This window comes from Chionomys nivalis, chromosome 3 (assembly GCF_950005125.1).
Source record: "Chionomys nivalis chromosome 3, mChiNiv1.1, whole genome shotgun sequence".
Lineage (NCBI taxonomy): Eukaryota > Metazoa > Chordata > Mammalia > Rodentia > Cricetidae > Chionomys > Chionomys nivalis.
The window spans coordinates 75,647,961-75,789,641 of NC_080088.1; the positions used below are offsets into that span (position 1 = coordinate 75,647,961).

A 141,681-nucleotide genomic window follows, 5' to 3' on the forward strand; every position below is an offset into this window, starting at 1 on the left:
CTGAGCAGAGCGATCTAGGACAGCCTCACTCTACCAGCCCTGGGGTGGGAGTGAGCGATCTGCATCACCTAAGTACAGCAGCTCCAAGGAGGGGGCTTGGCCACTCTACTTCCCTCACAGTTGTCTGTCCCTGTAGCCTCTGAGCCCCCTGTGTTTCTGTCCTTCCACTGGCCTAGGAGGGCCTGTGCCTATGGGTAGGCAAAAGGGTTAATGAAGGACCCCTTAAGTCCCTAGGTGGAGATGGGGGTGGGGTGGGGATGATGACTCTGGGTGGTGTCTGCATTGACTCTTCCGAGCCGGCCAAGTTGCCAGGCTGCCTCAGTGCTAAGTGGCAGGCACATTAGGTATGGCCTACCTCTGCTGTGTAGCGCTGGAGTACAGGGTTTTGTCCCCGAGACTAGCCAGGACAGAGTGAACCAGCTGCAGTGGTGACAGCTGAGGAGTCAGTTGCTGACCTGAGGTCCAGGAGCAGGCTGGGGGTAACTTTCTCCTCTCGTCCAATCCCCAAGTGCAGCTGCCCTGACTCACCTAGGCAGGTGGGGTGACACTGTCCACGGACCGCATGTAGGCCTCTGAACAGGCCAGACCCAGTGCTGGGGTCAAGAGGGACCCAAGGAGCAACTCTCAGGCTTTCTGGAGGGTGGCGGTAGGGAGCACAGGACACCTTTCTAGGCTGGAGTCCCTACTCCAAGGACTTACGGCCAACTGTCCCTCTGTAGGTCTGAAGGGCATCTTGTAAGGAATGTTATTCTTAAAACGTTCCCCGAGGCGTACTGGGAAGTACTGGCTGGGGATGAGATTGAGATGGTACGAAGGCCATGGTCACCCCGAGAGTGGAACAGGGAAGGGCTGGTGAGTGCAATAGGTGACAGATGGACAGATGGGTGGGCCACAATTTACACACGCTAGTTAGAGGGCAAGCGAGTGCAGCTGTAAGCAGGCTGACCGGTGACAGAGCGAGATGGATCCCTGGTGGAGAGGATGGGACAGGAGCTGGGGAGAGCTGGCCAGAGAGCCTCAATATGAGGCCACGCCAGGGAGGACACCTAAGCGGGTCCCTGTGCATCTGCTGCCCAAACCTTACACCCTCTGCCACACAGCAACCCACTGCTACCCAGAAGCCCACAACTTGGCCAGACCCACAAGGTCTGCCCTCCTAGCCCTCCCCTCTTCCCTCCCTCCCTTTCTCCTCCATCATTTTTCAAGAATAATTATGAGGCAACTGTATCAGACAGTGGCTGGGCCCTGCCCCGGAACCTGGGCCCCCGATCACGGGCTCAATTTGGTGTCCCCAGCTCCTCCCAGGGTGGCCTGGCTGGCAGCTGGGTGTACAGAGTTTGCCCTGCGAGGTCTTCATCCTTCTCTAATTGTCCACGTTTACGGCTCTCCTTTGTCAGCAGTGCTGCAAAGCCTTGGCGGCATCATTAATGCAACTCTGGCGCTCTGGTGTGAAGAGGGGGCTGCCTGTCTGCCGCTCCTCTTCCCGCCCTGAGATGGATGTTCCTTTATTGCCCATAAATCTCTGCACAGTTCTCTGTGAAGACAAATCGGAGGCCTCCTAGTCCCTCGTGTTTGTTGGGCCAGTCGGTGGTGGGTTTAATTAGGCCTCAGTGCTCACAGGAGCAGCTCTGGAGACTTGAGGGGCAGACCACGCCATGCTGTGTCTGCAAAGGAGCAGTCCTCTGCCCTTTTGTTTTGTCTAGAGGAATCAAGGCCGGACCACATGAGAAAATAATATGCTACTCCTCCTTCACACACCTGTCTGTGTGGGTACTACATGCTGGACCCTGTAATGTGGCCTGCTCTTGTCCAGGTAGCCGCCCCCCCCCCCGCCCCGCCGCAGCCCAGGTCCATGCTTGCCTGGGCCACCTCAAGCACTGCCTGTCAGCGCTCAAAAGGCCTTTGTTTCTGTGCTTCTGTTGAAACATAGTAGGTACCTAACAGATGCATGAACCAGCTAGATGCCTGAATGAACGGGGCCCGGTCTTCCCTGCCTGTGCCGAAGCATGAAGGGTATTACTCCAGGTCCAGCCTCAGTACTGGCTAAGAGGACAGGGTCCAAACGGGAGTTGGGTGTCTCCTGATGCTGTGCGGTCTGCCAACCCTCATGCACAATGTCCTATGTGATCCAGGGAGGTAGGTGGGTAGGTGTAGGTGTGTGTGTGTGTGTGTGATTCAGGATGTCAGGTGGATTGCCCTGCTGGTGTGCCCACAGAAGCCAGCTGGGCCCAGTTCAATTCCCTTCTCTCATTCGCTACATGACCTTGGGGGCCCCTTGCCCCACCCAGACGTAGAGTGTAAGGGCCAAGAAGACAGGCCATGGGTGACTGTGTGGAGAGGGTGCAGGCAGCAGGGAGATGCTGATTTTAAGGCTAAAGCCACAATGGCTTGAGATGACTTTGGGGCCATATGACCAGACAAGTAATTGCAGGGGTCACATAGTCACCATGGCCTAGAGCATTGTCTTCCCTCCAAAATGACATCCCAGGCTGTCCAGCACAAAGAGAGAGGCTGATACCTAGAATTTTGTGACATTTCTGTATTCCAAAGTGTCCTGGGGCAAGCTTTAATTCATAGCCAGCTATGCAGATAAGTGTGATCTCAGGTACATCCCTTTGCAGGCACGTCTCTCCATTCCTCTGGTCTTCACACCAGGGGGAGCGCCAGCATTCCTGTGGGGCCTTGAGAGGAAGGTTCCCACCCCACACTGAGGAGGCAGAGACCTGGGGCATGGCCTCTGGCTAAGGCACACATCCCACCCCCCCCACTGTGAGGAGGGGCTCCCCACCTTGCTGCAGCTCTCCTCTGTGCTCAGACGACCTGACACATTCTCTCTTCTCTGCACTCGTTTCTGGCATGTTCTCAGCCTCACTGGACACTGAGTGGACATCGACTGCTGCATATTCTGCTGCTTCTATTATTTCAGAACTAATTTCAGGCTTACAAAATAATTCTGCCAATTACTGTGCAAAGTTCCACCAGTGAGATAAACGGGGCAGATGCTTCTCTAAGTCCGGCTGTGCAGCCCCTGGAGCAGCTTCTGGGACACCTCAGTCTCCTGAGGACCTGTGAGCATGCCTCACCCCCTCCGAGGGTCCTGAGCAACCTTAGGAGATCCCAGCTCTGAGCCCAGTGCCTCAAGGGCGACACGCTCTAGATCCATTTCCCAGGGTAGCTGTAGCCCCTGTGAGCCAGGCTCCAGACATCAATCTTCAGAAATGATGCTCAGTGGTGTGGCCTTGGCCGGGTTTGTGAACAGGGAAGGATTCTGTCACAGGGAGCCCTGTGGTTGGCCTAGAAACCTTGGAAGGGGGCCAGGTGTGTTCATGGTAAAGCAGTGGGCACCCAAGGGGGGGGCTGACACTCTCCATAGTGCTTCGCATGACTTTAATTAGCTTCCTGCACCAACCTCAGGGACCCAGAGACCCAGGCTGGACACTAGCCAGTGGCCCAATTGCTGCCCAGAACCTTACCTGAGCCAAGACTGGGTCGGTAGGGATAAAGAGGAGTTAGGGTGGGCCAGAGTGGAGTCCTGGGGTTTTGGCCCAACCTCCTCCCTTTGTAGGTCCCTCCCCATCACCGGCCGGTGATCTCATCCATTCCTGGGCTGTAAATATCACCCAAATGCTCACGACTCCCAAATGTGTCCTCCAGCCGGGCCCCTCTCCTGAGCTCAGCCTGCACAGCCCACGCGACACCCCCGCCCAGATGTCTCCTGGGCCTCAGCAAGCCGCTCCTCCTGGAACCCCCTCCCCGGGGACAGGCGCCCCTTGCCGGCTGCTTAGGGCAGACGCCTGGGAGCCCTGCCCACCGCCTCCAACCATCTTGTCAAGTCCAACTTAAAACACATCCCCTGCCTTCTGGATCACCCTCCCCTCAGGTCTGGCCCCTTCCTGTGTGCAGGCACCACAGTGTATACCACGGCCAGAAGAGCTGTCTTGGAAAATTAGACCCTACCCACTCCCCCTTGAGACAGTCGAGGATGCATGCTCTCACAGATGCACACCTCTGACCGTCCCCTGCCTCACCCTCAGCTTCCATACCACCGTCACTGACAGCCTGGCTAGACCATTGTCCCCACTCCACAATGTGTCCCAGATTCCTTCCTCTGGGGGAGGGGAGTGTACAGAACCTCCAGGGACAGCAGGGTCTGTAGAGGACCTAAGTGATGCATCTTAGGCTGTTGGCCTGGTTACAATATAGCATGTGGCCCCGTACCCTTCTTTGCCATCACCGGGGACTGGTTTCCAATGCCCACCTGTGGGCCAGCTGTTGGTAACAGAAACAAAAATAAATGGCTTCAGGCCAGATAGTGCCTGCCAGTACGGAGTGAGCTCAGCATAGGTAGTGAACTGAGCTGGGACCCTCTGTCCTGTAAGCCACTGACAGTGCCAATATCTGCTGCAGGTGGCCAGCTCAGGGTTCTTTGCCAAATGAGAGCTTTTTGGTCCTGGCTTACATTTCAGAAAGCATAGCTTTACCTCCCAGCTCTGCCCCTCTCCTGGACTCAGCAGGCTGGGTTGGTCTTCTCAAATAGGCAGGAGCTCCTTTGGGGTGAAAGGAGTCAATGAAGACCCCTGCCCACCAGCTGCAGGCCAGCAGCCTCCCAGGGTGCTGGGGAGTGCTGATGGTAGCTGACTTCTTCATAGGCTGTACATGGCGCCGCTTCTGCCAGGGCTGTGACAGCAACGAGGTGTTGGAGGATGTTGGCTAAGGGGGAGGGGCCAGAAGACCCTAGGCAAACAGTGATCTCACCTGCGAACCTACTCCGGTTGCAGCATCCCCAGCCTTGGGGTAAGGAGTGAATGCTTGGGCCTGGAGGTCAGGCCAGAATGCACTGTGCAGAAGGACAAACTGCAGGTGTAAATGCGGGCAGCCTTGTGGGTATGTGTGGTGGCACCAGCAGGCCCAGGCTCCCTGCTGAGGAAGGGCAAAGCCAGACTGGGTCTCAGTACCCCACCTTTGCCCCAAGTCCCTCCTCAGATGGTGACTGCTGAGCACATTTCCCCTACCTCAGCCTCCTCCCCGAGTTTCTGGATGCTTGGCCGCCCCCATGGCCATCTGGTTCCCCCAGTTCCCTCCCCCAGTCCCTGCATTTTTCTCCTCCCTTTCTCCCAGTTCTTGCCCTGTGGGGGAGGCAGACCCCCTTCCTGTTCCCCCCACCACTACTTTGACCCACAGTTTTCTGGCCATTGCCTCCCTCCCTTTTGTCTCTGAGGCCTTTCCGGTCCAGGTCTCAGGGAATCACACATGCATCTCCTTGTCTGCGCTGTTTCTAAGCACATGCAGACACACGTGTGTCTGCGTGGCTCTGCTCTGCCATGTGTGTCTCTTATGTGCTCACGTGTATCCACAGGCACGTGGATCCTCACGGGCTGTGGGGTGATGTGAGGCCCCCAGGCGTGAGGGCTGGGACCTGGGGCAGCGACATGAAAGTGCACAGAGCCCTCACGTGATCTTGAGCTCCCCTTTGGGGCTGCTCCATTCCTGGTCATTCTCCAGGAACGGGAGCATGGTCTTTCCATGCCACTCCCAGCCTCCTCCTGGGCTGGACAGTCCCAGAGTAGATGCCCCCACAAAGATAGCTTGTGCAGAACCAGGGAGTGGCGAGCAGTAGACAGCCCAGCCATGTCAGCTATGGGACAAACTCACTGGGGCAGCTGGAGGATAGCAAGAATTTCACTTCACTCCTGTAAGTGAGCCTCCCTGCCCCACTTCAGCCCAAACTGCCCCAGCAGTGAGGGTGGGCAGTTCTATCTCCTCTCAGGCCTTCTGTGCCAGTGTCTGAAGGAGATGCTATGCTGGGACCCACCCTCGTTTCTCACCGCCCACAGTACCGCAGCCCAAGAGGCCACAGCTTAAGAAAAAGCTCTTTATTCCACGTCATCCAATATTTTACACAAGTAAAATAAAATTCATATCTCTATATACCGCGATCCGGGTGGGAGGCGGCGTTCTGGAACAAACGCCACCCCCGGAACCCTGTAAACATGATGGGGTGGAGATGGGGGTGGGCTGGTGGGGAGGCATCTGTCAGGGAGGGCCTGGCCTGCCCCACAGAACCTGTCCCTGGCTCTGGCTGGCGGCATGGAGGGAGACCCCATATGTACACACACCTGATGGCCGGTGGCTGGTCAGCAGGGTCCGAGCACTGTCCAAAGTACCAATGCAAGGCCCAGAGGAGCAAGGCTGCAGGCCAGAGCAGGCAGGGCACCTGAACCCTCTGCTTCCCCAGCTCCGCTGCTTCCACTTCCGGCCTGGCCCAGACGGCAGTGGCTGCGGGTGCGATTCTTTCTGGAACAACCTGGCCTCCTGCGAGGACCGGTGGTGGGCAGTCCCGGTGGCTCAGAACCCCCAGGCCGTAGAGCCGTCAGTGGAGGCTCTGCGGAGCTGGGCAAAGTCCCAAATGGAGAGTCATTGATGTGCCGTGGGCCAGAACCATTGCCTGGTGGCGTGTCACCAGGAGGTACCCGTCCCTTGAGGGCATTACCAGCAGAAGCTGGCCGCCCGGGTTCCAGCACTGAGGCTTTGTCTGCACCATCTGGCTGGCAGCACTTGGGGAGGCCCAGCAGCTCCTCGTCAGTGAGTTGGGTGGTCTGGAAGGGATGGAAGGGCCCTGAAGCCACAACACAGCCCTCTAGGTCATTGGCAGCCAGGCGCTTAAGATCACGACCAGCCAGGCGTGCGGGCAAGCTACAGGGCACCTCTGATGAGGACCCTCGGAACTTCTGCAGCCAGGCCCAGAGCGGACGGGCTCGGCAGTCACACACCCAAGGGTTGTCATTGAGTCGCAGGTACTGCAGAGACCTCAGGGGCACTAGGACCTCTGCGGGTAACATGGAGAGGTTATTGGCAAACAGGTAGAGGGTCATGAGGCGGCCAAGGTCCTGGAAGGCGTGTGGATGCACACGAGTCACATGATTCTGGTGTAAGAGGAGGCGGTCAAGACTGTGCAGGCCACGGAAAGCGTGCTCAGGCACGCTGGGGATACGGTTGCCGTGCAGAAAGAGGTGTGTGAGGTTGCCCAGGTCACGGAAGGCATTGTCGGGCAGCGCTTGCAGACTGTTGTCTTGTAGGTAGAGATACTGCAGAGCCGTCAGTCCACGGAACAGGCCGGAACCCAACTCCTGCAGGCCGCATCGGTCTAGGTGCAGCGTGTGCAGGTGGCCCAGGCCGTGGAAGGTGGTGGGGTCCACGGCACGGAGCTGTGCATTGTCACTGAGGTCTAGTTGCTCCAGGAGGGTGAGGCCAGCGAAGGCAGTGGCATCAATGCGAGCCAGTGCGTTAGAGTGCAACCACAGGATAGTGAGATTTCGGCATGAGTGGAAGCTGGCAGCCGGCACGTGAGAGATGCGGTTGCCGTGCAGGAAGATTCTCTGGCTGGAGGCTGGGATGCCTGTGGGCACAGCCTGCAGGCCCTGTTGGGGGCAACTTGTTGTCACCTTGGGCTCATTGTAGCACACACAAGCACCAGGACACGGTGCTGCTACCTGCCAGGCCTGTAGCCATAACACCCATGCCAGCAGCCGGCTTCCTGTAGACAGAGGAAAAGGTGATCAGAGAGGGGCTCTAAGAAGTGGAGGTTGACGCTGAAACCAGTTCTTCTTGGGTAGACCTCAGGGAACTGGGCAGGGCCCAAAGGCTGCCAACCCTGGGGATGGGGCTATAGAACCTCTCAGCCTTCCATGGCATACAGACAATATTAGGCTGTAAGTTGTCCTTGGAGGTACATATTCCACACTGGTGGCCATGTCTGCACCCCTAACTCACACACCTGCAGGCATGACTGGTGCACTGTAGCTCACTCCCATAGTGTTAGCCCAGCTGGTCATTAAGTCACATGTCTGAAGGCCTTCTGGGGTGGCTGCACATACCATCTCTGCACTCCAGAGCATACAGCCCCTGGGACCCGGCTGTTGTTTGTCTTTATCGGTCTTAGCTTTATCCTTGGTCTGCTCAAATCAGTCCCACCAGGCTACAGGCTAAAGAAGAAGGGGAATCTGAGAAACCCCGTAGGAGCAGTCTGAGACTCATCCCTAGGCCTGCCAGGTCCCTTGGCCCAGGAGCAGAGGAGGGGCTGAGGCTCACAATCCAGGCCTGCCCAGGCCCCTACAGCTTTAGATAACTCTGGCAGTTGGAATTATAGGGAACCTCCTCATGCCAAAATGGGAGCTATGCTTGAGCCCCTGAAGGGCTTTGTCTGTAGGGGTCTCCTGAGGCCTGGGGTAGGTCTCCTCACTAGCACCCCTGCTGTCTGAGGAAGAGGAGCCTGGGTGTGGGGCAGGTGGGGAGAGAGGACCTCTCTCAGGCCCCCAGGACAGGCTGCTCCCTCCTCCACACCGCCTCCCTTTTAAGCACTTCCTGACTTGGCTCTGAACACCTTCTGCAGCCTCCTCCACCGGCCTCATTCTCTGCTCCATCCCTTCCGAGCCTGCTTGCCCATCCCTGTTGGTTGCCACCCTACTTTCCTCAGTGGCCCCAAGGCATCAGGCCCCATCCTAGGTCCCTGGGCCAGATATACCTGGGTGTGACCAAGGACCTATGTACTCAGCAGCGGCACTAGGGCTGGGGTGCCACATTCCTAGGAAAAGGCTCCTTGGATTGTCACTGGAGCCCCATCCCTCTTGAATGCCGAAGGCTCTTTCAGGAGTGAGTCTATTAAAATGTGAATCCCCCTGGGAGGGTTATGGCTTATCAGCTAACACCGTCATTGACAGCTAGCACCTGTGTTGACAGCTAACACCTTACTTGGCAGCTAGCTAAGAGCAGGATTTTGCAGCCAGGAGGCCGAGGCTGGCAAACTGCTCGGAGTTGGGAAAAGACCAGGATCCAGCCTTCCCTACCCAACCTTGACCTCTGGGGACATCTACTTCACACTGGGCCCTACCACTGGGTCCTCTTCTGCATAGTGCAGTCTGTTGCTCAACTCTAGACCCCTCAGGCCAGGCATGCCTAACAGCTGGGCAAGCTTTCCGGCTCTGGGGCCCTCTTCTCAGCGACTTCATTCAGTGAGCCGGTTTGCTGAACCTGACAGCTACGATGGCAAGCCAGGCCCAGGAGCCCCCAATCCATGGACGCCTGTCCCTGCCCCGCCCCAGGCTGGACATATGTGGGCTGTACTTGGGCCTGAGGCTCTGTCTAAGCAGCTTCTCACATTCTCTTCTTACATGCCCTCCCTGGGATAGTGGGGTGCAGCTGCAATCAGCAGCCCTGATGCCTTAACTGCTGTCACAAAAGCTGGGTAAGTGGGGGGCCTTCATGCACCTAGGGCCAGACTGGAGATTTTACTGTCATGGATGACTGGGGGGCACGTTATCAGCCCTGCCATACCACAGACCACCTATTACCCACAGTGCCATGCTGCCAACTGGACCTCACATACACTGAAGGCACCACCAATCTCTGTTCCATCCACCACACCAGCGGTAGACTGTAGCTCCCAGTACTGAGGTGGCCCATTGACAGTTCAGCTGGGGTCACTGGGGGTCCAGGGCTGAGGTCGGGAATGGGAGGCGCGGCTATGTGCTCAGTCTCGTCAGGCAGAAGGTAAAAGACACAGCTGTGCTCCTGTTGGAAATCAACTTCTGAGAGGCGGCCCTTCTCACCCACTCTGTCAGCACAGGGGCTGGGGTAGGTTCTTCTGCCGTAGCCACAGTAATTGGCTCCTGCCTGGCCCCCCTTGGGGCCTGCCCGCTGGTCTCCATGACAACCCCTGCGCTGAGCAAGCATGAGGGGGCATTTTTTTTTTTTTTTTATGAGATAATCAAACCCAACTTTGCAGCATGGCTTGTGTTCACAGTAGGGGTTTGGGGAAACACCGGACACCTGACCAGGCGGCGAGGATGTTCCCTGACCCCACTCCAGGGCTGCCATATTCAGTGTCTCTCCGTCTGCCACCTTACACGGCCTGCGTTGGCTCATTCTTGTGGCTTCCGCAGTGCTTTGAGCCACAAGATCTCTGAACTTCAGGTCTGGACCCCTCCGTGCTCACTTTGTTCTCATTCCAAACGTGCCCGCAGATTTTCATCTGAGACGGCCTTCCTTCTGGGGAGCAGCCTGGCCCTCTCGCCTCCCTGAAGCCTCCACCTGCCACCCAGCCAGGCTCTTCCATGTTCCCATCCTCAGAAGGCGCCCAGCATGCACACATGGGCAGAAAGCGGTCCTGGGGAGGGGGCCCATCCATCTCACAGAATCCACATCAAGACCCCTTAGGACTCTGCAGCCACCTGAGTCAGCCTTACAAGCTATGCATGAAGTGGTATGTCTCCAGCTACACTGAAGTCAATTTTCATTGGACTTGTGTGTGGATCTCCTCCAGGGCTTTTCCAAGGGGAACACACTGGCTGTTGGAACTGGGTCACAGCTAGTGGCTTCTGGCTTAGCTCAGGTCATCTGGGCGGGGGCACAGGGATATGAGAAAAAGGGCACATGGCTCGGAGATTCCTCAGGGAGGGCAATAACTGAGTACAGACCCTGGGGTCCTCCTCCACTTGGGGCAGCCTGATCAGGCAGGATACAACCACTGGGCTACACCGGGCACTTGGCGTCTGTGCCAGGAGCTCTTTGGAGTCAAGAGCGCAGAATCACATTCACTGAGGAGGGATGTAGGGGAGAGAGATGGGAGAGATGGAAGGAAAGAGGAGCGGGGAGAAAGAGGAGGCAGAAAGAGGCAGGGGCAGAGGGAAAGAAGCCAGGGAACCAGAGGGTGTGAAGAGGGAAAAAAGGAAAGGGAGGGGCCAGGTGGGTGGAGGCTTCTGGGGCCTTGCCCAGCAGCCACTTGAGCCAGCAGGCAGGCAGGCACTGCTGAGGTCAGCAGCTCACCTCAGCAGCCCAGTGAGCTGCTGAGCTGAGATTGCCTTCTTTAGCATCTTCCCAGCCCGCTGCGTTCTTGCATTCTCTCCACCACCACCCTAGCCTAGCCTGACATCCCGTGGGCACGTCCTCTTGTCCTCACCTGATGAGGCCGAGCACAGTGCAGGCTGACAGCCTCGCACACCCAGGGCACAGACTTTCGTCCTTCTACCAGCCGGGTGCCCTTGGGTCCCAGTGTCTCTCTCAAAGACTACCCCCCACAGACTTTGGAGAAAGCCTCCCCGCCGGTACCAGTCAGTGCCACGGAGAATCACATTCTCTTTCCATCACCAGCATCTATTTACAGACAAGGAAACTGAGGCACTGAGTAGCAAAGCCCCGCTCCTACACTGCAGCAATTTAAAAGTAAGGGGAGGTAAGCATGGGGGTACGGGCTACCTGGAGGGTTGTCAAGGAAAGTACAGCCAGCTCGCGAGGGACAACTGCTATGTGGCCAGGGCAGCCAGTGGGGGCTGGATAGTTCCTGGGGCACAGGAATCTCCCATGCTATCTGCGCCTGGGAAGACATCTCCATGGGAATACTGAGCTGGGGTCAGAAGGCTGTAGAGGGGCTGGCCTGCTGAGGCAGCCCAGAAGAGACCACAGTTACAAGGCAGAACAGCTCAGCATACAAGACCAGAAATATCTCTGGGAGAGGGTGGCGGGACCCCTGTCATCCCCACACTGCAGAAAAGTCAAGGCACTTTTCCCTGGGCCCACTCCCGACTCCTGCCAACCTATCACTACTGACCCCTACCCCATCCGTACCCTCATATTCACTCACTTCTCACACACACACTGCCCACCTTCCGCCCATCCTTGGGCCCACAGACACGTGCAGTGACAGCTTACATTCGCACTGTCCCTCCTGGGTCCTCCAGGAAGGGGTAAGGGCAGGAAGACGGCAGTGACTTCCACAGAGGACAGACCACCCTGAGTCCCTGAGGTGTGGCCACCAGCATCTGTGGCCCTGTCCTGGTACCTTGAGGCCTCGTTCCTTATTGATTTTGACTATAGCGCAAACAGGCAGGCCAGGTCGATAATGGGTAAGGTCACTTACCACGGTCGGCAGAGATAAGACCGAAACTGATATGACTCAGGCCCAGCCATAAGCCATGGGGAAACTGAGGCCTCTAGAGCAGAGCTGTTAGAAACAGCTTTCGACTGAGTCAGGTCATCCTCTCGTCCTCGGCGACATCCGCCTGCCTCTGCCTTCCGAGTGCTGAAGTTAAAGGCGCGCACCACCATGCCCAGTTCTTTCATTTTTACTGAGACACAAGGACAGGAAGGCCCATGCCATCTTTTAACTTGTGATACTTTCATCTCAGTCTCCCAAGCAGCTGGGATTACAGGTGTGTGCTGTCAGTCTCTCCTAGGAATTTAGTTTTGGTCACAGTCCCATTACCTAAAGGGCTTCAGAGTCTCCCCAGGTCCAGCAATATATTCTACTCGTATATTTACCTCCCGACCCTACCCTGTGAACCCTGCTCTGTAGGCCTATGGTGCCCAGCACCTCAAGAATTGTCTGGCTGAAGCCTATCCCACTGGGACTCAATGTCCCTTCCCTGGCAAGAGGCTAGTGGCTCCCATCAGGTGGGAGCCTAATTACCTGCCTCCCACCCCCAGGCCTTTGCGGTCCTGCTGTTAATTTAATCCATCTTTCGGTCTAGGCTTCAGTCCCCAGGGACCCTAATGAGGAACCAACCAATGACTACATATCCCTACCATAGGTATCCTATGAAGGAGACCTCCTTAGGCCATAGTCTAAGCCCCAGAACTGTCACACAAATGCCACCACCCCCTCCTGCCCATGCTGGTGCTGCCCTGGATGGAGTGCTCAGCCTGGTGAGTCTATAGTTCTGCCTTCTGCCTTCTGTGCCTCATGTCTATTTTTGGGACAAGCATCCCAAACTGAGCCCTGGGTCTCCCACCCTATCTCTGAATCCGCTGCTGACCTGTGAGGCCCAGAATGTCAGCACGTGGTAAACATGAGACTAGGGTTGCACGCAGTGGTTATTTATACTTGGCCTCAACTGGGAGATAAGAACATATGCTAGGGGACAAGCGCTAGGGGTGGGCAGGGCAGACACAGAAATGTGTTGTGAGCACACGTGGCATGCAAAGCAGGATGGATGGCTTATAGAAGCCAGGATCCTTTGGGTGTGGGGCAAAACCGGGTTGGTACGAAGGGACTGTGTAGACCTCAGCACCTAGACAGGGGTCTGCTACCCTGCCATGGAGGAGGTAGGTGACACCTCCCACATGTTCTTGCACTTGTAAAACATAATTAACCAAACAGGGAGGTGGCCCCTGCTCAGGCTGAACATATATATATATATATCATGTGCAGGTCTTGAGATCACCATCAGCCTGCACCCTCTGGGACCCACCTATTGTGCCTCTCGGCCACTCATCAGGAGGGAAGCAGGCAGACAGGATCCACTGGAGAAGGTCAGTGAATGAAGCACACCCTCCTAAGCTGGGCTGCCCCAGAGACCTCTGTCACAGAGTCAGTGGCAGCAGCAAAGGAGGCAGGGAGTGCCAGTGGGAACAAGGGATCCAAGAGGGAGCATATAACCCTCTTCAGCTAGATGTTCCCATTGGAATTACCCTCCACAGCCAGAGCACTGAGTCCATGGAGTTAGAAGAAAGGCTGAGGGGCCCCAGGCAACCCTGCCCAAGAGCTGGCTGCTACATTAGCTGGTTGTTGGCATGCAGCCACATCTATGTGTTCATCCACGCTCCGTGGCTGCTTTCTGTCCAGTGACGCCGCACAGTGCATGGGTGGTCCACAATGCTGGGCCCTCTTACAGGATGTGCTTTGTGACCGAATGCCTGCTGTGTGCAGAGCTGCTATCATCACACTCATGGGGGCCCAGCCAAGGTCACTCAACCTCCTGACTAAAAGGAACCTGAGGGTCAGAGGACCATTCACTGGTCCTGACAAGCGCACGTGGCTGGGTGTGCTGAGCACAGTGTTTGCTCACCTTAGTGCAGGATAGCATAGAGGAACACTGGGCAAGATCAGCGTTTGAGGGGACCGGAGGCAGAGTGTGAAAGGGAAGCAGTGAATACTGAAATCCTGCTCAGGACATGGAAATCAAGTATCTTGCTGAGGACACTGTCAGCAGGCGAGAAATCAAGCATGTATAATAGAATACAACTTGGAAATCAAATAGGAAAGCAGAGGCAGGGGGCGGGATCAGGAGTTCAAGGTCAATCTGGCTACAAAGCAAGACCCTGTCTCAAAAATCCCCAAACAAGAGGGATGTAGTAGGGAACAACTTAATCTTGCAACTGGGAGTTGGAATCAGGAAAATCAGGAGTTCAAGGCCAGTTTCAGCTACATAGTGAGTTCAAGGCTATCCTGTCTTTTCTCTTTTCTTCTTCTTCTTCTTCTTCTTCTTCTTCTTCTTCTTCTTCTTCTTCTTCTTCTTCTTCTTCTTCTTCTTCTTCTTCTTCTTCTTCTTCTTCTTCTTCTTCTTCTTCTTCTTCTTCTTCTTCTTCTTCTTCTTCTTCTTCTTCTTCTTCTTCTTCTTCTTCTTCTTCTTCTTCTTCTTCTTCTTCTTCTTCTTCTTCTTCTTCTTCTTCTTCTTCTTCTTCTCAGGAGTTCAAGGCCAGTTTCAGCTACATAGTGAGTTCAAGGCTATCCTGTCTTTTCTTTCTTCTTCTTCTTCTTCTTCTTCTTCTTCTTCTTCTTCTTCTTCTTCTTCTTCTTCTTCTTCTTCTTCTTCTTCTTCTTCTTCTTCTTCTTCTTCCTGTCTTTTCCTTCTTCTTCTTCTTCTTCTTCTTCTTCTTCTTCTTCTTCTTCTTCTTCTTCTTCTTCTTCTTCTTCTTCTTCTTCTTCTTCTTCTTCTTCTTCCTGTCTTTTCTTTCTTCTTCTTCTTCTTCTTCTTCTTCTTCTTCTTCTTCTTCTTCTTCTTCTTCTTCTTCTTCTTCTTCTTCTTCTTCTTCTTCTTCTTCTTCTTCTTTTTTCAGAGACAGGGTTTTCCTGTGTAGCTTGGAGCCTTTCCTAGAACTTACTCTGTAGACCAGGCTGGCCTCGAACTCACAGAGACCTGCCTGCCTCTGCTGGGATTAAAGGCGTGCCCATTACCACCACTGGAAGGCCACCCTGCCTTAAAAGAAACAAACAAACAGGGGCTGGAGAGGTGGCTCAGCAGTTCCCAGCACTTGCTGCTCTTTAGAGGAGCCACTTTGGTTCCCAGCACTCACAGAGCAGCCCACAATCATTTTTAAGTTTAGTTCCCAGGGACCTCATGCCCTCTTCTGACCTCTGAGGGCATGAGGCATGCATATGGTTCACACACACACATGCAGGCAAAAAATTCATACAATTCAACTTTTGAAAACTTTTAAAAAGAACAAGACAAAGGGCCAAAACTGTTCATAAGAAAGATGGGCAGCTGTCTCAGGTATCAGGAGAAAGTAGCAACGGTCAGTTCCCATTTGCAAGGGAAGGAAATGGGGAACAAATCTAGGAGAAGTGAGTTTGGGATTGGCAGTGGCTTAGTTTAGGTGGGGGTCTGCTTGGGGGTTGGTCCTGCTATGCCAATATAACCACCTCCAGGACTTTACAGGGCTCTGATGACCTCTTTGCTACAACCTACCTCAAAAGTTCTGGCCATGTCCAACTGAGGCTTTCCTAATCCACTAACATCTATCCTTGGACTTGACAGGACCTGGGAGCTTGCACTTCCAAGACGTGAGCGCGTTAGCACTGATAAGATATTAAGAGTCTAGCCTTGGCTAACAGACATTCCAGTTAAGAACAAAGGTTTTATTATGGGTGAGAATACTTAGCCCAGGAAAGGTGAAAGCAGCACTTTTTGATAAGCAGGAAGGTGTGGACCACTTCTGAAGACCTAAGAACCAGCTACTTATGCAGACCCATGGGTCACAAACTGAAAGTGGGCAGGTATCTTCTGTCATCACCAATGTTAGCTTCTCCATCATCATCACGGTCACCACCACTATCACCTCTATGATCGTCACCACCACCACCAGTATTGTCACGAGCATCACTGCCATCGTAATCGCCATCATCACCGTGCCATGATCATCGCTGTCAATACCACACATCATTATCATCATCGTGGTGTTAGTCAGCTCTCTGTCATTGCCACAAAGTCTGAGTCAACTTTTTAGGGAGCTAAGGCCTATTTTGGTTCAGAGATTTAGAAGCTGGGCCCATGGCAAGGAAGAACATGGCAGAAGTGCATCGCAGAAGAAGTTGATCATTTCATAGCATCCAGGAAACAGAAAGAACAAGAAGGAGATGGGGTCTTATATGCCTTAGAAGGCACACATTCAATAACTTAACTTCTTCCTCTAGGGCCAACCTTCTAACTATTTTACCACTTCCTACCATGGATTAGGGCTAGATGGTCAGTACAAGAACCTCTGTGGGACATTTAGGATCTAGACTGGAAATTACCGCCATCACCACCATCACCACCATCAGCACCACCATTACTACCATCAGCACCACCATCACCACCATCAGCAGCACTATCGTCATCACTGCCATCACCACCATCATTACCACCATCACTACCACCACTACTATCAGCACCACTATCAGCATCACCATCACCACCATCAGCACCACCATCACCATCAGTACCACCATTGCCGCCATCACTACCATCAGCACCACTATCAGCACTACCATCACCACCTTCAGCACCACCATCAGAACCACTATCATCAGCACCATCATCAGCACCATCAACACCACCATCACTACTACCACAACCACTATCAGCACCACCATCACTACCATCAGCACCACCATCAGAACCACTATCATCAGCACCATCAGCTCCACCATCAACACCATCAGCACCACTATCAGCATCACCATTATCACTATAAGCACTATACCAGCTACAAACAAAGAACTTGTGTAGAAAACAGCCTGAGACAAGCTTGGAGTACACATGGAGAGCAGCCAGCTTCACACAAAGGCAGAGAATTACAGGCCAGTAAACAGTGGCTTTGTCCCAAGGAGGTTCCATTCCAGCATCAGAGGTTTGAAATCATTCAGGAGTGTCTTTGTTGAACAACTGTTTCCTAGAAAGGCACTGTCTCTGCCACCATAACTCCAACCTGACTGGAGGCTCAGGACAGAAGAAGAATGCAGGGAAGAAGGGAACATTCTTGAACAGCTCTCTCCTGAGGGTGTCCTGACCTCTCTATGGTACAACCCCCATGTGGTGGTTTGAAGAAGAATGGTTCTCATAGGCTCATATATTTGAATGCTTGGTAACCAGGGAGAGGCACTATTTGAAAAGATTAGAAGGATTAGGAAGTGTGACCTTGTTGGAGGAAGTGTGTCACTAGAGGTTGACTTTGAGGTTTCAAAAGCCCAACCCAGACTCAGTCTCTCTCTCTCTCTCTCTCTCCCTCCCTCCCTCCCCCTCCCTCCCTCCCTCCCTAGGAATCAGAATGTAGGTCTCAGATACTTCTCAAGCACCTTCCTGCCTGATGCCATATTCCCTGCCATGATGATAATGTAGTGAAACTGTAATCAAGCCCCCAATTAATTTTTTATACAAGTTGTTTTGTTCATAGTGTCTCTTCATAGTGAGAGAACAGTGACCAAGACACCCACTGTACAGTGAGTAGGTGGACATTACTTCTACTCCATACATAAAGGCCCTGAGGCATAACAAAACCCAATAGGGTACCAGTGAAGCCAGGGGACAAGGCACATAATTTAGGTCTCAGGATCCTCAGGATCCCTGCAACCTTACCCAAACCCCCAGGGATCACAGGGTAGAAATGGATAGCGACTGTGGCTTCCTTGATCCCCTGCAGCACATCACTCTTGGCCCAAGCCTTTTTCCTTGGGCTGGATGAGGGTTGAGGCTCAGATGTAGGCTCCACCCACCTTCAGAGTAGCTGGAAAGGAGACCAGGTCCCCTGAGCCTGTCACCACACCAGCAATGTGAAGATCATGCTGGGCCAGCACCACCTCTCCAGAACCCAGTGCCGCCTCTAGCCTGGAATCCCTACTGAGGTGTCCCTAGCCAGGCCTAGACTGAGGCTAGTGTCCTGCCTCCCCAGAGGCTAGCCTAGGGTCTGACACCCAAGGGCGTAGCCAGCCTGTATGTCCAGCCTGGGTCACTGTGAGTCAGGTGAGGAACTGGAAAAGGTGAGGCATGGTTCATCACAGAGTCTTGGAGCCACAGAACCTCTTTGGCTTGGCTGAACTGTTGTCTCTGCTGTGTGCAGAGAATGCTGGGTCTGTACTGAAGGACAGCCCAGCAGCAAAGCTATATCTAACACACACCCGGAGTTGCGTTCTGCCCTCTCTACAACCATCTTAGCAGGCATGTGTCCTCTATAGCCTGCCCACACCTTCCAAGAGACCTGCGCTCAGGTAGCATCAGCTGCTGTTGCTTCATCTCCAGGGACCACCGTCCTCCCTTCTCTGCCCACATAGCAGACTCAGTGAGCCATACACAGACACGTGTTCACTCCCCTCCAGAATGTTAGTGAGTGAGGAGCACATCCTATGGAGAGCAGGGCGTAGAGAAACATCCAGAGAAAGGGCTCTACGCTTGCCATATGGGGGAGGCCCAGGGCAGCTCCTGCTTGATGATTCAGAACCTGCCAGTTGGCATGTGCCATCTCAGCAGAACCCTGGACCTGCTTCTCTCAAAAAGGTGACCAGCAGCCACCACACAGGTGAAGATGGCGCCAGTGCAGACAACAAAGAAGGTTAATTCAAGAAGCAGCAGATGAAGGGTCATGGATAGCCAAAAAAATATGGGGATATTCTGATCAGTGCACCCAGGGATAGAAGAGATTTCAAACAAGAGCAGGGTGCTGTGACCAAGGAGTCACCAATGAACAAGAAAGAGTGTCTAGAAATTAAAAATAGAATTGCTAAAATTAAAAGAATCAATAGAAGGGTTGGAAAACAAGGTCAAGGAAATCTTCCAGAAAGAAAAACAAAAAGAAAAACTGAATGGGAGTCAATGGGCAAATATAGGTCGAATGTGTTTTATGGCAATTCTGTGAAGAGAAAACAGAAAATGGAGGATAAAAAATTTACCCAAGGACCTGGACCTTCGCTGGGTATTCATAGCAAACCTCAGACTCCCAGGGGCCAAAGACAGCTCCATTCCAGGAGGAAAAAGCTGGTCATAAGCAATGCAAGGTAGCACTAGAGCTCCCCAGAGCACGCTGGTCCCAGGTAACTGCAATGCTGCGAGACTCAGAAGAAACACTTTGAAAACAGGGAACTCTGGTCCCAGCCAGTCCAGCTTGAACACATCTGCACATATGGGAGGGCTCGGGTGGCCTTCACAATACCTTCCTTACAGGGGCATCAGCCAAAACAAAAACTCATCTCACAGAAGCTAACGTGCACCTCATGAAAGAAGAAAGTCATGGGGCGGCAGGACAAGGGCCTAGGATGGGACTCCGGAGGAAAATCAAAGACCTTCAACCTTGACCTAATGAAGACCTTGCTCTCCTAGGAGATGGAGCAAGAGGAGAAACAAACAACGAAATCAACTGCAACCCGAGGAACAAAGGAAGACACGTGAGAGAGGAGAGACAGTGCCTCTTCCTGAGTAGAGTCAAACATGGGTTAGAAAGTAGAGCTGGAGGGGCACAGAGCGCTGGCATCCTGAGGGGCCACGCTGTTCACTGGTGCAGGCTCCTGCTTAGCCGAGGGTGGCCGAGAATGTGCCTGGGTCTCTGACCCACTCTACACTCTTTATTACGGGGGCTTGAAGGGGTCCTCACAGGTCCAGCTCTGTAGCCACTCTTCCCTCCGACGACCCAGATGTCCCCGACAGCCACTGTACTCCGGTTTCACCCGGACACTTCACACGTGCCAGTTTCTTCTCACTGTCACGGTGCTACCTCCCTGTGCATGCTGCGGTCCCCATCTCAGGCTGTCGTGGGGAGTGTGGAGGCAGCCGAAAATCTGCAAGGGCCACATTGTGTTAGAAGTAGGACTGTAGCCGCTAGGCCTCATCCCAAACCTGAGCTTCTCTAGTTTTCAGATCCTAAACCTGCAACGAAGCCCACAGCATACAGACAGGGGCAATGTGAATAAGTAATTGCTCTTTTATTAACGAGTGATAAATTATTCCTATATGATTGTGTGTGATAACGCTTGCTTATTTGAAATCAATTTGGGATGGAAATTGTTGGCGGCTTCTCACCTGCGCGGGTGGAAGCCAGGCACTCTTGCCTCCCACAGAAAAGGAGGTCACTGTATTTTGGCTACATCCTGATACCGCTGAATTTAGGGTGCTGTGCCAAGCATCGGGGGTGGGGGGGAGGGTAGTGGCCCTGGGGCTGTGACGTCAGGGAGACCAGGTACCTCTAACCTCACTTCTGGGCAGCACCTCTGTCCGGGGTGCAACATAGGTCAGCTCAGACTCTCGCCTGGGGTAGTTATCCTGTGGCCTCTATCTGCACCTCGGGGTGGTTTTCCTGCAGCCTCTATCTGCAGCTTGGGGTGGCTATCCTGCAGCCTCTATCTGCAGCTCTAAAAAGCACAAAGCTCTGTTTGTAAAGTGATTGCTGGACAAATGTGAGGACCCAAGTTAGGATGCCCAACACCCATAGAATAGCCAGACATGTAGTGCAAACCTGTAAGTCCAGTGCTGGGAAGACAGGGACTGGAGGTCCCTGGAGCTCACTGGCCAGCCTGTCTAGACAAATTAGCAAGTTGTAGGTTTGTTGAGAGACCCTGTCTAAAAAGTAAGGTGAAAAGACCCCCTACCCAGTCTCCCTTTGGGCTGAGAAAGGATCAGCCTGGAAGAGTTCCCTCCCCAACAGGCCCTAGGCCCTACTGGGGACCCCTCTAGTGACCATAGCATGACCAGCAGTGTCAGTGGTCATCCTCAGACTAGCTGCATCCATCTCTCCCATGTAATCCTTGGGATCTGGGAACCCTGACTGTCACCTCCCACAGGTCACACCCAGAGCCCATTGCCCAGCTATAGCATTGCTCAGACCACTCATGGCTGTCACTATCAAGCCTCAAAAACCACTTAACTTACCCTTTTCCTGGTCGTTTCCTAATGATTCCACAAAACATGCCTTTATTCCGTTCCCTCCCTGAAGCCCAAGGCAAGAGCATCCGAGATCCTCTGCCTCCGGTGCTCCTATTCCAACATGGAGGCCTATAACCAGGTCCTACTTCAGCACATCACCTTGGGAATGCATATTTACAACTCAGCATTCACAAGGCAACCGCATCCTCCCTCCACGGAGGCCCCACCCACTCCTCAGCTGTTTGGGGTGGTTGCAGCAGGCACTGGTGATCATGACTTGGCCAGTAGGTGTCAGGGGTTAGTCCAGGTCTGACTACACTCATCTCTCCCATGTGACCGGTAAGGATTTGGAAGGCAGCAGTGAGACCAGGTCACCCTTAAGTCCACTTCGGTCATCACTGATGCCTCATGAGCTGGGTTTCTTACCTGAGAGGCAGGAGAGCTGGACCCAGGGTGGCACACCCGTAAACCACACTCCAGGGTCCCTACCATCCACCCAGTGCCAAGGTTCCCACTTTGCCTCACAGGCTGACACAGGGCTGGACAGACCTAGATAGTCTCTGGGCACCAAGAAGGCAGAACCACGGCTTGGACAAGCATGCAGTAGGAGCTCTATGTATGTTTGCCCCATGCAGCCACCTGCTCACTACGGGAAAGTGTCAGACTTTGTGTAGCTGTAGAGACAGTATCCCCCGAGGATGCGACCAAGTACTGAGGTTCTGAGTGGCCCTCAAGGGTCGCTTCACTTCCGCTATGGAGAGATGTTTGCACTGTCCCTCCCCACCGTCACTTTTATTGATTTATTTATTTTTGAGATATTGTATTGCACTGTAGGACATATTAGTTTAGAATTTATGTAACCCAGGCTGGCCTCAAACTCATGGTAATTCCCTGCCTCAGCCTTCCAAGTAGTGGAATTATAGCATGAGCTACTATGCTCAGCTTCCCCCAAACATATGCTGAAGTCCCAACCCCAAATGTGACTTTGCTTGCTTGCTTGCTTGCTTATTTTGAGAGCACCAGAAGCCTAGGTTCTCAGATGCTCTTGCATTGGGCTTCAGGGAGGGAACAGAAAGGGGCCATGTTTTGTGGAATCATTAGCACTACGACCAGGAAAAAGGTAAGTGTTTTTTGAGGCTTCATAGTGACAGCCATGAAAGGTCCGAGCCAGACACTGGGTGTGACAGCCTATAATAGCCTGGGACTCTATTTTATTTTCCCTTTTGAAATGTTTGTGTTTGTGGGTATTTTGCCTACATGTATGTCTGCGTACCACGTGGGTACAATGCCTCTAGAGGCCAGAAGGGGGCGTCAGATCTCCTGGGACCAGAGTTACAGATGGTCATGAGATGTTATGTGGGTGGGGACCCAGATGTGGGTCCTCTGGTAGGGCAGCCCATGCCCTTAACTACTGAACATCTCTCCAGCCCCAGCCTGGAACTCTCAATCTTTCTGCCTTGCTTAAAATGTCGGCACTTTAGGAGTGTGACCAGTATTCCCGCCCTGTGATGTGATGGTGTTTGAGAGGTTAGTGCGAGGTGCTTAGGGCTGACACCTCAGGATAAGGTCTGAAGGGCAAGGCTTTGAGATGGACTAGTGGCCTAGAACAGAGCCCAAAGAGGCCATTGGCTGCGTAAGAAATCCATCTGCCAGTCAGGAACAAGCAGCTCACTAGAATCTGACAGCGTTGACACTCTGATCTTGGAGTCGTAGCCTCTAGAACCGAGAGAAAATTAATTTCTACCATTTGTGACGCCCAGTTTACGGTATTTAGTTACGGGAGTGTGAGCTAATACAGCCTCCTTCTCAAAACTTTGGAGTATCTTTTCAGATTTTCAGCCATGAGTGTGATCTGGCAAATCCAAAATGTTCCTGGCGTGTTCTGGTTGGTCTTGTGCCGATACCACAGCAAGCAGAAAGAGAAACAGCCCAGCAGCCGTGTGTCCTGGGGTCTCTGCGGACCACAGTCTTGGAGGGCAGCCCTGAGTCTACCAGGGTTCGAGAGCCCTAGCTCCATTGTAGGGGCGGGAAGGTGCCTCAGGTGGGGTCTCCAACCTCTGAGTTTATTCTTTCATCTGGAAATAGAGGTCAGAAAACCTACCTGGCTCTTGCAGGACCGGTGCCCCGTGGCTGCACAAGAGATGCCCCAGCCCACCAGCTCTGAACTGCCAGAGGCACTTGGCCTCTCCCTGAGGAACTGTTCTCACCCTGTGGAGGAGAAAGCCCAGTTCCACCTTTCCTTTACCTCCTGCAGGCTTTGTTCAAGTGACTCCCTCTTGGGCAAGCCTACCTTGTTTCCAGACCCATGGCCTCAGGGAGGCTCTTATCGCCAGAGCTTTACCCAGCACTTCAAGGAGGCTGGATCCCGCCCACTCCTTCACCACTCCTGGCCTTATTAATGCTCATCTTCAGACCTACAGGGGCTTCTGTGGAGCCCTCTGGAGTCAGAGCCCACAAGCTCTGTCCCTGGGGCACTAGGGTCCTGGGCATCAGCTAGGCCAGAGAAGGTCTCCACCACAGGTGTTCCCAGGCAAGGCAAGGACAATGAACCCCCACAACCTGGTCAGAAATGAGGCTCTGGGCTGAGTCTCTCCCTCCCTAACTATCTGCCACCTCAGAACCACAGATAGCAAACCCTGCCCTCCCAAGGACTGTTACCAGCTGAATAAGAGACAGTCTATGACCTGAGGGCCTGGGGAATCCCTGGGAAGTCATCTCCTAGACTTTGGAGCTTGGTAGCTGTCTTGGGGTAGGGAGTGCCTTAGCCAAAGGGGTGAGGCGTGGGTTAAGCTGGTGGTGGAGATGCTGGGACCAACAGGGACTTGAGTGTCTATGCCACTGCCCATGGAGTTGCTGGATGGACTGAGACCCTATGGGAGGTGGGAGTGGAGCAGGCTTCAGGGTTAGGAGAGCTCTGAAGAGGTCTGATGCCCCACCGCCACCCACCCACCTTGAGCCACCTCGTTGTCAGGCCATGGCTCTGGGAGCGGGTGAAAATGGACTGCATTAGAGCCACCATCTGTCTCGGCCGTGATGGGCTCTCGCTCCTGACATCCAGGAGGTATGTAGATGGAATATCTTTATGGGAAGAGTTTTTCTTTGGCCAATTTCGACCAGGAAGCCAGATACTTGTCACACCTGTCCCCGTGTCAGCCTCTGGCTGACATAAATTGGGGCCGAGGCAGGGAGATGAAAGACAGCCTGGACACGGCCCAGTGTGCAGGGACCACGTGTCAGGCCGCAGAGCACACAGAGCCACGAGGATGTCCTGCTGGGGCCGGGAGCACTGAGTTCCTCCTCTGCCTCCTCCTTTCCCTGCCCAAAGGTCAGCCTGCCCTGGCACCCCCTGCCTCCTGTGGAGCAGGGAGACATCTGCTCGGACACAGTCAGCCCCCTGCCCCTGCTGCAGCTCCAGTCCTACTGGAAGGGGAGGACCCCACACAGAGGGCAGGCCTCAGGGTTCCCATCGGCTCCGCTGGCTCCCACATTACACCTTTCTCTCCTTGGAACCCAGGACAGCTCGGGGAAAAAAGATGTTACAAAGATGTCGAGGTCTCCACTGCCTGGCACAGGGCTGGCCTGTACCTGGGGATGCCAGGAAGACTGGTGAGAGAAAGGAGAGGCCAATGCTACCCAAGGTTTTCCTGCAATGGGAACCTGTCCACAGCCAAACCTCACCATGTGGGCAGCCCAGGGCTTTACCAAGGGCAGGGCTAGGATCGTCCCAGAAGTATACCCAGGACCACAGCCCTCATGGCCATACAGGTAGGCAAGGGACAGTCTCAGTGGGGAACACCATCATGCTACTTCCTCAGACAATGCTGAGTTGATGTCTATGGCCCTCAAGGGAATCTGAGAGGAAAGCCCTGCCAGGCTCCCAAGTCACCTCATGGGGGCAGGGGCACCAGCCCGCTCTGCAGTGTCTAAGGATGGGGGTGCGGGATACATCTCAGCCAGGCCAGGTGAAGAGTGAGAGATTTTCAGGGGAACATGACAGAGATCCATGAAAGGGAACTAGCTGCTGATCAGGGCAGTGTGGAGGCGGAAGTAGCCATGAGCACTGCAAGTGGCACATTCCAGGTGACCTTGGGCTGGACTGTAGCCCTCTCTGGACGACCTTTCTGGAGGCTGGCCAGGCTCAGGACAGCAGCTACCCTGTCTTTTATAGAACTCTGTTTGCAGTCACAGTTTTGGGGTCCACTGCCTGGCCTTCTTCCAAGGACCAAGTAGGAATGCAAGCAGGCCCTCTCACAGCTCGCCAGAGTGGAGGTAAGAAAGCCTCCAAGCAAAGGAGGTGCTACTCTCCGGTCAGCTACGCTCCTGGGGCCAGGCTCCTGCCCAGGGGCCGAGCTGTGCCTCACATTTCTCAAAGGTATGAAGACATGCCACCACCCTGAGCCCCGGCGGAGAGCCTAGCTTCTCTCTGCATTCCCCATCATGCCCTCTCATCCCAGTGACCATGCTCCCCTCAAGCCAACTGGCAAGGACTCTCTTGGCATACAGGATATGGGGGGCAGGGCTGCAGATATGGGTTCTCCCTGTACCCTCAGTGCTACACACTGGCTTCTAATCAGGAGCTCACGAGGCCCACATACCTATTCCCACTTTCGTCTAGGGGTGGGCCAAGGGTAGGTGGGACCAATCCAGAGTCAGAAGAAGTACAGGAACTGGGGACAAGGGCTCCAACGTCATCACCAGCCTGTCTCCACAGCCAGTTCCCTCGGTCTACGCCGGAGGCACAGGAGTGTCGAAGCCTGCTGGGAGGAGTCCCATCATCCGGATGACCAGGAACTGGCCGGCATGGCAAAATCAAACTCCTTGTGGCCAGCTGGCTTTCACCAGCATGTCCACCTTCACACTGTCCACATGCCAACAGGGAGGCTCAGCAGCCAGCATCCGCCTTTGGGTTCTGGAGACCTCACCTGCAGCCATCTTGGCCAAGTAGCCTGCCCTTGACTGCCAGTCCTGAGGGCCACCAGCTTGGACATTTCCCAACAGATACAGGGGCAAGTAAGTGGCCAGGAAGAATGTGACTCTTTGCTGATACTGGACCCCCTCTACAGCTATTTGTTGGTGTGGCTGCCCACTGCTTATGCTCCCTAAACCCTCATGCCAGGGTGGGGCTGCTTGGAGCATGTGGAGATGGGGAGGCAGGCACCAGAAACCCAGCTGACAGAGGGTTTCCCATCAAGGGTGGAAGATATTCCAGCCCACCCTGAAAACAAATCAGCAAGACTTTGGGGGCAGCCAGGGGAGACTTTAGGTAGGCTCAGAGGCTACATGACGGACAAAGAGCCTGGGGGGAAGGGAGGGCATCTGTGCCTATGGGCCAGGGAGGGGTGGCTCTAAGATGGGCTTGCAGTGAGGCCTTGAGGGAATGGGCAGGGGTCAGGTTGGACACTGAAAAGGAAGAGGCACAGACTCTGGGCTTGGATGTTGGGTGTGGAGGATGTGACACCATCTGTCTGAATCCAGGGAACCTGGGATGCTCAGTGGAACACAGCTGGGGAACTGAGGTATCACTTGGGAGGCAGCTGGGTATTAGCAAAAGTGAGCAGCCTCGCTGGTGTGAGCAAGTGCCCAGGTGCCTGTCCACCTCTGCATCACCTAGGAGATGCTCAAGCTGGCAGCCCTAAGGGCAGTCCAGTTGCCTAAGATGGGTGCAGGCTGAGCGGTCTTGGGCACTAAGGACTTCAATTGGCCACACTAGGCTGGTACTTGGCAAGGAGACAGTTACTGTGTATTAACTACTGCCAGGCTGAGGGGGACCTGACACAGTGGATTTCCAGACGCCGTCACCTCTTTCTTTCTTGTGCACCTATGGTGTGCAGGGCCTGCTCCTGGTCCAGCTGCCGAGTGATGCCACAAGCCAGCTCCACCGTTACCACTCATGGCACCTATGCCAGCCGCCATCTTCCCCAGAGAACAGCACCTCTAATTGAGGAGGACTCTGTGTTTTCCCAGTCCGTGGAGCTCTAGGCTGGAAGCACCACCTCTAGTAAACAACCACAGATTACAGACGACACCTCAGTGACCAGCAAAGAGCAGCGAGGGCCAAGGTCACACAGCAAGCCAGCACCGCAGGCGCTGATCCTATAGCTGCCTGGCCTCGGGGGTGGGGATGGGACACACTCCTGGCAGGTTCCCAAGCTGGCCCCAGCTGGGCCCTGGCAGGAGGGTGAATAAAGTCAACATCTTAGCAAGGTCACAGTAGCTGGGACAAATCGAGTACACAGTGTATTGCAGGCAGGTCAGGGACAATCTGAGAGGGCTCCCAGGAGGCAGCGAGCACCCTAGAGCCTAACTCTGGTCTGAGACCCTGGGTGCTCTAACATGCTCAGCCCCACCCCCTACCTCAGTGGGCCCCTCACCCAGCTTCAGCCTTTGCCTGACATTTCCCGTGACATTTGCTGCAAAGAAATAGAGTCATAAATCCAAAGGTTAAATTTGCACATTGCCTTACAATGCCAGGAGAAACCTGTCCTTCCATCCACCAGGTGCCCCATGGGTGGAGCTTGGTGTGGGACGGCCTACGCATCCCCCTGACCCCTCCACCCCCTGCAAGGAACCCCATCACTTTTTCCCAAAATGGCATGGAGTTTATTGCACGGTTTGCCCATTGGAGACGCCTGCCCCATCTGAAACCAAGGCCCAGAGATGCCCTGTGGGAAAGGCGCTGCACAGGTGGCTTCCCCCAGCCTACCCCAGATTCAACCTTAGCACCTTTGTTTGAAGTCCTACAACATTCCATGAAACTTTAATTCCCAGGAGGGCCAAAGAGCACTCTCAGGCAAGTTGTTCTCAGCAAGGCTGTGTCAGCTCGCAACACTTCTGCATCCCACTCTACCACCTCCACGTGCCAGCGTGCCGAATGGGGCGCACTGCCTGCCAAGCCCACTTGGGTCAACATAGGGAGGCCCACTTCTGCCTGCTCAGCACCTCCCCCAAAGACACTTGGGAAGGCGTGCCAACAACCCCCACTTCTTGACTCCACTTGCTGGGGTCTGGCTGCCCTGGGGGAAGATGTGGGGATGCACGGGGACAACCTCAACTACCTCAAAAGCAGACAAGGTACTAGGAGCTATGTGAACACGGCTAGAGAGAGGCGACCCCAAAGGGCCAGCTGAAGAGATAGGCACCCTTACAGCTGGAATCCTGGTTTGCTTACCATGTCACCCACCTGACTCAGATGGTTGGGGGTGGGGAGGGGCAGAATTAAGCCCTGGCTGGAAGTTGGCCCAAGTGTGTAGGAAGGGGCACACATCCTGGCCCTGACGAGGGTTTGTCAGGATGTATAAGGTGAATTGCATGGCTGAAGGCAATGCAAAAGGCCAAGGTAGGTTTAAATGAGTACATTTTGGTGCATTCTCAGGAAGGGATTCCACACTCACCATTTCAGCATGATTCACAAGAATAGTTCTCGATGTGCAAAGTGTTTAAAATACAGTGACAAAAGAAGAAACTGCAGTACCAAACACCGGGTGTGATGGGACCTAGCTAGGCCCACGCACTCCGGGGACAGGCAGGGAGATGGAGGTGCGTGTCCCCCTACACCCGCTATTTGGCTTCCACTGATGGCTATGTGGTCACCTGGCCTTCAATACATTTAATCCTAGAATCAGTGAGGTAAGGATTCGCCCCCTTCATCGTCTGATCGGAGTAGGATCTGCAGGCCACAAATGAGCGAGTGATGGAGGATGGTGAGCAATGCAGCATCTGGGATTTGGCCACGTGGATGGCACAGGTGACCTTGGCTGCATGTAGCCAGGCCACAGGGCAGGCATACTGAAGGGTGCAGAGGGTGCCAGGCTCTAAAGAGACAGGCAGAACAGCCATACTGGCTCTTATGGATCTGAGGGTCCAGGCCCTGGCTGGTGCTGAGAGTCAGGCAGCTCTGCCTGGGGTTGAAAGTCGGGGCTCACAGAATGGGGGGAGACTAGCATGAACGTCACTGACCAGGCACAAGGCAGTGCCAGGAGCCTTAGTAACTTAGGACAGGGTCAGGTCCTTCTCATAGACTTCTCCCATAACGCGCGCGCGCACACACAGCAACGTCTTCCTTTTCCTGACCCCTTTCATGGATGCACAGCCTGAGGCTCCTGGGAGACTTTCTAGCCAAAGCCCTCAGAAGGGCTTCCTCTGCCTCCTTTCCCAGCCGAACCCCTCCTCTCCCAAGGAGGGCATGGTACCAGAAGGCTGGCAGGCAAAGATGCTAGAAGCTGGAGATAGACGCAAGAGGGAGGCATGATCCCACAAACCCTGCCCCTCCCAGACAACTTACCACTTGTTACAAACAGCAGCAAGCCTGGGTTTCTTCACAGCCAACGAGCCAGGCTGAGCCCTCCAAGAGAGTGGGCTAAGACCACCTTCCAGGACCCTGGGCCAATCTCGGGGTTCTCCTCCTCTTGCTGTCCCCTTGCTAGATGACCCCTACTAGCATGTCTCTAACCCTATCACCACATGTCAGCTCAGTAGGGCTACTAGGGCCTGTTGATACAGGGCAGAGCCCCAAGCTTACCACCATCACGCTGTCTGCTCACAATATCCCAACATATCTTCCAGGAGGAAGGAGGGGCTTAAATTGGCAGGAGTCCCAGGAAAACCCCTGACTAGGAGTTGAAAAAAACGTATTTGGGGAATTTTATAGCAGAGATGCTGGGGGCCCAAAACTCCTAGAAAAGCAAGGTTTGGTGGCTGAGACCCAGCCTAGGCTCTATGGTTACACCCGCCTCAGACAAAACAATAAAAACTCCTTGGAGCAGGGCATGGTGTCACATGCTGTTAATTCCAGAGATCCGGTGGATCTCTGAGATCAATGCCATCCTGTTCTACATAGACCCTGTCTCAAACCATGACAGGTCCCACGCCCAGGAGTAACTAACCAACGAAAAATGGACCCTTTTTGAGCTCTTTTTTTTCCATCACACTGATTTTTCTCTTTCTTTTGTTCATTTTGATTTTCATTTTTTGGTTTTCGTTGTTTTCCTGAGTTTTGTTTTATTTTGCTTGAAAAAGAGAGAACATGAAGGTGGGTTGGTGCAGAGGGCCTGGTAGGACGACGGGAGAAGGGAAATAATATTATAAAATATATGGCATGAAAAATTAAAACAAACAAAGCCACCTCCTTGGGAAATGTGGGTAGACCTCACTGGGCATCAGCTTGGAAATGCATGCCCCCCAACAACCTCAGATTACCAGTAGCTGAGACAGGGAGAAAGCTCTTTAAGAAGATGCATTGGCAGGCCCAGCAAGCTCCTCTTTGCCAGGAGGGACCTTGTGCAGACCACACCTGGTTGAGGTCCTGCCATGGAAGGACACCTTCTTCCCCTAGGCTGGAGTAGGACAAGAGATGGGAAGGCAGGTCTGGGCTTAACAAAGGCAGTGGCAGGTTGTTACCCACACACCTGAGCTAGGTGAGCACTACAAAGCGGAGCACCAGAAGGTCACCAGGCTGGACCAACAATATGCTAAAGGCAGAGCCTCCCGGAGGCCATGCTGGGTCAGATTGCCCCAGTTGGCGGAGCTGCAGAGGCAGCCAAGTGTGCCCTGGCTTACACCCCTCTATTGTGGTGTTGACCTCGAACTAGGAAAAGGATCTTTTCTACTCAGGTAGATTCCAGCCCACCATAGGCCACCACTGCCCCCGCCCTGGCTGGTGGGAGAGTGGCTGGAAGATCCAGAACCTCACAGCTTGGGCTGGGGCCACTGAACCAAACCCTTAAACACATTCCCGAAGTCCACAGCCCTCCTAAGTACACAGGGGCACCCACACCTAGAGGCAAACTGAAACATGAATATGCGCTTACAGGCATACATGTGGTCATGAACACAATCACATATGTGCAGATACATATCATTTTACATACACGTTATTGCACAAACAGACCCACACACTGTGAAGGAGACTCCAGGACTTGCCCCTCCGTCTGTGGGTCCAGCTGCCCATAGCCTCCCTACTCCAAACCTCAGCAATATTTGCATGTGAGTGGGTCCTGCTAAGGGGCCCCAGCATGTGCTAAGCATGAAGATCACAGCAGGCAAACTGCTTAAATGCATCTGTGGTCATAGGTATGTAGGTAGGAATGAGGACCCTTAGGATCCCCTCCCCATGTGTACCATAGTGTTTACGCATGTGCACACTAGGGCAGATTTAGTATGAGTGTGCACTGGAGGTGTGCAAGACTATATGTAGCCCACACAGACACGTGCAAAGAAACGTGTGTGCAGCCTGCGGCACCACGGACATAGCAGGGTAGATAGGGTGGGCACCTGGGGAAGGAAATGTGTTCACTCTACTCCAGATTCTCCAGGTAAGGCATGCCCAACCTACACGAAGCCCATTCTCCCTTGCCCCTACTGAGGGGACTTCGCACCCAGATGGGAGGAGGGATCCCACAGGGCTACCAGGGAGGGGGTGCTTTAAGCACCAACGCCCCTCAATGGAGCCTCTTACTCAGGAGCCCTCCCGATCTCAGAGAAGGAGGCATTGCTCTGTGTGTGTGTGTGTGTGTGTGTGTGTGTGTGTGTGTCCTCCTAGCTACCTGCCCCAAGAACAGAGCTGGGATTGCCCTGTCCCCCACGCCCTCTGCTGCCGCCGACACCTCTATTCATCCCTATTCCGTTTGACCCTAAAGAAACAGCTTCTGAGAGGAGTCCACCGGGCAGGCGAGATACCCCATCTTGGTCCGGTGCCCACGTTTCTGTAAACCCCTCTTATTAACCCATTCACCGCCTGCGCGCTCGCAGGTGGGACCCCGCCCTTCCAACCCGCAGCTTCCACCCGGCCCTGGTCCAACATCTGGAACCTCCGACTCGCCATCCTTGGCCCCGCCGTCGCCGTCAACTTTCCCGCAAAGCCGCAACTTTTGCGGCTGCCGCGGGCTCCGCCCTCTCGGGGCCCAGTAGCTAGCGGCCAGCGCGCGGCGTGGCACTGCGGTGGCCCTTAGGAGCGCCCAGTGACCTGTCCCCGGCTCTGGCAGCGCGGGCCATGCCCTCGCCCCCGCCGCCCCGCCGCAGCCCGGCTCTGGAGCCGCGCGGACACTCACCTCCGGAGGACGCCCTCTTCATCTTCGGGGTCGAGCGGGGCGCGTCGGACACTGGAAGCGGCTTTGGGGCGGGCGCCCGTCTGCGCGCGGCCGGGTCCGCATCCAGGCGCCGCCGCTCCGGCCAGGTCCCGGCCCGGCCGCGGGACGAGGCACGGGCGCTCCGCTCTACCGGGCCGGGCTGGGTTCGCGGGTTGCGGGCACGCAGGGCGAGGGCGGCGGCGTGGACTGGCGGGGCGCTCGCAGCGCGGGCCGGGAGAGGATGAATGTTTTATGGGATCATGTGGTTTGACGCGCGGAATCCGCCCGGTTTCCCCGCCGGCCCGGGTGGGGCGGGGCTGGGGCGGGGCCTGGCGCCGGGCGGGGCGCTCACCTGGGCGCGCGGCGCGGGCGCGAACCGGTGGGTACCGGTGCAGGCCCAGCCGGCGGGCGGCGGGAGGGGAGGCGAGGGTGCCTGGCGCTCGATCCAGGTGGCAGAAGGCGCTCAGCCACCCGGTGCACGGGCCACGCGCGGCCCCAGACAAAGACGGCGCATTCCTGAAGAGGCGGCGGCCCCTGCAGGCGACCGCAGGCACCGCGTCCCGGAACGGGCCGTGGGCGCGGGCTTGAGGGCGTGGCGGTCCAGCCTGGCAGAGTCGCAAAGGGAGTCCTGAGCATCGGAGGGGCGCAGCAGGCCTTTGCGTGACCCGTCTCCTGCTTGCCCCTTAAATCCCTTTGCTTGAGGACTGTCCTCGGCGACTCGGTAAGAAAAACTGAGAGGCGAGGCTAACAGTACAGCAGTGTTCCCCTCCCCAGCTTTCTAGGCCTCTCTAACCCCATGCCCCAGGGAGGGCACTCGGGCAATGTCTTACCCTGCCTCTCTGCACGGCTCCCAACTCTTTCCTTTTTGCGATGGAGATTACAGCACCCGAAGACTCCTCTGGACCCACCCTCCACCAAGCCAGACCAATATAAGGCCAATAATCCTAATGGTCCCCTTCCCCCAACACACACACACACACACACACACACACACACACACACACGCCCCATCTCCCATTGCTGCGTGGGTGCTCTACCTGGAGTTCTTAAGTGCATTCTGGGGGACGTCCGCTGGCTGCCAGGCCATTGTCTGTGTTTCTCCTGCACATGATCCAGCCTGGGAGCTGGGTAGGGCTCATGGTCTGCTGGCCTCACCAGAGAAAGCAAACACCAAGTGTGCATGACATAGCCTTCAGGGCGGAGAGCGCTGAAGTTGCTGCAATGGACTGGCCTTCTGGTACATGCGGAGGCCACACTGCTCAGTCCTGCCTGGCTGCTGCCCTGTGTCCCCAACTACACCTTTGCCTGCCTTGTCCCAGTTGCCTTTGTCCCAGTCTTGGAATTTCAGGTCACTGAAAAGTGGGTTCAGTTTCCAGCCACCTGGGAGATGGGGTGGAGCCAAAGCGGGCATCCACAGCCACTTCTTCATTTCATTGGATACTGGTCACTGAGTGCCATCAGGTTGGCCCCTGAAGTGGCACTGTGAATTCTCGTCCCCCTCCCCGTCACATGGGACGTTTGTCACCCAAGGACAGAGGGATAACACAAGGCCAACCTCCGAAAGCCAGCAGAAAGCCATGGCCTATCATCCTGGCCCACACCTTTCTTCCAGCCTCCTTGCTTGCAGCAGTGCCCAAACCAGGAGCTGAACTCTCCTTAAAGATCACCTCATGCCCTGTGACATGGCAGAGAATCCTGGGTTACAGTCTGTGCACTGAGGCCTGGAGGAGGCAGGTCCCACTGAGTGTTATTATTGGTGGCCAGGCTGCCCGCTGGAGAGGTAAGGATTGTGACCCCCTCCTTCCATTGCTGCGGCATGGGATAGGCGTGGGAGGGGAAGAAGAGTCATTGCTACTGTAGAGGCTTCTAGTACCACACGCCTCTCTAGCTCAAAGCTGGCCGTCCCTGAGTACTCTGGGCTGAGATCTGGACACTTGCTCACAGGTCGTGTGTGGTGTGAACTGGGCATCCGTAGTCTGTAGGCAGTGTTTCTGTGGTCTGCATACCCATCCTGCCAATCAGCACTTTGGTGCTGCTCTCTAGAAGCCGAGTCTCTGGGATACCTAGATGCCAGCTAAGGTGTCTGCCAGCTCTGAAGGGGATCTGATAAAGACCAAGGTGATGGATGCTGACCCTTCTGCCTCTGGGAGGATGTGGCTCGCTTCTTAGGCATGAGGATGTGGAAGGTTTGGAGAGGCATGTTTATCAGGGTGTGGGCCAGTATAATTGGGTAATTCAAGGATCAGAGCCCTTCCCCTGTGGGCAGGTACTGCACTGTCGCCACCCAGGGCCCCAAGAATCAGGGAGGGCAGCTGACAGCTAGTGATGGGTTGCTGGGGGGTTTACTAGACTGAAGTCCGGTTAAGACACAAAAACAGCCTTAGCTGACCCCTGCAGGAAGAGTCAGAGGCCCAGTTGGGGAAGCTGGGCCACTTAGTGTCCTGCTGATGAGATCTACAAGGATTGATTTCCAGGAAGTTCCAGCAGTTGTGCTGAGATGATGGGCCCATTTGGACTGGAAGATGTGAATTCTTCCAGCCTTGTGCACATGTGACCCTGGGAATCAGAAGAGGATGTGGAGTCTGCAGACAGTTCTCCCTAAAGCTTCGAATGTGTTATTAGTCATTCCCTCTCTGGACTGGACTTGCAGGGCCAGACTGGAGGTCTGTCTAAATTGCCCCGCCCCCAGGGCTAGCTTGCCCAGGCACTCCCTCCTGCAGTGCCCCAGTACTGCTCACCTTCCTCCCCTGGTCCCAGACTCAGCTCAGTGCTCTGTGTGTGGCATGAAAGTGCCCTGTCTGACTGCATGACCTCAGCCTAGCCCTCTGCATGTCGATAAAGCAGATGTTAATGCTTTGGGGTGTGGTCAGATCGCTGTCCATCCCTTCTTTGTCTGCTTCTCCTGTCCCCTGAGGGAAGTATGTGGGATCCTAGCAGAGATTACTGAGATGCCTCAAACCTCCAGGTCCACTCAGAGTCAAGCATAGAGACAGGCAGGGATGTGGTGCAGCCTTGGAAGGTAGTCACTGTTGTAAGAGCTTCAGGAGCTCGTGGGCATAGGCTAGGTGTGGGGCACCCTTCTAGGACACACCCACACAGCCTCAGACGGGTGGTGTTCTCTGGGAAAGAAGGAAGAAATAAGGGACTTGGTTCTTGCTTGGCCTGCTCTGGGCACTCTGGGACGGTGCAAGGAGGAACCAGGAACGCACAGAGAAGGTCAAGCTGTACGGCTGCACCTGCTGCCTAAGCATGCCAAGGCCACCAACCTGAGTGGGTGGTTGGGGATGAAATCTCAGTGCCAGGGAGCTGGGGGCCATCTGCTCTCACCACAGAAGGTGGCTTTATGCCCAAGGCCTGAGAGGAGTCTGTGCCAGGCCTGCAAAATGCATGGTACTATTGGTCTTGTGGTCGGAACACCACTACCTATTTTTCCAGACAGGAAATAGGGCTGGAGAGTTTAGGAAGACAAACACTGTGACAGCCCCTTTTGGATCACCCACACCTCTGCTCCCTCAGGGGCTTCTTGCCATCACACACCTTGGGTTCCTGACCTTCTGCCATCATCAGCTCTGAACCTCTGAGGAACCCCACCCTGAGTCCCTCTGCCCAACTTTGGTGCATATCAAGCCATAATTAATCAGCTTCCTCATCTCTTATTCATCAAAGGCACACACAGCAGCAACCGGGGCTGGTGCAGGGAAGGGGCCTGGCATGTCCCAGAATCCCACTGGGCCTGCCCATCTCCCAGCACTTTTGGGCTCAGCTCTGAGCCAGGGCCTCCTATAGTGCACCGTCCTAGATTCTCCTATGCTGAGTACACCTTCTGAAACATGTGTGTGTCCCACCTCTGAGAGGTTGCTGGGGATATCGGGTAGGATGTGTACACTGCAGGGTCAGTTCTCAGTGGTCACTGCGGGCCGTATTTAGGAAGAGAGCCTGAGCAGGAAGAGCGGTTGAGCATCAGGCTAGGCAAGATACCAGTGCTGACTCTCAGGTTCAAACGTTGGGTCTGTCCCTTTTTCCCATTCCCATAAGGATGCTTGTCCCCTGGGGAATGCTGCTGAGCTGGTAACCTTGGAGTGGTCACAGCTAGCCCACTGGCGAGCTGGAGATGAATGCTATGTCCCAGAGGGCCCAAAGTCTGTCATAGGGATAGGGCTCGGGGAAGCGCAGTCCCCAGGCTATCCCACATCACCACTGTGGCTCCTTGACCCTCCTCGGCCCCCCCAGGGGAATGTGGTTTTTTCTAGAAGCACTCATCTAGCCGTGATAGTTAGACTGGGAGCTGCTATTCAGTTAGGAGCCCAGAGGGCAGTCAGAACTGGATGGGAGGCACTGAGTAGACTCTTGTGCTCTCGGGGAGGGGGGGGGGAGGCACAGCTCCCTCATCCAGAATAGCCACAGCTCGCAGTTGCATGAGCTGCGGGTGGGAGGCGTCTCAGAGCCCTTCCTGTGCCCTCAGTGGAGGGTTTCTGGTGGGCTCAGTACAGCTCCCCAGCACTCCCAGCCCAGAGCACATGCTTGGGCAACTGCCACCCACAGAACATGCAAATTTGCTTTATTTTCCAGGTGGGGACTCCGATGGTTAGCCTCAGAGAGCCCCACTGAGGACACATCTGGACTACCTTCACTCATCCTAGTGGTCCTGTCCAAAGGGCACTAAGGAGGGTCCCTCATGGCCTCTTCCCTATTGCAACATTTGGTCATCTGCCCTCTGTAGGAGGAAGCTGCTCGCAGCATGCAGAGGGAAGTCCCACATCAGTCCTTCAGGAGGTTCGTTCACACTTCTGCTGGATTTTGACTCTTCTCGTCCCTTCAGGGCACCAATGAAGATCTGAGCCCTCGGGAGAAGGATCTCACTCTGGATTGCTCAGGTAATACAGGACAAAGAATCTATTCATGGTGTGCTCAGCTGGAAGTTCAAAGGGATGGGACAGGGATCGCCTGGCCCCTGCCTAGCTGCACCCCATATTTTGTCCCACTTTCCACAAGCAGTTCTGCGTCCTAAGAGCCATGGGACAGCCCTGCTGCCAAGATTGTCCTAGACCAAGCCTTCCCTCTAATTCCTGCCCTGGGTCACCAGGCCTGGCTTTCAGATGACACAGAGGCCCCAAAAACTGGTTCTGAAGGTTAGGACACACTGAGTATAGAGAATGCATTTTTTTTTTTTTTATTTATTAAAGATTTCTGCCTCCTCCCTGCCACCGCCTCCCATTTCCCTCCCCCCCCAATCAAGTCCCCCTCCCTCATCAGCCTGAAGAGCGGTCAGGGTTCCCTGCCCTTAGGGAAGTCCAAGGACCTCCCACTTCCTTCCAGGTCTAGTAAGGCGAGCATCCAAACTGCCTAGGCTCCCACAAAGCCAGTACGTGCAGTAGGATCAAAACCCAGTGCCATTGTTCTTGACTTCTCAGCAGTCCTCATTGTCTGCTATGTTCAGCGAGTCCGGTTTTATCCCATGCTTTTTTAGACCCAGTCCAGCTGGCCTTGGTGAGTTCCCGAAAGACCGTCCCCATTGTCTCAGTGTGTGGGTGCCCCCCTTGCGGTCCTGAGTTCTTTCCTCGTGTGAGAATGCATTCTTTCACATTCCCAGTGAGGGAGGTCAGGGACTCCTATGGCTCTTATGTGGAGAAGGTTCAGAGAGGTGGAGACAACAGACAGGCCTTGGAGTCTGGGGTGTTTTTAGCCAGGATTTGCTAACAGTTCAAGATGGCCGAGGTTTGCTATCCGTCTCATATGTAAGTCTCCCAGCTTGTGGTGAACATCCAGGGTCTGCCCATCCCACCCACCCTCTTTCTCAGCCCCACTTCCTGCCTTTCAACCTTGGCCCATCCCATTCATGTGCTGGCTTTACCCTGACAAGTCTCCCGCCATGGGACTGTGCTTGATGAGTCTGTGTGGCTGAAGCTGGGTTAGTCAAGGCCTAGGCACAGAGCCTTGAGCTGTTGGTGTCCTGGATCCCAGATCCCAGCCACCACTCTCAGGTAGCAGAGTGTTATGTTTCCGGAAGACTTTGTTCCCTAGGCTCCCTGGACAGCACCTGCTAGGGTCATCCCTCTGAGGGCCAAGGGGAAAGGCTAATGTGATGAACCAGCTGACAGAGCCCAGTGCTGGAGCCGACCCCCTGAAGTCCTGAATGATTGTCCCTGGAATGCTCGAGCATCTGTCCAGAGCAGTTCTGAAGGTCACAAGGCAAGAAGAAACAGAGGAGATAGCACAAGGAAGGTTGGATGAAGGTACTGAACATGAGCTATGAAAGAACATTTTTATAAAGTTAATTGGTTTTTAAGTTCTAACTCTGTCATGGAATTTTATTTTTGGTGGTGAAGAAGTGAATAAAAATATATTTGATAGTGAAAGTACAAGATCCAGTGTGAAGCTTCAGCTTCGCTCCAAATGGCTACTCCTAACGGCATAGGACTTCATTCAGTTCTGCAGTCTTTGTGCTTGATTAACTGTGGTATTTTTTTTTGTTGTTTATTTGAGACAGGTTTTATCTACATATCTCTAGCTGTCCTGAAGCTCATGATATAGACTAGGCCGGTCTCCAACTCACAGAGATCCACCTGCCTCTGCCTCCCGAGTGCTGAGATTAAAGGTGTGCGCCAGCACGCCCAGTGCAAAATTTTATAATAAAATTTTGCTTGTTTGTTTTAAGAAAGAGCTAGAAAGAGCGATTAAAAGCACTGACTGCTCTTTCAGAGGACCCAAGTTCAGTTTCCAGCACCCACATGACAGTTCACAACCATCTGTATCTCCAGTCTCAGGGGATCTGACACCTTCTTCTGGCCTCTGAGGTCACCAGGCACGTATGTGGTACATAGACATACATGCAGGCAAAATGCCATACACATAAAAATAATTTGTTAAAAGAGAAAGAAAAATTAAGAAAGAGGGGGAGAGAGAACGGGGGAAGAAGACGAGTGACCAGCTCGTGGAACACATTACATGAGTGACCAGCTCCTGGAACACATTACATTCTAAGACCACGGCGATTAACACATCATTAACATCAGATGGTAGGGAAGAAAATCCCAGAAAAGACTACAAGTATGAGAAGGAGATAGATAAAATCCAGGAAGGAAGGTGAGTTACTCAAAGACTAACTCTAGATACACAGTCATAGAGGGTTTTAGGACAATTCAGTTAACAAACCAATGAGGAAGTGTGAGTCCCTAACTCAGTAATTCGAAACCTTGTCTCAAAAACAAAACAAAAAAAGGCACAAAGTCTGGCATAGTGGTGTAGAGGCAGAGGCAGGTGATTCTTTATGAATTTGGGGCCAGCCTGGTCTCAGCCAGTGAGTTCCAGGACAGCCAGAGCTACATAGTGAGTCCCTGTCTCAAACAAACAAAAATCCACAAATAAATAACTATAATCTCAAATCACTCTTAAGAATTATAAAATTCTAGAAGCTGTACAATCAGAGATGGGTATATTCAACCTCATAAAAATAAAAAGTAGCTTCATGGGAGAAAGAAAATCAACAGATAAACGATAAAACGTGAAAGTATCAGCAATTCATTTCACAAAGGACTGTTCTGGATTATATAGAGAAAAATGGGTATAGACATAAAAGAAACCCATCAATATACGTCAGACCTCACCCAAACTAAGCAAGAAGCATGCATGCTCATGGTACAATAGGATGCAGCATCCACCTCTCTAAGCTCCAACTCTTCCCCACACACACAGGGGAGTAAGGGCAAGGCTACCCAGCTGGGCTGTGCCTGAGTTGCGCCCTCTAGTGGTTGGCTAGGGACACCTGGAGGTTTGCTGGAGAGATGCGAGAGGGACTGTCCACAAAAGAAGCACCTGCTGATCCAATGGCAGGATAGAAAGGTTTCCACCGGTGAGCTGGGGCTGTGAGGTGACTGGAGCAGGCTGTGGGAGAGCGTCCATTCACGACAAGAAACATTTAAACAGGAGACGCGGATACTTGGCCCTCGATGCTGCCACCAGTGAAGCTGCAGTGGCAGGAGACCCCTTGGCTGTCCCATCTGCTCAGAGGTCCATGCTAAGCGCTCACAGCTGCCTGCTCAGCCTCTTTGTCTTCATTAGCACCCGGTTAGCAATGGCCTATGTTAATTAATTAGCTCTTGCCCTGCTGTTTAGGAGCAGTGCCAGATTCAGCTGGGGCCTCGCCTGGTCCCAGCCCTGACTGTGAGCACCTCTGTCCTTCCTAACATAGCTCACGTGTGTCATCTGGGACCAGGAAATCTGAAGGCTCCCAAAGACATGCCTGGTTAGTGTCTCTGTATTCCCAGCCTCCGTTTCTCTGATAGTGAAATGAGGTGTATTATTTTTACAGGCTGTGACAAAGATACCTACCAACATGTGTACGTGTGTTCATGTGCATGTGTGTGCAAGTGTGTTTGTGTGTGTACATGTATGTGTGTGTGCGTGGTGTGTGTGTATGTGTGCGTGGTGTGTGTGTGAGTGCATTCATGCTGTGATGTATGTGTGTGTGTGTGTGAGTGTGTGTGTGTGTGTTGAGACAAGAGCTCACTTGGTAGCCCAGGCTGGTTTTGAACTCCCAGCAGTCCTCCTGCCTCAGCCTCCCATGTGCCGAGATACAACACGCACCATCACGTCTGACTCTGGCACTCCAGCTTTAGTAACAACAAGGATCTTGAGGCCTGGTGTGTGGACTGTGTAGGGCCTCTACAAATGGCTTTTATTTTTGTTTTGGAGGTGCTGGGGTTTGAACCCAGATCCTCTTGTGTGATAAGCAAATGCTCTATCACTGAGCCACACCCCCAGCCATACCAGAAGTTAAAAAGAGTGAAGATTCAATTTGGCTCAGGGTTTCAGAAGGTTCATCCTTCCTGGAAGGAGGGAATAGCGATGTAGAACAGGTCATTTTATGAAGGACAAGAGATGGAGAAAGGAGATACAGGAAGCAGGCAGGGTAAGATCATGCTCCCAGCCCCTACTTCCTCCCATCATACCCCACCTCATACATTTCACCGCCTTCCAGTAATCGTGAATCCATCCCACAGGCGTGTCTACTTTGTGAATATCACAGCATGATGTCATCTACAAAGTTGACACAAAAATAGCAAAAACAGAACAACAAAATAAAACCTTGTAATGTTTTAACTAACTTTACAGATTTTGTTGGCCACATTCCTAGCTGTCCTAGGGTGTGTGCTGGCCCATCAGCCACAGGTTAGACACACGAGTTAGGCTAGAGTCTTGTGGTTGGATTCCCTCTGGAGATACAGACATACCCACACATCTCCACAAGTGTCACAGGTGACTAGGAAATCTTCCATTGATCCCTTAGGTGGTTTTTAAACCAAGGTGACAAGACTGATCGCCATAGAGAGAGACCTACTCCCTGTGAGGGAGAATCTTGAAATGGAGTGGGCCCGGGGGCGGTTCAAGAGAGGGGGGTCTCAGAGAAGGCAGGGGTTCTTAGCACTTAGAGCAGAGGGATAGCTGACACCTGTGAGGGACTAGGGCTGCTTATAGCTCAATCCACATGCTGTCCTGCTGGCTTCCACACGGCTCCTGTGTGTCTGGAGCCTGGCTGAGGTCAGCCCTGACCCCATGGCTGACCTTCTGCACAAACAGACTTTACCATGCCTCACAGTCCTGAATGCTGGGTAGCTGCTGGCCTGAGTCCGAGACACTGAGCAGTAGGAAGCCGCTCTTGCAGACCCATCATCAGTCCATGGCTCTGCCCATTCTGTGCCTTGATTTTCTGGGTAAAGGTCACCTTTTCAACTCTGGTTGATCTGGAGGCAGGAGGATGACTGTGTGCATAGGAGGTGACAGCTAGGCATGATAACTTACGGTTCTCACTTGCAGAAGTCACCATCCTTGAGGGAGCAGGCCCTGCACCCCAACCCCGTCCCATCTGAAAAAGAGACACCATGGTGGGTGCCTCAGGTTTCTGAGAAAGGGTGTCTGCCCCAGGATCACACACAAGTGAGCCCCTCAGGATGCCAAGGGTGGTGGTGCCACAGTAGCGATCCAGACTCATGTCATAGATGAAGAAACAAGCCTGGAAGTATGTCTCCAGTACCTCCGGGGAAAGGAAAGCACCCTCAGCAGGCCTGACTCCCAAAGATGCCCCTGGAAAACCCAGAGAAAGGGTCACAGAGTGTCTGTGGGAGGCCCAGCCAGTCAAATATGTATCTGTCTCTGTTCTTGGGGAGTTTGGGACCAACAGTCAGAGAGTGGAACAGAAAAAGAGAGAGAGAGAGTTTGGGTCAGAACTAAGCGAATCTGGAGAAGGGATGATTTTGTTGCTAGGATTCTCAGTGTTGGCTCATCAGAGATGGCAGGAGTGCAGTATTAACAGCAGGAGACTGGCTATGTGGCATATGGGAGCTCTCTGTACTGTCTTTGCTGCAAATCTAGAACTAGTCTCAAAAAAAGCTTATTTTAAAATGATGACTTTATTACCAATACCAAGCACAGCCTACCCAAGTCTGCCTGGGGCAGCTCTTGCCCCTAGCTCAGGCAGTCGGTGACCATTGTCCCTGAGTCCTGAACTCCTCCTGTGGGAGCCACCAACCCTAGCCTGAAGTACTCTGAAGTACTCTCCTTGGTGGTGAGAGACCTGGTGGGTTTAATCCATGTGTCTGTTCTGCTGGGTTCCATGTCAGGTGCTTTCACGCTGCCGCCTGTCCCTGTGTGTCTGGAACCTGGCTGAGGTCAGCCCCATTATGCACAGACAGCAAATGCATGGTATTGGCTTCATCTGAGCTCTTGGGAGAGCAAGGACTTGAGGGTGGGCAGCCTCACATCCAGCCACGTAGGTGAGGCTATGGTGTAGACTCCCAGCTTCATTCTGTTTCTTCAGCACAAAACAGAGCATGGTGGGAGATGTCTGAAGACCACAAAGGCCAGGGTAAGACTCCCTCCCCTAACTGAACCCCTGCCTGGTCTTGGTACTCTTGGTTGAAGTGTCTTAGATAGACTAGTCACCCTCACAGGTGTGGGCAGCCATGTGGACAATGGGGGCATATCTAGGCTGACCCACGGAGAGGCCAGTTAGGGCCCCATCTATGACAGGATCTCCTTTGCTAAGCTCAGTTAACATCTGGCAGCTTGTTTGTGGAAGTGCAGGAAGGGAGGGCAGGCATGCTGCTCTGCTTCTGAATGGCTGTGGGCGGAACCTCCGGGATTGACCTATCAGGGATTAGGGGTAAGTTCCAGTCTCTGGGCTTCCAGACATGGCCATGGGACAACTTGGCCCATAGTTTGGGGCTCCAAGGATGCTGCATAGGCTGGGGAGTGGGTGGCCGATACACTCTACTCCTGGGGAAGCAGCAGTCTGAGCTAGTCCAGAGGCCACACATCCACTCAGATCTAAAGTCTGTAGCTCCTTGCTGACTTTCCACGTCTGCTTCTGTGCAGCTGGTCAGAGCACAGCCCGCCCTGGGTCTGGCTGCTCAGGTGTTTAGGATAGATAAGGACTGGGATAGAGCTCAGATGCTGTAGGACCACTCCCTCTGAGTGAACTTACAGGAAGTCTTTGACTCAGTGGGATGGCAGGCCTGCCTTGAGACTGGGGAACTCCTGGCTGGGAGCAAGACTCAAGATGTCCCCAAGAGACTTAATGTTCCTGGGAGCAGCGCAGAGCTCAGTTCCCAAAGACAGCCAAGGGCATTGGCGGGAGGACAGAGACTCCCTTTCATCACCCCAGGGAGAAAACTGAGACTGGGTGGCCCCAGACCGGGCCTGAGGCCATTGGGAAAAGGTGGCACATCTCTCTTCCTACCTTAGGACGTGAGGGAGGGGGCCAGCACAATCATAAATTCTGCTGTAGATTTTTCTAGTTCCAAGAGTTGAGATGATTAAAGGGTGGATCGCGGGGAGATAAAACCCATGAAAGGCGCAGGATGGAGAGGAAGTAGAGGAGCCACAAAGATCCTGCCAGGCTCTCGACAGGTGAGTCAGACACAGTGTCGACATGTGTGACGCTTGGAGGGGGCTAGCAACCAGCTCTGTTGCCAGGTTAGGTATCCCTAGGCAGTGTGGCTGACCCCAACCCCCCACATGTCAGCTATGTGTTTCTGGGGCCTGGAAGAAGGATGACAAGAGCCCTGGGGTCACGTCCTGGAACTCAGAGTCCCAGAGGGAAGCTGTTTTGGATAGGGATGGCACTTTGGACCCAGGGAAGGAAGGGTATCTCAACCCAGCTGGCTGCCTGTCGGTGTCCTGTGTGTCAAAAAGCCAGGCCACCTCACAGACTACATGTTTCTGTTTCCCTCATTCTGTTCACTTTGGATGTCTCTGGAAAAGCACACCTGTTCCTAAGGTAGGACTCAGAGTCAGCCACCCACACCAGAGTGAGAATTCCTGTGTGTGATACACTTGCCCTGGCGGGTGTGGCATTCAACTGGACAGAGAGAGAAGGCAGCCTCTGCTGGGAACTCAGGCCATCATCCCAGCTACTCATTCCCTAGCCCACCAGGAGAGGTGGGAAGCCTTGAAGTACCAGGCTTGTGAATGGCCCATCTCCATAGCAACTCATAGGCACAAAGGACTGGGCTGATGAGCAGGCAGTGTCTGCGCCAGGCTGGGAAGAGGAAGGAAATCTTGTCTATGGGAAGGGAGCATAAGAAAACTGGGTTGTAGTCCAGCCCTGTTCTTCAGGTTGTAGCCCTGTGCTATAGCACAGGGTTCAGAGCCAGGCCCAGCAGGCACAGCGCTGACCCGTGGACACAGACAGGTATCCCAAGTGAAGGAACCTTCACCAGTCACCACACCAGTGTCTATGCACATGGACCAGGACAGGGGCCATGATGGTTACCTGTGTGTCCAGCGGTGAGGAGACGAGGCTCCCACACAACAGGCTGGTGCAGAAGTGGAACCTAGTGAAGACTTGAGCTTGGTTCCTAGCACACATTGGGAAGATGATAAGGAATCTAGCACCTTCTTCTGGTCTCTGCTAGCATCTATGCATATGTGGTATACATACATACACTCAGGTACACACACGTGCAAACACACACACATGCACACACTTAAAAAGAGAGAATTCTAGAAAAATCTCAAACAAGAGACCACCGTGGGGGAGAGGGTTGGATTCAGGAGTTAGAGGGATGAGTGGGGCTGGGTATAATTAAAATTAAACAAACATTGTATGCATACATGAAGTTCTCAAATATTAATAAAAATATTTTAAACGAGAGACTGAAAAGAGTCAGGCACAGACAAAAAGAACCACCTGTGCAAAGGCACAGAGGCAGGCAGGGCTGGGAATACCTGAGGATGGCTGAACTGTGAGAGGCCCAAGGGCAAGGCTCGTCCACTGTAGGCATCCCCACCTCCTATGCCACCCTAGCTATGCACATAGGGGACCTTGAGTATTGGTGGCAAGGTTCCTCCTGTTGCAGATGAGGCTACAACCCATCGATTTGGGTTCACCTTTGGCCTCACCTACCCCCATGCCCTTCCTCCATACCCTATTCTCTGAGAATACACCTTTCCGTATGCCCTGTTCTCTGAGAATACACCTTCCCGTATGCCCTGTTCTCTGAGAATACACCTTCCCCCATGCCCTACTCTCTGAGAATACACCTTCCCCCATGTCCTACTCTCTGAGAATACACCTTCCCACATGCCCTGTTCTCTGAGAATACACCTTCCCGTATGCCCTGTTCTCTGAGAATACACCTTCCCCCATACCCTACTCTCTGAGAATACACCTTCCCGTATGCCCTGTTCTCTGAGAATACACCTTCCCCCATGCCCTACTCTCTGAGAATACACCTTCCCCCATGCCCTATTCTCTGAGAATACACCTTCTCCCATGCCCTACTCTCTGAGAATACACCTTCCCCCATGCCCTACTCTCTGAGAATACACCTTCCCCATGTCCTATTCTCTGAGAATACACGTTCCCGTGTGCCCTGTTCTCTGAGAATACACCTGCCCCCATACCCTATGCTCTGAGAATACACCTTCCCCCATACCCTATGCTCTGAGAATACACCTTCCCCCATACCCTATTCTCCAAGACTCCACAATGTGGGAACTAACATTCCTGATACCACATATGAGGGGAGTTCTGACCCCAGATACAGGAGGCAATGAGAACTGCCACCCTGAAGTAGAAACTGCATTTCAGGTTTGTTTGTTTGTTTGTTTGGCTGTTTGGTTGGGTTTTTGTGGGGTCATTATTGTTGTTGTTATTTTGTTTTGTTTGTTTTGTTTTGTTCTTGAGAAAGGGTTTCTCTCTGTGACGTCCCTGGCTGTCCTGGAACTTGCAGTATAGATAAGCTGTCCTTGACTCACAGAGATTCACCTGCCTCTGCTTCCCAGGTGCTGGAGTTAAAGGCATGTGCCACCACTGCCCAGGCCTACATTTCAGTTTTTTAAAGGGTCTAATCCAGATTGAAAGGAGGGAGGGAGGAATAGAGAGGAAAAGAGAGGGAGGGAGGGAGGGAGGGAAGGAAGGAAGGTAGGAGAGAGAAAGAGAGAAGTTGAAGGATGGAAGAGAGGGAGAGAGGAAGAGAAAGAGCCCTTTATCCGCCTGCTGTCCACACCTCATTCCTATCTCTTCTCCTCAAGCAAGATACTTTGTGAGACAGATGCACCAGCCACACTGGCAATTCAAAGCCAGTGCTGTCCTGGCCGCCGGTTCATTCTGTGTTCTCTGCCACTAGCCCAGGCGGGAGGAAGGGTGTTGGAGGTCACCCACTCTCAAAGTTCTCCGACTTGTGAAAAACCCAGTCATGGGGCTGAAGGAGCTAATAAAATATGTCATTCTTTACACCTTAGGCCAGAGCTCTGGAGCCTCAGAAGTCCTCAAGCTTTGGGGGGCCTGGAGCCTGGGTGCCCAGCTCTTTCGGTGTGCTCACCAGACTGCACCCCGCATTGTCCCTCATGCCTGGTGCCTCACTGAAGTACAGGCCTCTGTCTCCAGGGCTATGGCTGGGATACGTTAGTCTTTAACATGATAATGTTGGGATCTGAGGGAAGGCTCAGGGGACCAGGGAGGGCTGGGATGAGGGGGCTGGGAACACAGCAGGTAAGGGCTACCTACACAGAGGGGGCTGGCCAGGCATTCAGACTTCCTTCTGTTGGTCACTGTTCAAGAATGGCCGTGGTCTCTCCATTCCCTGAGAACCACAACAGAGCTGCAAGCTTAACAAGGCCCTGGCTCCTTGAACACATGCTTCCTGTTGCTCACCGTCGAAGGCTTTGCCTGCCCTTCTCCCACCCCACCCAAGGCTCCCTCTTGCAGGGGATGTCATTTTCCTTTCATCTCACTTAAACTCACTCCCAAAATGAGGACGCCATGAAGCTTGGGGGCCAGTAGGGAGAGGCAGTTCAGCTAGCCTTCAGCTTATCACTGGGGAAGCCCAGACCCTGATTGTCCAAGAAATTATCAGGAGGAGATTGTCCCAGCCCTGAGACCCCGGTGCTCCATCTATAGGAGCCTATGGGGCTCTCTTTCCATGAGCTGCAGTGGTGCCCAGCGGGGCCGAGAGCTCTGAGCTTCCTTCCCACCTTCCTGCGGCCTCCTTGCTTCAAGCTGTTCTCATTGTTGTAGGTAGTGGCTCTATGCATAGGCCAGATAGGAAGTGGACAGAGATGTCCAGAGAGTGTCTTACACTCAAAAGAAGGGGCAGTGGGGTGGGGGTGGGGCTCCTTCCAGGACAATGGGGTCCAGGAAGCCCAGCCATGCAGGGGTGGAGTTTACACCACAAACCTCCAAGGGAAACAGGGCCAGGACCAGTGTCTTTAAGTCACCAGAAACTCAGCTAAGACCGTAGGCCCCGGCATGCCTCCCGTTGCTGCACAGGGCCCCTCAGGCCCCACCCAGCCTACCCGGTGCACCATGCCATAGAGAACTGTGGGTGGTCCATGCAGGCTCCTAAATGCTGAGACAAGGGATCCTGAGAGTGAAGAGGTGGGCAAGGCTGGCGCCTACGGAAACTTTTATACCAAATGGCGGCTGGAGTAGCCATCTGTCCCCAGGTAGGGGCAGTGCATCTGTAGAGGTCTTCCTGGTGTCTGGGCAAAGTTGAGAGCAAGGCAATCCAGGGCTTGATGACCTCCAAGGAACACACAGGAGAAGTGGCCTTCTATCAGCTGTCTCTCCAGAAGGTCAGCTCTTGCAGCAGGTACGAGGACTTTGGCGGCAGGTACAGGGCTGCTCAGCCCTGCTCAGCCAGGTCCCTAACCCCAACCCACTTAGTCTTTCCTCCAGAGGCCCAGAGCCGAGGCAAGCTGCAGGAAGCCAATCCTCTCCTAGACAAAGCCACTGCAGATAATTGGAAAGACAGCTTTTGACTATAGAGCCAAGCTCTGGGGTTCCTCTGCTACACAGGGATCAGGAGACTTGGTGGCCCACAGAACTGTGGCCTAATTGGGGACCCCTTGTGCTACTGTCGGTTCGGAGTGGTGACTTTTTCCTGGCAATGGAGTGGGGAAAGCCAGGACTTTAGAAGAGAGATCTGGGCTCCTCACCCCTCTGCTGCCTTCTTGCTTGGAAAACCACAATGTAGTTCACTGCAGGTGCCCTTCTCCGTGGAGGTGATATCGGCACCTCACCCTGCCAGGGGAGGGCAGTGGCTACACTCCTGCCCAGACTGCTGTCTCTGAGAGAAGCAAAGAAGGAGGAAACACAGTTTTGTGTGTGTGTGTGTGTGGGGGGGAGCTGGAGAGATGGCTCAGCAGTCAAGAGCACTGACTGCTCTTCCAGAAGACCCAGGTTCTGTTCCCAGAGCCCACGGGATGACTCACAAGGATTCGATGCCCCCCGCTTCTGACTTCTGCAGGCATCAGGCTCACATTGGGCACAGACACTCATATACATAAAATGAATGTAGAAAACATGTTTCTTATTAAAACAAGCGGATCCCTCCAGCCATAGCCACTTACATAGTGCCCCAGAATTGCCACAACCCACTCTGCACCCTGGATGTGAGAAAGACAGGCAGAGAGGAAGGAAAGCCGCCATGGCTATGGTCCCAGAGCAGGCGGACATTGTTACACTCTCCTCCCAGCCCTGGGTCAGAGGACAGGTACAGCCTGGGGAAAGATATGCAGGAACCATTGACTTCAAACTTTGGCCTTTGAAGCAAGCATCCCTATGCAGGTTTCCCTGGCATGGGGCATCTAGAGGGAGGCAAAGGCTGTGGCAGGTAGACCCAGCTAGGATCCCCTCCAGTTGACTGCACTCCCAGACTGAAAGGCGTGGTCTGTGCTTAGCAGGGGTCTGTCTGGGGTGGGGAAGAGGGGAAGGGTAGAACCTATCAAGTGGGGTTGTGGCCATACCTGAGACTACCGGGCAAAATAGCAGTGGTTTGGGGAAGTTGCTTTCAGTGCTCCATGGGACAGGGGTCGGAACTGGGATACGGAACTTAGATTGTCTCTAAGCAGCAGAGCTGGGTGAGGTAGGGTGGGTTTCAGGAGCGCCTGCTCAGGGGTCAGCTCTGCTCTTCCAAGCTTTGTTTCCTTGGCCATGCTATCCTATGAGTCAGTCGCATCCCCTGGGCAGCCCCCATCTGTCCGTCAGCCACCCTTGACTCCAGCATCATTGTACCGACTCAGACCAGTGTGCCATAACCTTCCTGGGCTGGATTCTGTAACAGGTAGAGTTATCGGGCCCAGACAGGTCTGGCCACCGCAGGTTGGGGAGCCAGGTGGAGTAGGGGGTAGGACAGGCCCTCGGTGCAGTACGTCTCTCCAGGAGGGTCCTGGTTAGTTTTTGTCAGAATCAGTTGAGAAGAGGGAACCTCAATTGAGAAAATGCCCCACTAGTCTGTTGGCAATACCTACAGGATATTTTGTTTTGCTTTCTCTCTCTGTCTCTCTTTCCTTCCTTCTTTCTTTTTCGTTAATGATTTATCTGGGATGGCACAGCCCACTGAGGACAGTGCTCATAGTCCTGGGTGGTCTAAGAAACCAGACTGAGCAAGCCGTGGGGAGCAAACCTATAAACAACATTCTTCCCCTGCATCAGCCCTTGCGTTCAGGCTCCTGCCTTCTGTTCCCGCCCTAGCTCCCTTTGGTAGTGCGCCGTGATGTGGAAGGGTAAACAAAACAAGCCCTTTCCTCCCTGAATTGCTTATGTTCGTGGTGTTTCATCACAGCGACAGAAATCCTGCCTAAGAAAAAAGGTTTGGGAATAGGATGGTTCGGGATTTCAGGGCAGGAGGTTGCTGGGAAAGGCAGAAACCGGCAGAGCCGTGGGAAGTCATGGCCGGTAGTGAGGCCAACTCTAGCCAGGATGTGTGGGTCTGGATGAGGGAGCAGGACTGAGGAGTGGCCAGTTTGGAGCAAGGACTCATCTGATTACCAGAGAAAGATGGTCAGTGGTTTAAGGGAGGTCTCTGGCAAATTCTGAGACCTCGTCTTTGAGGCCAGTGGGAAGGAACAAGAACCTTCTATCTTGAATGAGCGAGATCCACACCCCTGGATAATGACAAGAGATTAACCCAGCTCAGGCCACAGTACTTATGATCCTGGGTCCAGGATAACATGGGGGGCCACCTCTACAGGGACCTCAGAGCGAAGGTAGCTTGTAAGGGTGTTTACACCTGCTTCGTGGTCATAGGCTTGCACAGGACCACCTGGAGGACCCATGCCGCTACAAATGTTGGATGTGTTCCCACTGGCCCACTTGCCATCTGGGTCTCGTGCTGCATGCTGCGGGGTGGGGGTGGGGGCATACGTTTGGGAAGGCTAGGGGTGAGCTCTGGGGCTCATGTGTTCCTGCGATGACCTGAGGGGGCTCAGAGGTGACAAGGTGCAGTTGGGATTGGGGTAGGTGTGAGACAGGAGAATTGATACTCTCTTGCAGAGCTGGGCCAGAGTCTGAGGCGTCCTAGTCAAGGGACAAAGTCCCAGGGTCAGAGACAAAGCTGCCCAGGGATGCAGAAGCCCATGGTTCCATGGCCTTCTGCTGCCCTCTGCTGGCCACCTCTGTCACTTCAGGTCTGGCCTTCTGTGGGATTGGAAGCACAGTTAACTTTGCTAGACCAGGCAAGGATCTAACAGGGCTGATGTTATCTGAAGAGGTCAAGAGTATAGGCCGATCCCTGTGCTTAGCCTGTCTAGGCCAGCAGGGCCCGGTGGGCAGCCTGGCGGTCTCCAATGGCTGCAGAGGAAGAGGGCCCAGAGACTCAGCTGCCATCTAAAGTTAGCCATTGGTGGGAAGAAGTTTATTCCTCTCCCCAGTAGGGGCCATGGAGGCAGGATAGTTTCCAGAATGATGGGTTTACAAGACAGGAAATCCCTTGTTGTGGTTTCCATTGCAGTACTTCAGGAATCTAAGGTGATGCTGTCTTCTTTGGCCTCTGCCCTTCAACTGCAGCCTGAACTGGGACCTCCAGGCCGGAGGGAGGTCCTTTCGTAGTGTGATCGCTCAGTGTTCCAGAGAGAGAGAGCAGCATTGGACATAAAGGGAATTCCCGCCATCTTTCCACTCAGCACAGTTCAAGTTGAGCAGCCCCAGATGGGAGGCCGTAGAGCCCGGGGGAAGCTGGAACCTGGACACCAGGTAGGAGAGAGGCTGCAGACCTGCTGGCACTCTGGCCTCCGCTGGTCCACTGCATACTAGAGAAAGCCCCATGTTCCCTGCACCCACTCCTGCTGTGCACTGAGCATAACTGAGCTCTCTTTGGAGACTTCCATGGAGACTGCCCTGATGCAAGGGTGGCAGTGTTCGTGAATGGCGGGTACTGTCATAAAAATATGGGTGCTATTCTCCGCTGCCTTCTGTGGGACTGATGAGCCTCAAAGGGTGCCCCCATCCCAGCTATGCAGGGCTGTCCACCCAACCCGGCATGCTGCCGCCAACAGGGTGTACTGCTGCTTGCATGGAGCAGTGGCTGAGTCTGGCTGAGGGCTAAGTTGTTCTGCATGGGCAGGAGAGCACCGCGGGTCAACAGACCCTGCTGGACAGAATCCCTCAGACCTCCAAGCCTGACTACCTGCCTGCCTCCCTCTTCCCTTCCTCCTCTCTGTCTGCCCCACCCCCGCCCCACCAATCATGTCCCACCAGGACGTCCACCTAGATCATGCGTCAGGGCATCTCCCAACTGTTGTTGCTCCACCCACCCTCACTAGCAGTTAGTGGGCACAGCTGCTAAAGTCTTCTAATTTGCCCAAGGGCCCCTTGGCAAATGGAGAGCCATGTTCCTGATATGGCCTGTCCAGCATCTGTCACTTGAAGCTGTCCTGGGCTTATTCTCGGATGTTTAGACCCCTTTAGTGATATGGACAGACAATGAACTGGAACGCCAGTAATACAAAAACAGGACAAATTCAGCATACCCAAAGAGAAGGAGAACGGGCAGGTGACAGACAGGTAAGGCCTGAGGCAAATGCATGGGGGAGAGTACTTAGTGACCTTAGGGTCACGCAGAAGGTGGCCTCCATTGTGTACATATGGCTCTCTCTTCTAAAGGTGGATGTGTACACGCTTCACTTATATGGCCTGGGGCAACTGTCCTCCCTGTGTACTCACAGACACGTGTACACGTGTACTCAGGAAAAGAGACTGGATAGAAATGTACCCAGCATCCTCCCTGACATGATGGTGTCGGTGTCTTAGAGCAGCCATCCATGCTGTCCTTCTTCCTCTCCTCGGTGTCTATTGAAGTTTGCTGCCACCTGACAGCCAAAGAGGAGACAACGGTGTGTGGAGCAGACTGGCAGTGGGCTGGAGGATGAGAGGTGCCCAGGGCTGGGGGCTGGAGCATGGGAGGTGTCCCAGGGTTGAGGGCTGGAGGATGAGAGGTGCCCAGGGCTGGGGGCTGGAGCATGGGAGGCGCCCCGGGTTGGGGCTGGAGCAAGGTTCTGCTTACTTGTCTTTTAAGGCTTTATTTGTAACCAACACATAATTATTGTGCATATTTGGATGCTTAGATATTGTGCATAAAAGATGTTTGGGTATGTGGTATAATGGTCAAATCAGGGTATTCAGCATACCCATCACCTCAAACAGTTACCATGGTTTTGCAGCGAAAACATCCAGAATCCTTTCTTGCAGCTCTTTGGAAAGCTGTGCCATGGTCTTGTTGACCATGGTAATCCTGCTGCGAAACAGAAGCCAGAACGTCTTCTAATCTGGCCGCCACTAATACCCACTGACCACCTGTAGGCACAATTCTACTCTCAGCGTCAAGGGGTCTGTTTCTTGGCCTCCACATGTGAGTAAGCACAGTGTTTGCCTTTCCACATCTGGCTTATCTCACTCAATAGACCATCCTCCAGGTCCATCCGAGTTGTTGGGAATGACAGGATTTCAATTTTAATGTCCAGATAGTATTACAAACTCCATGTATCTTTTCCACTCATCTGGAATGGACAAGTAGGTTGACTGCGCTTCGGCTGCCGTCAATAGGAACGAGCTGGTGTCATTTCTTCCAGGTCCAGATCCAGTAGCGGGTGGACTAGACTTTAAATCCCTGTGCAACCACAAAAGACACAGAGCAAAAGATCAAAACTGCAGGCACCACACTGTTTTATATATATAGCAAAGTCACCGTAGCCAGCACAACATGGTTCTGACCTCAAAATAAGCACATAGGCCAATGGAGCAGAATTGAGAGCCCAGAAATAGGCTCTCTGAAATGAAAAGTCTTTTTTTTTTACTTTTTTTTTATTTTTCGAGACAGGGTTTCTCCGTAGCTTTTGGTTCCTGTCCTGGAACTAGCTCTTGTAGACCAGGCTGGCCTCGAACTCACAGAGATCCTCCTGCCTCTGCCTCCCGAGTGCTGGGATTAAAGGTGTGCACCACCACCGCCCGGCCTGCCATTGAGTTTTTATTGAGACTACTGATGGGGTTGTGCCTGAGGGGTATTTAGGAACTGGTGCCGACTCTAAAGCAGCTCTGTCACTGTAAAGCCCACCCAGGTGTGGTGATAACTCCCAAAACCTACAACCCTGGAGCTCTCTGCACAGCTTGCAGGCCTGAAGATCTCTTCTTTCCTCAGCTGCTCAGAGTCTCCTCCCCTCTCAGATGTTCACTCCTATAACGCTAGAGGGACCTTCCGGGATCCCCCCAAGTTTCTAATCTCCCAGAAATGGGACTTTTTGTCTAGCTGGAGTCTCATGAGCCTCCCTCAGGAGGCATTTCAATTCTGTCTTAGTTACTGTTCCATTGCTGTGAAGAGACACGATGACCAAGGCAAGCATTATAAAGGAAAACATTTAATTGGGGCCTTGCTTACAGTTTCAGAGTATTAGTGCATGATCATCATGGCGAGGAGCAAGGCAACATGCAGGCAGACATGGTGCTGGGGCAATAACTGTGAGCTACATCCTATCCACAGGTGGAGAGAGAGACAGAGACAGAGAGACAGAGACAGAGAGACAGACACACACACATACACAGAGAGAGAGAGAGAAAGAGAGAGAGAGACAGACAGACACACACACACACACAGAGACACAGAGAGAGACAGAAAGACAGAGAGACAGACAGACACAGAGAGAGACAGAGACAGAAAGAGAGACAGAGAGAGACAGACAGACACGCAAACACATACAGAGAGAGAGAGAGAAAGAGAGAGAAAAAGAGAGAGGCTCACACACACACAGAGACAGAAACAGAGAGAGAGAGACAGAGAGAGATAGACAGACAGACACAGAGATAGACAGACAGACACAGATAGACAGACACAGAGAGAGGCAGAGACAGAGAGAGACAGAAAGAGAGAGAGACTGACAGACAGACACAGACAGACAGACAGACAGACAGACAGACTGGCTGGGCTTTTGAAACCTCACTCCTAGCAACAAGCCTCCTTCAACACCTCCTAATCCTTCCAAACAGTTCAACTGGAGACTAAGTATGCAAACATAAGAGCCTATGTAGGACGTTCTCATTCAAACACCCCAAAGTTCAATAACACTGCCATGCAACCAGGGCTCAGACACCCCAACACTCCATTGCTCTGTTTCTGTTAGCTCTCCTGGCTGCAGTATTAGGAGGTCAGGAGTGACTCCCCACCCTCCTGCCACCATGCTTGCTGCTGCTGGGTGGAGGAGCAGGAGGGGCCTCTTGATTAACTCTGTGCTTCCTGCGACAGCTCAACATTAGCCAGTCTTCTGAGGACACCCTCCACCAGCTACTCACGCCAGCCCATGCCACTTCTTACCCTATTCCTTCAAGACATTGCTCTCTGTAGCTCAGGGGAGCCCTGCAGGCTTAGCTATGTGAATGTCTGGCTTCCAGATGAAAGACTGTTTAGAAAGTACTAGGGGGTGTGTCATTGGGGGTGGGCTTTGAACTTTTAGAAATCCATGCCAGAAACAGGCTTGTGTTCTCTCTGCTTCCATTTTGTGCATCAGATGTGAGCTCGGCTATTGCTCCAGTACCACGACTGCCTGCCTGCCACTGTGATCCCTGCCTTGATGAGCATGGACCCACTTTGTGAAACTGTGAGCAAGACCCCAATTAAATGCTGCCTTTTATAAGTTGCCTTGGTAATGGTGTCTCTTCACAGCAATAGAACAGTGACTAAGACAGAAGTTGGTACCAGGTATTCGGGGACTGCTGTGACAGACCTGAACATGCTGCTTGTTGGAGAAACATGGAAGACTTGGGACCTTTGACTGGAAAATCTGTTGAATGCTTTAAGTGGAGCTTAATGGGCCCTTCTAGTAGGATCTTGGAAGACAGTGTTGCTGATGTGGACTGTGGAGGCACAACTAAAGAGGTTTCAGAGAGGAAGCAATATTAGCCATTGACCTAGAGACTATTCTTGTGATATTTATGCAAAGAATGTGGCTGCTTCCTGCCCTTGTCAAACAATTCAGCCAGAGGCTAAATTGAAAAGTTTTGGATTAGTATCTTTAGCAGAGGAGATTTCAAGACAGCCTAGTACTGACTGTGTCACGTGCTTACCAATCACACAGATCTACAATGAAAATGAGCAGGCAGTGCAAAGAGAAATGCAAACCCTACAGCACAGGGAATGTAATGTTGGAGCAAGTCCTGTGCTCCCGGAGATGAGACGTTTAAAGAAGAATCTGCTGTAAAATAGAATAAAGGGAGTGAGACCCCACCAGCTAATCCTGCTCTTGTGAAAAGAACAGGCCTAAGAATAGTCTGTTCCTAAAGAGCAGCAGCAGAGGAAAGCTGTGCAAATGTCACTCAAGCAGGGGCCAGGCTCCTTCAGAGCAGGCGAAGAGCTTGGCAGCATCAGCGCCATGGTTTCGGATTGAGAGTCATGAAGCACATAGGAGCAAAGGGGTTGTTGAACCTTGCTCAAGATGTTGTAGATGCCAGAGCCAGGACACCTGCCAAGGAGAGCTGCGGACAGGGCATGGAACTAGCTCAAGAGAGGAAGGTAAGTGTGTTGCAGTCAGCAAAGCTGGAGGGAGTTGGAGATCTGAAGAGCCGTCTAAGCCCTTGGACATCAGATATGGAGGGTTTGGAGTTTGCCTTGCTGGACTGCAGCCTTGCTTTGGTCCCGTGTTTCCTCAGTGTGCCCCCTTTCCTCCATTCTGGAATAGTGAGGTATAGTCTGTGCCATTGTGTGTTGGAAGTATGTAATTTACCTTTTGATTTTGCTTTTACAGGGGATTATATGCCTCTTTCTCTTGGATAAGATGTGAGCGCTCAGCTCCATCTCAGTCTCCAGCACCATACCTGCCTGATGCCATGTTCCCTGCCATGATGATATGGACTGAGCCTCTTAGCGCTGTAAGAAAGAAATGCTTCCTTTTATAAGTTGCCCTAGCCATAGCGTCTCTTCACACTAAGACATAGTGTGATAGCCAAAGTTACACTTTAAGAAATTTGAGAAATCCATGAAACAAACAAAAAAAAATGCATGGGATCTGCAAGCCCATTGCCCAAGGGCAAATAGTTCCTGGAATTTGCTCCATAGACAGAGACCTGCCTGCCACTGCCTTCCTAGTGCTGGGATTATGGGAGATAATAAGCTACACATTTTCACTTCCCTAAACAAGCTTGTTTGACCCAAATATACCATATGAGCTTGATCACATGTGGGCAGGTTCACAGGCAGGAAATACATCAGAATGTATGCTTGCCCCTGATTGGACCTGATGGGAAATATTTTAAGTCCCTGCAAACTATGACTTAGGGCCATTTCCTGGGTAGTCAGGTATGGACCTGGCCAGCCCATCCACCTGGCCAGTATTTAATTAAAGCTTGCTTCAAATTTGGCTTTAGACTGTGTTAGTGGTCTTATTTTTCAACGGATGGGGTTAATAATAGGAGGCGAAGAGAGGACTGAGTGCTTAAGAAACCTGCCTTTAGTTCCCAGCACCTCCATCAGGGGGTGAGTCCAGCTCCAGCGACCCTGCTGTCCTCTTTCTACCTCTGTGGACACCTATATGCACAGGGTGTATGGTTATGCATACGTACACATATGTGAACATAAAAGTAAATATTAAAGCAACTCAAAGTATACAGAGGGATGTGAAATGACACTGCCCATTCTGGGCCAGCCTGCTAGCAGACCCTGGTGACCTCACTAAGGCAGCCTGCAGCCAATGTCCCACCCTAGGGAGAGCTAGACAGGTCTTATGGGAGGCCAGCTCTGCTCTTCTGAGAGATCTCCAGGTATTGCATGGCTCATTCAGAAGGACATGATGCCTCAGGTGGGCTGAATCAGACAGGAGTGAGCCGGATAAGGGGACAGGCCATCCTGGGCTGCTAATGCCAGTTCCTCACGTACACCACAGGATCCCAGGAGCCCACGTGAAATGATCTCAGACATCCTGAATGTGTGTGTGTGTGCATGTGTATGTGTGTGTGTGTGTGTGAGTGAGTGTGTATGGTGGAGGTGATTCAGGGAGATTAAAATAATAGCATTTGGAATGATCTCACTCCTTCAGTTCTGCCTAGGACTTGTCAACTCTCTCGGTGAGATCCCTGCAAACATCACAGTTCCAGGGTGCTGTGGGATAATGCTCTTGTATACTGTAAAGATCTGTCACTCATATTGGTTAATAAAATGCTGATTGGACAGTAGCCAGATGGGAAGTATAGGTGGAGAGAGCAGACTAGGAGAATTCTGGGAGAAGCAGAGTCAGGACCGCTGTCATTACGGTGCTCCTGCCAATGAAGGCATCTTGTACCTCAAGGCCTCCTCCTTCACACTCACAGAGAGACGCAGTTGTCCAGCTTCCACTTCACTTCATTCCCACCCTCCCATTCTGGTCAGCCCAGCTGCTTTTATAGTCCTGCCTCCTGGGCCTGCGTACCTCTGGGAAGGAGCTGGCTACCCCGAGGAGGCCCACGGACCTAGCATATCCCAGATGCTGGGAAAAAGCAAGAGACTCTTGTGATAGAGACCTTTGCCTCTAATCTAAGCCATGAGGTCTCTCTGAGCCTCAGTTTCCCTCTACAAATGGGGAAGCAACCATAGAGCCTGTGTGGAAAGGCTGGGAATGTAGCACACATCAGTCAATGGTGTATACAATTCTACAAGGGAAAGAACTGGAAGTTAAGAGACTTCCTGAAGGTCTGGCAAGCAGAGTGACTACCATGGTGACATGTGACTACATTCGCACAGGCACAGACCGTCCCAACACAATCATATTTTACTACTGATAAAACGAACCAAATGACACAGCTAAATGGATTTGGAGCAGGGTTTCTGGATGGGTAAGGGGATAATGCGTAATGTAGAATTTACATGCAGGGGTAGCAAATACAAGCCCAAGTTTGGTGTGGGCTGATATCAAGAAAAGACAAGCCCCAAATTAGGCAAATGTGAATGGATGCCCCTACCTGCAGACAGAGGCATCTACCAGGAGAAGGGGGTAGGGAGCAAGAAGCAGAAGGTCACACATCAGAACGGGTATAGGGAGCCAGTAGATAAATATTTCAGCAATGTAGGAATACAAGGGATGCAAGGCAGAAATATAACTCGGATGGAGCTCTGAGGTGGTTTGAATGAGAACAGCCCCTACACACTCACGCTTGGATGCATGGTCCACAGTGGAACGGTTTGGGAAGGATTAGGGGGTATGACTTCCTTAGAATAAGTGTGGCCTTGTTAGAAGATATCTATATCTACATCTATATCTGCCTGCCTGCCTGCCTGCCTATCTATCTATCTATCTATCTATCTATCTATCTATCTATCTATCTATCATCTATCTATCCACCTACCTACCTACCTATCTATCTAATCTATCTTCATCTTACCTGTTTCATTAGAGAACCCTGACTAACACAAGAGTGGTACCCTTGGGGTGAGACCCACACACACACTAGAGAAGCTGTCAACCTGTGAAAAGGAATAAAAGGAAAGCTTAAACAGAAAGGGAAAATATCAACAAAGGAAGGCTTATGCAACTGTAATTCAAGGAGGGGCCAGGCTCCAGCCCCAGCAGGCAGAACTTGGCAGCTTCAGTCATGTGACTCTGGATTTAGAGTTAAGAAGGATACGGGAGTAAAAGTGTTGTGAAATCTTCCTCTGAGGTTACGGAGAGCCACCAAGGCCAGATGTGTAACAGGGGAGTCCCTGCATGGAGGCTTGAGAGGCCACTATGCAAAGCTGTGAGGGTGAAGCCTGGATTGCACCGGAGACCCCAAGTGGTTGGATATGCCAGAGCTGTGGGACCCCTGCCAAGGAAAGCTGCTAACAGGGAGTGGAACCAGCCCAAGAGAGAAGTGTGTTGTAATAAACAAAGCTAGAAAGAAGTTGGCGATCTGAATAATGCTGAAGACACAGAGATGCAGAATTTAGAGCTTGCCCTGCTGGTTTCTGGTTTCGTTTAGTCCACTGTTTCCTCACATGTCCCCTTTCTCCGTTTTGGAATGGTCATGTATATTGTGCCATTACATGCTGGAAGTATGCAGTCTGCTTTTTGATTTGGCTTTCTTAGGTGGTTACAGTTAAGAGTTTACCATGAGTTTCAGAAGAGACCCTGGACTTTTAAACAGTTTTAAAGACTATGGGGACTTTTGAAGTTGGATTGGATGCATTTTCTGTGATGAAACAGCTTCAAGCTCAGGGGAGCTAGGGAATGGAATGCTGTGCTTTGGATGAGAGGGGCTCCCGAGGTTTATATATTTGAATTTTTGATCCACAGTTAATGGAACTGTTTGAGAAGGATTAGGAGGTATACTGCTGGAGGTGGACTTTGAGGTTTCAAAAACACACGCCAGGCACAGTCTCTCTCTCTCTCTCTCTCTCTCTCTCTCTCTCTCTCTCTCTCTCTCTCTCTCTCTCCCTCTCTCTCTCTCTCTGCTACTGCTCCAGCACCATGCCTGTCTGCTTCCCACCATTTTGATAATGACTAAGCTTCTGAAATAACTGTAAAGAAGCCTCCAATCAATGCTTTCTTTTATAAGAATTGCCATGGTCATGGTGTCTCTTCACAGCAATAGAGCAGTGACTAAGACAAGCTCCAACATCATACTCAAAGCTGAAGGAGAAATTGTTGTGCAATATTCCTTTACACTGTGTGAAGGCCAGGCGGTGGTGGTGCATGCCTTTGATCCCAGCACTTGGGAGGCAGAGGAAGTTGGATCTCTATCAGTTCGAGGCCATCCTGGTCTACAAGAGCTAGTTACAGGACAAAATCCAAAGTTACAGAGAAACCCTGTCTCAAAAAAACAAAACAAACAAAAAAAAAACAAAACAAAGCAATACACTGAGTGAAGATGTGTCACTCTGATTGGTTTAGTAAAAACCTAAATGGCCAATGTATAGGTAGTATGTATAGGTAGTATGTCTGAACAGAGAGAGCTCTGGGAAGAAGAAAGGGGAATCACCAGTCAGATGCAGAGGGAGCAAGAGATGCAGGAAGAGGGGCAAAATTCATGAGTCACGTGGCAACACATAGGTGAAAAGAAATGGGTTAAGTTATAAGAGCTAATGGATCAAGCCTAAGCTAAGGCCAAGCTTTCATAATTATTAATAAGTCTCTGTGCCATGATCCTGGGACTGGTGGTGCAAAAAAAGTCTGCTACAAAGAGCAGTACATTCCTGAGAATCAGTGGAGGGAGAACTAAGTCTGGGGATGTAGCCCAGTTGGTGGAGAGTTTGCCTAACGTGCATGAATGCATAGACTGGGCATGGCACAAGCCTGTAATTCTAGCATTTGGGAGTGGACACAGCAGGATCAGAAGTTCAAGGTCTGCCTTTACTCCCAGCACTTGGGAGGCCAAGGCAGGTGGATCTCTGAGTTCAAAGACAGCCTGATAGTGTACAGAATGAGTACCAGGACAGTCAGGGCTATATAGAGAAACCCTGGTGTGGAAGAATTGTCTGTATTCTGTCAATCATGTTTTAAATAAATGCTGATTGGCCAGGCAGGAAGTATAGGTGGGGTCAACCAAACAGGAAGTAGAGGTGAGGCGACGAGAACAAGAGTGTTCTGGGAAGCAGGAAGCTCCCTTTGCACTCCTGCCCAGACTTCGAGGAAGCAACATGTGATCTGTCCTGCTGTGAAAGGTACTGAGCCACATGGCTAACATAGATCAGAATAATGGGGTTAATATAAGTGATAAGAGCTAATAAGAAGCCTGAGCTAATGGGCCAATCAGTTTATAACCTATGTAGACCTGTGTGATTTTCTTTCGGGCATGCCAGCTGTGGGGTACTGGGCGGGACAGAAACCCCAACAAGCCGGCCCTTCATGTTACAAAACCCTGTCTCAAAAAACCACATCAAACCAAAGCAAGGTAAAAACCACCTCCCCAAAACAAAAAACAGTGCCTGCCATGCCAGGAACTACCCTAGGCTCTCAATTTATTTGTTGATATGTCCAGCAAATGTGCTTTGAAGCAAACAGTGTGACTTGGACACACATACACACACACACACACCAGTTTTATTGAGGCACAACTCACATGGCATACAATTCATTCACCATAGGGCACATTTGAACCATTTTACTATACAGCTGGCCATCTGTATCCTAATTTCTGGATCTGTGGACTCAACCAACCGAAGACCAAATATAGCTGAAAAAATTTGCATCTGTTATGAACAAGAAGAGGCTTTCCTTGTCATCGTTCCCTTAATGACATCGCGTACCAGGGACTCACACAGCATTTATGTGGATGAGGTACGGTAATTCATCTAGAGGCAACTTAAGTATCTGGGAGGACACATATAGGTTATATGCAAATTCTATGACATTTCCATTATAGGATTTGAGCTTCCCTCCATCCTGGAATCCATGGAGGGTCTGGCACCGATCTCCCGAGACTGCTTCCAGATGACTGTGTTACACGGCTGTGGGAATGTCACTACTATCTAGTCCCAGAATATTTTCATACCTAAAGGAAACTCTAGGCCCATGATCATCGGTCCCCTTCTTACCCATGCCACAATTTCCATACAATTTCCCGTCTATTCTTTGATTTTGATTATGTGGTCGTTGTCCCTATGAATTGGCCTGTTCTGGAGATTTCATATACATGGAATCATACAGCATATGGTCTTCTGAATCTGGCTTCTTTCAGTAAGTTTAATTTTTGCCAGGTGTCGTGGAATATATGGCTTTAATCCCAGCACTTGAGAAGGAGACGGAGGTGGATCTTGAGTTTGAAGTCAGCCTGGTTTATATAGCAAGTTCTCGGCCAGCCAGGGCTGCATAGTAAGACTCTGTCTCAAAAAAAAAAAAAATCTAACTTTTGTTTTAAATACATTTGCTATGTAGCCAAGTTCACAAACTTGAGATCCTCCCGTCTCAGTCTCCCAAGTGCTGGGATCATAGGTGTGTGCCAGCAGGCCTGGCACAGTGACATGTGACTGATATGTGTCTAGAATGAATGGGCTCTCGGTGTGCCATGCTGAAGGTGTGTCATAGTGATGCCCGTATCTCAGTGGGACAATAAAATCTATTTAACCCTTCTCCATGACCCAACAATGTTCTATTGAATGGATGGATTGCATTTGATTTTCCCAGCCATTTGTCAGTGAACAGCCGGGTTGTTCTCACCTTTTGCCTATCGCGAATGTACCATTATGAAACAGAAGCAAGACCCGTGCCCCCATAGCCGCTTGCTCTGGGCTGGAAGCAGGGGACAGCAATTGTTCTCAGAAAGATAGAAATCAACAGTGACTAAAGTTGAGTAGTTCCTTCAAGGCGCCCTGGATGCTGAATGGTTCATTAGATTCTGGTGTTCCAAAGCACACTTGTTACTTTGTGTCTGCGGGCACAAACCTCCAAGGCTTGTCAAGTTCCCTCATAAAATGACATAGTGTTTCCATGTAACCAGAGCACATCCTCCCATGTACTTCAGCTCACCCCCAGCTTCCTTTTCATGTGGCTAGAGATGGTCCGCCAGTTAAGAGCATGGCTGATCATCCAGAGAACCTAGGGTCAGTCCTCAGCACCCACACAGGGGCTCGCAACTACTTATAACTCAAGTTTCAGGGGAGCTGACACCCTCTTCTGACCTTTGTGGACACTAGGCAAGCATGTGGCACACATATACATATGCATATATATATATATATATATATATGATTATTTTCGAGACAGGGTTTATCTGTAGCTTTGGGGCTTGTCCTGGAACTAGTTCCTGTAGACCAGGCTGGCCTTGAACTCACAAGGATCCGCCTGCCTCTTCCTCCCAAGTGTTGGGATTAAAGGCATGTGCCACCACCACCCAGGATAAAATAATTTTTTAACTTTTAAAAACTATTATTTTCTTAGTAACTGTTCTTTAGCAGTGAAGAGACACCATGACCAAGGCAAACATTATAAAGGAAAACATTTAACTGGGGCCTGGCTTACAATTTTAGAGGGTTAGTCTGTGATCATCATGGTGGGAAGTGGACAGGCATGGTGCTGGAGCAATAGCTGAGAGCTTTCCATCCTGCTCCACAGGCATCAAGTACACACACACACGGGGGGGGGGGGAGGATTTTAATTGGTTTTAAAAATAAAAACCCTGAGTCTGATATAGGGGTAAATGCTGAAAGATCAGAGAAGCAGTTTCTCTGTGGCTTTGGAGCCTGTCCTGAAACTAGCTCTTGTAGACCAGGCTGACCTCAAACTCACAGAGATTCGCCTGCTTCTGCCTCCTAGGTGCTAGGATTAAAGGCGTGAGCCACCACCGCCCGGCTAGCCTCTAGTTCTTACCTCTATGAAATCCTCAGATCAAAGTGGGCAAGATCCTGTCTCTGTGAATCCTCAGACTGAATGCCTCTCTATGAAACTTCAGACTGAATCCTGAGCTCCTGGCTTCTTCTGCCTTATACTCCTTTCTCTGCCCAGCCGTATCACTTCCTGTCTCCACCTTCCAAGTGCTGGAATATAAGGTGTGTGCCACCACTGCTTGGCCTCTGTGACTAACTAGTGTGGCTAGCTTTGCACTCTGATCTTCAGGCAAGCTTTATTTGTTAAAGTACAAACAAAATATCACCACAGACAGGAGAAAAAGGAGTGTGTGTGTGTGTGTACACACGCGTACATGCATGAGAGAGAAAGAGACAGAGAGAGAGAGAGAGAGACAGAGAGAAGGAGTAAGATTGGCATGGGTTTTTCAAACCCCAGTGACACACCGCTTCTGACAAGGCCACATCCTAACTCTTCCATCTTCTCTCAGACACTCCACTGTGGACCAGGCATTCATCCATACATACCTAGGGTACCACTCTCGCTCAAGCCATCACATTTGTCACACCCAACGCCATGGAAGCACTGTGGGGGGGAGCTGCTTAGATGCTTCGTTCAGGGACTAAAGAGAAGAACAAGTCTGTACATGTCCAGGAAGGTTGCAAATTTTTCCTTAATATATTTCATCCTTGGAACAAGGCTGAGCATGAAGCAGAAATATGTGCAAACACGCACACACATAAACAAAATTTGAAGGGTGGAGATGTGGCTTAGTTGGCAGAGTGCTAGCCTAGCACACACAAAGTCCTGGGTTTGACCTTCAACACCACATAAGCCAAGGGTGGTGACTCACAGCTAATCCTAGGTGGGAGGAGGCAAGAGGACCAAGGTCATCTCTGCCTGCTCAATGAAGTGTTTTTGTTTGTTTGTTTTGTTTTGTTTTTTCTTCCAAGACAGGGTTTCTCTGTGTAACAGTCCTTCCTGTCCTGGAAATTGTTTGTAGACCAGGCTATCCTTGAACTCCCAGAGATCCACCTATTTCTGCCTCTCAAATACTGGGGTTAAAGGTGTGCACCACCACCACCCAGCCAGTAAATTTTAATAACAATAACAACAGCAACAGACCTGGCTTTAGAAACTGTCCATGATCACTGGAGAGTTACCAAACTTTAGCCCACCCCAGAAATTCAATTCAGGGGACCATCAGAATGGTCCCCTCTGGTCAGTGGTAGGCGTCTTGGGCTTGATCAGCCAGCTGTAGCTGGGGTTCCAATGAAGGAACCCTGGCCATCTTGCTTGTAACACATGGCTTGGTCTCATTTTGTCATAAGTGGAGATAATGAGGAACTCCACCAGTCTCCCCATCATGCTGCAGTGAAGGGTGGCATAGATGGAGGGCTAGGGACCCCTCTCCTCCACGCTCATAAAAGAGCATTGCAGTGGGGCTCTTGGTGGACCAGTAAGACCAACAACAAATGGGCACGTTTACAGTGTGGTTTCTTTTTCTGAGCACATATCTCGTAAGAGATGCACCTGCATCTCTCCTGCCAAATGTGATCTGGGCAAAGTTGGGGCTCAGGAACTTGGGGGTCCAAAACTGGTTACCAGGTGCAGGAGCTAGGAATGTAGTCAAACCACTGGACACATGGCATCAAAGGGGTGCCTAAGTTCAACATAGTGACAGAGTTATTTGGAAGTCCGTGGGTCCAAGCCTTAGCTGTGCCCAAAGAAGGTCCCAACTATCTAAATCAGCTACTTGGCCTTCAGGTGCTGGGTGAAGGCCAAGTGTGGTCCAGGATGACTCAGAGACAAGGGTAGGGGCTGGAGGATGAGCCAGACACCTAGAACCTATGATACGAAAGATATTCTATGTCACTCTGTCCTTCCTTCTGTCAACAAAGCCACATAAAGTATCAGCTGGAATGTGGCAGGGAGTAGTGAAGGAGAGAAGAGGGCCTTGGCTGCTGTGGAGGATGGCAGGGCCTCCAGCGTCTCAGGAAGAAGAAAGGGGACTATGCAGTGAGCATAGCAGGAGAGGTGGATGTCCTACAGACACATGCGACAGACTGCCCAGAAGCTCAGCAGGGGTGGAGGAGTGAGGTGAGTGTGGGTTAGGCCTGGAGGAGGATGGGTAGATGGTCATGGTGACCGTTCCAAGGGTCACCTGCTCCCTATGGTCAAGTTTCTGAGCTGCTGTAGGGTCCTCCTAACTTCCTGCCTCCGGACTTTGATGCCTCTGACATTCTCCGCATTAGGTTCCAGCAGGAAAAACCTGAGTCCTGCCTTAGGAAGTCATCTTCAGCCAAGACAAGTGGGAATTGTGCTTTCCAGGGGCATCTGGCAATATCAGAAATGTTTTAGGTTATTTCAAGTGTGTGTGTGTGTGTGTGTGTAATTGCCATCTGAGGCCAAAGATGACGATAAACATTCTCCAAAGCACAGGACAGTCCCCACCATGAAGAATCACGCAGCTCTAAATATCCACAGTCTAAGATAGACAAGAGAGTCCAAGGCTCCGAAACTTTTCTGAGGAGGTATAGAAAAGGCAGGGCCAAGCCCGTAGGGAATATTGGGAGTCATATTACTACCCACAACTGTACTAGATCTCTGTGGGAGGATGGAACGTCAGAAGGGAAACATGGGGTGAATGACAGTGAAGTGTGCACCGAGGTAGAGGCAGTTAGGGCCCCTTAGGTGACATCTGCTGCTGATGGTACCGGATGTGGAGAGGTAAAGGAGGGAGGAATCACTAGAGCTCCAAGGGTTCACAGGGGAGCCTGGGGTCCCTTGCTTGTCCCTTGTCAGAGGTGGGTCTAAAGGACAAGAAAGAAACAGAAAAGGGCAGCTTTTTTGTTTTGTTGAGACAGGGTTTCACAGTAATTTTGGAGCCTGTCCTGGAACCCACTCACTCTGTAGACCAGGCTGAGCCTCGAACTCACAGAGATCCGCCTGTCTCTGCCACCACTAACCCACAGAGAAGGCAGCTTTTAAAACAGCACTTTAGGCAGGGTGGAGCGATGGGAAGAGGACCACCTTCTGGGACAAAATTTTCGCAGGCTGGCCTCAGCTGTGAGTCCCCGCTGCTGGGGAACCGAGGATCCGAGTGTGCCAGGGTGTCATGGCACTGACCAGTGGACTCTGGACCCACCTGGTCAGCCTAGGGACAAGAAAATCTCAGGGCTAAACAACACGGTTCCCAAGGGGCGGGTCTTTGGAGGGGCTGAGCTGAGGGTGGGCTCAGCAGAAGTAGAGTCTGCGGGCTTGAGAGGTGTGGTCAGTCACGGGAAGCAAGCCAAACCAACCAGCGTGCCAGGGAAGGCCTCCGGAGGAGGAGGAGATGGATCAGCTTGCGGAGCAGGACAAGGTTTCTTAAAATGGGAGCAGAGCCACAGTGTGGTGGGTGGGGCTTCCGGGGATGGGGCGTGATTAGGGCGTGACCTTGGGGCGTGGCTGGCCGAAGGTACTTAAGCCTCCTGGGCGCCCGTATTGGCTCCGCCATGGCTCTAAGGCGCGTGTTCCTTCTGCGCTCAGTGGTACCTCGTGTCGCCAGTCTCTCAACAGAGGCGCAGGCCCGTGAGCAGCCCGCCGCGAACCCAGGGGTTGTGCGGGCATGGGGCGCAGCCGAAGCTGTGCGGCGGCCTGTGCCAGTCGTGGACTTCGACAACACGCAAGAGGCGTACCGCAGTCGGCGGAGCTGGGAACTGGTGCGCAACCTGCTAGTGCTGCGCCTGTGTGCGTCGCCGGTGCTGCTAGCGCACCACGAGCAGGTGCGCGGGTGGGGTGGACAGGCGGACAGCAGCGGCGGGGGGGGACATCGGCGCGACCAGCGGATTTCAGAGTTTGAAAGTGTCAGGCAGAGCCACTCAAGCATGGCCTGAAGCTGGGCAGGCAAGAAAGGGGGGCGTTTCACCTCGTGAAGTTTCCTACTTGTAGTCACTACCAATTATAAAGAAAGGCTGATAGTGTTTAAGATTGTACTGTGTGTAGGAATACAGCTCTGATAAATCTGGTATCCTCCATGCAGCTCCAAGTTTGTCATGCTTGAAGGGCTTATCTAGGCTAGGACCCCAGAATTCCACAAGTGTGACCAGCCACTCCAAATACAGGTACTCCGAACAGTTTTGGGATATAGGTCAAACTCCCAACTTTTTCTCTTTCGTGTTTAAATTTATTATAAATACAGTTGAAGAGCCTAGATTCAAAAACCTCTGATCCTTCTGCCTGCACCTCCCAAGTGCTCTGATTACAGGCAGGAGGGTACCTGTGTTCCAAACAGCCTTGGTTTGCCGGCACCAACTGGAGTGTAGTGTAGAAGGTGGAGCTTCTCAGAGACTAGCAAACACGCAACTTTAAACTGCAACATGGTAGCTCTGAGAAATGTGAGAGCCTTTGGGGAAAGCGGAGCCAGTCTTGAAGGGTTAGTGATAAGTTATCTCAAGGTGGCCTTTGATGTTTGAAAGGATACAGATCTGGAAGATATCTCAAAAAGGGTAGTGAGACTGGAGGGGCTGGAGCTACACTTACAACTTAGCTGAGGCCTCAGCAGGGTAGGAGGTGAGTCATGCCTCACAACCATGTTGAGGCAGAATTGAAGTGCTGCCGGAAGCCCCTGGAAGAACTTGATTGTAAGCATTGGAGCCTAGGAGTAAAAAGAAAGGCTCTCATCTGAGTGTGGGAGGCCAGGTATGTTTGTGGTAGGCAGGGTCATAATGCACCGAATAACGCCCAGTAGAGAAGAGGGGTACACAGGAAAAGGAGCCCTAGCAGGGGGAAGCAAGGGCCAAGGGCAGCTGGACGGAATCTGCCAGTGGCGCCAGCACTTCAGCTAGGAGGGAGGATGCGGCAAGCTGGGCAGCAACAACTTGAAAAGAGTGGTTAACTACCGGGTCTCTGCAGAGCAGGGATTCGACCACCCCTCTGGTATCGTAGGTGACTGCGTTTGCTTTGGGGACAGGATAAGCAGCAGTTTCTGCTTCACCCTCGAGTCTCTACGAGCTGCTCAGCTGAGAGGCAGTGTCCCCTGGGGGCCTGAGGGTTGGTTCTAAGGAGGGTGAGTCCTGGGTGTCAATTAGGGTACTGTGGGAGACCAGGGGGAGGGCCGGTCACCTCCTCTGGCTCTCTGGTGCCTGCTCTGAGTAGTGCTGGAGCCTTGGGGTGTGCTATGAGTTCCTGGAGGAAGCAGCAAAACCCACCCCCACCCTGGCTCCACCTGTCCAGGCTGTGCTTGGGAGCCTGCCTGTCTGAGATCTGTGCTGCTATCACTGCTTGTGGCCTCAGGGCCTGGTGTTGAAGAAAATAGTTCGGAGCCAGGCCCCGAGCTCCGCTTCCCAGATCCTAGTCTAATGGGCTGAACTAAGAACAGTCAACCCAGGCCTTGCGGCTTTGACGCTCTAGCTGGGGCAGTGGGCATCCAGACTTGTTCTGAGGAGCTGAGATTGGGACTGCTGTCTAGGATTGGAACCCTGTTGGGGACCATGAAGCCCCCTATTTGACATCAAGCCTATTTGGCATCTGTGTAGCCCTGGCTGTCTTGGAACTCACTCTCTAGACCAGGCTGGCTTTGAACTCTGAGATCAGCTTGCCTCTGCCTCCCGAATGCTGGGATTAAAAGCGTGTGCCACCACACCGGGTAGGCTATCTCTTTTTGATTGTGAGCCCAAGATGAAGAGATTGGGTGAAAATTACAGTGGTTCTCTGGGGCCAAAGCGGAGAATTGGTTTTACTGTCATCATTTCCTGGACATTGTTTGAGACTTTTCTTTGTGTGTGAGCATGAATGCATGTATGGGAGCCCAAGGATACACTTGGGTGTGCTTCCTCAGGTGCCATTCATTTCTTAAGTTTTCTTTAATATTTATTTATTATGTGTGTGTATGTATGTGAGCACTCACGTACCACACTACATACATGAAAGCCAGGGGACGATTTTTGGGAGTTGATTTTCTCCTTTTACCATCTAGGTCCTAGAGACTGAATTCAGGTCATCAGGCTTGGCAGCAAGTGCCTTTACCCAATGAACCATCTTACTGGCCTTATTTTATATTATTTTTTGTCTTTTTTTTTCTTTTTTCAAGACATGGTTTCTTCATGTAGCCCTGGCTGCCCTGGAACTTGTTCTGTAGACCAGGCTGGCCTCGAACTCACAGACCCACTTGTCTCTGCCTCCCTCTCAAGTGCTGGGATTAAAGGCATGTATTACCAGGCCAGGCTTCCCTGCCCTACTTTTAAAACGTGTGTTTGAGCCAGCTTCTCAGTATGCAGCCCTGACTGTCTTGAAACTTACAACATGGACCAGAGCTCTGCCTCTCTCTGCCTCCTGAATGTTGGGACTGAAGGAGTTTGCCATCATGTCTGCCTGCCCCGGTTAAGACAGGTTTTTAGGTTAGGGTGGCTGACCAGTGAGCTCTGGGAAATTGGCTGTCTGTGCCTCCCTTGGGCTGGGATCAAATTCAAGGCAAGCACTTTATAACCAGCCATCTCTCCAGCTGTTTTTCCTTGCGAGATGAGGTCTTGTTTTGTAGCCGAGGCTGCCTTGAATTCCTGATGCTCTGTAGTTCAGCCTCAAGTGCTGCGTTACAGAAGTGTTACCACTCCTGGCTTGTTTTACTGTCTCTATCACTGGTACAAATTTGTAAACTTTCAAAGGTTCTACTCACCTGGATAGTACTAGAGCTCAGGTGGTGACACCCCAGGACATAAGTGACATTGAGACAGATTTGAAATGGTGGCTTGGCTTTAATGGCGCCAACCCTGTCTGTGTGTGTTCACCATTCTCAGTGACCAGGGTGAGACTGGTCACCTGTGACTGTCATAGGTGGCCATTCCTTCATCTACCCCTCCCATGGAAAGCATCTCAGGATCTATATATAATATATATAATTAGAGATTATAACTCTCTTGATGAAAGAACAAAATGCAGAAATCCCAGGTCCTGCGTGGAGGCTGCATGTTGTCTGGCAGCGTCTCAGGAGCCCACATGCAGTGGCAGGGCCACGATGGGGTAGTGTTTGACTTGTGAATGCTTAGACTACCAGTGGCTGCCCACATAGGAAAGGGCTCATTGTCCATGGGGCTTGAGGACCCTCAGGCTTTTCCTTCCTTGGAGCTGAGGTGGGTGGGCAGGAGTAAACACAGGCTCTTCTACAGTGTATATGTGTGTGTGTGTGTGTGTATGTCTCTGTGTGTGTGTATGTGTGTGTGCTGCTGAGCACCTGGGGTCTGCTTGTCACCATTTCTTACTGCCTTAGCTCACCCCCTTGCTCACCCTTTCACCTTCTTGCCTTGCTGAGCACCCTCATCCCTGTGCACAATACCATCTGTCAGGCCGCCTTAATTATGTGAGGAGCGACCTGCTGCTCCTTCCCCTTGGGTGTCTCTCATGATGTCCGCTTCCTTCTCTTTCTCCTTGCATGTTTAAGGAATGCTTACAGTAACGTGAGATGGAGTGACATACGACAGAGAAAAAGCGGCTGGTTGCAGCCATCTTCCTGGGGCACACCGCCAGCATGGCTAGTCATCCCTGCATGAGGCTGTGGAGCAGACTCCCATTTCTTGGTGTCCTGTAGACAGACCTCTCTCCAGCCCTTTGAATTTTGTGTGTGGCCACTGCAGCTATTGGAGGGCCTCACATCAAGCCCTGTTCTGCTGGGTTAGAACAAGAGGGCAAATCATTGTGAGAGATCATTCTAGTGAGTTATTTCTGTGCCGCCCCCAAGACCACTAAATGTCACAGAAATGTCGATTGTTGTCCCCGGAGAGACTGGCTGGAACCCCCTTTCCCCACCAAGGGGTGATCAGGCAATCCTCTGTGCCCTGGGGTGATGCATGAGCCAGCCCCCTCGGGGAAGAGTCCTAAGGGGAGCAATGTGCTCAGAGCTTCATAGAGCCAGCAGCTTGAGAAGGGACGCCTTGGTTCTCCCATGCCGCCCTGGATCAGGAAGCAGCCTGTTCCAAGTGGTCGCTATAAAACATGCACGGCACGGTGTGGCACTGGGGTGATGTGGGGAGGAGTAAGCAGGGGTCTTGCAGGGATGGAGTTAGACGGCTGGACAGCTGCTTCCCTTTGCCTTCCAGTTGCTCCACGTCACCAGAAAGCTTTTGGGACAGAGGATGTTCGACAAACTAATGAAGATGACCTTCTATGGCCATTTTGTGGCTGGCGAGGACCAGGAGTCTATCAGGCCTCTGATCCAGCACAACAAAGCCTTCGGCGTTGGCTCCATCCTGGACTATGGAATAGAGGAAGATCTGAGCCCTGAGGAGGCAGAGCGCACCGAGATGGAGTAAGGCCTGTCTTTCCAGTGTGGCAAGGCACAGGAGTAGCCCTGCAGTGCACCAGGCTCTGGGTTTCGGCCTCAGCTAGGTGGTGGCCAAGACAGGGACGGCCTTTGACCTGGTTGCCGGCAGCCCTCACGGGCTGTGCTTAGAGTTCTTTCTTCCTGAGGCAAGAGTGCTGTGCTTTTGTGGGCCTCTATCAGAGGAGGGTTGAGAGCTAGATCTGCAAACTGACTCTCGGTCATGTCCGCTTCGTCACTTAGTACTGAGTGTAGGATGTAGTTTCATTTTGAGTGATTGAAAAATATCAGAACAAGAACTATATTTTGTGATACAAAATGATATAAAATTCAGATTGCCTTTGCAGTTTGCAAGGGCAGAGTGGTGTAAGCGTGTAGCCGCTAAGGCTGGGACTTAGCCACTCACGGAGACATTTGTGGTGCCCTGGCTTCATCTCTTTCCAAGAATTCCTGACTGGCTGACTGGATCCGCAAGTTCCAACTAGTCCTCAGACAGTTTGTTAATCTGTAGATGGCTGTGCCTGCAGGGTGTAGACCTTTGCAGACTGGATCTAGGCAGGCACTCATGGTCAGGAGAAAGGCAGCGGGCAGTGGAGTAGTGTGATGGGCAGCCTGGAGTCTCCTGCTGGCACCGACTTGCTGCAGGGACTTTCCCCAGGCTGTGAGTAGAAAGCACAGCTCAGACTGTCCTCTTGGCAGCAGGACAGAGTGGCCTTATTCTGCCCCCTGGGGTGGCGGCTGGCTCACTGGAGGCCTGTGCAAAACCGGCCTTTCTCTGCAAAGCGCTGCTGCCTGTGACTCCTTGACAGGCCCTTGTTTGGATTTTGGGTCCCAAGCCTCTGGCTGCAGCTGCTACACACATGTGAAGCTCAGGACAGGCCCTGTCAGGCCTTTGACTTTACCCTGCTCCTCCCCAGGTGGCCAACGGGAGGGGTTGGGTAAAGGCAGTCATGTGAGGCTGCTGGCCCAGAGAACAGAATGTCCGAGCCTGGCCTCAGCCCCTGCCTTGTGATTGGCCATTCTGAAGGCGGGGTGACCCAGCCCCAGCATCCCCTGTGAACCTCACTGATGCCCGGGGATTTGGCTGTGGGCCTTTACTGAGGCTGCTGTTGAATAACCAAATGGATTCCGTGGCCTCAGCCTAGATAGCATGAGCACTGAGTGCTCTCGCCCAAAGCAGCCTTGCTGTGAGACTGGGTGGCCGGCATGCGCACCCTGCCTGTCTGCAGAATCATTGGTTGCTCAGCTTGTCATGGCTGCTTGTCCCACAGGATCTCTACTTGGACTCCAGGACATCAGAAATAGACATTTCCTGACCCAACAGTGCCCACCCTCCAATGTCAACAGTGGCAGGGATACGGGCCCAGCTCTGCTGCCTGTGTCTGTGCCTTCAAAGGCCTGCCCGCCTTCTGCCTCATAGCCTTAGACGACAGGTGAAACGCCACGCTGACAGTGGTCTGAGTGAAATGGGGAGCTGGCGGGCTCTACATGTCACCTCCCCGCAGGGAAAAGAACTCACAGGACCCACAGGTTGCACCTGACAGGGAGTGAGCGGCTGCACAGACCCGGAGACCCATCCCCAGCTAATGAAAGAAGGCGCTGAAAGCTTGGAGACCAGACCACCTAAACTGTGGGCTGTGAGCTATGCCACCAACCTTCCCATCAGGAGTCATTAAGGAGCCAAGTCTCCCTCCTTGATAGGGTTTCTGCTCAGGGAATCACGGGCCTTCCTCTGCACTGATAGCCCTCAGGGGACTTTCTTTCAGTTGTACCTGAGACTGCTCTTCTGGAACCCATATCCTCCAGGGACCTTGGCTCTCTGCCTTTGATGGCAGGTGACACCTGGGGACTGCCTGCCTCCTCATTACAAACTCAGGACATTGTTACCAGATGACATTTCACCCTCTTTTCTTGTTACATATTGTCAGCACAAGGTAGATGGAACGGAGCTGTTTAGCTTCTGTCCTCCGAGCTGTGGCCTCATGGGCTGAGGGTGCTCCAGGCACCCAAGGATATGGCCTGCCTCCCCATAGTTTCTGGCTCAAATCAGATAAGGGCCCTGGGATAGGAGAGGAGGGCCCAGGGCAAGGCTTCTCGGCATGTTGCTTGGTGGCCCAGATTTGCTCGGAGAGCACTGAGGTTCCTGGATGACTAAGTTTCATTGCCGGGAAGACCTGGAAGGCGCCGTTGCCTGTGCTAGGGAAGAGGAGTTCTCTGCCCTGCAATGTGCCTCAGCACCGTGCCCTGTGGAGGACTTGTCTCTGAGTATGATGGGGACCTGGCAGATTTTCAGTTAGGTGATTTTAAGGTCTCATTTGCATCTTCTAAGAAAACTCTTGATGGCTATTTGGAAAATGGGCCTAAGAGTCTTAGCAGGGGTTGGGAGTAGCTGGGTGTATGGGACTCAGTCCTGGAGACACAGATGTTAGGGCTGCAGGCCAATGCAAGCATTGTTGCTGGGTTGGAGGAGCCCTTTGTACAAGGTGGCTCCCACCCCTGCTCCTCTCCTTGCCTGACCTCATCAGTAAGGAAGGCTCGACCTATAGGAAGCTTGGACATCCTCTCCCTTGCCCAGCTGGTCATGACGGGCCCAGGAAGGGCTGGGTTAACCCAAGTTGGTCTGTTTCCTTGAACCAGCCCTCCTTCAGGTTCATGGTCTGGTCCAAGGCTCAGCTGCCTCCTGGTGACCTGACCTCTGCTTCTGCCTCTGTCCTACAGGTCGTGCACCTCTGAAGCAGAGAGAGACAGCAGCGGTGAGTTTAGGAATGGGTACTCTTCACGCTAACATAGTCTGCTGGCCCCAGAGACACCTGGACTTCAGGCCTGGGCCAGCCTTTGGACAAGGGATAAGGCCAGAGACTGCCTCCTGTGGCCAGAGCTACGGTCCTGGCTCTGCGTGCCTGACCTGCCTGAGAGTCCCTGGTGAGATGCAGGCTCTTTGTATTTTTTGTTTGTTTGTTGAGACAGGGTTTCTCTGTGTTGCTTTGGACCCAGTCCTGGAATTAGCTCTTGTAGACCAGGCTGGCCTCAAACTCACAGAGATCCGCCTGCCTCTGCCTCCCGAGTGCTGGGATTAAAGGTGTGTGCCACCACTGCCTGGCCAAAGCTCTTTGTAGTTTCAACAGTTCTTCCAGGAAGGCTCAGTCTCCTTGGCCTTTGGTAGGCTGCAGTCCAAGTCTTTGTGATGGAGGCTCTATTTTCCTGACCTGATTTACTGCATCATGAGATTTAGCCAGGGGGACCCAAGTAGGAAGGGCAAGCAGGGCTGTCAGGAGGGCAGCTTCAGGATGCTCAGCAAGGCCTATTTGGAGCCCATCTTGAGGGTCATAGCTCTGGGAAGTCAGCCTATGCTAGGATGGGCAGGGAATTGAAGGTGAAGCTATGACATCTCTAATAAGCCATGAATCTATCTTCCCAGGCACAAATAAGAGGGAGAAGCAGTATCAGGTCCACCCTGCCTTTGGAGACCGCAGAGATGGTGTCATCAGTGCCCGCACCTACTTCTATGCCAATGAAGCCAAATGTGACAACTACATGGAGAACTTACTGAAAGGCATCGAGGCCTTAGGTGGGGTCCCCTGCTTTGCTAGCTGCAAGGTAGAGCCTTGGACTTGTGGAGGACGTTAGGGCAGGAGTGAGCGGTTATGCTCGGACCTTCAGGGACTGAGATACGTCCAGCGTCTTCCTAAGGGTCCTGACAGCTCCTGGGGGCATCTCCTGACAAGTCCATGCACCTGTACACGTTCCTGCCCAGGGGCTGCACCTGCATATGGTGTCCTGATACTGAGTTCTGCAATCCCCACCCCTCAGGTTGAGGGTCAGTTTTGGGAGCTGATGACACATTTTCTGTGACTGCCAACTCCTCCATGGTATAAGAGGATTGAGGATGGAGAGGCCAGTTAAGCCATGGGGTCTCAGTGGTCCTGGTGGTGTGGTAGTGGGACCCATACCTTTATTGCACTTTTCAGGATGGGATAGTTGTGAGCAGTTGCCTCCCGGACCAGGGTGGCCTGTGTAGTCATTGCACTCTGGCATTTTGGTGAGGGGCATCTGCTTGTTCCCTGATTGTTCTCCCTGGAGTTGTGTGCCCCAGCCCCTACTCCACTGCCATTTCTGTGCTCTGGACCCATACATGAATGGCCTATAGTGCTGAAAGCATTAGGAAAAAACTGAGCCAGGGATGGTGCCAGCAGTGTGCAGACCTCTTTGGCTTCTTTGCCCGGTGTCTTCTCAGTACAAAGGCTGTTTCACCAGCCTTTCCCACCTCTGTAGCAAGGCCCTTGGAGCAGCCATGTGCAAGGGGATTCAGGGGACTGGGTATCACTATGGGTAGGAACTGGCTGCAGGACTGGTCTTAAAGATCAGGTGCACCTGGTCCCTCTGACCCAGACATCTATCTCCTTGGAGACACTTGTGACTCTGCCTTTGGCTTCTGACAGGTGGGGCCAGTAATGATGGTTTCTCAGCTATTAAGCTCACAGCCCTGGGGAGACCACAGTTTCTGGTAAGTGGTGACACATCTGATCTGCAGAGGCTTTGAGACCCTTGGGCTACCATGTGCACTGAAAGGCTTCAGGCATGCTCAGATGGGTAGCTGTGCTCTGGGGCTACAGAGGTGGCCCCGGGGCTGGCTGGAGGAGCTGGGCACGTGCTACAGTGGGGCTCACACCTGCACTGGCAGCTGCAGTTCTCAGACGTGCTGACCAGGTGGAGACGGTTCTTTCATCAAATGGCTGCAGAGCAGGGACAGGCCGGGCGTGCTGCCGTGGACACGAAGCTGGAGGTGGTGGTGCTCCAGGTGAGCGGCCCTTCTTCCCCTGGAACTGTACAGTGGTCTAAGGTGGGGTCTTGGAGATGCTGAGTGTAGCTGGGGTAGTAGGGAGGAGGAGGAAGGGAAACCGAGCTGCAGTAGGAATTCTGAACGGCTCTACTGTCTACAAGGAGTATGGTTGAAGGGGTAGGAAGTTGGCTCAGCAGACAGCGGATGTAGGGAATGGAAAAGATGGAAAAGGTACCACAGCCAGCTGGGAATAGAAATGGGGCCTGAAATGAGTCCTGCCGTCACAGGTGACGTGATGCTGTCAAACAGACTCATGGTGGGGATGGGTGCTACGGATAGTGAGAGATGGTGGTACTGACTCTGCCTTCTCAATTCTCAAGGAAAGCATCGCAAAGATGGGCATCGCGTCCAGGGCTGAGATCGAGGGGTGGTTCACACCGGAGACACTGGGGGTATCTGGGTAAGAACTTACATCCACCCGGTGTAGTCGTGGTCTCAGCTGAGCCCCAGTGACTTCTATTTCTGGCCACCTCCCAGGAAAGGATGAGCCATGGGAATGACAATGTCAAGGGAACTGCTTCCTGACATTACCGAATGGGAGTTTAGAGTAAGACGAGAGTCCCTGGGATAGGCAGCAGGGACAGAGGCTGGGATTAATGTCGCCAGGAGCCCCCCCGTCAAGTCAGGTGGTACTCGGGTGGCCCAGCACATCAGCTTCTCCAGCCTCCTGAGGCGAGGTCTGCATTCTGCCTGGCCTTGCATCCTCGACTCTTCCTTGAGCCTGACTTGGCCATGGAATTCTCTGTATACTTTCTGTGTTTTGATTGCTACTGATGGCATTGCAATAATAGTTATGCTTTGGTTTTAATCTTTTGTAATTGAGAGCAGTATTCAGTCTTTTAAAACATTGGGTGGGTTTTGTGAAGGCCGAGTTTGGAAGTATCCTCTTGAGGAATGGGCTGGTGTGTGTCGGTCCCCAAACAACCCCAGTACCTGGGGGTAAAGCCAGGTGGTTGGACCCAGAATTTCTGGCTGCCTGCTCTGCTGATGTACCTCATCCCTCAGCACTGTGGACTTGCTGGACTGGAACAGCCTCATTGACAGCAGGACCCAGCTCTCCAGGCACCTGGTGGTCCCCAATGTACAGGTACCCCCCAGTTCCATGTGTCTGCTCACCCAGGGGACTCACTGTGACTGAAGTGCCATTCTTTCTGACCTCAGCACAAAGACAAACCCAGTGTCCACAGTGCTCAGTGGGACGGGGACCCTTGTGGACCTTTGGACACAAGGAGAGGATGGGTGTCTTGAGAGAAGGTCCACCTAGTCCTGTGTGTCAGATTACCACAAGTCTTTAGAGCCAAACACGGTTCATCTGGGGTCTCTGGTTACTTGTACTTAGAGGTTGGCAGGGCCAGCAGGTCACAGAGGTGCCCTGCTCACATGCATGGAAGGTGATGTTGGCTGTCATCTGGGCTTTTTCCCAAACATGGTGGCTAGGTTCCCAGAGTGAGTGTCCCCTGAGATGAAGGCCAGGCAGAAGTGCATCGAATTTTGCAGTCTGGCCTTAGAAGTCACGCCAGGTTCATCTGGCAGAGTGAGTTGTTAGTGTGGCCTGTATTCAAGGGGAAAGAGGGGTGGAACCCCACCTGCTCTGGGTTCTGAAGAAGGAATAGCAGTAGCAGCCGAGGAACGCGCCCTGCAGGTGTTTCTTCTGTGGTGTTCCCAGCCCCTGAGACTAGGGGCCTACCCCGAACTTTGAGCCACTGTCCTGGAACCTGAGGGTACAGTGTGTTAACAGAGTCTCTGCTCCAAGGTCACTGACAGACTTTGGCACACGGTGTTTGTGCTCACTGAAGGGAGGCTGCTGGGATCTGTGAAAGCATGGCTCATTAGCATTGCAGGAGCATCCTGAGACCTCTGTGCTGTATGGGGTTTCTGGGTCCAGCCTGCCAGTTCTCATCATCAGTCTATTGCTGGCTGGCTGGCTCCTTGAAGGCCACATTTTGGTCCCATGCTGCAAGTTGGGAAGTACCCCATAACCACGGCACCTCCTCTCGAGCCTTTTCTATCCCCCGGGAGCCTTCTGGTTGGCTGGAGTCTAGCTTCCCTTCCTTTGTCTTTCTTTTCATGGCTCCCTATTGATCTCAGAATCGAAGGCCGGGCATAGAAATAAATTTCTTGGGGTACAGGCCTGGGCCTGGTGCTGCTTACTTGGGAAAGCTTTCCTCACGTGTAGGCCTGAGCTGGCTGGCACTCAGTCCAGGGCATGTTGTCATTGGATCTAACTGGTTTAAGGCAAGGGGCTGGGAGATGGTCTCTCTGGTCCCTGAGGGGGCAGGAGGGTGGGCAGAAGACAGCATTGCTGAGGGGTGAGGTGACTGGCCTCAAAGTGGAGCACTGTGGCCCATAGTGCTCTGACTTCTGCTATACTCGCAGACAGGCCAGCTGGAGCCCCTGCTGTCAAGGTTCACTGAGGAGGAGGAGCAGCAGATGAAGAGGATGCTGCAAAGAATGGACGTGCTGGCCAAGGTACGAGCAGCTCCGTGTGTGTGTGTGTGTGTGTGTTGGGGAAGATGGACGTGCTGGCCAAGGTGTGAGCAAATTGTGTGTGTGTGTATGTGTGTGTGTTAGGGGAGGATAGATGTGCTAGTCAAGGTATGACCAGCTGTATATTTGTGTGTGTGTTGGGGGAGGATAGACGTGCTGGCCAATGTGCGAGCAGCTCCGTGTGTGTGTGTGTGTGTGTGTGTGTGTGTGTGTGTTGGGGAAGATGGACGTGCTGGCCAAGGTGTGAGCAGATTGTGTGTGTGTATGTGTGTGTGTTAGGGGAGGATAGATGTGCTAGTCAAGGTATGACCAGCTGTGTATTTGTGTGTGTGTTGGGGGAGGATGGATGTGCTGGCCAAGGTGCGAGCAGCTCTGTGTGTGTGTGTGTGGTGGGGGAGGAAGATGAATGTGCTAGTCAAGGTATGAGCAGCTGTGTGAGTGTGTGTGTGTTGGGGGAGGATGGATGTGCTGGCTAAGGTGTGAGCAGATCGTGTGTGTGTGTGTGTGTGTTGGGGAAGATGGACGTGCTGGCCAAGGTGTGAGCAGATTGTGTGTGTGTATGTGTGTGTGTGTGTGTATGTGGGTGTGCTGGCTAAGGTGTGAGCAGCCCTACCTGTGTTGGAGGGTACAGAGCTTTAAGGGCCCTAGCACCTGAGCAGAGGGAGGGCATCATCAACCGTGAACCACAGATTCTCCCCTATGCACCACTCAGAAAGCCAGAGAGGCAGGCGTGCGGCTGATGATAGATGCTGAGCAGAGCTACTTCCAGCCAGCCATCAGCCGCCTGACCCTGGAGATGCAGCGCAGGTTCAATGTGGATCAGCCACTCATCTTCAACACATTCCAGTGCTACCTCAAGGTACAGTCATTCACCTCCTGCCTATGCTCTCAAGGCAGTGTGCCCCACCACCCTGCAGGGATATGCCTTTCTGTAGAGCCATGCAGTATCTGTTTGGCCCTGCTTTGTGTAGAGGCCAGAGCAGCACAGATAAAGGAATGGGCGGGCTACTAACCCTAGACCAGGGTCAACTGTGTAGGAAACAGGCCCTGCCTAGTGGCCACAGCTGGGCTTGCAGGAGAGGTTGGGCTGGTGCCAGGTACAAAGGAGGAACAAGGCTGCCGGGAGCCTGTCCAGGATCCAAGAGTCTATGTGTGGTCTGGCGAGATGACTCCGTGGACACACTTGCTCTGCAAGCCTGCCAACCTGAGTTTGATCCCCAGATTCCATGGTGAACGGAGAGAGACGGTTTCTTCTCTAAGTTTCCCCTGACTTCCACATGTGCACCGTGGCGCCCCGCAAATCATCTTCCCACAGTCATAACATAAAATGCAAGGAGCTCTTTCAGAGTGTGCCAGGCTCCTCTGAAGAGTCATAGCTGACTCTCCTATTATTAGCACAGGACCTCTTTAATCTGAAAAAAAAAATCACTATACTCTCCTGGAAGATTTGACAGGGTTAAAGAAGCAGACCTGGGGGAGCCCAGAAAAACCCCAAGCCCAACCCCTCAGCCCAAGGTGGCTAAGTTGCTGGGCACCCAGAGACATGGTGTGTATGGGAGCAGTCCCAGACAGGTGGCAGTTTGCAGGCATCTCGGTTGACACCCAGAGGGCCATCTCAGGTTACAGAGAGGAGGCTGTAGATGGCCTCTGTCACCCTTCTTTGGAGGTGGAAGTTGGAGGCTCAGCTTCATCCACATCTCCTCGCAGATCCTTTGAGTGGCATGTCCCCCGGCGGCCACTGGCTGGCCTGGGCACTTTAACCTGAGATACAGAGGAAGTAGGCTGTCCTGGTGCTGCCGCCAGAGTGGCTCCCTGTGACTTTTGAGCTTGGCCTTGCAGGAGGCCTATGACAATGTGACCATGGATATGGAACTGGCTCACCGTGAAGGCTGGTGTTTTGGGGCCAAGCTGGTACGTGGCGCATACATGGCCCAAGAGCGTGCCAGGGCTGTGGAGATCGGCTGTGAGGATCCCATTAACCCTACATACGAGGCCACCAATGTCATGTACCACAGGTGAGAGGGCTTTCTGTGCTTTCTTGCAAGAGAACCTTGGCCCTGAGTGTGATGGCATTCAGGCAGAGCCAGTTTCCAGAGGTCAAAGGTGCTATTTCTGCTAACTGTCATATTCTTCCAAAGCATCAAGTCTTTCCTCTCTTGAATATGGCCTGTATGCCCATATGCTTACTGGCCTCTATGCCCCCAGTTGGCGTCTGTTGACACTCAGAACAACTTCACAGCTCATGTGGTAGAGTGCTTGCCTAACATGCCTGAAGCCCTGGGTTTGAACCCCAGCACCACAAAAATCAGGCATGATTTGTGGACACTTTTAACCTCAGCACTCGGGAGAAGACAGGAAGGGCAGTAGTTGAAAGTCATCCTTGGCCTCAAAGCGAGTTTGAGATCAGCAGGGATGCTTGAGATGAGAGAAGGGAAGAGAGAGAGATTCACCCAGGTGCCTGTCTTGCCCCATGTGGCTGGCTCAGCCGTCTGCTTTCCAGCTCAGGTGGCGATCAGCGACAGTGGCACACCTGTTCTTTCTGCTGTTGATCGCTGGGACTCTGTGTGGTGTGCAGTTGTTCTGTGCGCTATGGAGGATGATCTATGCTAGCTGTGCTTTCAGTTTTGGATGAGTTTACTAAGCATATAGCAAGCAAAAGTAAAATAACTGGAGAGAGGCAGCAGAGAGTAAACATCACCAAATCCTGGGCTCACAATGACAAGCAGAGACAGCTGGAGTAGCCCAATCAAGAGAGCAAACAAAAGGTACAGCAAAGTGGGGGCAAACACACACACAGCCGCTGTCTCTGCAGGACCAGCTTTTTGCCTTTCCCACTGTAAACATTTTCTATTACGAGATAAACGTTGTCAACTTCTTTTGGATTTTTAACTTCTAGCTGCTAAGGACATCCTATTTTTAACACCCTTAGCCATTGCTCTTCCCTCTCATGGTGACAGAACCAAGGGGCTAGCCTTACATAAGGGGGGGAGGGGTGGTTAGAGGACTTCAGAACAAAATATGCTTTGATCTGGAGTGTGGGGACAATCCCACGTCTATAGCCAGCATCTCAGTGGGTTCAAACAGCACTGATAGCTTACCTACATAACCTATATTACCAGTGCATGCAGTCCAGCGTCACCCCGCCTCCCCCCCCGGGCTGTGCTTGCTTATTGCAAACCCGATGCTGTCTCCTTAGGCTCCAGATCCTTCCTGTTCCACCTCAAGAGTCTGCCGCATATCCAGGCAGTGCCATATGCCAATGTTTACACTGTGTACTCTGTCCTCTGCCCCTCGCTTATTATTACTCTGTCCCCTATGTCAACACAGTAATCAGGACAGGACACCCAAGGGTGTTGTGTTCAGACTCCATGGCCTCTCCTGGATATCGTAACGGACTCACTGAACATCCTACCCCCCTCTGCTGTACGCACGTGTAGTCACAGGACACAGCTGGGGCATGTTCCTAGAAATTGACGTATGGGGTCAAAGAGCCTATGTGCTGTCCAGGCGGGCAGTGCCCTTGGCAATGATACCACTGAGACTGGTGCTCAGGGATACCCACGCTACCTGAGGCCTCTGCTTCCTTTTATTTCCTGAAGAGCCAGGAGTCTGCTATAGGGCTCCTGCCCAGAAGCAAAGCCACGGGTTGAAACAGGCCCTGCTAGGTCTGGTGGGATGCTGTAGGCCCTGCTAGGTCTGGTGGGATGCTGTAGGCCCTGCTAGGTCTGGTGGGATGCTGTAGGCCCTGCTAGAGCTCTGGTGGGATGCTGTAGGCCCTGCTAGGTCTGGTGGGATGCTGTTGGCCCTGCTAGGTCTGGTGGGATGCTGTTGGCCCTGCTAGGTCTGGTGGGATGCTGTTGGCCCTGCTAGAGCTCTGGTGGGATGCTGTAGGCCCTCCCTTTTCACAGAGCACTACTGCTGGGGAGATGTGAACAAATGTCTATTCACCCAGCTAGGACACCAACGATGGATTGACGCCATCCAAATCGAGTTTAGTCAACCAAAGGATTTATTTATATTGGCGTTACTTACAGGATTAGGGGTGGGTGACTCACTGGCAGTGGCATCAGTGAAAAGCCCGTCCCAACTCAATGGAAGCTGCACCCCTGGGGCTCCCTGAACAGCTTGCAGGCAGCTTCGCGGAGTTAACCGTGGGAGGGGCCTGCGAATCTGTCACTGTTTGGGTTTCCTGCACTGGTGCAGTGAGTTCCTAGGGTAAATGTCCTTATCTTCTGAATTCCAGGCAGGAATGTTTCACATATACCAGCTAGGGAAGCCAGATGCTACCCTCCTTTCTGAGATTCTGGCCCTGGTCCAGCTCCAACTGTGGCTGCCTCAGAGAAGCCAGCTTGCTGGGTGACTCTGGGTCCTGCAAAACCACTTTCCTCTGCAGAGCCAAGGGGGTTAAGGTGGTGGTTGGCCGGAGCCAAGCTTAGGTAGGACTGTCCTTGTCCCAGGTGCCTTAACTATGTTCTCGAGAAGCTGAAGCACAGCCCCAAGGCAGAGGTGATGGTGGCTTCCCACAATGAGGACACAGTGCGCTTCACCCTCTGCAGGTAGGCTCTGCCAGTCTGACTTGGAGGTTTCTCGATGGCTTGTGGGTGGCAGGTGACGCAGGGCTGAGGGAACGCATGGGACCTGTTAGGTGCTGCTGAGTGTTTGGGGATGGTAATGTGGAATGAGCAGGCACAGCCTCGCCTTCCACTCAAGTGAAGTAGGCCAGGGAAGTGACATGCAAGCATGAGGACTGTAGTTTGATTCACAGACCCCACGCAAGAAAGCTGGGTTTGGGGCTAAGAACTTACAACTCCAGCACTAGGGAGGCAGACACGGGAGGATTAGCCAAACTGTTAGGCCTTGGGATGATGAGACTCTCAAAAACCAGTGGATGGCTACTGAGGAACAATGTCCAATGGTCCTCTGGCCACATGGATGTACATACATGAACACTAAGCATACATACATGAAATGCAATGTAATCCACAATTATATCTGTAAATTTTCTAGTAGCCATGTTAAAAATGAAGTCATCTCAATTTTTTGTTTTTTGAGCCTTCAACATGATAGCTGTAGCATATACATCTCACTTTCCATTCAGACCAAAACAACAGCTGTGCAGCCAGCAAAGGAGAATGAGGCAGGGCTGGGTTATCAGTCACTGCAGCAAGGCTCAGACTGCCACAGGGCACTGCAGGTGGAGGAGGGTGGCAGAGGCACTGGATTGGGAAAAGCAAGTCTGTTGCCCGGGCCTTCCCTGTGGGCAGGGAAGTTGTACTAGGAAGACCTAGGTAGCTAGAGCAGAGCTCACATCCCTGCCCCACCCCACAAAGACTGGCTAGAATGTAGGTGAAGGGAGAAAGAGGGGCTCAGAGATGCGTGAGCGTGCCTGTGTCCCGGTTTGGGTCCTTACCAGTCTGCCCCCCTTCACAGGATGGAGGAGTTGGGCCTGCATCCTGATGATGGCCAGGTGTGCTTCGGACAGTTGCTGGGGATGTGTGATCAAATTAGCTTCCCACTAGGTGAGCTGGGTTGTCCTGGGCACGTGCAGGGGCGCGGGAGGCACAGTGTTGTGCATGGGCACTCATGGCTCTGTGTGTGTGTGCAGGCCAGGCAGGATTTCCTGTGTACAAGTATGTACCCTATGGTCCTGTGATGGAGGTGTTGCCCTACCTGTCCCGCCGAGCCCTGGAGAACAGCAGCATCATGAAGGGTGCTCAGCGAGAGAGGCAGCTGCTATGGCAGGAGCTCCACAGGCGGCTGCGCACCGGCAACCTCTTCCACCACCCGGCCTAGTCACTCAGCAACCACCCTCACACCTGTTCCACTCAACCTGTTACCTCTGGGACCTTAGGCAAGGCACAGCTTTGGGTGGGCTTGGGTTCCTTAGCCCAACATACCCTGATAGGGTTCATCTTTTAATGTCCAAGTCTTTGAGGTACTGAGGTGGGGACTACCCTCTGGGACTTCCTGCACCTCCAGGAGCAGACACTCAGGTATGGGATTAGCCAGAGCCTGAGAGCTCCTCCATTAACTAGCGGTAACTCATTCACCTCTGCAGGCTACAGAGCTCCATTCTAGAACTACCTTCTACCAGAGACAGAAGCCTGTTTAGTCAATAAATCACGCTGTAACTGAGAGCCATCACCTTTCTTTGTGCCTGAACATGAAGTCAGCTCTGAGCAGCACAGGGACTGGCCTGGATGGAACATTACCTGTAGTTGCCAGAGGCCATTCCAATCCAGACACTGGGGCCATGGCTGCCTGGCTGCAATGACACCCAGCCGCTTGCATTCCACATCCCGACCCATGGGTGTGGATGAGTGCAGGCAGCACACAGATGCCGAGGCCCAGCTCCCTCCAACCCTTCCTGCCCCTCTGTGCCCCTCATTCCAGTAAGTCAAGCCCTAGCTGGCTCTGGCAGGTCCCCCGTCCCCTGTTAAACTCTCTAGTTTCACACAGCAGTTTGGAGGTGAGTTCTTGTGCCTTAACTGGGGTGACCTGGTTAGGCAAAAATGACAATGAAAGACGTAAGGGCTTGGGTGGGTATCCCAGAAAACCACTGCCATATGGTGGCTGCCATTTTGCTGGCTCCACCATGGCCAGAGCCACTAGGAAAGGATCCTAGCTAGCATGGACACAAACCATGTGCTGGGGTCTTTATTTTCCTAGGCCACACCAGAACAAGGCAAAACCAAGCCTGGAGGGAATGTGGGTATACCCAAAGGGAAGGTGCTAGAACCGACAGTCCCACTCAACCCTCAGTCATGGAGCCTTCACAAGATGCCATTCCTGTTGCTTGGACCCCTCCCCACACCTGAACGGAGGATGGCAGCAGGTGCAGTCTCTGTCTCATCAGCGTCTCCTAGCAAAGATCACACCTGGTGGCAGCTGGGCAGCCAGTTGCTCCCTGAAGCGTTCCGGCACCAGTAACTAGGCATCCGCCAGCCATTCTAGGCAATGAAGGACAGCAGGGACTCTCGCCCCTCACTTGGTCACAGGGCTGCCTTTCCTACTTGGCAGCCCCTCTGCTGCAGCTTCCTGATGAGTTCCAATAGGTTCATCTGCAGCGTCAGCTCCTGAAATGTAAAAAGAGGTCCTGTAAGGGCCAGTCCGACGGCTCATGCCCTTCTGTCTTGGTCTAAGACATACAAGGGCCTAGAAGATGCTAGGTAGTAAGGCTAAGGGGAAGCTGGCTAGGGCAAGGCAGAGGGAGAATCTGGACCGGGGCACCTAGTAGGGTCAGCAGTCTCTAATTGGCTTCTTTAGAGTGGTTGGAGGGGGTTAGCATGCAGGAGGTGGGTAGGCGCCTGCAAGGCTGGACAGGTGGGCATTCCCTCCATGCCCTTCCCAAGGCCTTCCACCTCGCCTCTGCCCACACCAATGCTAAGCTTCACTAGGACTCCAGGGACTCGATGTATTGACATGTCTGTAATCCCTGTGCTCTAATTAGAAGCCACGGCAGGAGGACCTCAAGTTCAAGGCCAGAGTGAGCAGTGTAGCAGACCCTGTCTCCAAAAATAAGTAAATAAATAAAAATAAAACAAGCAATACACTACCCTCCACCTAAAGAAAAGGAGACCAAAACAAATAAAAACCAAACTCCAGATAGAACAGAACCTTCAGGGGCCAGGGTCGATGGCTGTGACAGGGTTAGCCTACGTGCTGACCTGAGGATTCGTGGTCACGTAGAAACCAGCTACTCCTGCCTTCTCCAGTGTGCTCTGCTGGTCGGCAACCTTCCGGTCCAGTTCCAGGACAATCTTACGGTCCATTGTCTGCTGCTCCTCACGGATTCGATGCTCCATGGCCTGCAATGACTTGAGTAAGGGTGGCTCCTGCTCGGGCTTCTGCCCAAGGATGCTTCAAACATCCCTGTCTGCTACTTCCTCCTGCTGTGGCTCAGCAGAGGGGCTCCATAAGGCTACCCAATAGTCCCAGCTAGAAATGCATCTGCCCACCAACCTCACCCCCGACACCATGGCTTGTTGGCTTCCTGTGGGTCTCCATGGTAACACAGGCCTCTTCCTGACTGCTTTTGCCATCCCACCATTGCACTTCATCACCCTGACTCTGACTGCCTCATGCAGGCTCAGGCCAGAGACGCTTAAATGGAGGAATAGGGGAGTGACAGACAGGTTGTGACTCTCCTCTTAACTAGAGCACACCTTAGTCCCCATGGAGAAAAGTCATGAAATAGACCTCATCAAACCTCCAACAAGCCATGAGCTCAGCTTATAAACTACCCTCAGCCCCTCCACTGAGATAGCCGGGCTCAGCTATCCTGTCCCAGTTCCTACCTCCAACTCACGCTGCTGGGCTGCCTGGAGCACTGGCAAGTTGTGGGGCCGGCAGGTCTGCTGGGCTTCCAGATGCTTCTGCCTTAGGGCCTGCCTGAGCACTAGGAGGGAAGAAGAGCTGTCAGCGGGGTAGGTGCTGGGAAGAGAGGCAGCCCACAGCTGGGTTAGAGGCCTCGTCGGAGAAGCCCTTCACCTCTAGAGTGCTGAGGCCTGCAAGTATGGCAGGTATGGCAATGATCTCAAAGCACAGTATACCCAGGGCAGGGACAGGAGGCAGACAGGTGCCTGTGGCAGGTGGCTGCTGGACTCAGGTGACAGTTCTAGCTGTGCTATCTTGGACGTCTTCAATAGGATGTCACTGTAGGACACCTACTGAAATATTACAGAGCCAAAAACCCAGAAGAGGAGGAAGAGGCTCTGTCTGCTAGCAGTGCAGCTGTGTCAAACCAAGCTTGGTGCCGCCCTACAGGAAAGCAGAGCAGCCCTGCTCAGCAGCCAGAGGAAGTGAAGGATGTGCACAGGCCCATCCTGTATGCCAACAGGGTCCTGCACTGGGAAGTCTATTGTTTTACCCACTACCAGCAAGCAAAGTGTCGGGTTCCTGATAAACTGGCGCACATATGGACGCGTACAAACTACCTGCTCTGATGGGAGCACGGGACGGTAAGGAATTGTAATCACACCAATCTGCATAAAATAGGAGTGTGGCTGGCTGGTTGGCCCTGAAAAAACTCAAAACCTAACACTCTTATTACGAGAAGAGGGTCACAGGACAGCTCTATTCAGGAAGGTTCCTGAGGTTCCCTTGACTCCAATAGCGTCTGCAGTACCTAGTTCTCAGCATTTTGTATGTACCTCAATAATACCATGTATCATTGCTTGAAAATGAAGGCCACCTCAACATAACTCCATCAACACAAGGGGAAAGAAAGGTTGCCTAATTATCTGGTTGCAATGAAATGAAGGAGACAAGGCTTGGGGCAATGGGTATATGCACCAATACATCATCTCCTTCAGTCTGTTCAGCCCAGCTGCTCAAAGTCCCACCCAGGTCCCATGGTGGCGAACACCCTTAATCCCAGCACTTGAGAGGCAGATCTCTGTGAGTCTTAGGCCAGCCTGGTCTACAGAGCTAGTTCCAGAACAGCCAGGGCTGTTACACAGAGAAACCCTGTCTCAAAGGAAAAAGAAGTTATCTTATGTGGGATGGTGGTGAAACACACCTTTAATCCTAGTGCTCGGGTGGATCTCTGTGAGTTCAAGGTTAGCCTGCTCTAAAGAGCGAGTCCCAGGACCGGGTTCAAAGCTACAAAAAAACCCTGTCTCAAAAAACCAAAAGAAAAAATACAAAACAAAGTCCCAGGTCAATTTCCAGATTCCACTCTGGCTACCTGCTCAGGAGGGACCTCAACATGGTAATGACCAAGGAAAGCAAGGTGGCCCATCCCAGTCAGCACCTTCTGGATCTGGCTAAAGGCAGCAGAGGATTGCAGTGCCAGCTGCACCAGAGCCTGGTCCAAGTCTTCTGAAAACAAATCAAATAAAACAGCTCTGTAGAACAAAGACCAATTCCAGATCAGGTCGAAGAGTGAATGCAGGAAGAAGGATGGATAGAAGAGGAGCAGCCAGGCGAAGCCTCCTCCTGTCACACACGGCAACTAGAACACTGAAAACAATGAGCAAAGCAGGGCCTGGTCCAGACGTGGGATCCCAGCACTGGAGAGGCTGAGGCAGAAGACTGCCAGTTCTAGACTACACCGTCTCAGAAAACCAAAAAGGAAAAGAAGAGAATGAATTGAGTCATGCACTTTAGACTTGTGAACGGGATACACCTATCTATCAAAACATTTTAAAGGCACAGCCACTCCAACATTGGGTGACCAAATAAAACTCTTGGAAAACTGAAGAGACTTCTCAATATATTCTGAGGCCAGCATGACCTTCATACCCACAAAATACTACAAGAAAATTACAAGGTTGTTGTCTATCAGGAATAAAGACAAAACTCCTAAGATTTTCATAAAATAAATCAAATTCAACAGACAAGGATGGGAGGTGACTCAGTGAGTCATGTCAGAAGCTGGGCGCAGCAGCGTGCTCTGTGAGAGGCTGATCCCTACAGCTCGTTGGCCAGCCATATACTCTAATCAGTGAGCTCCACATTTGGTATCTCAAAAATAAGGTGGAGAGAAACAGAAAGACATTCAGTGCTGTGCTGGCTAGTTTTATATCAACTTGACATAAGCTAAAGTCATTAGAGAGAAAAAGCCTTGGTTAAGAAAATGTCTCCAAGATCGGGCTACACAGAGAAATCTGTGTGTGTACGTGTAGGATCAGGCTGTAGGTAAACCTGTAAAACATTTTTTATTATTTATTTATTTTTAGAGACAGGGTACAGGGTTTCTCTGTAGCTTTGGATCCTGTCCTGGAACTAACTCTTGTAGACCAGGCTGGTCTCGAACTCACAGAGATCTGCCTGCCTCTACCTCCCTAGTGCCAGCTTGTATGGCAGTTCTTAATTAGAGATTGATGGAGGAGGGCCAAGTTCATTGAGGACGGTGCCACCTCTGGTGCCACCGGAACCTACTGGTCCTGGATTCTGTAAGAAAGCAGACCGAACAAGCCACGGGGAGCAAGTCAGTAAGCAACAACCCTCCGTGGCCTCTACATTGGCTCCTGCCTCCAGGATCCTGCCTTGTTTGAGCTCCTGTCCTGACTCCCTTCAGTGATGAACAGTTATGTAGAGGTATAAGACAAATACATCCTTTCCTCAAGCTGCTTTTGGTCGCAGTGTTTCATCACGGCAATAGTAACCCTACCTAGAATATCATACCTGCCTCTGGCCTCCACAAGCATGGGCAACACGTGCACACATATATGTGTACACACCCCCATGAACACTACACATAAATACACACACAATTAAATAACAACATACATAAAAGAAAAATACATCATAACCATACAGGATGCATTCCCAGAATGCAGTGCATGTCAGGAATTTAGAAATCATTATCACTCACTGTACTAACAGAAAAACCACCTAATCATCTCTGTAGGAATTGGAAAAGGTTTTAACAAAATCCAACACACATTTCTAATGGGGAAATTCTGTCTGGCAGCACAGGCTATCCCAGAAAGGCAGGGAATGTTTGCATGTAGATTTAACTTAATCTAGAGAACTTGCTTAGCATGTGAGAGGCCGTGGGTTCAGTCCTCAGTAACAAAGTCCAAAGCAATTCACAAAGCCCAAAGATCTATAGTGAAGTATCAGTGGAGATCACAGAGACATCGTCACACTATGCTTTCAACTTTCCTAAAACGTGTGACCCGAGTCAAGCTTGGAGCGAGGAAAAAGAAAGGAAGCCCTGATGGTACAACGGGCGCAGCCTAGCAAAATTTATAGGAAGGGGTTTCTTTTTTTTTCTTTGGTTTTTCGAGACAGGGTTTTTCTGTAGCTTTGGAGCCTTTCCTGGAACTAGCTCTTGTAGACCAGGCTGGCATCGAACTCACAGAGATCTGCTTGTCTCTGCCTCCCGATTGCTGGGATTAAAGGCGTGTGCCACCACCGCCCAGCTAGGAAGGGTTTTCTATGCGGACACCAGAGACCTATCAAACCTGAGATTCAAATGGAAAGGTGCTCTGAATAACGCATTATCTAACCAGTACGACAGAGCTGTCAACAGACCTACAGTCAGCGAGGTCATCCTGTCTGAGGGGACCTGGGGAACGCATGTAAGAAGTTCCTGAGTAGCTTGCCAAAAGAGCCAGCCCAGGCTCTGCACACCTGCCCACCCGAGGCTCCTGCGTCCAGAGCCGCCCTGGGAAGGTTCCGTCGCCGCCCCCCCCTTCCCCCCCCTTCGGGCACCTCGGTGTTCGTTCTGCAGCCGCAGTCGCTGGTTGTACAGGCTCTTCTCGGTGAGATGCTGGATCTCCAGAAGCCCCTGCACGATCTCGAACACGGTGCCGTCGAGCAGCGCCAGAGCCAAGTCGCTGAGCGTTGTGTAGGACAGGCGCTGCTGAAAGGAGCTGCAGGCAGATCTCTGGGTGAGCGCGGTCGCGACCCCGGCCCCCCTGCCCCGCCTTGTTCCCGGCTTCCGTCCCAGCCCCCGTCCAAGGCTCGGTTCCCCGTTCCAGCCCCCGGCCCCGGCTCGGTCCCCCGTTCCAGCCCCCGCCCCCGGCTCGGTCCCCCAATCCAGCCCCCGTCCCCGGCTCGGTCCCCAGTTCCAGCCCCTGCCTCCGGCTCGGTCCCCCGTCCCAGCTCCGGGCCCCGGCTCAGTCTCCCGTCCCAGACCCCGCCTCCGGCTCGGTGCCCCGGTCCCCCGCCGCGGCCCTCACTCCCGGCCTCTCGCCCCAGCCCTCGCCTCAGTACCCCAACCGCGACCTCCGTCCCGACCCCGGCCCAGCCCCCGCTCACCTGGGCAGCTCCTTGACCAGGCTCTGCAGCGCTGACAGCAGCTGGTAGTGCCGCTCCTGCTGCCGGGCCCGGTCGGCCGCCTCATCCCCGGCGGCCGCGTAGCGGTCCATTGCACAGCCGGCCCCCCGCCGCCCCTGGAATCTGTTTCTTCTGGCTCCCCGGCGCGCCCCGCCCTCTTACGTCAAACTCCGGCGCGGATGACGCCTGCGCCCCGCCCCTCCGGTCAGCGTGGGCTCTCAGATTCCTGCGTCACGCACAATAAGACTCGCCCCTCCCCTCCTGAGACTCCTAGACGCTCTTTGTTTGGGGGTGAGTTGGGGTTGGACTGGGGCTCGCTGAGTTCCAGACTTTGGAGATGTTCGCCCAGGCCTCTGCACCCTGATGATGTTTTAAGAAAGCGGATCCGGACAGCACGGAGTGTGCGTGGACTCAGGCCGCTGAGGTGGGCGGAGGCCAGCGGGTTGTCCTCCACCGTGGACACTGCGGGAGAACAATACAGGGGAAATCCAGCTTTCCTTTGGGGTTCTTAGCCTCATTCATAAAATAAATTAAGAATGGACTCAAAGGGAAGCACAGGACAGTTTTATTAGAACCTAAAAGATATCCCACCCCCATGGACAACTGTAAACCCCAGCAAGAGCCTGCCACTGGAGAATGGAAGAGAAAGGGGTATTGGGAAGTTGAACTCGCGCTTGGTCAGCAGGTCCTTTGTCCACGGAGCCATATCCCTAGCCCCTGGCAGTTCAAAATTCTTAATTTAGCTTGTAGCACAAATAAGAGAAATGTTATGTTTCTAAAGCAAGGTTGTGGTATTTCAATTGTATTTTAATAAATAAAGCTTGCTTTGAAGATCTGAGAATAAAGCAGCCCCACGGCCTTACAGATCAGGTAATGGACACACACACCTTTAATCCCAGTAGCCACACTAGTTGCCATATAAACCGGGAGGTGCATGCCTTTAATCCGAGCCCTAGAGAGGATTATAAAATGGGAGGATACAGCTCTCAGACAGTCTCATTTCGAGATTCCTGGAGGCAGGACCACCATTTCGGATTGAGGTCGAGGTAAAAGCCAGTGAATGACTGCTTTGCTTTTCAGCTCTTCAGGTTGAACCCCAGTTTCTCTCCCTCTCTGGGTTTTTATTAATCGTGCTTCACAGGGTTCCTTACGGTATGCTGCTGCTGGAAGGCTGGCACTCTACCTACGGTTCCATTGTCTGCAGAGTCCATGTTTTTAAAAATATACCTGTAGTTGAATCCTCTGGTTACATTCTTTTTATCTTCTGTTGGGTCATGATAATCTCTAGAGTAGTAAATTCAGATCTGAATATCTGAGTAACTTTTTTTTTTTTCGAGACAGGATTTCTCTTTATAGCTTTGGAGCCTGTCCTGGCACTACATCTGTAGACCAGGCTGGTCCTGAACTCACAGAGATCCGCCTGCCTCTGCCTCCCAAGTGCTGGGATTAAAGGCGAGCGCCACCACCGCTCGACCTGAATAATTTAAAAAATTACAATTTAGAAACCTTGTAGTGGTTTGAATGAGAATGAACCCATAGGCTCATATATTTGAATACTTGGTCCTTAGTTGGTAGAACTATTTGGGAAGGATTGGAGGTGTGGTCTTGTAGGAAAAGGTGTGTTACTGGGAGCTGGATTTGCACTTTCAAAACCCACACCATATTTTCTCCTCTCTCTCTCTCTCTCTCTCTCTCTCTCTCTCTCTCTCTCTCTCTCCCCCCCCCCATCACTACCTCATGCTTTTGGATCAAGATGTAAGTTACCAGCTACTGCCCCAGGGCCATGCCCACCTGTCTAATGCCACGCTCCCCACCTTGATGGTTATGGATTCACCTCCTGAAACTAAGACCTCAATAAACCCTTCTACAAGTTGCCTTGGTCATGGTGTCTTCACGACAATAGGAAAGTCACTAAGACACCTGTACATGAAGAAGTAATTTGCAGGAATAAGTATACTCTAAAGTAGCTGTAATTTAAGGTTGGCAGTATATCAAGTTATGATGCCAAATTATGAGGAATCATTTAAGCCATACACTTAACAGTCATGATCTATAGCTGGGGATTGTCTTAGTTGGGGTTTCTATTGCTGTGACAAAGCACCATGACCGAAAACCAAGTTGTGAAGGAAAGGGTTTATTAGGCTTACACTTCCACATTGCTGTCACCACTGAAGGAAGTCAGGACAGGAGCTCAAACAGGGTAGGATCCTGGAGGCAGGATCTCATGCAGAGATCATGGAAAGGAGCTGCTTTCTGATTTGCTTCCCCCTGACTTGCTTAGCCTGCTTTCTTATAGAACCCAGGACCACCAGCCCAGGGGTGGCACCACCCACCATGGACTGGGCACTCCCCCACTGATCACTAATTGAGAAAATTACAGCTGCATCTCATGGGGACCTTTCCTCAACTGAGGCTCCTTGTCCTTCCCCTCTAATGAATCTAGCTTGTATCGAGTTGACACACGAAACCAGCCAATGCAGGGATATCACTCAGTTGGTAGAGTGCTTGCCTACCATACACAACGCCCTGGGATTCTATCTGCAGTACCACATAAACCAGGCATGGTGGTGCACACCTGTCATCTCAGGATTCGGGAGCTGGAGGCACAGTCAGAAGCTCAGGGTCAGCTCTGGCTATGTAGTGAGTTCCAGGCTGGCCTGAGATCCTCGAGACTCTGGCTCTAAAAAAGTCATTAAATGTTCACATGCTCATCTCTGGATATTGGAGTGTGAGCAATTCTTAAGTGTCTCTTTAGCACACTGATTAAGACACAAACTGAGCCAAAAGGGACACATGCCTGAGACACAATATTACTGTCTATCTTATGATGTCCCCGAAAGCTGAAAGCTGGGTCACATTGCTTCCCTAGGTAGCATATTACAGCCTATGACAGCCAAGAAGGATGAAGACTAGGGTTTTACCACACCACCATGTCATCTGTGATATCATAGGACATCTAATGGAAGATACATACCTCCACAATCTTACCACTAAGTCATATTACGTGTCATATGAGAAGGAATAGAAAAGGAATGGAGACTGAGTCATAGAACATTGTGACGTTACACAGTGGCCCAGAGGAGAACAGAGCACTGTGCTGCGTCACATCTGGTCACTGCACATAGATGGTCCCTTAAGATGGTCAGGAATGGAGGCTGGAGTTACAGTTTTTCACCTTGTTGCTTAACAAGGCAGTCTAGAGATGGCATGCAGACAGTGAGCCACAGTCTGTTGTTAGAGTGATGTGACGTCATCTGTGACGTTGTGACATGACGTGCCAGGGCTGCCATCTGTCCTCATAGAGACGAAGAATAAGCATATCAGCTCTGAGTCTTCACTCTACATTACATAAAATATCATGTACAAGATGAGCTGGGATGCGGACCTGAGTCACATGTGTATAGATGGGATGTATCAGTTGAGAGGACAGAGGTTATCAGTCACACATCACATGGTACATGTGACAACTGAGAGAAGGCTCGGATTGGTTTACACTACTCCATATAAGGTATATGACAGCTGGCAGGGGGCACACAGTTTTTGTCACTTTGTGTCACTACATAATACATCTAATATCTAACGTTTATCTAATAACCCAAAGAGGAGCCAGTTCTTGATTCATACTATGTCACAGTGTTGCTGAGGATGTCATATAACATCAAAGACCGTGAAACTCGGCTGCATCATGTCACTATGGAAAATACTAAGCCCTGCAGTGACTGAAAGAGGGGACATACACCTGATTCATGTATGCATGCGTCGTATTGTCACATATGTACCACACAGCAAATAGGAGAGGATGCAGTCACTACTCACCTTAAGCCGTGCTGTCACACGACCTCAGCTGGTGCGTTATGACACTGTGAAAAGCGGGGCAACTGCTAATGGCAAGGAGGAGACTAAGGGCACATTCGATCACTGTCTATCCCCAAATACCATGCGGCAACCGAAGAGGGTGAAGATACAAGCAATGCTGTGTTGCTAAGTTGTGTCCATATGACTAGTCTCTGGACTGACAACATCACGTTTCCTGAACTACTGAATGCAGGTTAAACCTGTGGACCATTGTGTTCAGCAGTATATGGTGTGTGCAGGGTGTTGATCACTAATATATATCTTTAGTCTGTGTTTAAGTAGGCAGGTGCATGAGTGACTGGGAGTGAAGCATTGTGTTTACAAAGATGGGTATCCAGTACTGTGTTCTTCTATGATTATTTATTTATTTTTGAGAGAGGGTTTCTCTGTGTGTACTCCTGGCTGTCCTGGGACTTGTTCTGTAGACTAAGCGGGCCTCAAACTCACAGAGATCCTCAGACTTCTGCCCCTGAACTCTAGGATTAAAGACGTGCACCACCACGCCCCAATTTTCTACGTTTTAATGCTGTGTTTAACAGCACGAGCCACATTCCCAAGGGAGCCTCACATCATCTCCGTGAATCACCATGCTTAGCATTGTTGGTCTGATACTGTCTATTCACACAGGTCTCATCTTTGCATTTATTAGGGGACAGATTTGTGAAAGACTTGGTGCTGCACTTTCTCCATGAGACCACAAGGTGGCGTGAGTACGGCAGTCCTTACTGCCCGAGCAGAATGCTGGCTTCTGGCAGTGCCATGTTTACAAGGCTTCTCACGGTGAGCACCATTAGACTTAGGTGACTCAGGTGCCCGTTATCTCAGAGGAACACTGTATTTAGCTACGTGTGGTGCACATAAAATACACACTTTGGGGATATGATTTAACAGCACGGTGCAGGAACAACGGAGCATGTTATCATCTCTGACAAAGACTTTCTCGAGCATTGTACACTGCATGTAGCATTTTGTTCACTGACAATTGTTTTAAATGCTGGCTACCAGGTGTGTGTGTGTGTGTGTGAGAGAGAGAGAGAGAGTGTGAGAGTGTGAGTCAGAGTCCCATGGTCTCTGAGAATGGTTTCCAGTGGCTCAGAGCGCAAGTACTGCATGTTTTGGTGCACTGGTCAGCAGCAGTGGGCATGGAGATAATTTTGAAAGCCAGAGCACAGTTCCTCACCTGGACTAGACAGCCTCCAGAAGTGTCTGAGTGGGTAGCTTGGAATCTGGAAGGTATGGGTTGATATATTTAAAGTGCTGTAAGAGGGAACACTCCTGCTAACATGCAGCAAAATTATTCGCTACTATGAGGCTGAAGTGAAATTGTTACCAGTTGGAGATACACCTCAGTGGTGAAGCACCTGCTTACGGCCTTTACAGTCACTGTTCTGGTCTGTGAAAAGACACCACGACCAAGGCAGCTCTTATCAAAGAGAGCATTTAATTGGGGCTTTGCTTACAGTTTCAGAAGTTTAGTCTAGTGTCCTCATGGCAGAGAGCAGGAAAGGGAAGAAGAAAATGATGTAATTATATTATAATCTCAAAAATAAAATAATTTAAAAAGAAAAAATGTTGAGTCAGGGCTCTCTGGATAGCCCTGGCTGTCCTGTAATTTTCTGTGTATACAGGACTATTAGCTTTGAATGCACAGAGATCCACCTACCTTTGCCTTCCAAGTGCTGGATTAAAGGTGCGCACCACCACGCCCAGTCAAGAAACAGAAATGTTAGAGTTCTTCAAATTTATTAAAGAGGACACGCAACTCCAGCCTGATGAGATGTAACGGCGAGCTCTTCATAGAGTGGGAGAGACGGAAAGCCTTTGGGCATTTGCGTTCTTAACTGGTTTTCACTCTTTCATAAGTATTTACAGTAGTGGAGGTGGAGAAGTAAAGGAGTAAAGTCGGTTTTGTGTTTGTTTTTTGAGACTTGGTCTCACTGTATAGCTCTGGCTGTGCTGGAACTCATTCAGTAACCCAGGCTGGCCTTGAACTCACAGAGATCCACCTGCCTTTGCCTCCCAAATGCTGGAATTAAAAGTGTGTGCCACCATGCCTGGCTTTAAAAATTTCTCTTTCTTTCTTTCTTTCTTTCTTTCTTTCTTTCTTTCTTTCTTTCTTTCTTTCTTTCTTTCTTTCTTTTTGTGTGTGTTGGTGTCTAAGGAAGAAGGTGTTGGATCCCCTAAAACTAGGGTGCCACCTGAAGTGGGTGCTAGGGACTGAACTTGGGTCCTCTGGAAGAGCATCTTTCTGACCCTCAGGAGAAGAGTTTAATGTCAAAGCTCTGCTCATTGTCTCTCATACGTGGACCCCACCCCGTGATGTAGGTCTGGATGTGTGGAGACAGCTGTGAGGGCGACAATGCCCGAAGGAGCAAGCAAGGTCTCACGAGTCATTAAGAGGACAGAAGAGCATTGCTTTCCAGTTTCAATTCTGCCATCTTTCCCCTTCTTTTGTTGTGGTAGATGACAGCATAAAAATGTAATTGACGGTGGAACTGTAAAATCCTTAGCAAAGCTTTCCAGCTTCAGAACGGCCATTCTAAGTGTATAGAACAGGAGTTCTCAGCCTGTGGGTTGGGACCCCTGTCAGGGTGGAATGACCCTTTCACAGGGTCACAAATCAGATACCCTGCTTATCAGATATTTACATTATTATTCATAGCAGTGGCAAAATTAGAGCTATGAAGTAGCATCGATTTTATGGCTGGGGTCAGTACAACATGAGGAACAGTATTAAAGGGTCACAGCGTCGGGAAGGCTGAGAACCACCGCTCTGGAGAATTGTTCTGTAAAGGGCTTGAGATGGGGTAAGTGTGTGGATGGCTACCTTCATCTAACTGTGTGATGCTTTTATTTGTGAGTTCACCACAATAGTGATTTTTATTTATTAAATATGTAACAGGGCCGGGCGGTGGTGGTGCATGCCTTTAATGTCATAGCTTCACCTTCAATTCCCTGCCCATCCTAGCATAGGCTGACATCCCAGAGTTATGACCCTCAAGATGGGCTCCAAATAGGCCTTGCTGAGCATCCTGAAGCTGCCTTCCTGACAGCCCTGCTTGCCCTTCCTACTTGGGTCCCCCTGGCTAAATCTCATGATGCAGTAAATCAGGTCTGGAAAATAGAGCCTCCATCACAAAGACTTGGACTGCAGCCTACCAAAGGCCAAAGAGACTGAGCCTTCCTGGAAGAACTGTTGAAACTACAAAGAACTTTGGCCAGGCAGTGGTGGTGCACACCTTTAATCCCAGCACTCGGGAGGCAGAGGCAGGCGGATCTCTGTGAGTTCGAGGCCAACCTGGTCTACAAGAGCTAGTTCCAGGACAGGCTCCAAAGCTACGGAGAAACCCTGTCTAGAAAAAAAAAATGAAGTTCACATCTCTCTAAAAGCAATTAACATAGCTTTAGGATGTTTTGTATAATCCTCTATGGGGCTAGATTTTGGAGGGTAAGAGGACCAACATGATCAGAATACATGGTTTGAAGCTTGCCAAGAATTGATAAAATAGCACATTAAAGTAGAAACCATCCACAAAATATGCAAGAAAAGAAATGAGAAGGGAATTGAAGCTTGCTCCTACCAAACCTGAACAAAAAGAGTAACAACAAAAAGAGTGACCTGAACCCGCAGGAGTAAGGGTCCAGAACGGCACGGTGTCCGGGGGAGACAGGATGATAAATAAAGAAGACAAAAGCAAAAGCTGGAAGCAGCAGGCCTTGCATGAGCTGATGGCTTACGCCAGCAAGTTTGTTAAGAAGAACAGCATCTTCTATACTAGTTACAGGGGATATGGCCAAGGTCAGCGGAGAGCTAAGTCAGACAATGTTAGCAAGAGAATACAGGGCAATCAGTCACAGCTGCCATGGGGCTGATGACCACAGCCCAGGGCAGAGTTAGATCCCCAAAAGCCACAGCCTTGAGTTCTTCGAGGCCCTGGCTTCAGCCCCAGACTGGACCTTTGTCCTTTCATCAGGGACCCTGGGACAGCCCTGGATTACCTGAGCCTCAACAAAATGGAAACTAATAAAAAGGAAAGGGAAACGAAAGCTCTCAGACCCAGGGTGTTAGAGAACTGTGACCACAAGCCCTCCCCACAGCAGCGCCCTCACATGCCTGGGCTAAGCTACCCAGGAAAATGACATAGGTTGCCTAAATGACTTTTTTTTTTTTTTTTTTTTTTTAAAGAAGCCAAGTATACATTTTCTGTATGAAACTCACTTCCATCTTAGACACAGGTTGGAAGTAAAAAGACTGAAACATGCAAACCAGCCTGTAGCCAGATTTTTCTTTGGGCCGTCAGCTCACACACACACAAAAAAATACAGAGTCTTATTAATTATGAAAGCTTGCCCTTAGCTTAGGCTTGTTCCCAACTAGTGCTTACAACTTAACCCAGATTTTGAAATCTACCTTCTTTTACATGGCTCAGTTACCTTTACTCTGCCCTGGCCATTCTGCTCCTTCTGCATCCAGCTGACGACTTCCCATTTCTTCTTCCCCATGTTCTGTCCAGAAGTCCTGTCTATACTTCCTGTCTAGCTATTGGCTACTTAGATTTTTATTAAACCAATCACAGTGACACATCTTCACACAGGACAAGTAATATTCCCCAACACTAACCAAAAGTGAGCGCTTGCGGCTCTGCTAACAGAACACAAAATAGACCATACACAAACCCAGGGCTGGAGAGATGGCTCGGCGGCTAAGAGAGGTGCTACACCTGCAGAGGATGGGGTCACCAAACCTGGGCGCTCACAGTCACCTGTAAGTCCAGCTCTAGGGGGATAGGGCACCTTTTCTAGCTCCGTGGGCACCTGGCTCTCATGTGCACATACCACACACAGACAAACATATAATTAAAAATAAGAAATCTTTTTGAGAAAGGCTATAAAGAGGATTCTGAGAGTAAGTAGAAAGTCTCAAGACCCTGCCTTGTCATCTGGGCTCCTGACACACTCCAGGTCAGCCTTCAGGCTGTGAAGCCTGCAATTTCCAGGGGGAAAGTCTAAGTGAAAATTGGTGGTTCATTTGGTCAGTTTCAGCTCTCACTTCGGCAGCTAGGTGTGTGTTCCTGGGGCAGTTTATGTAAAAGTTGTGATGGGGGAGGCAGTATTGAGACTTCTGTTCCTGATGTATATTGATGCTCTAAAAACTGTGTGGTGAGCGAGCACGTGCGTGCGTGCGTGCGTGTAGGCCCAACATTGGTGTCTTTCTTTGTTGCTTTTCCATCTTGTTCTCTTCCCGAGTGCAGACCTCAGAGTCCATCTAGTCTGCCTGCCAGCTTGTGCTGAGGATTCTGTGCCTGTATCCCCTGTGTGGCAGGTGCAGGTGGCACCAGCCTGCCTGGCCTTCATATGGGTTCTGGGTATCCACGCTGTTGTCTGAGGTTTTCTGTCCCACCCAGACCTGCAACTGTTAATCCCAATTAATCACACAGAGGGCTACATTAGTTATAAACTGGCGCATTAGCTCAGGCTTCTCATTAACATTCTTATAACTTACATTAGTCCATAATTCTTGTCTATGTTAGCCACGTGGCTTGATACCTTTTTTTGGCGAGGCAGTCACATCTTGCTTACTCTGTGTCTAGATCACGACTGCAAATTCAAACTTCCCTCTTCTAAGAATTCTTGTTTGCCCTGCCTATACTTCCTGCCTGGCTACTGGCCAATCAGCATTTTATTAAAAATAATACAAGTAACAGGATAAAAGACCATTATCCTATAGCACTTCCCCCTTTAAAAAAAAACCAAGAACTCTGAATCTAATATCCTTTATTTAACTTTTCTCCTGACCATTATCCATAACAACTTGCAACCAACATCCTAAACAAAAGAAAATATTCATAGTCCATTTTTGGGGAATGTGGGCATAGTATTCCAGGCTACTTCCTGTTGATTGGGGGCACTGATAATCTTATGGGGACCTAAAGAAAATTTAGAGGGGCTGGAGAAATGGCTCAGAGGTTAAGAGCATTGACTGTTCTTCCAAAGGTCCTGAGTTCAATTCCCAGCAACCACATGGTGGCTCACAACCATCTGTAATGGGGTCTGGTGCCCTCTTCTGGCCTGCAGGCATACACACAGACAGAATATTGTGTACATAATAAATAAATAAATATTAAAAAAAAAAAAAGAAAATTTAGAATTATGATCAAGTCTTGACTGGAGTATCCTGTGAAGCTTGATCATCTCAGGCAGCAGTCTTGAATCTGTTCTGGATGTAGAACTCAGACATCTAGGCCATCCACTCCTATCGGAGATTTCTCACGGGGAGGGGTCTTCCTTGATCAATCCTTATTTTTCTTAGCCCAGAATAAATTCATAGCCTCTCATTTCCCATGGAAACAAAAGCAAAACCTCTTTTTCAAAGTAACATATTTTTGACTTCAATTTTGAAGTCAAGGCATTTACAAAATATTTATGTTTTATTAATCCAGCAGCATTTATATTTAATTGTGTTTTAGCAGCTGTTGCTCCTTCCTCATCTGTCAAGTAATTCAAAGACAACATAATAATATACAGTATCCAGACTCTCTGTGCATTTTCCATCTTTATGGGGCTTTACTTTAAGTTCTATTTCTTTTATTTATACTTTTACTTTTTGGCTTTTTGAGATGGAGTTTCTCTGTGTATCTTTGGCTATCCTGGAATTCACTCTGTAGACCAGGCTGTCCTTGAACCCACAGAGATTCTCCTGCCCTCTGCCTCCCAAGTGCTGGAATTAAAAGTGTATGTCACCACACCTTGAACTCACAGAGATCTGTCTGCCTCTGCCTCCCAAATGTTGGGATTAAAGGTGTGTGCCACCATACCCAACTACTCTCTTTTCTTTCTTTTTTATTTTAAAGACTTTAATCTTTTTTCCTTTCTTTCCAAAGCCTACATATATTTTTTAACGCACTGTAAACTGTTTATAGACTTTTTCTTCTGAAACTATCTTTACTGTAACTCTCTTTTCCTGACCACATGAGTGTTTAATTTGCTAAACAATATGGCTAGGAGTAAAGCCGTGGCATTGACGGTTGGATCCAGCCCATTCCATAGCTTTATGAGATTTCGGCCTCATGGTGGAGGTACTGGCCAGAGCCATGTTTATTGCCACAACTCTATGGCGTTTCAAGGTCCCTGCCACCATAGAAAGGCATACGGTCAGCTTTTTATCAACACCATTTAAGTGTTTTGTGGCAGGACCTCTTAAAAGAGCTGCAAGGTTTCGCAGCTAAAGCTGAGTCAGGAAGCCTCTCTTAAATGAGAATACTTGTCTCTAGCAAGCAGAGCCCACCCAAGAAAGAGCTGCTATTAATAAGCTGTACTTAACTCTATTATTTTCTGTCTAGAATCACTTCCCAAGCTCTCTCAGGCTTTGTGTGGATGCAGTTGTCCACACGTTGGGCACCATCTATTGACAGAGGTTTCTGTCCTGCCAGTCCTGCAGCCGTTAAGTCCCAAAGAATCACACAGAGGGCTACATTAGTTATAAACTGATTGGCCCGTTAGCTCAGGCTTCTCATTAACTAATTCTTTTTTTTTTTTTTACATTTTTTTTCATTAATTAATTCTTATAACTTACATTAGCCCATAATTCTTGTCTGTTAGCCATGTGACTCGGTACCTTTTCCGGCGAGGCAGTCACATCTTGCTTTCTCTGTGTCTGGATCACAACTGCAGACTCAAATTTCCCTCTTCCCAGGATTCTTGTTGCCCCACCTATACTTCCTGCCTGGCTACTGGCCAATCAGCATTTTATTAAAAATAATACAAGTAACAGGTTAAAAGACCATTGTCCCACAGCACCAAGCTCTGGTCCTCAGGTCATGCATGCCTGTGTAAGAAGCAGAGCCATATTCCAAGCCCCTGCTGCTATTGCTGGTAGAGGGGCAGACAGGTGCAGGCAACCTCCACCCTTGCACAACTGTTGAAGCCTCATCAGACCGAAGCAGCTTCCAGGAGATGTAAAGGGTCTTTGTCCTCCTCCCCTCTCCCTCGTTTTCTTTTCTTTTTCCCTACAGGAGCCAGACATTAATGAACAGGACATTCAAAAGCTACTCCTTGTGGGGGCCTGTGTAAGAAAGCTGTGGATGTATTATGAGCTACGGGTGGGACAGAGTTCTTTGCACAGGGTGCCTTCTAGAAAGAACTGCACAAGCTCCGAGAAGTGAACCCTTGGAAGCAAGGACATTGAAGGGAGTGTCTGGCATGTCCACATTATCTCTGGGGAAAGCAAAGGCCTGGGAGGAATGTTCTTGGCTCTTCACAGGCCAAAGATGATAAAACAGCACTAAGTGTAGTCCCTCACCGTTCCTCACAGGTCTTGTATTGCATAAGCTAACTGTAAACATTGCCCCATGTTTTGCTTGCTTCAATAAGAAAAATGGGAGCCGGGCGGTGGTGGCGCACGCCTTTAATCCCAGCACTCGGGAGGCAGAAGCTGGCAGATCTCTGTGAGTTCGAGGCCAGCCTGGTCTACAAGAGCTAGTTCCAGGACAGGAACCAAAAGCTACGGAGAAACCCTGTCTTGAAAAATCCAAAAAAAAAGAGAAAAAGAAAAATGGGAAGTGTTTTGTTTGTGTTACTCTTAAGCTCAAATGCCTGCAGTCCCCTGGTTATCTCCCATATCAGATCTTTGCAATATTCTTCAGTCCTCAGACTTAGGGTCACTGGCTACAGGGTGGGTCAGTAAGTACATAGGGCTGAGTACATAGCCAATCACACACTAAAACAGCTCTTCCATTCCAGCACTTGGAAAGCAAAAGAAGACCAATCAATCTCTGTGAGTTTGAGATCAGTTTGGTCCGTGTAGTTAGTTTCATACCAGTCAAAGGGGCCTTATTTAGCTCACCTTGCATTCACTATGGAGCCTCCCTAGCCTCTTTGAACTCCTATCCTCTTGACTCTACCTCCCAATTGCTAAGATTACAGCTCACCACTTTAAGACAAATAGATCAAGTCTGACAAATTGAAGTCATAAGATTGAAGTGATAACTATTTTTGGATCCCTGGTAGTGGGTTTTTCCACTGATGCAATAAGTCAGATCAAGCTGAATTAAAAAGACCAGGTTTAATGAGCAAAGCACCCTAGGTAACTCTCAAGCCCCCCAAAAGTGAGACATGGGAGGGAGGAGGAGAAATCACATGGCAAGTCTAGGGACTGGTGCTTAAGTATGCTGTAGGCACAGTCTTGAGCAACTCGGGGAGAGGAGCCATGACTTGGGGGGCTTTCTGAGAGATGCAGGGTTTGGAATGGGGGAGGAGACTGAGGCCAAAGCGGAGCTTCCAACTGAAGATCCCGATCTTGTGGGTGCAGGTTCAAGTCCGGCTACTTCCTGTTGTCATGGAACAGCATGGGAAGGGGGAGTCAGGAGTCAGTGGGCTCACACTCAGCGGGAGGTGTAGGTGAGGCAGCATTCAGTTAACTGCCATCCTGGAGACCTCAGGGATCTCTTTCTTGAGGAAGAGGAGAAGGCAGGCTTCTAGGAGAAAAACTAGGTTAACACCAGCCCTATGAATGGGAATAGCCGTGGGAGAGTGGAGATGGCCAGTAAGAATAAATGGAATGGAGATGTCACCTGACAAACGTGGATGAGCAAGCAGAAGAGCAAATAGGCCCTTCACTGGAAAAATCTGGAAGCCCTGAGGGTGGAGGGTCCCAGATGCTGGACAGACCATTTATCCTGATGGGTGCCACTTGAGCCTGGAGAGATGGTACCAACATTGATGCCCAGAAGCTTAGGGGGATGACACGCCAAATCGAGGGATGATGGGTCCCAGGAGTACCTGAGCCATCACATCTGCCATTTTCCTGGAGGTGGGAGTGTCTCCATCTATCCTGTAAAGGTGCCAACAAGAGTTAGAGCTAACGGAGCTTTCAGTGAGTGGGCATGTGGGTGAAATCAACCTGCCAGAACTCGCCCAAGTGACGCCCTTGGAACTGGTGCAGGGGTTAGCATATCTAGACTCTGCTACATTTAAAGCAAGCTCCAGGTGGAAGTTCCCCTGAGACCACCCATCTTCCTTGGAGGAGATAGGTGGTGCTGCCAGGAGCTGGCATGTCTCAATCATGAGAAACTTTTTTATTAAAATGCCATATTCTTGGAGCCCTGAAGCAGTTGAGGATCAGGGGATCATTACCTATTAGTATAAGCACTTCAGTGTTTCTAGACGGCAAAGCCCAGTTTTCATAGTAAACAATTAAGCATCTCTAAAATCAGTACCAAGGGGATTACTCTTAGGTTACAAAATCTGGCTGCTTCAAGATACATGCACATGAATGCAAGGAAGGGCAGCTTTAACCTCAATAAACCAGCATTGTTTAGAATCTTTCATAAACCTCATTTCTTAGGACAGGACAGGAATCATTATAGAGAAATCTATCCTAATCTAAAATATCCTGGAGAACTGTTGTCTCTTGGACCCACTCCATGTGGTCACCTTTATCAAGATGGTGGTGAAGCCATGCGACCTGGCTGTTCTCCGTCTTTGTTCTCCTATGTGGCTGCACTTAAAGAGGTAGTAGGCCCTGTGCTATTTTTCAGAGCATTCCAGTTTGGAGTTACCAGTTTAAGTTAATTTTTTTTTGTCACAGATTTTACCCATACCAAATTTCTTAGCCTTTTTTTTTTAAAAAAAAAATAAGGTAGAACAGCATAAAGTAACTTCTCTGTCATTATGTCAGATTCAGCAAAGCCCAGAGGCAAATCCTGAGCCCAGGCAGCAAGTTGTTACCAGACACACAGAACACATAAACTCAGGCATCCAAGACCAGTCAGAAACAAACACGCAGTGGCCACCTCCATTCACACATCCAACCGAGCCTGAAGTAAGCATCCAGGCACAGACCCATCCATACACAAAATAGATGGGACTTTTTTAGCAGAAAGATAAACAAACTTTCCGTGGTTATGTCAGATGACCAACTTAAAAATCCTGAAATGTAAGTTTACAGTATAGAGCAGCATGTAAGAAACCATAGAAATAAAAGATGTTTCCTGACCATAACATGGCTCCTAAAGGGTTGGGAAGCCCGCTGTGTGCGACCAGGCACTGCCTCTCATGGTGCCCGACTCGCGGGCAGCAGGGTCCGAGGCAGACTCAGAACCAGGGGTTTCCAAGTAGAAGCGCCTCATGCACCTGAGCCCAGAGGAGAAGCCGCTGGGGAGGAAAACGGAAAAACAGAGCATCAGTGCAGGCTGCCCAAGATCTAAAGAAAGACTGGATGAGCGAGCTGGAACAGCAAGTGGAGGATTTGGGAAAAGGGCGTTAGGAGAGAGGAAGGTATAGCAGAGTTTATTCAAGGACAACAGATTTGTTACTGGTGGAGTGGGTGGGTAGAATCCTAGCATAGTATGGGGAGAAGGGAAGGGAGGTGGAGTGCAAAGCTCATGACCCTGGATGAGGGGGTTTAAGCCATCTGTCATATAGTGTGCGACAGCCCCCATTTGAATTAATTTTGCAGCAACCGGGGACTGGATTTAGACTTGGTGCTGCCCACTTCCAATCCTCTGCTGGAGACCAAACACTAAGGCATGGAGGGTATCCCACGAGATAGCCTGGAGTCAAGAGGTGGGGGAGGAGGTGTCTTTGGGTAGGATATCTCCCAACCAAAGGCCCCACAGAACAAAGACAAACTGTGCTCAGGAAATGGATTAGGCTTGCCCTGGCGGTGCCTTGCCCTGGCAGGGTACCTCCAAAAGTAGGATCGGAAGAGTTCCTGGACCTCGAGAGGCAATGACTTGGAATCGGTTACTTACAGAGCCAAAAGCCAATTCGGTCTGGCAGAGGGCGGGGTAAAAGGGAGAGTGGCTTCCCATAGCCATGTGGCTGCAGGAAAGACTCAACCCTACCCAGTTCAGCACCAGATGATAAGTATTTGAATCCCCGGTAGTAGGTTCCTGCGCCAATGTAATAAGCCAGATCAAGTTGAATTAAAAGTCCAGGGTTAATGAGCAAAGCATTCCCAGGTGACTCTCGAGCCCCCCAGAAGTAAGACGGGGAAAGTAAGAGGAGAAATCACATAGCAGGTCTAGGGACTTAAGCTTAAATACCCTGTAGGCACAGTCTTGAGCAGCTCTGTAGGAGGACCCATCCCTTGGCAGGCTTTCTGAGAGGGGCAAGGTTTGGAATAGGGAAGGGTAAGGCCGAAGGGGAGCTTCCAGCTGAACATGAAGGATCTCATGGACCATCATCAATGGATCTACATGAATACTATATAAGCTTCAGAATTAGAGGGGATACAGGCTGAGCTTATTTGGAGAAATAATGCTAAAGTATCCCAAAGATGACAAAACATGTAAATACAAAGAGCCAAACAGCTCAGCAAACTTTTAACAGGATGAACAAAAGAAGCCCCATATTGAAACATTGCAATTGAACTGATGGAGACAGTGGCAAAGAGTCTGTTTGCTTGTGACATGATCTCAGACAGGTTGACACTGAGCTCTACACGTTCCCTGGACTCGGACCACTGTAAATGCTATCTTTCTCTCACTCCTATCCCTTCTATTCTATCTCTGCCACCACTACCACTGGTCCTGTGGAAACCGGCAAAATTAGTTGGATCCGCAAGGCAACTGTTTACAGCTCCAACCTTCGCACCCCACTGCAGCTGGTGGCGTGGGGGCTCAGCAACACTGCGGCTCATGGTGCTGAGTAATTTTTATCTCTACTTCATGTATGAAAGAATGTGTAAATAGTATTGATGTAGGAGGGTCTTCAATTTGTGTTGATTTCATTGGATAATAAAGAAACTGCCTTGGCCCTTTGATAGGACAGAAAATTAGGTAGGTGGAGTAAACAGAACTGGATGCTGGGTAGAAGGAAGTGAGGCAGACGCCATGCCTCTCCTCTCTGGGGCAGACACGATGAAGCTTCGGCCCAAGATGGATGTAGGATAGAATCTTCCTGGTAAGCCAAAGTCACCACCTCGTGGTGCTACACACATTAATAGAAATGGGCCAAGCAGTGTTTATATGAATACAGTTTGTGTGTTGTTATTTCAGGCATAAAGCTAACCATGTGGGAGCTGGGCGGGACAAAAAGCAGGCCTGCCCGCAGCTCCCACTACATGGTATGGCCACATGGATGTAATTTTGTTTCAAATGTATGTTCTACACAGCCTCTATGTCTCTCTTGTTATATTTTTAAAACTCCTGTAACTCTAAAAAGGTGGTTTCTCCTCACTGCCATCTTAACTAAGGGCAGGTCAAATGACAAAGTCTCACCATTTTTACTGAGGTGTTCCTTGCCTAGTCTCACGGTTTACTTACATTTTTGTCTCTAAATTCCTCTTACACTTACCCCTTCTCTCTCTACCCTTCTTCTGGAGAGGCAACTTCTGCCTCTCCCCTCCACCTCATGGCTCCTCTCCCTCCCATATCTCTCTCTCCCTCCCTCCCTCTCTCTCTCTCTCTCTGCCGCTCTCTCTGCCTCTCTCTCATCCTCCTCCTCCCTCCCTCTCCCCTTTACCTTTCCCCTCCATAACCCACTAAATAAATATCCAACCGCACTCTGCATGACATGCCTACTGTCTCTGTCTCTCACCCGCCACGGCTCCTCATGGGACTGGCTGACCTGCTGCACAGCTCCCTGCCTCATGGCCCACGGGCCCCTTGGGGAATGGCGCCATTTTATTTTTAGCATTACATTGGTGCTCTGTGACTCTGCCATGCTCTCTCCACATTCCCTCCTGCCCTCAGGCAGGCCAGCTGAGGACATGTGGAACCCTGGGCTCAGGAACTGGGTTTCTTTACAATAGCCCCACATTCTATCTGCCTAAACACCAACCTCTATGCACACCCGCAGCTTCGGTGGCAAGTTTTCCCCTTCCAGTCAGCTAATCTGTTTCTCTGAGCCTGAGAAATTGACTGTTGAGCTTCTGGCAATCCTTTGGTGTTCCTAGAAGTGGAGGAAAGCCTTCATGGCTATGGTTGAACCCTTCACTGACATTCATCTCTGGTTGCTTCCCATAGCTAAAAACATGATCAGATGACCCAGGGTAGTCCACCCACGCTAGCACTGCACACACTGGGCAGTGTGTTCACGTTGGAGCCTGGGGTTCCTCAGATTTTTCTTTCTCTTTTCTTTTTCTTTTCTTTTCTTTTCTTTTGGGCCACTCATAAGTAGTCCCCGCTGTAAGAGACTGCTGGGAGCAGACTCTAGCCTCTCTGGCTTCCGAGTCGCCTGGACCAGAGCCAGTCAGGCTTCGACACCCCACTGTAGAGAAGAGACGTCTTCCTATAGGGTTTGTGGTGTCACTGTTTCATCAGCATCCCCCCTGTAGGGAGGAGACGTCCTCCTGTAAGCCCCGTGGTGTCGCTGTTCTTGCAGGTTTTCACATTTTCAGCTATGGAATGTCAGCCACCCACCTGTAAACGCTCTGCCTGTGTCCCGCCGGCTCCACTTTTCCTCTCTGCCACCACTACTGTTGGTCTCGTGGAAACCGACAAGATCAGTCATATCTGCAAGGCAACTGTTTTCAATTCCAGCCTATGGTCCCCGCCGCGGCCTGTGGTGTGGCAGCTCAGCAACAGGGCAGATCACACCTCTGTGTCTCTCTTGTTATTATGTTTAAAACTCCTGCGGCTCAAAAAACGTGACTTCTCCATACAACAAAATGACTTCTGCCATTTTGATTGAGGTCAGGTAACCTCACAGCCATCTTAACTGAGGGCCAGGTCAGGTGACCAAGTCCCACCATCTTTACTGAGGTATTCTCTGCCTGGTATTCCCTGGTTCTGACTCTGTTACATGTGTGTTTTGTGCAGTGGTATGCCTTTGGTAGGGCCCACCAAAAGCATCCATTTCACCAAATTCCTGTTCACTGTGTGTGTGCATACATGTAACTTAAATGCACCTATGTTTACTGTTAATGTTATAATTGTCTGTTCATTGTATCTCATTCCAGACTTCAAAGCAATAAATCTCATGTTTTAGGTTGGTATATACTTTTAAGTCTTTTAATCCAACCTGCTTTACCTGTTAAGTTGAGATCCAGTACAGTCAAGCTCAGACCCAGCTCTCCAGGCAGATTCTGTACTGTAGTTATAACTCATCTATACCTGGTAAACAGCCCTCAATGGCTCAGAGACCTGGGGAATATGGCATTTAAATATTTAACTATTAAAAGACTTTTCATAACAAAAAGAGACAGGTTGGCTCCTAGCAGCAGCACTCTGTTTCCTCCAAAGAAGAGAGAAGACAACTGGACACAAAACAACATCCATCTGCAATTCGCTTCAGCTGTCCTTTCTCTGGTTCTCCCTTAGCACTGCACTCACTGAGTGGCACATTCGTTTTGGGGGCCCAGGGTCCCTCAGATATTTCCTGCTTCATTGCTTCCCATAGCTAAAAACGTTAGTGGACCATTCTGAGTAGTCTGTGTACTGTGTGTGTATGTGTGCATGTGTGTTGTCCTTTTTTTCCTTTGCTGCTGTAAGGACTGTCAGAGAAGTCCTAGCCCCTGATTCCCGAGCAGGTGAGCTGGGAATCAGCTTGGTGTTATTATCAGCTCCAGTGCTAGCCTGGAGGCATCCCGCTAGTTGCCCTGTGGTTTTGCAACATTTTTGCCCGTTCTCATGTTTTCAGCGATGGAAAACTAACCACATTTCTAACTTTTACCAGCAGACAGCTAAATTTAAATAGTCACACCATGTGGACAACCATGGCTGCAGCCATTTTATTTGAGCTTAACAAAGGGAGGAGGCAGAGGTCCTGCCCCTAGCCAGCTTCCTTTCGCTCACTTTTGATTTAACTCTATGTGTATAAAACTTAAATTCAATTGGGAGTAAATGCACATATATTTACTATTAAATGTTGTAGTGAGGACCTGCAGGCTGAGTTCCTGCCCGGCTTCAGGCTGCCTGGCTAGCTTATGCCCCAAAATAATTACACAGAAACTGTATTCTTTTAAACACTGCTTGGCCCATTAGCTCTAGCCTCTTACTGGCTAATTCTCACATCTTGATTAACCCATTTCTAATAATCTGTGTAGCACCACAAGGTGGTGGCTTACCAGGAAGGATCTTAACCTGCGTCCATCTTGGAAAGGAGAGCTATAGCGTCTGCCTCACTGCCTTCTTTCTCCCAGCATTCTGTTCAGTCTACTCCGCCTATCTAAGTTCTGACCTATCAGGCCAAGCAGTTTTCTTTATTAATTAACCAATGAAAGCAAAGATAGATAGAAGACCCACCTACATCAAAATGTCATAATTATCTGTTCATTGTATCTTATTCCAGACTACAAAAACAATAAGTCTCATGTTTTAAATTGGTATGTACTTTTAAGTCTCTTACAAAAAATACTGTATATGTGATCCAACCATACTTTAAAATATATTAAGCTGTTCTCTACTATTGTCAGTTGCACTGTTAAGCTTCTATTGCAAACAGTTTTTTGCTTTTTTGTCTTTCACAAGTACAAATATCACCTGTTAGGTTGAGAACCATTATAGTCAAGCTTGGACCCAGCTCTCCAGGCAGATTCTATACTGAAGTTATACCCAATAAGCAGCCCTCAACTGCTCAGATATTTTGGGAATATGGCATTTAAATGTTTAATTATTATTATTATTATTATTATTATTATTATTATTATTATTTTGGTTTTTTGAGACAGGGTTTCTCTGTGGCTTTGGAGCCTGTCCTGGAACTAGCTCTGTAGACCAGGCTGGTCTCGAACTCACAGAGATCCGCCTGTCTCTGCCTCCCGAGTGCTGGGATTAAAGGCATGCACCACCATCGCCCGGCTTTAAATGTTTAATTATTAAAAGACTTTTCATTTCAGAGACAGGTTGACTCTGAGCAGCAGCACTCTATTTTTTCCAAAGGGCACAGAACAATGTCCATCTGCAATTCATTTCAACTGCCAAGTGCTGACCACTGGGCAAAATTGCCTTTCATCTAAACTGAAGATCTCCTCAAGTAAAATTTTATCCTTCTCAAAGAACTCTGATGCAGTTTGATGGCTGAGAGGTTTTGTCAGTGTAAAAGGCTAACCTCACTAAACAAATTTCAGTAAAATACAAAAACGAGTTATTACGGTGTGAGGACAAGTAAAACTCAAATTTCTCTCTCATGCTGCCTTTCTTTTTCTTTTCTTTTCTCTTTCTTTCTTTCTTTTTCTTTTTCTTATTTTTTTTGAGACAGGGTTTCTCTGTGTCACTCTGTTGCCTACCCTGGAATTAGTTCTAGTAACCAGGCTGGCCTTGAACTCATAGAGATCCTCCTGCCTCTGCCTTCCAAGTGCTGGAATTAAAGATGTGTGCCACCACTGCCTTGCTGCCTTTCATAGTCTTAAAAATACTTTTAATTGTGCAAAAATATCTGTCACAGTCATTCTGATATAAATATGCTACTGATTATACAATGTGCATGTCTAAAACTTATATTTTCACAAACCCAAGGAATTCTTGTGAGTTCCAGGGAGCTGAATTGAAGAATCCACCTTAAACAGGTCAGATACACCCCTCTCAATTGCCTGGTCCTGAAATTTTTTTCTCTTCCTAAACTTAACTTTGTCCTCTGTTCTGCCACCACCTTCAGGTTGCTGATAGGGCAGGCCTCTGGCTTCTAAGATGGTTGCTTTGGTCAAAATGGAGTCCTCAGCTCTTTCTAACTAGTGTGTGTGTGTGTGTGTGTGTGTGTGTGTTTGTGTGTATGTGTGTGTATTATGTATGTATGTATGTATGTATGCATGTATGTATATACCTATGTATGTATATAGTTGAGGAAGGACATAGACCAAGACACAACACTTCTTCCATGGGGTTCCAATTCCAGATGCTCAGCAAGGACACACTGTATAGGAATCTGTGGCTGGTCTAAGAAATTGGAGACCAGTTTTCCCAAGGTAGTTTTAGCAATTAAAATTATTCTTAGGAATACTTTCACGAGATGGTGTAAATATAGTTTAGTAGCCTTATAGCCTTATATCCCCCTAGGAGGATGAGTTGAATCATAGACTCATAATCTGGGGGTTTTGATTTTAGGGCCCCTGGTATCTATAGTAGTTTTTTCCTTCTGGTTGACTGGGAGAAATACAAAGGGTTAGATAATAGAAATCACTCTCCCAGCCTGCCCTCGGGGACTCAGTGACTCAGCAGCTACTTCATCACTAGTTGTCAACCCTTTAAAAGGTCCCTGCTATCCAAGATTGTTCTCTTGTTCTTTCTCTCTGTCTTCCAGTCTTGTCTGTCTGTCTGTATCTCTCTCTTATGTCCCTGCTCCATAAACCTCTTGGATTAGATATGTTACATGTTAGTGCAGACCTGTTAGGATTCCAGCATTATACTCACCCTGTCCCCTGTCATCTGGCAGGATGTGCACACCAGCATTCAGGCAAATACTTAGTCAGCCCAGGGGCCCTACAGTCATGCATCACTACATCACGTGCTGCGAGACTACATCATGTGTTGCATGGCTGCATAAGGCTCTGTCCACATTGAAATGGATTAATAAAAAATGCTGCAGGATTCCCAGCAGCTGCTGCGGCAGTCCCCAAGTGGGGACAGGCAATGGGCCCCAATCCCAGGCAGGGATGGCACATGAGACCATGCTGGAGACCTGCAGGTCTCCCAAGGGAGCTGGTCCAGGGGGCAAGCCATGTGGCAGCAGTGGGTGAGAGACAGACAGATAGGTATGCCATTCAGAGTGAGTTATTTATCTCACTCTAGTGGGTTATGGAAGTATGGAAGGGAAGGGGGAGAAGGAGAAGAGCAAAGAAAGAGAGAGAGGTGAGAGAGAGAAAGAGAGAGGGAGAGAGGGAGAGAAGGGAGAGACCGAAGCTGCCTCTTTGAGAGGGAGACAGAAAAGGAAGAGACTCAGGCTACAAACAGGAAGGAAGATCTGCCTGCCTCAGTCGACAGGGGAGGGAGTGGGCATGGCTTGTCTCTTAAAGAGACAGAACAGATCATTACATTCCCATCTCTTTTTATAATAAGAAGGCAAGAAGTTAGGCACCACAAGTTGAGGGAATTGGACCGCAGATTATCAAGACTGCTTCCTGCTTATTTATGGGTATCGTCTTTGTGGGGAGGGGGGCTGAGAAGGGCTGGGTGCTGGTCACATCCAGGCATAGCTGGTCTCTTTGCTCCTGTCCAGTGTTTATGGTATGGAAATGCCTGTTTAAGGTATTGGCAGAACAGAGGACAAAGTTAAGTTTAGGTGTAACATGAGGGCTGGCTTGTTTGTTTGGGTTTTCTGTCCCGCCCAATACTCCACAACTGTTTAGTCCCAGAGAAAATCACACATAGATCTCTATAAGTTATAAAGCTGATTGGCCCATTAGCTCTAGCCTCTCACTGGCTAACTCTCACATCTTGATTAACCCATTTCTCTGTTCTATGTTAGCCATGTGGCTCAGTACCTTTTCAGTGGAGCAGATCACATCCTGCTGCTTCGGTGGTCTGGGCAGGAGTGGGAGAAATCAACTTCCTCCTTCCCAGAATTCTCCTGTTCTCATTACCTCATTTCTACTTCTTATCTGGTTTTCCCGCCTATATTTCCTGCCTGGCCAATCAGCATTTATTTATAACATGATTGACAGAATACAGACAATTCTCCTGCAACATTTAGGAAAAGAAAATTTAGTACCAGGGAATTGAAAGGGGTATATCTGATCTGTTTAATGTGGATCCTTCAATTCAGCTCCCTGGAACTTACAAGAATTCTTTGGGTTTGTGAAAACAGAAGTTTTAGACACATACATTGCATAAACAGTAGCATATTTATGTCAGAATGACTGTGACAGATATTTTTGCACAATGAAAAGTATTTTTAAGACTATGGAAGGCAGCGTGAGAGAGAAATTTGATAACTTGTATTTGTCCTCACACCTTTATAACTTGCAGATCTTATATTTGTATTTTACTGAAAATTATTGGTGAGGTTGTCCTTTTCAACTGATAAAATCTCTCAGCTGTCAAACTGCATCAGAGATCTTTAGGAAGGATACATTTTTACTTGAGTTACTGATTAAAAAACAACAGAGAACTTACTTGGTTGGCACCTAGGGCTACTCCTCAGGGTCCTCCATGGTCGCTGAAGGTCTTGATTTGCCTTTTGCTGTTTAGCGCAGGGTCTGCCAGGCTCCAGCAGATCCTGTGGGCTAAAAAGTCTGTATGAAGACAAGCCTACCTTGACCTGAGAAGCTAGGCTGTTGATTCCAGCGGTTCTGTCCACTCTCTGGTAATCTTCAGTTTAGATGAAAGGCAGTTTTTCCAAGTGGTCAGTGCTCGGCAGTTGAAGCAAATTGTGGATGGACATTGTTGTGTGCCCATTTGTCTTCTGTCTTCTTTGGAGGAAGTAGAGTGCTGCTGCTAGGAGCCAACCTGTCTCTTTCATTATAAAAAGTTTTTTTTAATTAAATATTTAAATTCCATATTTCCCAGATCTCTGAGTGGTTGATGATTGTTTATCAGGTGTAACTACAGTATAGAGTCTGCCTGGAGAATTGGGTCTGAGCTTGACTGTACTGCTTTTAACAGGTAAGATTTACACTCATAAAAAGACAGAAAGAAGAAAAAACTGCTTGCAATAGAAGGTTAACAGCAGAACTGACAATAGTAGAGAACATCTTAATATATTTTAAGATTAAAAATTTGGATTAAATATAAAATATTTTTGTAAGAGTCTTAAAAGTAAATGCCAGTTTAAAGCATGAGACTTATTGCTTTTATAGTCTGAAATGAGATATAATGAACAATTATAACATTTAACAGTAAGCATAGGTGCTTACATATATGAACACACACACAGAGTGAACAGAAATTGGGTGAAGTGGATGCTCTTGGTGGGCCCTACCAAAGGCATGCCACTGTTCAAAATGCTCATGCACCAGAGTCAACAAGAGGAATTTAGAGACAAAAACGTAAGTAAACTGAGGGACCAGGCAGGGTATACTTTAGTAAATATGGTGGGACTTGGTCGCCTGATCTGGCTCTCAGTTAAGATGGCAGTGAAGTCACCTGACCTCAGTTAAGATGGCAGTACGGTCACATGTTGTATGGAAAAGCCACTCAGTTAAGATGGCAGTGAAGTCACCTGACCTCAGTCAAAATGGCAGTGGTCACGTGTTGTATGGAAAATCCACGATTACACACACAGGCAAAGTTTCCCTTATAAGCAAGTCTGTTTGGCTCTTCACTTCCCTTCCCTACTGATCACCACAACCCCCTCCCACCCTCCCTCTCTTGTTGTGCCCAGATCGGCAAAGTGGTGCCCCCCCCCCGCAAAACCAACAAGGAGACGGAGTCCCGTATGCAAAAGCAAAGAGCCTTATTTTATACAACTTTGCAAACTTTCCATGTGCCCTACATATTGGAATAATGGAAAGCCCCAAGATTAGTTAGAGTTGGGTTTTTATAGTAGTAAAGGTGGGGGTTAGGGATTTTTAAGGTTCAGGACCCCTGATTGGCTGATATTTGTCTAGGGGTGTCCTGGTGAGTGTGTGCTCACAGGTGATCTATTTACAATGGTTGGAACATTAGGAATTTCCTTTGGATGATCTGTTCTTGGGTGGTGCCTGGGTAATCTCAGTTTGCGATCCTTCCTGCCTCCAGGTATTGCCTCAGGGTGAACTACTGAGACTCAGGCCTCCTTTAAGCTTATCCTGGCTGGGTCCTACACTGGCAGGTGGTAAGGGTTGGAAGTTAAGAACTTCCTTTGGGTGGTCTGCTTCTATTAAGCTTATCATAGCTGGCTGAGTCCTACACTCTCTAATAAACTTCCACGTGGGTTTGTTGTACTCTGTGACTAAAACAACACCTTGGCCCCAACCCACCAAGGTGCCATCTGCAGCTAATCCTGACATTGGTGCTGAGACTCAGTAGACACTCTCCTGGTGTCTGTGAGCTCCCCCTTGGGGGTCTAAGCCACACTGGGACCCTACTCTGTAGCAAGCTTTTTCTTTTTGGCTACAACCAGCTCCCAAATCTAGATAAGAGAGAACAAGAGGAGAGAATGAGGGAGAAGAGAAGGAGACACCAGGGTCAGCCAGCCAGGCAGCCGCTAGCCACCTAGATGGAGTAGGACGTACAGAAAGAAAGGTAAAAAGCCCCTAGGCAAAACGTAGATAAAGAGAAACAGACTAAAATAGGAGCTAAGATAAGGCGAAACATTCCAAACCAATAATTTGCCTCTATGTCATGATTTGGGAACTGGTTGGTGGCCCGAAAGAAAAAGCCTCCTACATTTGGTGTTCCAACATGAGGCCTGAGATAGCTGGGGGAAAAGCCAGTTTTCTAAGTAGAAGCAACCAGCTAAGTAAAAAACGCCTGCCACAGTGAGGGGCACCAGCTTCCTGGAGCTGGAGCTGTGGAATGCAGCTCCCAGCCAAATGCAGTTCCAGACTGGGGCTGCAGGCATAGGCTTGGCTTTCATGGACCCCAAAAAGGGTCAGAGTCAGGCACCAGTGCCTCCAGAGGAGGGCCTGGCTACCAGCACTTAGCAGTTTGAAGTTTGGCTCATGCCATCAGAAAAGGACAGAGATAGAAAAATAAAGACAGATTCAGATTGAAAAAAAAAAAAAACTCTAAATAGGTTACAGTGTGTTAAAAAAAATGTGCATAGGTTTAAGAAAGAAAAGAAAAGAAAGTTCATTATGGAATTTGCCTTCAGTGTGACAAGGCTAGTCATTTGGGCAAGAAACTGTTCTTCCCTGAATTGCTTGATGGTATGCTGTATGAACTGGATATGCAGGACCCACAAAAAAGTGACTGTTGAACTTTCCAAAAGACGAGATGGTCTTTCAGGGTTTCTGATTCACAGAAGAAACCGCCAGACATTCTGCAGAACACACAAAAAAGCAACTGACAAACTTTGCCAATACAAGACAGAACAGATCTTCAAATTTCCTGCTTCACTGAAAAGTCTGTCAGATATTATGGGCCTATAGACTGAAGATGGATGCCCCAACATTACAAAAGAACTTTGAGTGACTGTCCAGGCAGTGAGATGTCTCTGTCATTTCTAGATCTTTGTAAGTTGCTTACAATGCACTTCCTGTTTACTTAGGTAACATTATACCCTTCTGGGGTCTTTGATGGAGTTGAAGACAGATGGCTATAGCTTTCCTTAACTATAATAAGAGATAAATTAGATACAAAACTTTAGACTCACAAAGATTAGATAGATGATAGAGTATTGCTGGGGACTGTGGACCCCCAGACCCTGATTTCCTGTAAACAACTTGTTTTCCTGTAATTGCTCTGAGAAAATGGCTTGTTGTCCTGTGCTTCCAGCTGCTCTGAGCACAAGACCCTGATGGCAGGGGAGTGGTATCTGGTGGCTTGCAGCTGAAGGATCCTGAGAGCTAGGGCGTGGCCACTGGTCAGGGAAGGCACTATATAAGCTGCCCTGGAACACAATAAAGTTGGCATTCTTGATTCAAGGATGACCCATGTCTCTGTCTCTGTTTGTATGTTTCAATCTCCGGGCCTCGCCCATTGCAGGTGTAAGCTACAGGTGTAGCGCTGTTGTTCACATAGTACCCTAGTGACGTAGTACAGGCACTACAGGATAGTATCGTAGTGCAAAGAGCAGGCGTTAGTTACGGAGTATCTTCTTTAATTTTGCCTGACACAAATAGACTAAATATTATAACTGTAATTCTTGTTTGATAACTGCTTTGTTATATGTAATTTTACTATATTAAAGTTAAAACATTCTCTTTTATTTAGACAGAAAAGGAGAGATAATGTGGGATGTTCTTTTGTATATGTGTTTTTTTTTTTTTTTTTTTTTTTTATTTTCGAGACAGGGTTTCTCCGTAGCTTTTTTGGTTCCTGTCCTGGAACTAGCTCTTGTAGACCAGGCTGGCCTCGAACTCACAGAGATCCACCTGCCTCTGCCTCCCAAGGCCATTATGTATATGTGTTTTTTTATTGGTTGATGAATAAAGCTGTTTTGGTCAATGGATAGGCAGAATATAGCTTGGCAGGAAATCTAAACCAGGAGACACAGAAGACAGAGTGAGGAGACAACGTAGCTACTGAAGGAGTAGCATGTGGCATGGGTAGGCCACAGCCTCGTGACAATACACAGATTAATAGAAATAGGTTAATTTAATAGTTAGAGCTAGTCAGTAAGAAGCCTAAGACATTGGCCAGACAACTGTAACTGATTATAAGCCTCAAACTGGTTATTTTATAAGTGGCTACAGGAACTAGTGAGCGGGACCTGGTGGGTGGAGAAAACCAGTCCAGGGGGCTAGGGGACGGAGAATACTTCCAGCTACAGTTTATAGAGATGGGTATAGTTATAGTCATTAAAAATTAATAGTACAAAAATAAAGACTTTAAATAAAGAGTAAAGTAATATAAAGGAAAAAAGCCACATAAAGATGAAAAATACACAGGGAGTCTGTATCCTATATGGTTCCATAGGGTGTGGCACTTTTAGGAGTTACATTCTTGTTGAAGTAGGTGTGGTCTTGATGGAGGAAGTGTGTCACTGTGGAGGCAGGCTTTGAGGTCCCATATGCACAAGCCATGTCCAGTGTCTCAGCCCATTTCCTATTGTCTGTGGGTCAAGATTTAGCCAGCACCATGTTACCTGCACGGCACCATGCTCCCCGTCATGAAATGCTGACACTGGAAGCCACTACTTCAGGTAAACATTGTAAGGGTTGCTGTGGTCATGGTGTCTCTGCAGCAATAGAACCCTGACTAGGACAGCATGACCACGAGCCTAGTTCTGAGCGCACTAAAGAACACGACCGTCTTCATTATATTTAACTGTTTACAACGAGTTAGCGACTCTCATAAGATTAGAATTTTGGGGTTTTATCCCCGTTAAGTTTTAGCCTTTAAAATTTGAATTTAATATTTAATTGAAGATTCCTTAAGTGCCAAAATAAAAGGGTTTTTTTTGTTTTTTTTTTTTTTTTGGTTTTTCGAGACAGGGTTTCTCTGTAGCTTTGGTGCCTCTCCTGGAACTAGCTCTTGTAGACCAGGCTGGCCTCGAACTCCCAGAGATCCGCCTGCCTCTGTCTCCCGAGTGCTGGGATTAAAGGCGTGCGCCACCACCACCCGGCTCCAAAATAAAAGTTTAAATCATGAATACAGACCACAAAGAGACTGGCAGCCTCAATTTCCTAGTTTTTACATGGTCCATTACAGAGGGTCACAGTTTCGTGTAGGACTCAGTTTAACCAAATAGCTAAAGTTTAACAAAGTTAGCAAAGACAAAAGAGGCTAGTGTATATCTTCAAATTAGTTTCTGCTAGCCCAAGTAGACTGTAGAAATTCTTTTTTTTTTTTTTTTTCGAGACAGGGTTTCTCTGTAGCTTTTTGGTTCCTGTCCTGGAACTAGCTCTTCTAGACCAGGCTGGCCTCGAACTCATAGAGATCCGCCTGCCTCTGCCTCCCGAGTGCTGGGATTAAAGGCGTGTGCCACCGCCCAACCTGTAAAAATTCTTAAACCGTATTTATCAAATGCACCTTATCCTTCTCTAAAAAGTTTTAGGTGCTTGGCACTGAACAGTGAGCGAAGTCACAGGACATACGTCTCTAAGTCATGTTCTGTTCATTTGAGCAGACCTTTATAACCTTGGGAAGTTAGAAGCCTTAATCAAGCACACCTTATTCAAACACATGGTGGTGGTCTTTTCCTGACCCAGGCTTGTGACCTAAATAAGCTTTACCTAGCGGGTCGGCCCAGATGCAGTCTCTCTCATGGCTCCCTTGTTACCTACCAGTCAGTCCTCCTGCACCCCCCCCCCCCGTAGGTGGTTTCAGACTTTCCATCTAACTCCTGTGCCACAGTAGATAATACATTTCAGACCTTCTCCGATTCCTCATCCTGGTAATCTCAGCGTTTCTCCTCATTCTCATGATTCATTTGTCCTGTTCCCTCTAGCCATCTAGTCCACCTTGTGGGACACTATCAAAGAAGTCACCAGAAGCCGGGTGGTAGTAGCGCACGCCTTTAATCCCAGCACTTGGGAGGCAGAGGCAGGTGAACCTCTGTGAGTTCGAGGCCAGCCTGGTCTATAAGAGCTAGTTCCAGGAAAGGCTCCAAAGCCACAGAGAAACCCTGTCTCGAAAAACCGAAGAAGAAGGAAGAGGAGGAGAAGGAGGAGGTAATGGAGGAGGAGGAGGAGGAGGAGGAGGAGGAGGAGGAGGAGGAGGAGGAGAAGGAGGAGAAGGAGGAGAAGGAGGAGGTCACCAGAAAGTCCTTTACAACGTGCATGAACCTGTGAAGGCATTGCCTGGTCAACAGGCACCCACTACCTGCTTGAGAAGCCCTGCCTCCTCCAGTCCACGTGGTCTGTGGCCCCACTGGGAGACATGCGACAATTTCTCAGGGGTACTCTAAGAAAGGTAGCAATCTAGATCGCAGGTCAACAAAGACTGCAGTGTTGAGTGGAGGGAACCAGTGGCTGGGTTGCAAGTCCTATGCGCCAGCTTTTGTACCACAGGCTCAAGGCTGTTTTCTGTGCTTCTAAATTTTGTTGGTGACTTCCATGGGCTGTCCCCATAAACATGGCAGAATTGGATGCAATCTGTATTTCAGCTGCAGAACTAGGAGGAAACTAGAGGCATCTGCCAGGTAACTTAGGAAACCACACTAGGCTGTATCTGGTCTCTGGAGACTCGAGGATCATCCTGTGCTTCGTGGACTGTCTGGGCTTCCACTCAGGAGAGAAGCCTGAGTGGACGTCCTCTATAGGCATAGGGACTCTTGCCAAAATGCGAGCGCGTATATGAGCCTGTGGTACTGGGATCTGGCTTCACTGGTGTCTTCCCATAGCCCCTGTCCTGTTGCTGACTCTCAGAGAATAAGAACACTTCCAAAATTTGCCACCAAGTGGCACAGACCGGAGAGCCAAGGTCTGCAGATGGCTGGGATCGCCAGCGGTCCGGACAGCTATGATAATTGCAGTAAATGTGAGCACAGCCTGTAACCTCACTCTTGAGAAGTCAGCTGGAGGATCAGGAGTTTAAAGCCAGCCTCCCTTACATATCGCGTTCAAGACCAGCCTGGGCTACACATGAGACTTGCACTCAAAACACCAACCACCCAACCAGCCAACCGCTACACCCGCAGAATATTCTTTACCAGCAAGTCCTTCATGAACCTTCCAGGCCCACCCACCTTCTGAGACAAGCTCTGTCGTAGCAATCGGACTGGGGGAAGATGGTGGTGGCTTGCTAAGAATATGTTTTAAAGGTTTTAATGTTCAGACACAGGGATGGGCAACTGATGGCTTTCAAAGAGAATAAAAAGAGCTCAAGATAATATGGTTCTGATCTGCACCATTTTAACTCCCCCAAATCTCTGTAGAACTTTTTTTTCTTTTATTTTCGACTGTTTGTCAGAACCAGAATTAAGCAACATGATCCCAACCCTTCATTCAACCCCTTGCCTCAGCTGGACTTGCATGTTGTACGCATTGCATTCTGAGCACTTTTAAAGCATAGGTTTTTTGTTTTGGGGTGAAATGGTGGAGGTGATTGTCTAGGCTCACCTTGCTGAATGAGGGGAGAAGCAGAATTTTGCGGAATATTTCTTTACACTGTGTGAAGCTGTGTCACTGTGATTGGTTTGATGAGTGATGAATGGCCCATAGCTAGGCAGGGAGCAGTTAGGTGGGACTTCAGGGTATACAAGTCTTGGGGAAGAAGAAAGGTGGGTTGCCAGCTGGAGGCAGAAGAAGCAGGACATGTAGGCCAGTGATGGAGGAAGGTCATTTGTCAATAAACAAACTGCCATCTGTAGTAGGGGCTGTGGGCTGTGTTCCTGCCGCCCCAGCTCATGGTCGCCTGGCTAGCTTATGCCCCAAAATAATGACATACAAACTGTATTCTTTGAAACACTGCTTGGCCCATTTCTATTCATGTGTGTAGCACCCCAAGGTGTGCTTACCGGGAAGATTCTAGCCTACGTCCATCCTGGGTCCGAGCTTCATCGTGTCTGCTCTGGAGAGGAGAGCATGGCGTCTGTCTCTCAGAGGAGCTGCCCTGCATCTGAGCTCACTTCCTCTTCCTCCCAGCATTCTATTCTGTCTACTCCACCCACCTAAGGGATGGCCTATCAAATGGGCCAAGGCAGTTTGTTTATTGACAAATGACCTTCCTCCATCAGGCCAGGGTCACTTAGATTTGGTTTCAGAATAAATGATTCCTTACTTTTTTTTGGAGAGCTGTGTTTTGTGTTGATAGCACATGACACAACCTTTATCTTCTGGCATGGTCTATGGGGCCATGACCAGGCTATTTAAAGGTCTCTGTTCCACAGCGGGATCCAAAATATGCTGGGACCCTTCTGCAACCATCCTTGAAGTGGAGATATTCCAAAGAGAGACAGTGCTTTCCCTTGCCTTGGTCATCAGACTATTGAGGCAATAGACCCAAAGTACCTACAGTGTAGTAGGAATAATAAAAAAACCAAAGACAGATATTGAGGTTCAAGCTGAAGATCAGAAAAGCAAAACAGCCAACCACTAGAGAGATCTTACCTCTACCAAGGCTCAGACAAAGGGGCGATCCTGCAATGGTCTCCACCAACCTCAGACTCCACACTCCACTGAGTTCCTGTTTCTTGCTCTTTATATTCCTCTCTCTGCCCAGCCATATCACTCCTGTCTCCAACTCCCTAGTGCTGGGATTAAAGTCATGGGATCTCTGGACTGCTTCTTGTGTCCCCTTTACCACCATGGTCACATTACTAACCTCTCAACACTTCTTGTTCTTCCATTGGTCCACTGAGGACAGATGGCAGAGCCGAGCTTGTCAGTGCTGCCAGGACCCTGGTTCCAGCCCCACCTTCAGTCTGAGCAGCCATGTGGGGGCAGGCTTGCATCCAGGTCAGAGCCTGCCCATGTGCACTGCAGTGTGACTCCAGGTCAGAGCCTGCTTGTGTGCACTCCAGTGTGACTCCAGGTCAGAGCCTGTTTGTGTGCACTGCAGTGTGACTCCAGGTCAGAGCCTGTTTGTGTGCACTGCAGTGTGACTCCAGGTCAGAGCCTGTTTGTGTGCACTGCAGTGTGACTCCAGGTCAGAGCCTGTTTGTGTGCACTGCAGTGTGACTCCAGGTCAGAGCCTGTTTGTGTGCACTGCAGTGTGACTCCAGGTCAGAGCCTGTTTGTGTGCACTGCAGTGTGACTCCAGGTCAGAGCCTGTTTGTGTGCACTCCAGTGTGATTGTTAATAGTGGAGGAAGCCACGGACTTGGAAAAAACTCTTCGGTGTCTGTGGTGCTTGAAGATTTGCGAGCTTCGTGAATTCTGTTTTCCCTCCCTGGGAAAGATGAACTCAGCAGTCTCCCCCAGCTCCCAGGGCAGGGGGAGCCATAGATTGAAGCTGCGCCACATTCAAGAAAAGAAACTAAGCTGTGGTGTTGTTTACCCAAGAGTGGGTCTGATTTGCCCTGCTCTGTCCCGGTCCCTCAGTCCAGGGCCATCCTCTCGACTGCACAGCTGCACAGCACAGCAAGGCAGTCATGAGGAAAGAGGGACTTCTATGTTAACGTGTGAAGGAGCCTAACAATGGTGGGAACTGTTTACGGGGTGTCACCAACCTATGTTCATATGTTGCTTCCAGTTGTTTTCTTGGGTGTGCGGTGGGTATTGCTTTCGAGATCTCTTTGCTTCCAGCAAATTGTCTTCGGTCTATTGTCTTGTCATACACATATATGCATTGTTATGAGTCAGGGGCCTGAATGGGTCATGAAGGATAAATAAGGAGAAAGAGAAATACAAACACATACACACCAGAGTGTCCAAAGCATATGAGACTGATTTACATACACTGCTTTCCCGTCGCTACTTTGGTTTTGTTTTATTTTGTTTTGTTAAAAAAAAACAAAACTTTTGTTTTATTTCATGTGTACAGGTGTTTTGTCTGCATGTATGTCTGCACATATCATGCCTGGTGCCCAATGGTGTCAGATCACCTGGAACTGGAGTTAGAGATGGTTGTGAACCACCATATGGGTGCTAGGAATTGAACCTGGTCCCTCTGGAAGAGCAGCACACAGCACTGCCGTGCGCTCTCTCCAGCCCCTAAGCTGCTTTTCTTAAAGGTCGGTTCATTCAGAACAGTCTGGATTGGCAGTGTAAGTAGAATGAGTACACGGCTATAAATGATCCCAAAGCACGTTATAGACTTGGCCACGTGTGAAGTTTGGTTTGTAAGGGCAAAGCTTCAAACCAACAGCATTCTCAGCAGCCTCTCCTACAGGAGGCGCCACCCGACGCCGTGATTCCTAAGGCGGTACCTAGGGTGAGGCAGGGGTTTCCAAATCTCCACAGTGACGCAGTGGTTTCCAAACCTCCACCGTTCTGCGGAAGGCTATTGGGTGTGTGGGAACCATTTCTTTCGGCAACTAAGTCAGGAGCCCTAGATTGGCCTGGTGACCTTAAAAGTGTGGGGGAAGTCCTCAGGATGTTAAGGGTGTCAGGGTGGAACTGTGTCCCTGCCCAAATGCCGACAGTGCAGCCGCACAAAGCTTCTTAGCTGCCCGCTGACTCCTGAGAACAGGCGAGCACCCATGCCTTGTGGTGGTCTAGATCACCCACCCAGTGTCGCCTTCCTTTAGAAACTCTGCCTGGGCATTGGGTGAGGTTCTGTCCTTCCCTGGTTTGACTTCAGCTGCAGAGAAAAACACCATAAAAGAAACCACCAGGTGGCGCCCCAAAGCCAGCCAGACACAATATCATAAAGCTGCAAAAATAGCTCACTAAAATCACTCGTACCTTTCAGGAACCTTCCATCCCTCCATATGCTTTCTAGTGACCTCCCCAGAATTTTATTTCACTTATCTAAAATCCCTTATATTCATCTTTGTGTAAAGCTTTACACTCTGACCATTTCTCTCTGTTTTCAAGTGCTTGTGAAGCTCGCCATGTACACGGAGGAAGAAAACTCGATGGGGCTGTGTATGGAGCTCTGCTGGTAGAGGGCTTGCCTAGCATGCACAATACCCTGGATTCCACACCTAGCATCCAATAACACCAGGGATAGAGGCACCCACTGCAATCCCAGTGCTTTGGGGGCGGAGATAGGAGGTTCAGAGGTCCAAGGTCATCCTCAAATACATAAGCCAGACTAGAATATATGAGACCCTGTCTCAAAATAGAAAAGTAAGACTGGAGAGACGGCCTAGCAGTTAAAAGTAGGTACTGCCTCTTGCAGGGGACCAGAGTTTGGCTCTAGGCATCCATGTGGGTGGTTACCGTGACCTGTGAATTAACTGTGACCTGTGAAGACATTTTAGGGCTATTTGAACTAATTATATTTTCTTGAAACTGTAGTGATAAAGCTAATATGTAATCAAAAGTAAGCCAGAGCTTTGGCAGGACTGAGCCTCTGGTACTAGCAGCCCTGGCAGTCAGAGCAGAGCTGGGACTCCAGCTGCAGTGGGCTTGGAGTCCTCTGAGAGACCAGAGCTCCCAAAGGCCAGTGTGGGACTGCTGCCTTAACTTCTGAGGTCTAGTGATCACTGTGGGACTGAGAGCTTCACTCCTCTGGCTCCAGAAGTCACATCAAGCCTGTGGTTCTGACCACGGCCCCCAGTGGTATCACAGAATCCAAACCATCACCAGCGTTTTGATGTCATCTGGTCTCCTTGGTGTTCAGTACAGTTTGGTCTTTAACCAACTTGGAATATTCTCAGGGATTCTATGACAGCCAGCACCATTTTCACTGTTGGCTGAACTCCATACAGACATCACTCTAGGAAGGTTCAAGAAAACAAAACATCCAGATAAACTCAAAAAGAAGTCAAAACTGAAAAAATAACTCACTCCAACAGACATGTGAGACACAGCAAAGAAAGAACACAACACAACCACCACCATGGCTGTGTCTACACAGACAACTGCCCTATAGTGGATTCCAAAATCATAGAGAAAGTTGAAACGTGGGAGAATGTCATATGAGAGGAAGGCTGGACAGATGTATTGGCCAATCAGTGAGTGAATAGCGGATGGCTAACGGAATCCGACCCCTCTCAGGGTTCATTTAAAGACACCGCAATAGATGAAGGGGGCTAGAACCCGAGTTAAGAAGTCTGCTCACAACAGGTTCTGTCTATCCATGTTTTTTTATTCTTTTTAAAATCTCTTGTTACAAACATTCCTAGTAATATATACCCTTACAACTAGCAATTCCCCAGCCCTAGCAGGTTCCAGGACCGAAATTCCTTTCCCCATAAAAATCAGATAAGAGTTTTCACACATACACACACACACACACACACACACGCACACACGCACACACACGGGGGGGGGGTCATCCGTGGCTGTCAGCTCAAAGGTGGAAGTGGCTAGTGAATGTCTAGTGAAGTCCTTAATGGAGAAAATTAGTTAAGAAAGAAATGAAATCATCAGGGAATTCTAGAGGGGAAGGTTAGTGCGCTATATTTTTAGGCGGCAGATAAAAGAGCTAAAAGGTTTATTTTCAGTGAAATCATGAAGAGGGCATGGATTGTTTTTTCAAATCGGAGCACCACTTCTTTTCTCCCACCATGCATAGAGGATACGATACTAGGTAACCAGGCAACCAACATAAACAGTTGGGGGGAAGCTAATGACTCCCGATCTGATTAGCACATTCACCAGATGCTGCAATTTCTAAGGGACCTAAGTCTGGAGTTTACACTGACTGCTCTAAGCAGTAGAAACAAAAAAGAGACCCAGGTCTCTAAACGTTCAGCTCTGGAGTATGCTGTTAATCAGCTGCTCTGACTGAGGCATAGTGGGTCTGTGGCTCTAGCAGGAAGTGGCTCTTTCTCTGGACTGTAGTTAATTATCTCTTTTGCTATACTTAAGAGTAAAACACAAGCAGCAAATTTCCTGAACTAAAATCATCAGTAAAACTGAGGTGAAAGTGAGCACAAGGAGTTAGGGATCTTTTAATGAAAGTCAGTTTTGGGCCATTGTATTCCTTATCAACAAAAGAGATAAAATTAGGGCAGCAGCTTGGACAGGTAGTAATTCCATGTCCTTGGAGATCAGTGATGCTCCTTCCTGGACCCTGAACACTGACCAAATGCCTGCTGATAAGGATAATTGCAGGAAGGCAGATCTCTGCACTTACCTAGGAGAGAGGAATGAAGGCCTGGCAGTAGGCAACTGTTTTCATGTGTAGCTAGGGGAATGAGATTAGTAAGCCCCAAAAGGCATAGGAGACAGTTCTAAACTGTGGGAACAAATTACCAAATATGTAGCAGGAGAGTCAGATACAATGAAAACCTACAACAACAACAACAACAAAAACCCACTTTATTCACAAAGCAATAATGCCAAAAAGCCTTGTCTTTTGGCATAACCTTTACCAAAGCCCCCAGTTTTGAGAAGTTGCTCATGAAAAGATGGCTGAGTTGTTGACAGAGGTTGCTCATTTGTTTCCCAGCCACCCAGACCTGAAATCATTACACAGAATATTATAATGCTGCTTGGCCTATTAGCTTATGCATATTTCTAGCTAACTCTTACATATTAAATTAACCAGTTTCTATTAATCTGGGTATCACTATGTGACTGTGGCTTACTGGGCAAAGTTCCAGCATCTTTCTCCTGCAGCAGCTACATGGCATCTTCCTGACTCCACCTCCTCTCTCCTCCTCTCTCTGTTTAGAATTCCCATTCTTCCCAATCCTGTGCTGCAATAGGGCCAAAGCATCTTCTTTATTAACCAACGGTATTCACAGCATACAGAGGGGAATCCTACATCACCTCCCCTTTTCTGTATAAATAAAAAGGCTTTAACTTTAACATAGCAAGACTACATACAATAAAAGTTATCAAGCAAGAATTATAGTTACAATATTTATAGCTACTTTATCTTTTATCTTAACTAAGAAAAACTATAATTATAAATATTCTCCAACTCCATCAAAGACTCCAGAAGGATATAATATTACCTAAGTAAATAGGAAGTGCATTGTAAGAAACTTCCAAAACTCTAGAATTGATAGAGACATCTCACTGCCTGGACAGTCACCCGAAGTTCTTTTGTACCATTGGGGCATCTATCTTCAGCCTGCAGGACCATAGTATCTGGAAGACTTTTCCATGAAGCAGGAAATTTGAAAGAGAGTTCTGCCTATATTGGCAGTTTGTCAGTCACTCTCTTCTGTGTCCTGCAGACTCTTTGATGAAGCAGGAACCCTGAAGGATCGTTGTTGTCTGGGTTTCTGTCTTGCCTGGTTTCTGTCCTTCCACCAGGTACTACAGCCATTTAGCCCCAAAGAAATCACACAGAAGTCTATATTAATGATAAACTGATTGGCCATTATCTCAGGCTTCTTAATAACTCTTATAACTTATATTAACCCATTATTCTTATCTATGTTAGCCACATGGCTCGGTACCTTTTTCAGCAGAGCAATCACATCTTTCTTCTTCTGTGGTTGGGACAGAACTGGGGAGAAATGGGCTTCCTCCTTCCCAGAATTATCCTGTTCTCATTGACCTGCCTCTACTTCCTGTCTGGTTGTCCCACCTATACTTCCTGCCTGGCTACTGGCCAATCAGCATTTATTTATTTATTTATTATTTTATTTTGTTTTGTTTTTTGAGACAGGGTTTCTCTGTGGCTTTGGAGCCTGTCCTGGAACTAGCTCTGTAGACCAGGCTAGTCTCGAACTCACAGAGATTGGCTTGCCTCTGCCTCCCGAGTGCTGGGATTAAAGGCGTGCACCACCATCGGCCAGCTCAGCGTTTATTTAAAACATAATTGACAGAATATAGACAATTGTCTCACACCAGACCGTCTCACCTTTAGGCAAGTTTAGCAGTCATTTTTCTGTGGGTCCTGCATATCCAGTTCATCAGCATGACATCAAGCAGTTGAGGCAAGAGCTGTTTCTTGCCCAAATGGCTAGCAAACTTCATAAGGAGCCTCTTTGATGCCCATCTTCCTCTTGAAATAATTGGTGCTGCTAGGAGCAGATGTGTCTCATTGTCATGAAAAGTCCTAAGTTTTAAAAACATTTTAAATATCACATTCTGTTAGTATTTGAAATATTTGAAGAATATCTATTCATCCAAAATATATCTCTGTACATCTAGAAAACCTAACATGACTACAAGCTTGACTATTACAGATGACTATCTATTAATCTGTATTTTAACTATACATTACATTTTTAGATGAGCTGCACAAACACAATACCTTAATCAAGAGCAGAAATATACATATAACAATATTGACCTTAAATTTTTGTCAATAAACCAAGATCCATATCAAAGCAAAGCATTCATCTCTATACCATATCCCCCTTTAAACGAAAACAAACACTTATAAACAATATTTGGGAATTTGGGCATAGTTCTCTCCAAACTGCTTCCTGCTGTTTGTTGGGTGAAGTAATTTTGGAGACCTTTCATGGGGTCTTGGTCTGTCAAACCAAATTAGTGTGGAAGAAGTCCACAGGTTTTCATCCTCTGTGGAAACAAAAGCAAAACCTCTTTTCCAAGGCTACATATCCTTAGACCCAAATTTTGAAGTCAAGATACCTTTAAAGTATATATATGTCTTAGAACCCTAACAAACATAACCAAAGGCGAAACTCTTCATGATACATCATTGTCATGGCGTGAAAATACAAAGCAGAGTTGGGCTCAGAGACACACACTTTTATCCCAGCACTTGGGAGGTAGAGGCAATCAGATGACTGTGAGTTCAGGGCCAGCCTGGTCTACATAATGAATTCCATGACCCCCAGAGCTACATAGTGAACACCTGTCTCAAAACAAGTAAACAACAAAAAGAAAATACTAAAAGCAGCATGAGAAAAACAACTCACATATCAAGACAGGAATATCAGACTCTCCCTAGTTTTTCATCAGCAAGCACAAAAGCCAGAAAGGTATGAAAAGAAACATTTCAGGAAACACAACCCCATAGCTCTACGTTCAAGCCTGTCCCAGCAAGCTGTTTTTACAAGTCTAATGCTAAAACTTGCAAGCAGTAGAAAGTACTGTTGGCAGTCCCCATCGCATTCAGTACACGGACTAATAATGGCAGCTCCGGGGGAGTGTTGGCTTGAGAATTAAAAGTGACAACAGAGCCGAGGCTGGGCCTGGGAGCTGCCCACTGTCACTTCTGTCTCACTTTCTCCTCATTACCTGACACATGGCCTTGGCATCCATGTGGCTCTTTAACGTGACTCCAGCAAGTTCTCTTCCCTTTCAGCCCTCCAGCATAAGAACAATGATCCGGGGTTCCCAGCTCTCCCTCTTTACTCACCAAGCCCGAGGCTGATGTGGAGGACTATTGCTGTGTCCGCCTTTCTTTGGTAATTCCTCCCAAACAGAGCAGGCTCCTGCTGGGGAACGGCCTCGGCCTCTGTGGCATGCCATCACACAGGGCAGCAGTCACACAGCTGCCGCAGTGGCTTGGGGCAACCTCTTCCCACTTGTGCTGCTCAGGAACCGCACCACTCCGGTCTCCCAGCCATCTTCAGAGTGTCCTCATACACACATAGCAGAACTCACTCATCGAGCAAGTGTACGGAGACCATAGCACAGAGAAGACAATGGACACCGGCATTCTCCCCCATGGACACTCCGTCTCCAGACAGCTCAGCCTCAGATGCATGTCTTACCAGCCGGGCAACCAACACCATAGCAACAGGGCACCGCCACTAGGGAACGAATGTCCATGTTAGGATTCCCCAAGACTCTCAGGGATTCCCCTCAGAGGCTCGGCCTTCTTTGTATGCCATACTATCTGGAGTAAGGGCCTCACGGTTGCTCCTCTTGTGCTCATCTTTGGTCCAGATTGGGCCAATTTGTTAGCTTTTTCTGGGGGAGATATGAACTAAAGTCTAATAGCCCTGACTGGGCATGAACGGCAGACCAAAATATGATTCCACCAAAGCCCAACTCGATGAGTTTATCATGCTTCCTCATGGCACAGGTGGGAGGAACTTACAGAACAGCATCTTCACACAAAGTCCCACCCTATCCTGGATGATGACCCCAAGGCAGCGGCATCATGGGGTTCCCCTTACAGGTAACCGTTCATTCTCTGCATAGACTAACGTCTTCCAAGATCACCTGCAGCTGCAAGGGGGACCCGGAAGGGACAATAGCTTGCATCCTAGGTGAGGGACTCATGACCCTTCCCTCTCCCATCTACCAGGAAATGTCAATAGCTCTGCTGCTTTTACAATAGACCAGGCTATCACTATAATGCTTTCATCATTAGTAGCCAAGGCTATCAGGCCAAGCCAATCTTCGCCTCAAGATGGCATCTATTATGTGAGGCGGGGAAAATGCCTCACAGCAGGTGGAGTAGAAAATGAGTAGATGAGCGGGTGAATGGGTGGATGGGTGTGAAGACAGGTAGACTGATGAGTGGGAGGAGGGGTGAAAACTCACTAGACGAATGCACAACTCGTGTGTGGCTGTGTGGAGATAGGATGAGTGGACAGCAAGAAGAGAAGTGGACAGCACCGGCTGGCTGCTTACCTGGGCAGGCAGGGGCACTGGAGAAGGATGAATGAGCAAACGGTGTGCATGGGTGTGCAACGCGGAGCCAGACTCTCAGAGCAAGATCTGAGCCCACCATGAACTCACCTGCTGAATCAGAATCTTCAGGGAATCTTGGGAGTTGCAGTCCAGGGATGCCACATAGTCATAGGTGGGCAGGGAAGACACTGCCAATTGATTGCTTCTTCGGGCTCTGGCAATGTAGGAGACAGAGGTGAGGTCCAGAAGTGCCCCTGTTCTCTGCCCCAAGGCCACTTACAGACATTGCCCCAAGTCCCACTCATAGCCCCACTAATGACCCCTCCCCTTCACATAGTGAGTCCTGCGGCTGCGGTGAGCTGTGGCTTCAGGTCTAGACCATTGGCTGAGGGGCCATCTCAGAAGTGATCCAAGCTTCGTCTTCATCTGATGTGCTGGAGGGTAGAGGGCCCCACTGTGGAGCACGAAGTGCTTGAACTGTAGCTCTTGAAGGTCTTTCCTTTCTCCTCTAACTAGGATGCCCGGAGTCCAGCAGACGCAGTTAAGTTCTGGTGAGTGTAAGCAGAGCGAGAGCGACGCTTTAGCGGTGCCCACCAGGCCTAAGACTAGAGACTCAGATGTTGTTAGAGCACCAGACTGCTCCACAACAGAACTGCAGGGAGGTCCTCCTGTGCAGCCGGGGCTTTCTTACAGTGGGGTTAGCGAGGTGAAAGACCCCGTAGTTTTAGATGACCACCAGAAGGGAGCGCACAGCAGCCAGGTTTGGTTCAACACTCATGCCTCCCTCAGTTACCACAGAGCTCAGTATGGGGACAGTAACCATGTATGGTGCGGGAATGTTCAGAGAACTACCCAGTGAAACAACAGCTGAAAGGCATCTGGCACGGAGCTGAGTGCATCTCTGTGAGACAGACTCCATAAGAGTAAAGGAAAAACTAATTAGAAGACCGCAGGCAGAGTTGTGAGGTGGCGGCGGGGGCGGGGCTGGCTGCGGGCGCGTGGGTTACTCTGCTTCCAACGCATCTTCCTTCCACTGGACATCCAGATGGTGTCTGTCCTTCTAAAACTGGGCAGCAAAACAGCGCTCACCAGTGGTACAAGCCCCAAGGCTGTGCTAAAGATCGGGAATGCCTCTGAACAGCTCGCGAACTTGGTTCCCAGAGCCTCCACACTATCAGAGGATAAACCCATTCATGGATTTGTAGAGCGGTGGGCCAAGTCGGTAGAAGGATCGCTGGGGATGTGTCCTTAAAGGTGACATCTTGTCCCCAGTCCTTTGCCCTCATTCGCTCCATCCTGCTTCGCAGCTGCTGTGTGGGACGAGCGTCTCTGTTCCACAACACCCTACCTTAGTGTGGACGTCAGCCATATGGACTAAGTCCTCTGACATCTTGAGCCAAGACTTCCACCTTCAACTTGATCTCAACTATTTTGTCATAGTGCTGGAAAGCTTACAGAGATTCCAGAGATCCAGGCATAAAGAGATTTAATGATTGTTTTAGGGCCACACAGTTGTGGTCTGGAACAATCAATAAGAGATAATTTAATCGCCAGGAGAGTCTTTAAGAGCCTGCAATCCAAGAAGGACCACTGGGTGGCGCCAGAGCACACCCAATCTTCTGCCTGTTAACCAGCAAGCCCGTGGACAATTTTTGCAGGACCCTCTCAAGCAAGATGGATTCCATTTACAGGCACTTAGAGGCCTCTGCGGTACAGTCAGGCTTCTTTGGAAGCTTTTGAATGTTCTTCTGGAAATTTTGGGTCTACTTTGCTTTAGTTTTCAATTTGACACAAACCTACAATTCACCTGGAAAGAGGAAATGTCACTTGAAGAATTGTCTTGCTCAGACTGGCCCGTGACCATATTTGTGAGTCATTCTCTTAATTGCTACTTGATGGAAGGCCCAGCCCACTGTGTGTCATGGTGTTTATCACACCAGCAGAATAATAGCAACTAAACCAGAAATCCACTGGACCAACTATGCAAGGTAAAAATATTTGCTCTTCTAGGAAATGAAGGAAAGAGCCCTGAAAATTCTGAGTCAAGAGTTGAAAAATATAATATCCACTGAATATGAGGTTGTAGACAGATTTTGAGACAGATTCTCACTATGTAGCCCCAGCTGGCCTCCAAATCAGAAATCTGCCTACCTCTGCCTCCTGCCTACCCTGCCTCTGCCTCTGCCTCTGCCTCTGCCTCTGCCTCTGCCTCCCTCCTCCATCTCTACTGGGACTAAAGGTGTGTGCCACTAGGCCTGACTTAACATACTCTTCATATTTAACAAGCTAAATTCTCACGATCCTCTCTCTCTCTCTCTCTCTCTCTCTCTCTCTCTCTCTCTCTCTCTCTCTCTCTCTCTCTCTCTCTCTCTCTCTCTCTCCTCTCCCTCCCTCCCTCCCTCCCTCCCCCTTCTCCTTTTCTCCCACCTCCTCCTCCTCCTCACCTTTTGAAATAGTCTTGGTTTACAGATCCCAAGAGGTTCCCAATTCTTCTGGAAGTGAGCTCCTTACCATGACCAGAAGGGTGCGCTCTGAGGACGCCCCTGGTCCTTCAGTCGGTTCACGGCTTTGTGTTCCCCTCCTTCCCGTGATTTTGAGTTATAGACTATGTAATTCACCTTTTCTTTCTTTTCTTAGAAAGTATTTGTTGAGAGTCTACCACGCCACGTGCTCAGAGTGGCCCCTTTACATCTGTATCTCCAGGGCTGGCACAGCGCATGGGTACATTGGAAACACCCTGACAGACATGCTCAAGAACGACAGACTACTAAGTGAATTGATGGCGAGTCCTCAACGCCCGGCCTAGGCGTTCCTAACCAACTGCACTGGGCAAGCTCTTGGAGACCCGCCCCTTGAAGGAGTCATCTGTAACGCTGGGAATTCAGCCCACTGGAAGCACCCAGAGACTTCCTGTCTGAGAAGTCATTCCAAAAGGGAGCTGCCTAGTTAGCTCCGACTGCCCACACTGTTCCAGCTGGCAGCCCCGGGAAAGGCCCGGTTTTCAGCAGACAATCACGGGGGAAAGCTGGCAAACTGAGGCCATGCAGAAACTCACAAATATGCATATATTAAGTGTGTATATGTTTCTGTACATTGATCACACCTCAGTGAAGTTAAACATACACAAAAAAAGGAAAGCCATGTAATAAATTTCAACATCTCTGTAAAAATACAAAGTCCTATTTATAGTTTGAACAAATTCCAATAAAAATCTGACCTGTGCGGAGATCCTGGGAAGGCAAAATGGTGTGTGTGTGTGTGTGTGTGTGTGTGTGTAACCTGACGGTCTGCAGCCTGGCCTACACCGGGAAGCTGGATGAGCTGACAGAGAGCGTGTTGGCCCATAAGTCTCTAGCTACTAGAACTGATAAAGACAGCAGAACAGCATTGCTTGGGCATGCACAGCTGGTCATACAGAAATTGTTGAATTCTTGCTGCACCTTGGAGTGCCAGGGGATGATAAGATGACGCGGGCTGGTCTCCTCTCCATACTGCTGCTTCTGCTGCCCAGGAGGAGACTGTCAAAGCCCTCTCATGAAAGGTGCCCAAGTGAATGCTGTCAATCAAAATGGCTACACTCCCCTTCGCTATGCAGCCTCAAAATATAGGCATGAGATTGCTGTCATATTACTAGAAGGTGGGGCTGATTCAGATGCTGAGGACCATTGTGAGGCTACAGCAACGCACCAGGCAGCAGCCGAGGACACTTAGCCTGTGGTGAGGGGAGAGCGGAAGAAACAAAGTTGCTGGTGACCTGAGGAGCAAGTGTTCGCATTGAGAGTGAAGAAGAGAAAATTCCCCTGCAAGTGGCCAAAGCTGACCTGGGCTTACTACTCAAGAGAATTATACAAAGTTAAGCAGCTTGGATTTATTCTTTATGCTTTGCTGGCCTCGCTGTCCTGGAAACTGTTTTATTGTTCACAAGGCATCTTGAATGAATGAAAATGTTTTCTCACCTCCATAATCTTAGAACATGCTGTATTGCTCCTGCTGAGGTATCTGTTCTAAGCTTACAACCCACTTTTCAGGCACTGCAAAACTGTTGGGATCGTTCTGACGTCATTTATTGTTCTTCATTAAATCTTGATTAATTTGGAGTAAGTGGTCCTGCGGCTGTCATGAGTCCTGAGTATCTTCCCATCTGCCTGCTGTCCTGCTGTGGAACCAAACAAGTGCAGAAACAGGCAGCCGGTTCTGTCTAGGTGGGTTCTGCACAGGCGAAGTAAATCCTGACTTGTTTTTCAGATTCATCAGAGACCTATGTCAAATTGCTCTTTCTTCAACTATGAGGTAAATTTATTTTTGTTACAGGGGGGAGTTCAGTATTTTAGTAGACCAGCTTTTAAGTTGAAGTGTATTATATGTTCCTAGAGTAATGAGGAACAAGAACAGAAGCCTGTGTGCCAGGTACCTTTATGACTAGCCATTTTCCTCCAAAATAAGACATACCGCTTTTTTCAAAGAAATAAAAAATGTCTATATTGACTCACCTTGTTTTGAAACAACAACAACAACAAAAATCTGAATTGCCTAATTGCAAATACTTAAAGTTTGGTTTAAAATTTCAGCTGGAAACTCAAAGAACTTGAGGAATGACAAGGGTGGAGAATCACACTGTCCTGTGTAAAGGCTGGGGAAGTGCTGTGGGTATTAGTTGAAGATGTGCTATATTTGTTTCTGCTGTGGAACATTCGCTTAATGATACAAAGATGTGCTGCATTCTTTTATGTTACATTTGTTTAACTCTGTGAAGCTGTGCTACTTTGCCCATCTAAAACACCTGATTAATCTAATAAAGAGCTGAACAGCCAATAGCCAGGCAGGAGGAAGGATAGCGCTGCCAGTCAGAGAGAATAAAGGGAAGGAGAAATCTGGGAATAGAGGATCAGAGGAGCGAGGAAGAGAGAAGGAAAGGAGGACTCCAGGGGCCAACTACCCTTCACCCAGCCACCCAGCCAGCCATGGAGTAAGAAGTAAAGAAATGTATACAGAATAGAGAAAGATAAAAGCCCAGAGGCAAAAGGTAGAGGGAATAATTTAAGAAAAGCTGGATAGGGCCGGAGAGTTGGCTTGGCGGTTAAGAGCATTGTCTGCTCTTCCAGAGGTCCTGAGTTCAATTCCCAGCAACCACATGGTGACTCACAACCATCTGCAATGAGATCCGGTGCACTCTTCTGGCCTGCAGGCATAGTGCAGGTAGAACACTATACATGATCAAAATAAATCTTAAAAGAAAATAAAAAATGCTGGATAGAAACAAACCCAGCCAAGGCCTGGCACTCATGAAAAAGAATTAAGTCTCTGTGTGATTATTGGGGAGCTGGGTGGTGGCCCCCCCAAAAGCCAAAAGAGTAAAAAAAAAATACCAACTACAGAAAAGAGCAATTTCTCAAGTCCCAAGCACCATGTAGAAGCAAAGCTAACAAAACTCATTGCAAAGACCACGCTCAGCTGAGCAGCACAGAGCTGGGGTTGGGAGAGCCTTGCATTGGTGCTCAGCTGAGCAGCACAGAGCTGGGTGGGGGATGGGAGATCCTCGCATTGGTGCTCAGACGAGCAGCATAGAGCTGGGTGGGGGATGGGAGAGCCTCGCATTGGTGGTCAGTGTCTAGATGACTTCATATTATTTATTCACACACACACATGCACACACATATGCACATACGTAACACAATACACATGCACACACATGCACACGCACACACAGTTAAGGAAGGGAGGGTGTCCTTCGGCTTGCAGAGGGCATACAGTCCATCATGGCAATGTGATAGCCCTGGGGAATGTGACAGTACTGACAGCATTTGTGTGTCAAAAACTCCAGCTCACAAAGTGGAAGGATGTGGTAGCTCAGAAGAGCCAATATCTTAAACTATGAGAAACACTAACAATGGTGAAAACACCATAAAGCAACATTTTACAATAAAAAAGGCAGATATTCTACAAAGCAGTTGCGGTGATTGTCACTCTGAAGGTACCATCTTTTACAATAACTTCTCATGAGGGAAGTACAAAGACACGGGGGAACCCACACTTATTAGAATGGCTACAAGGAAAGAATTAACAGTAACATTGGGAGGGAACCTGTGGAGGTCAGAGCCTTCTTACACTCCTGGAGCAAAGACAAAGCAGAGAGCTAAATAGTTACCAGGAATCCAATCTCTAGGTATGAAAGTGTCCATATGAATCTTGATTGCAGCCAAGTAGCCAAAAATCATAGTTAAAAAGAAAAGATGCAGCTGACCGAGGGCGGGGCGGGAAACACCAACTCTGCATGACGGCATGCTGGGGCACATTCTCAACATGAACCTCAGAAACGTTCTGTTTATTGAAGCAGCCAGACACAAAGAGGCAGCCTTCCTATAAAAAAAATGAAGGCATTTCTATGACTGGCAGGTGGGTATGGAGAAAGATGGACTGGTACCAGGTACAGTTTCTTTTCAGGGCAATGCTGTGTGCGTAAAACTTACTATGTCCTGGGGCTGGAGAAACGATGGCTCGGGAGTTGCAAGTACTGGCTGCTCTTCAGAGGACAGGCTTTGATTTCCAGGACTCACATGCTGGCTCACGACCATCTCTAACTTCAGTTCCAAGAGACCTGATGCCTAAACCATTTTCCAATGTGAGTTTATGAAATACGAGTTTATCTCACATTGTAGACTGAAGTTCCTGTTGTTAGGTATTTTGTTTTAGACGAGCCTCTCTGCCAATGCAAATATTCCAATCAGACTGAATTGCACCAAATGAAAAGACACCCATGTTTAATGCAATGCTCCTGAGTGGCCCTGGGAAAGCACGGAGAGAGGAAGAGAGGAAAGGGGAGACCATGCGAAACCCGGAGACCACATATTCATTCTCTGGGGGAAAATTTAAATAGTCTGTGGGAGTGGTCTTGACCTTCCCTGGGGAAGGATCTTATGCCAGGAGATGGGGTGAAGCCCCCAGACAAACAATCCAGACTTTTTGTATAAGGGGGTGTTAGGGAGCTGGGGTGATACTTTCGACCAAATATTCCAGGCTTTTTGGATAAGGGGGTGCCAGTGAACTGGGGTGAAGCCCCTCAACCAAACATTTTAGACTCATTGGATAAAGGGGCACCGGCTCAAGTCTGGCTGCTTCCTGCGGGCATGGGGTGACGTGGGAGGGGGGGAGCTGGGAGCTGAGGGCTCACACTCAGCAAGAGGTGTGGCTGGAGCGGCATCCAGTTTACTCTCATCCTGGAGACCTCAGGCAGCTGTTTCTTGAGGGAAATAAGAAGGCAGGTGGCTAGGACAACAATATATTGTTATTATTGGCCCCATGAGTGGGGCTAGTCATGGGAAATCATTAACTGCAGGAAAGAACGGGACAGAGAAGTGCCCTGGTTGTACAGGGGAGGCCCTGGTTATAAGTGGGACACAATAGCAGATAAAATCATATTTTAGTTGGTAGATGTCCTTGATCTAGGAGAGCTGGTACCAATGGTGAAGTTCCAGGAACTGGTGCAGGTGTTTGCATTGTATGGAGAGTGCTTTGTAAGTTGGTCTTGACCCAGACAGCAGGAGTGACCTTAAAATATGCTTAAAAATGGGTGGGGTTAAAACACACTCTGGAAACTTAGTTTTTACCAGATCTGATTTTTGATACAGCAGCAGAACTTTTTTTTTTCTTTCCAGGAACCTGCAGGTTTCTGTAAGACAGCTGGAACAGGAACATCTTAGAAGACAGTGAAAGGGAATTGGGAATGCTAAAGGTACACCTGAAACCTGTTAGTCCTGGACTATGACGCCTGGTAAAGAGGCACACCTGTCTGTATTTTAGCAGAAAATAAGCTACCAGTACCTTAAGTCATCAAATGCCATTAGACAGATCTAAGGGGGATAAATGAGCAGAAATGAGACATCTTTTTAGCTACTCAGCAATCCCAAGTCTCTCCTAGTCCTTGGAGAACACCAGCCTTAGAGGCAGTGCTTGCCATTAGCTGCTGATTACAAAAGGCCCAAAGATTTTCCTGTGGGGGGAAGATTTAGTCTACCTGTCTTGGCAGGATGAGAAGATCGATTCCCTGGGTGGCATCCAGAAAGCTGAAGAGGTGGAAGGCCGTTTTTTGCTGGGCAGGTGTCTTTGCCAAACCCATAGGCAAGCCTCAAG

At 50.2% G+C, this 141,681-nt stretch overlaps 3 protein-coding genes, 1 long non-coding RNA gene, 1 other non-coding gene and 1 pseudogene across 7 annotated transcripts; 3 read left to right on the forward strand and 3 right to left on the reverse strand.

Moving 5' to 3' along the window:
- Positions 1-5,858: 5,858 nt before the first annotated feature.
- Rtn4r (reticulon 4 receptor) lies at positions 5,859-32,208 on the reverse strand. The gene is made up of 2 exons (XM_057764457.1): positions 31,925-32,208; positions 5,859-7,534 (listed from the first exon to the last, which is right to left on the reverse strand). The coding sequence occupies exons 1-2, from the start codon at positions 31,944-31,946 to the stop codon at positions 6,135-6,137; spliced, it is 1,422 nt and encodes a 473-aa protein (XP_057620440.1). The 5' UTR covers positions 31,947-32,208; the 3' UTR covers positions 5,859-6,134.
- Positions 32,209-33,586: 1,378 nt separating this feature from the next.
- On the forward strand, positions 33,587-57,017 carry LOC130871166 (uncharacterized). Of its 3 annotated transcripts, none has more exons than XR_009056830.1 (8): positions 33,587-33,722; positions 36,663-36,816; positions 51,175-51,416; positions 52,029-52,226; positions 52,326-52,555; positions 52,911-53,070; positions 55,217-56,217; positions 56,450-57,017. It is a non-coding gene; the product is annotated as an uncharacterized LOC130871166 (long non-coding RNA). The 3 variants fall into 3 exon arrangements; XR_009056831.1 differs by having other exon boundaries at positions 51,231-51,416; XR_009056832.1 differs by lacking the exons at positions 33,587-33,722; positions 36,663-36,816 and adding an exon at positions 37,282-38,175 and having other exon boundaries at positions 51,231-51,416.
- Positions 40,629-40,700, reverse strand: Trnad-auc (transfer RNA aspartic acid (anticodon AUC)). The gene has a single exon. It is a non-coding gene; the product is annotated as a tRNA-Asp (tRNA).
- Positions 57,018-67,428: 10,411 nt separating the features above from the next.
- Prodh (proline dehydrogenase 1) lies at positions 67,429-85,688 on the forward strand. Its single transcript, XM_057764353.1, has 14 exons — positions 67,429-67,698; positions 72,004-72,212; positions 74,943-74,977; positions 75,643-75,792; positions 76,664-76,728; positions 76,906-77,022; positions 77,385-77,464; positions 78,070-78,151; positions 79,441-79,533; positions 80,264-80,410; positions 81,391-81,566; positions 84,009-84,107; positions 84,982-85,070; positions 85,157-85,688. The coding sequence occupies exons 1-14, from the start codon at positions 67,429-67,431 to the stop codon at positions 85,342-85,344; spliced, it is 1,800 nt and encodes a 599-aa protein (XP_057620336.1). The 3' UTR covers positions 85,345-85,688.
- Positions 85,689-85,823: 135 nt separating this feature from the next.
- Positions 85,824-92,967, reverse strand: LOC130871113 (protein DGCR6). Its single transcript, XM_057764354.1, has 5 exons — positions 92,266-92,967; positions 91,717-91,877; positions 87,849-87,949; positions 87,219-87,359; positions 85,824-86,627 (listed from the first exon to the last, which is right to left on the reverse strand). The coding sequence occupies exons 1-5, from the start codon at positions 92,373-92,375 to the stop codon at positions 86,544-86,546; spliced, it is 597 nt and encodes a 198-aa protein (XP_057620337.1). The 5' UTR covers positions 92,376-92,967; the 3' UTR covers positions 85,824-86,543.
- Positions 92,968-136,797: 43,830 nt separating this feature from the next.
- Positions 136,798-137,265, forward strand: LOC130871323 (26S proteasome non-ATPase regulatory subunit 10-like; annotated as a pseudogene).
- Positions 137,266-141,681: the final 4,416 nt, after the last annotated feature.

Bases quoted from the DNA above. Each gene is read 5' to 3' on its own strand.
- Rtn4r (XM_057764457.1), bottom strand. From the start codon at position 31,946: ATGAAGAGGGCGTCCTCCGGAG. The intron at 7,535-31,924 runs GTGAGTGTCCGC...CTCTGTCTACAG, and splicing joins GAAGAGGGCGTCCTCCGGAG to GAAGCCGGCTGCTGGCATGG.
- Prodh (XM_057764353.1), top strand. From the start codon at position 67,429: ATGGCTCTAAGGCGCGTGTTCCTTCTGCGCTCAGTGGTACCTCGTGTC. The intron at 77,465-78,069 runs GTAAGAACTTAC...CTCATCCCTCAG, and splicing joins GAGACACTGGGGGTATCTGG to CACTGTGGACTTGCTGGACT. The intron at 79,534-80,263 runs GTACGAGCAGCT...TGCACCACTCAG, and splicing joins GAATGGACGTGCTGGCCAAG to AAAGCCAGAGAGGCAGGCGT.
- LOC130871113 (XM_057764354.1), bottom strand. From the start codon at position 92,375: ATGGACCGCTACGCGGCCGCCGGGGATGAGGCGGCCGACCGGGCCCGG. The intron at 91,878-92,265 runs GTGAGCGGGGGC...ATCTGCCTGCAG, and splicing joins CTGGTCAAGGAGCTGCCCAG to CTCCTTTCAGCAGCGCCTGT. The intron at 87,360-87,848 runs GTAGGAACTGGG...AAGTCATTGCAG, and splicing joins CCCAGCAGCGTGAGTTGGAG to GCCATGGAGCATCGAATCCG.